The sequence below is a fragment of the Mustela erminea genome, chromosome 10 (genome assembly GCF_009829155.1).
Source record: "Mustela erminea isolate mMusErm1 chromosome 10, mMusErm1.Pri, whole genome shotgun sequence".
In the NCBI taxonomy this organism is placed as follows: Eukaryota; Metazoa; Chordata; class Mammalia; order Carnivora; family Mustelidae; genus Mustela; species Mustela erminea.
In genome coordinates, this window is record NC_045623.1 from 32,764,742 (window position 1) to 32,908,920 (window position 144,179).

Sequence of the window (144,179 nt, forward strand, 5' to 3'; positions counted from 1 at the left end):
AACCACAGTGCTGTCCAAATGCTAAGGTCTGGGCTCTCCCACTCTCAGCAGCAGCTGTTTCAGACTTGTTCCACTATCCTCGAGCCTTCTGCCTGCCTCCTTCAGGTCACTTAGTACAGAAAGGCTTGCTGCCAATTTTACATAGAAATTGGACAACATCTAACCAAAGAAATAATCTCATCTGCCTGACACCTCATGTAGAAATGTGTCAAATGGGAGTGTTATCTCTCCCTGTCCAAGTCTAATCTTAATCTTCTGTTCCATTCCTTCAAGGAACTCACTCCTTTCTTTATCTCTGTCTTAGAAAATTTTTAGAGTTTTATTGAAGGTCTTTACTGAAACTCTTTTATGGAAGCAACAAACTATTCATATTTAAAATGTACAGTTTGGTTAGCCTTGACATCTGACTGCACCTCTGAAGCATCATAACAATCAAGATAATGAATATATCCATCATCTCCAAATATATGTATCCCCCTATAAATCCCTTATCCATCTCTACTCTTGTCTCATTTTCCTCCTCCACAAAAGGCAACCACAGATCCACTTTCGGTCACTATAAAATTTGTTCACATTTTCTAGAGTTTTACATAAAGAGGATCGATCATACATTAGGTATACTTTTGGGGGGGCTGGCTTTATGCATTCACCCACTGATGGACTTTTGAGGCTATTACAAATAAAGCTGGTATGAACATTCTTGTACAAATCTTTTGTGGATGTATATTTCTTCTACCTTCGGTAGTAGCCAGGGGTGAAAGGGATGAATCATATTCACTAGATGGTATGTATGTTTCATTTCTTTTTTTCTTTTCTTCCTTTTTTTAAGATTTATTTACTTATTTGTGAAAGAGCACAAGTTGGGAAGGGGCTTTATTTCACAACCCATGAGTTCAGGACCTGAGCCGAAACCAAGAAGACTCTAAGTGGCACTTGGTGTCACTTAACTGACTGAACCACCCAGACACCCCATGTCTCATTTCTTAAAGATACTACCCAGCTTTTTTCCAAGATTGTTGTACCATTTTACATTTCCACAAGCAGTGTAGTAGGTTGTAGTTTCTATACAGTCTGGAAAACAGTTGGCACAATCAGTCTTGTTCATTTTAGCCTACTCACAGGTGTATAAGGATATCTCATTTGTGGTTTTGATTTACATTTCTCTAATGATTAATGAACATTTTTGCTGTGCTGATTTGGCACGAGTGTATCTTTTTTGGTAAAAAAAAAAAAAAACTGTTAACTCTTTTGTTATCATTTTTTTATCAGGTTGTTTATTTACTTACTGAGTTTTAAGAATTCTTTAGACACTATGAATAGAAGTCTTTTATCAATTATGCAACTCCCCAAAAATTTCTGCCCATCTGTGGGTTGTCTTCTGATTCTCTTAGCAGTCTTTTGAAGAGCAAAAATTCTTAATTTTGATGAAGTTCATTTTATCATTCTTTTCTTCTATGAATAGTGCTTTCGGGTATTCCAGAAATCTTTGCCTAATTGGAGGTCACAAAGATTGTTTTTCCTAGAAGTTTTTTGGTTTAGGTTTTATATGAGGTCTATGATTTGTTTTGAGTTAATTTTTATATAGGGATCAAAGTTCAATTTTTTGCATATTGGATATTAATTTTTTTTCTAGTATCATTTATTGAAAAGACTATTCTTTCTCCACTAAATTGCCTTTTCTCTTTTGCTGAAAGTTAATTGACCATGTATTTGTGGATCTATATCTGGATGCTCTATTCTTTCCATTGATCTATTTGTCTTCCATGCCAGTTATATTATAGGCCCCTTGCCACCCTATGAATTGGTTTTCTTTGGATCGGGTTCCCATCCATAGACCAGTCACCGCAGCCAAGCGTTAGAGGGAGCTGACTTGCAAAGTGTGAAGGAGAGTTGCAGAGAACTACCCATGTGGGCTGAGGGCAGGGCAGTTTCCTTTAACATGTGCTATGGTTATATGTAGGCACCAGATTCTATCCTGAAAATATCCCACTCTTTCTCTGCCTCAAGTTTTACACACCCTTCAATAAATTTTTTATACTGTAGACCTTCTTAAAATGCAAATCTGATCATATAATTTCCTTTCAAACTTTCATCAGTGGCTTCCTAATTGTCTTTAGGGTAAAGTCCAAGTTTCTTGACCTTTGAGACTCAACTTCTGTTTTCCCTTCCAGTTTCAATTCTCCACTCTCCACTTATATGCTATATTTTAGCCATTTGAATTACTTGCCATTCCCCAACATATCACACTCTTGCTCTTCTTGGGCTTTTTTTTTTTTACATGTTTCTTCTGCATAGAATATTTTCCCTCCAACTATTTTCCCCAAGCTAGCTTTGAAAATTCTCGTAGATATCGTGTTAGATATAACGGCAGTTCAGTTCAGCAAATATTTATTTATTTTTTAAAGACTGTATTTATTTATTTGAGAGACAGAGCATGAGCAGTGGGGAGAAGAGAAAAGGGAGTGGCAGAGGGAGAAGCAGACTCCCTGCCAAGCAGGGAGCTCGACATAGCACCCAATCCCAGGACCCCGAGATCACGACCCCAGCTGAAGACAAACACCCAACTGACTGAGCCACTCACGTGCCCCTCCGCAAATATTTATTAAGCAACTACCATGAGTTAAAAACATGTTCCCTGATAATGGGAAACCAAGTATAACACATCTGGCTGTTAGTCCTGTCCTCTGCCCAGTTCCCAATTTCCAATGAGGTGGGTTAAATTTCTTAAATTGGGATGGAGAGAGGCAAGGTGAAATGGAGGAAGTAGGATTCTGCATTCCCAATATTCTCCCAAGCCAGTCTTCCTGGATTAGGCAAGTGAAATGGGTGCCAGGTAACAGAGATTCCTGGAATCAGCGCTGTGATTCTGGAATTCCTAGCTAGTCATAGGACCTAGAATCATTCCTAGTATATTTAAGCTAGAGAAGTCAAGTACCAGCAGATTGGTCCAAACTCTAGCTGAGAGTAGGACAGATTTTAATCATACAGCCAGACCTCTGGAACTCCAGCCGCAAACCATGTAGTCTCACTCCAGTCATTTCATTAGTCTCACAATAATATGACCTTCTAATTAATGAAATTGAATTTTGGGGCCCTATTTTTCTGTCATGGTGGGGTTTACTGTAGGGAGAAGACAAGTGTAACAAAAGGAAAACAAAGATTGCTATGTGGGTGGGGTGAGGGGGATGGAGCAGAGCAGCAGTCCTCTCTGGGACTGGGATATTCAACTGAAACTTGAAGGGTGAGTAGGAGTTAGACCAGGTGAGAGAGTGGAAAGGTGTTCTGGGCAGCAGAGCCTTCTCTGATCCCCCAGACTAGTGTAGGCCTCCTCCTTGGTGTTTCAAGACTCTGCTGGCTGGTTAGTCCTGTCTCCTCTATTTATTGTACATATCACAATGGTACTTTTTCTTTGTTTATCTCCCTCCATTAGACTGGAAGCTCCTTGAGAGCCTGGACTGAGTATTCAGGATCAAGTAGCCTATCAGTTCCCTTTCTGTGAAGTAGGTACAAGGACTCTCTGGGCAGAGGAATTAAAAAGGTGATGCTCTGTGCGGAAGAAGTAAAACAGACAATGCAGGCCCAAAGGCGCAAGGGTGCTTCACAAGGGAAGGCACTTTTGTGGGAAGAAAAATGGCATCCCTTCCTGAGGAAAGATCAGCCCTGAGCTAAGGGCATGATTTGGTGAATGGAAAATGGGCTGGATTTTAACCTCTATTCACTGTACAGCTGAGTGTCTCTGTGAAGCACACGAACTCCAGAGCTGTACAGAATGAGCCTGGGGATTTTTCTCTACAGTCTCTGCAGTGACTAACTAGTAAAGGGATTGACATACTAAAGAAATATTTAAAAAATAGTCCATGGAAATGGAACCTTAGACTAAGGATCCCAGCGCTGTCTTAGTAACACATGTATTCTAGATAGTCAGCTATGACTATGGACGTACCTGGTGGAAAATGGTGATGCCATGTGAGAGGCAGTCATTTCCTGTGGAAGACTCGCTATAGCCACTGAAGATAGCTTGTCATATCAGGGAAATAATGGGATAGTTGGTCAGACCTGTTCTTGAGTACATAAGAATGCCTTAAGGAATTTTCCAGGGGTCATAAGACTCCTGCAGTAAACAGTGGTCACAAAACCCCTGAAGGTTATTTCTGGTTTACTTTAGTAGAAAAGAAAGCACTTATGTATGAACTATTCTCCAATATTCTATATTTTTCAGGAATAAAGCTCATTTATAACCATCTGATCAAATATGAGTTGAGAAGACAAAAGCTTGACATAGTTTTTGAACTTAGGCAATAAGTAATGATGTATTAGGGCAACTAAGTTAATGAAAGTCAACTTAATAAAACAGAATTGGAGGAGTTTCTAAAAATGCTCATTATTCTAAGCCATTGTTAAATGAAAGATCATGCCATTATTTTATGAACCCCTAAGGAAAAAAAAAGCCAATTACAAACAAGATTTGTAAAACATCTTGATATCAGAGATGTTACTATATTTAAGAGAAAGCATTATAGAACTGATGAAATTTCAATCACAAAATACCTCATATTTCTCTTTTTTGAAGTTTTTTTAAAGTAATCTCTACACTCAACGTGGGGCTTGAACTCACAACCCCAAGATCAAGAGTTGTGTGTTCCACTGACTGAGCCAGCCAAACACCCCTCCATCTCTTTTTTCTTTTGTTTTAATATATTGTCATATCTTTAAGGAAAATAAGAGTTATTTTCCTGGTGAGAACAGACTAAGAGTTTAAGTTCCCTTGACAGGTACATCTTCATGGCAGGTGCAGTTTGCTATCAAAGTTTCATGACACCATCTGTTAAGATCATTTTCATATCATTCCATGCTCATTGAGCAAGTAATTTGGCGTTCCTGGCACCCTTCTCTACAGGGGAGGGAATGTGTTGATCAATCCGTCTGAGTATTCTATTACGGTTGGCAGTCAAAACTTTTCCTGTAAATTAATATATTAACATGTGATTTATACAGTTGTCTCATATATTTCATGCTTTTGAGCTTGATCAATTCTGGCCTAATTGATTCTCAAAATGCAAAGCTAAGAGCCAAACCCTGGAAGAAAATGACTTATTGGCATTATCATTACCACATGAGGCACTAGTTGAACAATGAGCTGATAAAGAAAGCTTTGTCAACTTTAAAATGCAAACAGCACTTTGAGCATGTGAGTTTTGATCTATTTGACCACAAGACATTGGAGAGTCAAGAGTGTTCTACTTACCTTCGCATCTTCCAAGGGGCCCAGTACAATGTCTGAAATATTTTAGGCACCATGTGAATGTTAAAGAAGGGAATGACTCCATATTTTCAGTGTACCATTCAGGCCTAGTAGAAAAGCATTAAATTCATCAGCTACCGGGAGACCAAAGTCATTCTATGTTAAGGGGGTAATATGACAATGAGGAATGAATCTGACAGAGTTTGTAAGAAAAAATGTAATGTCCTGGAACAAAAAAAAAGAAATGGATAAGAAAAATAATGGTGACATTATTGTATCATATTTTTAGAACTCTATTTTTATTTCATACTAAATGTTTCCTAAATCTATTTTTTAAAGGTTATAACTATGTTCTTTTCCTTCTTCAATGTATTTAGAAAATATTTAGAAAATTTAAGTAGATGATAGAGAAAATTTTAAGTTTCATTTTGAAGATATTTAATTTTATTTACAATTAAACTAGAGATATCAAAGTCTAATTTCTAATTATTAGAATGTAGTAAAAGGAACATATTTGTACAGTTATAACTCCTAATTATTGATTACAGAGGAAATCAATACATATACTGGAAAATATTGGCTTATTATTTTATGTTCATTTTCTATAATAAAGCACATGGGATGGCTGAAATTGCAGATGCCCTTTTTCCTTGGATGGATCTCAACCAAATATCCCAGAACATCTGGAATCTTTCACTGTGGAAAAAAATAAACAATAAAGGCATTTCTCAAATTTAATGTGTGTGGAAATTTGATGAAGGTCTAGTGAGGCCTTTCTTCTAACCAAGAGAAGGCTGGATGGTTAGTTGCCAAGAATCCTTGAGCAGTGGCATTTACCTAGAGTCTGAGATTAATCTCTCAGCCTCATGTGTCCAGTGGTTCAGTTGCTCTTTCCCCTTCTTTCCTTTTCATTCACTCCTGAACCCACTGCTGTAGGCTGAGTCACTCCACTGACCTTGCTCTTACCAAGGTCACCAATGATCTTGTATACCCAGTGGACACCACTTATCTTTCATAACCTCTTTGCTACATTTACTCAGGATGTGCAGAGCCCCTGCTTTGTGTTCACCATTCCCATTTCCTTTTCCTCCAGGGCACACCGCCTAACTACATTTCCTAGGCTCCGCCTGCCTTTAAGTGGGACCATGTGACTAAATTGCTGACTAGTGGAAAGTGAGAAGTGATTGTGCCACTTCTGGGCTTGGCCACTTCAACTTACTGCACTCGTTTCTCCATGTGTACTCTCCGTTTCTTTGCAGAAGAGTCTTCTTATAGAAGACTCTAAGATCTTAGGAGACGGCATAGTCAAATGGTGGAAGGACCTTTGGTGCTTTGGGGCCTCCTCTTTCCTTCCCATTGACTGCAGTGGAGGGTGACCTGAGTAAGAATGAAACTTGAATGTGTGAAGCCATCGAGGTTATTTGTTATGGTAGTCAGCTGTTACCAATACTTCCTTGGCTTCTGTGGAGTTACTTTCATGCCTGAAGCTCCTTTTTTTACCTCTGTCCCTCCATTTCTTGTTTTTGTAGACTTCTCCATTTATTCCTTAAATATTTATTTAAATTTCCATAGCTATTTTCTTTCTCTACATGTGTTCTGTGAACAAACTTATATATTCTCATGGACTCTCATGGTCTATTTCTGATATGCTGTTGAGTTAAGTAAGGAATGTGTTCCTAAATATTAAATATAATTCTTACTAAATATTTATATATGTATTTAACCTATTTTGTATTGTGTTTTATAAGGTTTTGTTTTTACAAACTTTTTTTATTTTTTTAAGAGGGCTCCACATCGAGCAAAGAGCTCAAAGCAGGGCTTGAACTCAGGATCCCAAGATCAAGAGCCAGATACTTAATTGACTGAGCCACCTAGGCACCCCTTATGAGGTTTTGTGTTAACCATTATTTTGAAATCTTTATTATCTATTTCCTCATCTTCCCTATTCCGTGGTAAATTGAGAGTTGATGATAGTTTTTGCTAGTTCTTTTATTGGACTGTAAAATCTCATGCATTCAACTACGATTTATTAAATATGTACAACAAACTGTCTTATTCTTCTTTTTGCTGTGGTACCTAGTACAGCACTTTGCATAGAGTCAGCAGTCAGTGAATACTGGTTGGATTGAACAAAACTGTTTAATGCATACCTGCTATATATAAGGCTCTGTGCTGGAGTTAATGTGAGACAAAGATAAATATAAGACTTGATTTCTATTTGCTTCATCTTTTCCCGTGCCAAACATCCTCTTACTTCCCACCCCAACTGACAAACATAATATTTGCAATTCCACAAATGAGACTGCCTTATTTATAGTCTTGGTATTCAGAGGTGAGTCTAGAACTAGTCAGGCCCTAAGATAAATCCAAAACTTGACTTTATTACTAGGATAGTGGATAATGAGGTTTCATTTTTTCTTATTGCTTGGAATTTAAAAGTATTAGAATGAGAGTTATCTGCTTTATCCAAAATCAAACTGCATTTTCTTTTTGATTAAGTCATTTGAGACCACGGTTTACTTTGTATCTTTTACTGGGTAATTCCATTCACTGGAATAACTTTCTTCTCTTCTTTCTCCTCCTCCTCCTCCTTCTTCTTTTTTTGATTATTTAATTATTTGACAGAAAAAGAGAGAGAGACAGCAAGAAAGGGAACACAAGCAGGGGGAGTGGGAGAGGGAGAAGCAGGCTTCTGCTGGGCAGGGAGCCTGATGTAGGGCTGGAATCCAGGACCTTGGGATCATGACCTGAGCGGAAGGCAGATGTTTAACAACTGAGCCACCCAGGTACCCCTCTCTTTCTTTCTTTTAAAAGATTCTTAATCAGATGTATTTATCAGAGCATTATTTTATTACAGTGAGTAGATGTGTTTTGTGAATTTTCTGCCAGGGTCAAACTGTTTTCCACATCTTGATGCTCAACTGCCATTTTCTTTTAATGTTTTTAAATATTTTGGCATTTTACCACATAACTGGGCCTTGGATTTTTCCAATTGCCTACTTTGTTTTTCTTTTTGTATTACCTTTTTCAAGCTTTCTATCCTTATCAAGTTTTTTTATATCTATTTTGTTTACAGTTTCATTAACTATTACTACTTTTACTTTGTAATTACTACTATTACTGGTACTACTATATCTATAGTACCACATTTTAGTTGGTGGATTGGAGTACAAACAGCTTCTATTAGTAAGACAAGTTCTGGATCATGGTTGAGTTCTAAGTTGTTCTATTTGCTTATAATAGGATCTGTCTTCCCATCTTGGTCAGTCAGTAGTATACATTTACAACAGAGGCTGGGTTTTTTGTTCATGGGTTTTTTGTTTTTTGTTTGTTTTTTTTTTTGGTAGTTGCTTTTGTAGTGACCCAATGTTGGGAGAATTTTCATAGTACAAAGTATTTTTATCAATTGTAAGTCCAGTAGTAAATGGAGTAGTTCCAATTTTAATGATTCTGCAGGTGAGATGACCCAAAGGGATCCCCCCTCAATTTGCTTAAAAAATATACACATTTATATGTTATTATTTACCCATTTATGTAAATAAGGAAGGAAAATTCACATTTTAAAGAGTTTAAAGAGCTGTGCAATTTTGAGATAATTACCTGACCTCCCTTTGCCTTACTAAGTTGTAATGAAATTCATTGAGTTAGAACAGTATTTGGTACCTAGTAAGAGCTCAAGTGTTAGCTATTAAAAAAAAGTGTTGTCTATTATTATTAACTAATGCAGCAAGTATAAGTATCTGTTTTCGGGGATCTGTGTTTGCTGCTGTTGATAGTATAGTACAGGAAAGAGAATGTTCCTGATTCTTGTCAAATAAGCGCAATTGTACTGTGTTTCTCTGAGTATCAGTAACATCTTGAGGGTTTGGAGGAGCACAGTTTATGATAATTGCTAAACTAATGAAACTTTTTTTCCTTTTAAATTGAAAACAGAGATTCAGAAAAGCTGAAGAATTTATTAAGACAGTACTTTTAGATCCCTTGGGAACTTTTAGTTCACGTCAAACATATTAGCAACTTCTTGTTTGCTCAGTTCAAAAGCAAAGAGAACAGCCCAAGTCAGTGTTTCTCGAAGTATCGTGTGTGAAACTCTGCTCTCAGTCTCTTGGTGTGGATGCTTGTTAAAAAGGAAGCTTTCCAGAACTCTCTTGGAACCTACTGATTCATTGAAGGGTTAACCGGTATCTCAATTGCTTCCTATATAACCTTAATTTGGAGACTCCTGGCATACTGAGTAACTTGGGGAGAAAATACCCTCCCTGCACTTGAAATCTGGAAGAATCAAATAGAGCCAAATCCTGGGCACCTTTTAGGGTAGGCTGCTCTGCTAATTGAGGTGCCACATTTGATGCTTTGCCTGGCCATCAAGCATCTCCCAACAACTGGTTCCCTTAGGATCCAAACCTTTCTCTGCCATTATAGTTGTGACCGGAGATCTTGAGTTCCTTAGCTGTTTTCATCAACAGTAGGAAAAGAAAAGGAATTCTGGCACGCTAGTGATTATGGAAATCAAATATGGGCCTGTTCCACCTTAAAGGGCCTAGGCTTGCCTAAGTGCTTGGGTCTTGCAGAGTTTGGGCACCACCATATTTGGAGCGTGCCTACTTTGGGGCGGGAACCTCCTTGAGAGTGATTAGGTCAGCGCTGGGGGAGGTGACCTTGTTTGGTTTCTGGCACCCGAGAACAGTGGTGCACTGTTTCTGCTGCCCCCGTTTACCTAATTGGCCCAGGCGCTCCATCAGAGCAAAGCCGCCCAAGAGCTCCTCGCTGGCCGCCCCCGCGGCCCGCAGCTCGGTAGAGGCGGGAAAGCAGCGCGCCTGCGCCGTGGGAACCGGGGCCGGAGGCGAAAAGCGGGGAGCGGAGGGGGGCCGTTGGAGCCGAGTAGCGTACAGAGCGGCGTGTGACGCGGGGACGCCGCGCGCTCCCAACGTCGCCCCGGTTTGACGCACACGGCACCAAACTGTGAGTTTCAGGGGTTATTTGGTCGGATTCTCCGGGACTCGAGTGGGTTTCGGGCCTCTGGGCTGTGGCGGCGGCGGGATTGAGGGTGGCGGAAGAACTTGGGGGACCCGACCTTCGGCGCTCGGGCCCGGGCAGCTACGCCCTAGGCTGGGTCCCAACCATCCAAAAGGACGCGTTTTGCCGCACAGGCTAAGATGGCGGCGGCGGCCGAGGAGGCGGAGTTGGTGCTACACAAGGAGCCCGGGCCCCGGGTTCGGGGAGGCGGCGGCCGCGGCGGCCGCGGGGGGCGGCGGAGCCTGAGGTGAGCGGCGGCCGCCGCCGCGGGGCGGGACTCGGCGGAGAGGGGGTGGGGGTGGGGGACCTTTCCACGGCGGCGTCGGAGAATCCGGTAGCGGACACAAAGGGGCTGAGCTGGGCACTAGACTTGGGGGTTTTGTTTAGTCACATGAAGCCGAGCAGCCAGTGAGCAGTAGGGGGAAGGGGCCGAGATCAGGCGGCCTGGGGAGCCTGGCGGTCGCCATTGCAAAGCACTGAGTAACGGGGCGGTCCGAGAGCAGTCACCAACCCCTCTCCGGGGCTGCTCGGTTTTGGCCAGAAGCGCCAGTTCTGGCATTAACTGTACACACCCCTCCCCTAACGTGGGACCAGGACCGCATAGCAGTCCCCTCCCCCTGTTCTGCAAGATCTTATGCCGCTAGGTGCCTGGGAAGTAACAGCAAGAGGTAAATCGCCCAAAGTGTTTGGGTTGCCAGGGGCTTGGTGGGTGTCCAGCTAAAGCTTTTTGCTTCTCCAGGTCTGATTCCCTGGCCTTTGTGTCCCTGGGAGCTTAATCTCTGCCAGAGGAAAGCAGGTGTGCTCCACTTCTCCCGTGAACCTGAAGATGAGTTGTCCCAGACCCTTCTCAGTGATTGGAAACTTAGGTGGTGGAGCTAAAGGTTTCTTGTTACGAGACTTCCACAGACGACTCTCGTGTTGGGATCCATCCATGGTTTAGCAACATTAGTGGAAAACTTTCTTGAACTGTCTGAGTAATACTGACATAAATTTAGTTTTTATAAAACTTTGATGTCTAGACTTCAGATTTTGTGTGGTCATTAAGAAGTACTCAACAAGGGGGTAAACACAATGAGGGCCTAAATGATGGTCCTGTTTTGTATACAAGTCAATAATTACAACAGAAATACCAAAACACCGTCATCTCTTCTGGCCATTTCCGACTAATGCCAGTCTTGTTGCATTTGGATGATAGATTAGATTTGCCTTAATAGTATATTGCTTCTCTGCTGTAGTTTAGTACCATTTCTTTGGTCCAAGAAGAAGGACAGCATTTCAAAAAAATAGACAACTCAAGTTACTCAAAGGAAACCTGCTCTTTGCCTTCAGTGCCGTGTGTAAGTATCCAGGGAACTTGATGGCAGTAATCCTGCCTTGGTAGCTTTGGTGAGAAAAAATTAGTTTTTATGAAGAAGTTATAATTTGGTTTAGCCATTTTAATTGGTGAAACATGAAGGCTTGACCACTGTTGGTGCAGTGATAAGTATATTGCTGTTAAAATCATGGCAGTGTAAATTTTAGAATTCTAACATAACCTTATGCTGCACTTACGGCTGCATCATACTTTGTATATTGTGTTAACTGGGATTTTAAATACAAAACTTGGAGACAGCTAATGTTTTGTTTTGGCCGGGTCACATTAACAAAGTAAATAATGTGATGGGAGGGAGAAACACATTGAGATCCTTAACTTTAGATCTGTTCAAATTAAAATTTGAATTTTTTAATATAACTTAAAACTTTGATTTTCCTTGCTTCTTTCAGATATATATTTTCCCCTTTTTAGCTTTTCTTCTAATAAAGAACAATCTTATTGTATTAATGAATAGAAGATACATTAACATTGGCAGAATGTATTATTGAGTCATGCAGTGTTAGGGTGAAAGGAATCTCAGGGATTCCTAGTTACACCCATTGTTTTATGATATATTGAGGACCAGATATGATAATGTTAGTGCTTAATGGAAAATTATCTTTTCAGCTTCTGCCCCATTGCTCTTTTCATTGGTCACATTGCTGGGATGAGAAGGTGACTCTGTAACTAAGGGTTGAAAAATGAAACAAGGGAGTATGTTTGAAAGTATCTGTTATATACTATTATTTTAATGAGAACATCTGTGACAATAAGTTAAAAACTGTTATTTAACATGATATGGTGATGTAGTTTTTAAAGTGACTTCCAGTGAATAATTCCAGATACCAAATACAGACATTTCAAGTTAATTTTGGAGCAATATTGCTTTTGAATTTCGAGTTTTTCAAAAAGCAGTCTTGACCCCCAAAATTTAAAGAAACAAATAGCTTGATAAACTTCTTGGAAAGTTTGAAATAACTGCCATTACTACCAGTTATTACATAAGAAATGAGATGCCAAAAACGATGTAGTGCCTTCATTTTGTAATAGATTTTTTTTGGGTAAATGGACGTAGATTGGCTCTTGTTAAAAATGATTTGTTAAGATTACTATGACCACCGAATAGATCTGTAAGATCTATTAGGAAATTCAACAAGTAGCAAAATCATTTATGGTAGAATCTCACAGTTCTTTAATTTCTTTATCAAATATAACAAAAACTTGTTAAATTGTATTGAGGTTTTAAAGCTTTTATGGGTTATTTAAAGTGCGTTTAAATTACTGATTTTTGAAGAAAGTTGGTAAGCTATTGCTTTATTTTCAACACCGTGTGAGTGGATTTACTTGCATTTTAGTCTTACGATAATTAGGATTATTCTCAGATGATTTTTAATTACAGAGTGAGCCTGTTACCTGCAAATCTTAAACATTTTGCAGTTTAAGTTTGTTACTCAAGTTATAAGAGGGAGAGTTTGGGTGTGGTTGAATTGAGACTGTATTGGGTAGCAGAACAAGAAAAGAGAGTCAAGGACAGTTACTGGGAGTGGTGGGGATACCTGCAATTTAGAGAAATTGATAGAAAAGATTAGGTTTGTCGGAGATACACAGTTTGTGTTAGGGTTACTTACTTAAAGCTTACTTACTTCTCAGGGTATGATTCCAGAGGAAAATAGTGGATCTTATTCTTGTAGGAATACTTTTCTCATGATTGCTTTTCAGGCAATCTTAAGGCAGAGGTTTGCACTGAATTCAGAAATAGGTATGATGAATTAAGAATTCCTAATTTTTAGAACATTGTTTTTTAAAAAGTATTTTTAACTTTTTAATTGATAACCCTATATAGTAAAATATGAGAATAAAGGATGGCTACTGTGATATTTTGGATAGGTATTCAAATGAGTTCTAACTTTTTACATTAATCCCTATAGAGACTATTTTGTAGATGAAATTTGTAAATATTTACGAAGTTATGAGATGTAGCAATGACTAAAGCAGTTCTAGAAGTATTATCTTTTAATTCAGGTTTATTAGAGGGATATCATTGCTTTTAATATTAAAACCATTTACATCTTTGAATTTTCAGAAAATTGACAGTAATCAATCTGATTCTACCACTAGCTCACCCTGCTGGTTGGCTGAAGTATATCTGTCTTCTCTTAAAAATAAATACAAAGATCATTGGAGACCTAGAAGGTAGAACAGCAAATTCAATTCATAGTCTTTTCTTCAGGAAGATGGGGGTCTCCATGAAAAAGGTATTTTTCTCATCGTTAGGGTCTTAGTTGCTCTACTGTTAAGTTTTTTCTAAAATCTGCCAAATTTGAATTGTGGAGTTACTATCCTCTTTGAATTCACTAGGAACTCTTACGTGATTATGAGGAGTTACTATGTTTTTGTTTTTTTAAATTCAAGATAGGACATCCTTTGACAATTGAGAGATGTTAGCATGGAAAACAAAGTCCTGTGAGATAACTTTCCAGGAGGAGAAAAGCAGAGGATTTCAGGGAGAAGAAAAGAAGCATGCCAGGACAGAAGCAGCAGCGCACACTTCCAAATGGAGGAAAGTGAGGCTGGATTAAGATTAGTGTTTCTAAGATACTATCTTTATACTCTCCCTCTACTAATGTTTGCTTTACCTCTTCTGTTTGCAAGCTGTAGCCTTCCCATTTCATTTGGGATTCTTCGAACTGTGATCTTGTGAGTAACTTTATAAAAAGTATAGAGGAGTCCTTTGTTCCTTGCAATTTAATTCTATTAGTCTAGATTGTGGTACAGTTGAAGTTGGTTAGAGTGATAAATATGACTTTTAGGTAATAAGCCTTTTAGTATGTGTATCATTCATTGAAGTTGAATATATAGCCTTTAAAAGTTTTTAAAAGACTTTGTAAAAAGTCCAGAAATGTAAATATGTTAGGAACCAAATGGGTAATTTAAAATAAAATCCTAATAAAGTGTTAGAATTAAAATACAAAGCATAGATATCTGTATGATACCAGTTTTTTTATCTACCTTTTATAAGAGATTAATGTATTTATCCTTTTCTTTCATGGCATTTATCCTTTTACTGGAAAGCTTAATGCAGATCTTCATCAGTTTCTTGAGAAAGATGTTAAATGTAACTTTTATTTTCAAAACAGCATTTATTGGGGAGGGAATGATTGCCAGTTGTTGAATGGTATGTGAAGGTGGATAAAACCTTGCCAAAGTGGAAATTAATTTCCTGCTGCTTACTATTGATTTACTGAATAATACACACACACACACACATACACAAGCGTGTATATGTACACATACGCACACACACAGGAAATCATAGTTGCATTTATAATTGTATATGAATAAAGAGGCAGGATGAGATAAGGTTTAAAAGTGTAAGCCTTGAAGTAAATCTAGCTGTGTGGGGGTGCCTAGCTGGCTCAGTCGGTGGAGCATGTGAGTCTTGAGTCAGGTTGTGAGTTCAGGCCCCACTCCCTACATTGGGCATAGAGAGGACTTAAAAAAAAAAAATCTAGCTGTGTGAGCATTAAGCAAGAGGATTTAACAGTAATATCATCTTCATAGAAGCTTAAGGTTTACATTGCATAATTCTCGTAAAGTCCTTAGCTTTCTGGTACACAATGAATACACAAGTGTTAACCTTTTATAATAATAGTTATTCCTATTACCATTGTTTAATTTTTTTTATAGTAACTTCATATTTTCATCTGCATGTGATTTGGAATCGTATACTTTTGCTGCTTTTCATTTTTTAGACCCATGTCTATAAAGGTAAGGTTGTAAGGAAGTCAGAGGCAGGCACCAAAGTTTGCCCTCTCCAGTTCTAGCAGCAAAATCTATTAAACAGGTTCAGTATTTCAGGAACACATTTGCTTTTGTTACTGTCAGCTGATGAATAAAGGCACTTGAGGATGAGTACATTCTAGTAAAGTTATTTCCCAACGAATGTGTTGGTTTATCTTTGTTAAAACATCCTAAATTTCTTCACTCTCCTTTAAAATTTTGACCATGAGAATTGTGGTGATCATTAGTAGAGAGGAGAAAGTGAGTGGTTTTGTGTATTTGTACGTAATAACATAAAAACTCCAGATAGGAAAGAAGAGAAGCTTCAACAGCAGGTAGATTGAGGAGAGGAGAGGCATGTTAATCTTTTCAATGCTTAGTCTGAGTTAGGGCAGTTTCCTCAAACAGCATTTTGCTGTTTTCTTCTCTATACTTTGTTTTCTTTGTTTTGTATTTGTTTCTGCTGATAGAATCTTAAACTTATTTCTGTCTTTAATTTTTCTTCTACCATGTACTCCTCTCACTGCCACACAAATCTTAAGCTTTTTTAAAAAATTGTGAAAGGAAGCTAGTAAAATTAATTGTAAATTCACATGCAGAGGAGTGTGAGTCTGAAAAATTAGAATTTTCATATATGCTTAAAAATACTTTGAGCGAGGGCGCCTGGGTGGCTCAGTGGGTTAAGCCGCTGCCTTCGGCTCAGGTCATGATCTCAGGGTCCTGGGATCGAGTCCCGCATCGGGCTCTCTGCTCAGCAGGGAGCCTGCTTCCTCCTCTCTCTCTGCCTGCCTCTCTGCCTGCTTGTGATTTCTCTCTGTCAAATAAATAAATAAAAATCTTTAAAAAAAAAAAAATACTTTGAGCGGTTTGGAAAATGAAGGGGGGAAATGTCACCCATAATCTTTTACCATTATATAGTTATTAGTATTAAAGGAAAGGGATATGAGACTGACATTAATTAAACGTCTATGTATTCCTTGTAATGATGCTTGATACATACATATATTCCCATTTTATATGCAAGGAAACAAATTCAGACTCATGTCACATAGATAGTAAATAGTCCAGCAGCCAACTTTGAACATAGGCATAGCTTGCTTCTATAGATAAATTCTATTCTGCCTTTCTCTCCTTTCAATCTATACTTTAACAATACTTTTATTACAATTTGTAAGTTTTATTTCCTACTTATAAAACATTATAAAAGCATTTTTCTGCCTACCTTTATTTCAAGCGGTATCTTATTGCCCACATTGTTTATTCATACTACCATATAAAGGCTCTTTGTCTTGGCTACTGGATATTGGTACAGTGATATTGGTCAAAGTAGAAGCTGCCTTTTTCTTTACTGAGTGACCAAGAAGAAAAATAATGTAGGTTGATCAGAACTAATACTTTCTGATACTACAAAAGCTACAGGTTTAATAATACTATCTGATGAGACATTTAACTCAAAATTGGAGATACATAAAATGTAGATGAATTTTCAATTTATAGCCATCAGAGAACAACTTTTTAAATAATTTTATATTTTGAAATGCCATAAGCTTCCTTGTTATATTTTAAAAGTGATATTAAAATTTAACAGGCACTTAATTCTATTTAGTTACTATCCGTAATTCCTAATGTAATAATCACTATAGGGCACCTGGGTGGCTCAGTCATTAAACGTCTGTCTTTGGCTCATGTTGTGATCCCAGAGTCTTGGCTAGAGCCCCGCATCGGGCTTCTTGTTCAGCGGGGAGCCTGCTTCTCCCTCTCCCTTTCCCCCTCCCTGCTTGTGTTCCCTTTCTCATGTCCCTCTCTGTGTCAAATAAAAAAAAAATCTTTTAAAAAAACACTATAAAAGGAAAAAAATATTGAATTCTTATACTCTCATTGGGTGGATGGCATGTATTAAAAAAAATTGTGGGCCTTTTATAAATAGATTGTATAGGACAGCACCCCCAATAGAAATATGTTGAGCCACAAATGCGATTTAAAATCTTCTATAGCTTTGTTAAAAAATAAAAATCGGTAAAATTAATTTTATTAATGTGTTTATTTAACCCAGTATATTTAAAACATTTTTTTAATATATAAATACAATTGAGTTATTCTGCATTCTTTTTTTTTTCCCATGCCAAGTCTTCAAAATCAAAAGTGTGTGTTCCACACTTAAAGCACATCTCAATATAGATTAGCTAAACCTCAGGTACTTAGTAGTGACATGGCTTTCATATTGGACATTGCAGATATAGGTAGTAAGTTCTATACAAGGATGGGGAAACGATAGTAAGTTCTGTACAAATACAGAGAAAGGATAAAGTAGAAATTGAACTGAGCCTTAAAGAATAGCTAAGAAAAGAGTATGCTGGAGAGCAAATCTGTAGTGATGGGAATTAAAATAGGAGATGTAATTTGAAATCAGGTAATAGAGTGGCTTGATTCTAGGGAATTTGTTTTATATGGAGGATACATATGTGAAATATATGTTAGAGGGTGCTTAATCATGTCTTGTACACATGAGCATTTAATGAATATTGAATTAGTATTTAAGTGAATTAATACGAGGCAGAGCAAGAAAAATGCTGGAAGAATACTAACAAATCCTTATAGGTCTCCTAAGGGGAAACAGTTGTGCTTAGGGTATATTAGTGATCTGTGATTAGCAATATGATGGAGAATGATCAACACGGATGAGATTTGAGAAAAGGTTTTTTGATTTGACCATTATTGGTAAGTTATTTTTAAATGTTTTATTTATTTTTAAAGATGTATTAAGTTATTTGAGAGAGAGCAGGGGGGAGGAGCAGAGGGAGAGGTTGAGCATCTCAAGCAGACTCCCTGCTGAGTGCAGAGCCCAAAATGGGGCTCCATCTCACGACTCCAAGATCATGACTTGAGCTGAAATCAAGAGTCAGATGCTTAACCAACTAAGCCACCCAGGCACCCCTATATATTTTATTTAGATATAGTTTAAAAACAGTGAAGTGCACAAATCTTAAGAATACAGCTCAGTGAAATTTTACATATAAGTACACATAACTTCTACTCAGATCCATATACAGAACACTGAGAAAGGTGCCTTGTGCCCCCTCCTATTAAGATCTCCCCTCAGAAGTATCCACTATTTTAGTCTCTATCACCGTGAATAAGTTTGGCTTATTCAAACTTATTATTATTAAAACTTATTATTTAAGTTTGAACTTGTTTATGGCATATTTGTCCTCCTTTCCAAGGGTAGTGAGAATTGATAGCTTGAATCTCTTTCTTTTCTATCCTTGTTTGGCATTAAGTGAATTTGGAGGTAATGAGCTGATAAGTAATTGGTTCCATGGCTCTTCTGGTGTTTTGGTTTTTTTCCCCTAGTGTGGAGTATGCCAAAATCAGAGAGGTATTTCTTAGTTTTCATTAATATTGACCCTTTAGAAGTTTTATGATGAGAAAATTTGTTTAGAAAGCAGAGATTTGAATTGTTTCTTTAGAATGCAGAAATTTGAATTGCTTTTTCAGATAACATAGTTATCTGCCTTATTTTCATTACAGTGTCCTCTAGGCGTATAGCCAAGAAGTAGGTAGAGGAGGTCTTGATTTGCCTCCTTATATAGAGGCCTTTTGGAACCTCTTTAGTAGTAGCTTCTAAGCATTATGTGAGTTAGCTTTCAAGCATTGCACGTTTCTTAATCAGGTATTTCAGTATTTCTGATTGTGATTGTAGGGATAAGAATAAATTGGTGTACTTCTGTTTACTGCTCAGTTAGTATCCATTCTCAACCAGAAAGATTTTGACATTTATGTGTGAAGAACTAAAAGATTACCTTAAGGACAGCTGCACAAAAATTTGAATGGTTAAAATCATCGAGGTACACTTTATAAAATGAGAACTGAAATAGAATTACTGATCATGATTTTTACTTCTAGTGCTTGAATTTATTTTTTATTTTATTTATTTATTTATTTATTTATTATTTATTTTTTAATTTTTCAAGTGATTTAATGGTTTCCATAAATATTGAGCAGGGGAAGGATTGTTTACTAGTGTAACAATTGGTGCTTTTGGGAGAAGGATTTTTATTTCTGAAATATGTATTATAATAAAGTTGTAAAAAGTACATAATAATGAAAATATGTATCTTTACATTCTGGTATGCCTAGTTTGGAGGAATAGATATGTTTTATAAATTGTGCATAAGTGGACATGAAAATACTTCCTCATTAACGTTTGAATTATGAATGCTTTTGAATTTATGAATGAAAATATAAAGTTTTGTTTTTTTAAAATGTATAACATGACTTAATTATACTCTTGCTCTAAAAATTTTAATAGTTGTCTTGAAGAAATAAAACCTCATCTATCAACTTATATAGGTTTTATATTTGTGAAGTATAGAAGGCTAAACCAAATTGGTTAGATTAGACCTTGAAAACATATGGTTATTATCTACAAAATATTAAGACTTTATGTAGTACCTTTTGTGTAAGATTTAGAAAACCACAAACAAAACAATTAGAATGTTACTAATTAATAACCTTAAGAGTCAATTTCTATGGGAAGAAAAAACACAGTTAAGGGTGTGTTCTATGTTTTTGTGTTGTTTTGACAAAACTGGATGTTGTATTTGAATGTCTTTTTGGGAGATTGGATTTTTTTGTATGCAGAAAAACCTTATTTGTATGGTTGTATCTTCAACCTTTGCTTGTTTTCATTGGGTTAGTTATATATAGAATTTATATAGTATCTTGCTGGGGGTAAGATTGTTGTAATAATAGAGCAAAGGATATGGTTCCTCCTCTAAAGAGCTCATGAACTAAGACACAACTTGAGGAGTACTTAATAATGAAACATTTGAAATACTGAGTTGACACAAAATAAAATGAGTGGTATCAGATAAGATTGGATTAATTAAGCTTCTTCGCAAAAATGTTTTCATAATCTAGGTTTTGAAGAAGTGGTATAAATGAATAGATTCATGGAAAGGAAAGAGAGTATCAACTAGGGAGAAGAGCATGTTAAAAAGCACAGAAATGGGAATTGTGGAATGCAAGCATTTTCCTTACTCAAAGTAGAATCTATTTTAAATGAATGTAATGAAGAATAAGTTTGATAAGATTGTGGCTGGAGCTGGAGGAATCTAAAGAAATTTGGATTAGAAATTAGAAACAAGGGATTCAATTAAGTCCACTAAACAGAAATAAATGAAGAAAAAAAAAGATTATCAACCAGATATAACATGATTGAGAGAAAAGATTGAAGTGAAGAAGGCCAATTAGAGGTTATTATCTTGGTGGATGGAAGGAAGGATATTTTAAGAGTAAGGATGGGTAGTTTTAAAATCCGGTAGGTGAAATGTGTGGCTCTTAAATTTGCATACAAAGTTAAAATTAGAATGGAACAGTTCTATTATCTCCAGATACTGAAAATAAATTTACTCGGACTCAATTTACAAATAAATTATTAACACTAATTAGGATACATCTGCCTTGTTCTTTAAAAAAAAACAAACTGATGAGCTTTTAAGTTTGATTTGAAAACTAAGTAAAAAAGTTATACTATACTGGTATTTTCTGAATTGCTAGTACTTTGAACTAAAAAAATACTTGAGATGAAAAGTAAGAAGAGCTTGTAATTGTAATGTTGTATTTTGAGTTATAATAGTACGTTTTAGCCATGGTTTAAGAAACATTTTAATTGGTATGGGAGTTGGGGAAACATATAATAAAAATTAGTAGTCTGGACTTTCAGTGTTAAATTTGTTTTTAAAAATGCTTATTTTAAAATTTAGGGTAGTAGAGAATACACTGCTTTTATTGGGGGGAAATTCCCTATAGTTCCTTTGGAGCAATAGTATTTTTTGATATTTAAGATCTAAGTTGTTTGTCTTTACTAGAGTTTTTAAGAGTTCTTGAATGTGTATCATGTCTTAGAGTGAGTAAGATTATTTTTAAGAGAAGAATTTTTTTTTTTTAAAGAGTTATTTATTTGAGAGAGAGAGAGAGCAGTATGGGAAGGGGCAGAGGAGGAGTGTCTCAAGCAGACTCTCTGACGAGCTCCGAGCCTGATGGGGGCTCGTTCCCACAACCCTGAGATCACGACGTGATCCAAAACCAAGAGTTGGATGTTTAACAGACTGCACTAACCAGGTGCTCCTTAAAAGAGAAGAACTAGAAAAATATGAAAAATTTATACAAGTAGTACAGTTAAAAATTGTTTTCTGTGCTTTTTAGAGTTAGTAAATCGAACAGAATTTGGAAGTTGAGTCTAGGAATATAAGATAGTATAGTCTTACTTTAACAAGTTTACATTTTAACCATTCTCACAGCTAATACAGGGTTAATTTCTGTTAGTAAAGAGTTTTCTGGCAACTCGGCAAAATAGGGAGGTACATTTGACTCTGTTCAAGTTTACCTGTTGAGATAGCAGTTAAAGCAAAAGAGAATAGGCTGTTCCCTACTGTCACTGGAAATAGAGATTTCATCCATCACTCTGAAATTTGGCATTTTGGTATAAATAGTATGGGTGAGAAGTGTTGACAGCAGAACTGTCTACTCTCTGATTATCCTGATGAACTATTGGTATGGGAATAGGAAGCGTCCCTGAAAGTCCTTCCCTGAACCTCTTTTCCTCTTCCCTGTTTGCCTGTAAACTTCTTGGAAATAGATCCATCCCACCTTTTTGTGCTCCTTGGGTCTATACAAGCTGAAAAGCAATGAAAAATCACCATGTGCATGAGGAGAGACTGCAATTTGAGAGGGACTAGAAAACAAAATTGACTATTCCATACACATGGATCCCATTAAAAAGTTCATACAGGAAAGAAGTGGAGGAGACAGAGATAATTTCCAGTGGCTGTGATGGAACCAAAAATCTTGTGCTAGGTCATTGAGTGTCATAATGATGTCAGTGCCATTTAGAGTGCTACAGATGGCATCTTACGTAGGTGTCCTTTAGTGTGATATTCCTTGTCTAACTTCCTCCTGGTTCATCTTATTTTCCAAGACTTACTCACCAACTTCCTATCAAGTTTGGTTACCTGATACCCTTCCATCAGCTTTTTCTTCACATAACAGGAATTGGTCCTCCTTACTCCCTCCCTTTACATACTGGATTACACATTCTTGGTGTGTGGTTTTGAGTTTTATCTTAGACAAAGTAACAGAAACCTTAAAAATAAAGAAATGGCAAAAATATGAAAACTTACAAGTTCATCAATTCAAGTGAAGGAAAAAAAACCTAGGGTAAAACTTTTTAATAAGTTAGAACAACTAAACACTATCAGGCGTGAACTTTTGTGTGATAAACAGCAATGAAATGTAAAGTATAGTGTAAGTAGCCTTTCTTTAGAGCAATTAGTAAGAGTTATAATAACTCTTACAATAACTTAGCAAGTAGTAATTCTTAGTAAATCTTAGAATTTCATAGAAAAATAAAAAATTAAGGCTATGAAGATTTATTGAATAGTGGCATGTTTTATTGACTAGATGTATGACAAAATATTCCAAATGGATAAAAAACATTCTTTTCAAATTCCTGTGAATTTTTTAAAAAATTGTGTCTTGGGCTTCAAAGAGAATCCTAAGGTTTTAAATTAGAGAAATTGAATTGTATAGGCCAATGTTTTCTGACTAAAGTAATAAAACTAGATGATTGTTAACTGCTTGGATGATGAAAACTATGTCCGACTGGGATTTAAGCTTAAATTTAATGCTGATTAGAGGTTAATAACAATGAAAAAACAGATGAGATTAATATTCATTTAAACATGATGCATTAAAAACACTTTACTTTGCTATCATATCAAATCCCTGATAGAATTATAATAGCAGTTTTCTTAAAAAGGCATTGTGTGTCAAGGACAAAGAAAATGGGAAAGCTAGTTACAGAAGTAAAATTTTGGAAGCTTGAAAGCAGCAAGTGGTAACTAATTTTGTAGATCTGAGAAAACCGAATTTTCTGCCATTAGTTGGGGTCGGGGTGCCTAGAATTGGTACTGTAGACGCTGGGATTGAAATTTGGTGGCTTCAGAAATTGGTTGCTTCAGGTAATTTGAAAGAATTGCCCCAAGGCATATAATAACAAGTAAACAATACTTGTGGTACTAGGAAAGGGTTTCTTACCTTCATGTTTCTTCTCTGATATTCAAATGAGAATTTCTGTATTTGAGAACTCTACACAGCTTGGGTTAAGAGTATCATACTGGAATTATCATATTGGGATTTCTAGAATTACTTAGAAATCTACATGTTGAATCAGGAATCATCCCCAACCTCTTTTCCTCTATTAGTTCTGAAAATACTGGGTATCAGGCTCATAACCCTGGATGTGAGATTGGAAGATTAATCCTGTTACAGCAAACTAATGATCAGGGGAAAAGACCACCAGATAGTAACAGTTGTGGATCCATCCAGGGAAATGGCCCAGATTGATCATCTTGCGATGACACCTACCCATTAACACAATTTCCAGACAGCTTTTATATGTTTCATTTTAAGATGTGACATTATGGATCATTAAACATTTGAGGATAACCCCAGTATGAAAGACGAGGAGATAGAAACAGCAGTTCAAAAGAAAAGAAGTTACTGAAATATGTTTGGAAGTAAGGTAATTGTATATTTGAAACAAGAAAGGAAGCTTGCTATAAGGCAACCCTCAGAAGACAAAAGCTCTTAGACATTTAGAATATGAAATAATAGGATTGGAAATAAAGAATTTGAGATACTTAATAGAAGAGTTAGAAGTTTAGAATATTAAATTCTTGTAGAAGATTGGAAGATAAAATTGAGGAAATCTTCCAGAGAGCAGGACAAAAAGAGATGTAAAAAGGAAATTAGAGGATCATACTTGCCAATTCAACATATGAAAGGTAAGAATTAATTACAGGGTGGAAGAAAATGTGTGGAGGAAATTAATAATAATTGAACCAAAAACTTGGGTTTTCACATTGAAAGGTCTTAAAGAATGGTCAGCATAGTAATTGAAAAACAACGTATCAAAGTATATCATAATGAAATTTCAGACACCAGAAATAAAAGGAAGATCCCAATAGCTTTCCCATAGGGAGCATATAAAGGAGATTAGGAATCAGTAACAATGGAAAGGAATCGTTATGGAATAATGCCTTCAAAACTCTTGAAGGAAAGGTGTTTCCAAACTACTAATTCTGTACCTTGCCAAGCTGTCAAGTGTGGGAGTAGGCTAAAATTATGAAACATAAGAGGTCGTTGGAATATTTCCTCCAACTGCACTGTATCTCAGGAAGTTACTAGAGGACATGGACTTTATCAGATGATGAGTTACATAAAAAAGAGGAATTCTCCAGGAAATAGAATTTAGCATAGGAGAGAAGTAAAGAGAATACATACCTAAAATGATGGTGAAGGGAGATCCAGGGAGGGTAGGCTGTGTGGCAATTCTGAAAAATGATGAGTTCAGATTGGGACAAGAAGGAAAGAGGATCTAAATGGTAGGTCTTTAGAAAGACTTGTATGCGAGCACACATGAAATAGAGAGGATTTTTGTGATTTTATTCAAAAGGAACATTTATCTGTAGTTTTCCTGTGATGTCGGTTTCGATATGAAGGTAATAATGACTTAGTAAAATGAATTAGGAAATGTTCCTTCCTCTTCTGTTTTGGGGAAGGTTTGAGAAGGATTGGTGTCAATTCTCCAAACTTTGGTTTAAAGGTAGATTGCACCAGAGAATCCATCTAATCCTGTTTTATTTTTGGTAAGTTTTTTCATTACTTCATCTCTTTAATTTGGCATGGGTCTCTTTAGATTTTCTGCCTCTTCTTGATTCAGTTTCAGTAGTTTTTTCTAGAAATTTGTCTGTTTTTTCTGGGTTATTTAATTTGTTGCTATATAGTTGTTCCTAGTGTTCCCATATAATCCTTTTCATTTCTTATTATAACACCAGTAGTATTGATCCTTTTATCATTATTGATTCTAATAATTTGTCTTTTTTTTCTTGGCCAGCCTAGATGAAGATTTGTAAATTTCATTGACACTTTCAAGGAACCAACTTTTATTGATCTGTATTTTCTGTTCTTAGTTTCATTCATTTAAGCTGTAATCTTTATTATTTTCTTCATCTGCTTCTTTTGGGTTTAGTTTTCTCTTCTGTTTTTTTAAGGTCAAAGGTTAGGTTATTGATTTGAGATCTTTTTTAATGTAGGCATATATAGTTATAAATTTCCCTTTAAACACTGCTTTCTCTTCATTTAAATTTTGACATGTTGTGCTTTTGTTTGACCTTAACAGATTTTATAATTTTCCTGCGTGATTTCTTTGATCTGTTGGTTATTTAGGAGTTTGTTGCTTAATTTCCACATATTAGTTTCCCATATTTCTTCTGTAACTGCTTTCCAATTTGATTCCATTGTGTTTGGAGCACATAATTTGTATGATTTTATTCCCTTAAAATTTTTGAAATTTGTATTATAGCCTAATATATGGTCTGTATTGGAAAATATGTACACTTGAGAAGAAAGTGTTCTGTTGTGTGTTTTTTTTTTTAAGAGTTTATTTATTTATTTGACAGACAGAGATCACAAGTAGGCAGAGAGGCAGGCAGAGAGAGAGAGGGAAGCAGGCTCCCTGCGGAGCAGAGAGCCCGATGCGGGGCTCGATCCCAGGACCCTGAGATCATGACCCGAGCCGAAGGCAGCAGCCCAACCCACTGAGCCACCCAGGCGCCCCTGTTCTGTTGTTTTGAGTGGAGTATTCTGTAGATGTATGTCAAGTCTAGTTAGTATATAGTGATAGTCTTGTTTCCTTGTGGTTTTTTGTTTTGTTTTGTTTTTTAAAGATTTTATTTATTTATTTGACAGAGAGGGAGAAAGCACAAGTAAGCAGAGCAGCAGGCAGAGGGAGAGAGAGAAGGCTCTCTGCTAAGCAGGGGGCCTGATGTGGGGCTTGATCCCAGGACCTTTAAAGGCAGAAGCTTTAACCCACTGAGCCACTCAGGCGCCCCTATTGTTACTTGTTTTTATCTGTTGTCTATTTTTACTTTCAATTTTATATGTTTCAATTTCATGTGTTTTGAGTCTTTATTGTTAGGATATATATGTTTATAGTTGATACATAATTTTTGATGAATTGATTATTTTATAAAAGGTCCTTCTCTGTCTCCAGTAATACTTTTTTTCCTTAATATCTATTGTGTCTGATGAGAGTATAGCTACTCCAGCTTTCTTTTGGTTACAGATTTCTTGGTATATCTTCTTCTGTCCTTTTACTTTCAGCTTATTTGAATCTAAAGTGTCTTTGAACCTACAGTGTATCTCTTTTATTATTTTTTGTATGTGTGTGTATCTCTTTTAGATAACATCTAATTGGATTGTGTTTTTTTACCCATTCTGTCATTCACTGGTTTTGGATTGGAATGCCCAATTAATTTGAATTTAATGTAGTTACTGATAAGGGAGAATTTATGTCTGCTATTTTGTTGTTTTCTGTGTCTTAAGGTATTTTTCTTTTGTTATTTTATTCCTTTACCATTGCCTTCCTTTTTACTAAATAGATTGTTTTCTAGTACCATTTAAATCCCTTTTTTTCCACTGTTTATTTTTTTCATTGTGGTTGTCCTGGAAATTGTAGTTAATAACTTATTTCAGTCTAGTTCAGATTAATATAAATTTCAATAATATATAATAATTTTGCTCTTGTATAACTCCATTCCTTCTCTTTCCTTTATGCTATTTTGTCATGCAAATGATGTCTCTATATGTCTTTTAAGTTAGAAGAAAAAAGTTACAAAATTAAAAATTATACTGTCTTACATATTTACCTATTCAGTTACCTTCCCTGTGCTCTTTATTCTTCGGGTAGATTCAAGTTACTGTCTAGTGTCCTTTCATTTCACCCTTTAGTATTTCTTGTGTAGGAGGTCTTGTGGTAACCAGTTCTGTCAATTTTTGCTTATCTGTGAATGTCTTACTTTCATTTTAGTAAAGAATTCTTGGTTGACAGTATTATTTTTTCAGTTTGAATCTGTCTTCCTGTTGCCTTTTGGCTTCCATGGTTTCTGATGAGACATTAACTATTAATTTTATGGAGGATCTCTATATGTGACAAGTCACTTATCTGTTGGCTTCCTTCAGGATTCTTGATTCTCTGGTTTTTGAGTTTATATTAGTTCCTCAGGCTTTTTGGATATTAGAGTAATATTTGTCATTAAATTTAGGGAAATTTTCAGTGATCATTTATTCAGCTATTTTTCTGCCCTTTCCCCTCTATTTCTGAGACTCCTGTTATATGTATGTTGGCATGTTTAATGGTGTCCCTCAGGTATCTTAGACTCCTTTTTTTCTTTCCTTTATTTTTCTTTTTGTTTTCAGAGTAAATAATCTTGATCTTCAGATGCACTGAATCTTTCTTCTGCCTGCTCATATCTGCTACTAAAATCTTAAAGTGAATTTTAAATTTTATTTACATTTTTTTGCTTTCCAGCTCTAGTTCTGTTTCATTCTTTTACATGATTTCTTTCTGTTTCCTGTTTGTGAGACATCCGTCTCATTCTTTACTTTAGTTCTTTAGACAGATTTCCTTTAGTTCTTTGAACATGTTTAAAATAAGTGATTTGTGAATATTGGCTAGTAAGCCTAAAGTCTGTGTTTCCTCAAGACACTTTCTGTTGACTGCTTTTTGTTTGTTTTCCCATGTGTATAAGCCATTCTTTCTCATATTTATGTCTTACCTTTTTTTTGTTGAAAACTACATTTTAAATAATGTGGCACCTTTGATAATCAGATTCTCCCCTTCTCAGTGCTTGTTGTTGTTACTGTTTGTTATTTGTTTATTGAACTAATAAACAGATTTTTAAAAATGAATTCTGTCAAATCTGTTTTCTTTATCATGGGTGGCCACTGAAGTTTCTCTTCAGTTAGCTTAGTGGTCTAATAATTTGACAGAGGTGTCCTTAAATGCCTGAAATCTCCCAGTCTCAACATTCAGAACGGAATTTTATAACTTTGCCTTTCTCTTCACTTACTGCTTGTACAAAGCCTCTGGTTAGCCAGAGGTGAGTGCTTAGGACCTTCTCAGGCCTTTCCTGAGTCTATGAACATCCCTATGCTTACATGTGACCATCTAGATGCTCAGGAATGTATTGCAGCTTTTTTTAGTGCCTGGTTTTTCTTTTTAAGCTCTTTGGTTAGCCTGTTATTTGTCTCAGCTCTTATCTACTGCCTTGGTCAGCTGCAATATGAAACAATTGCCTCAGATAGTTTTTTGACAAACACCCTTGGGGAAAAGTTTTGCTTTGTTTTATTTTTGCATTGGGTGAGCTCTGAGGTCAAATTAAGATAACTTTAGGAGTGGGGTCTTCCAAGAAACCACCAAACATGTCAAATAATGACAGTCCTCTGGGAATGTAGTAGAGGTGATCTCATCATCTTCTGCGTTCCCCTTTCCCCCATATAGCTGCCAGGCTATTAGTTTTCAACAGGTTTGTGGACTGTTGAGTTTCAAAGCTACTATAGAGCTGCAGTGGCAGGATGGGAATAGGACAAAATAAAATGCTACAAAGTTTGCTGGTCTTAAAGATTTAACCATCTTCTTGAATCAGTTCTCCCCAGATTGCGGCAAGACTTTGGTTAATTTCTCATTTGGAAAATGTTGACTCTTTTTTTGCCATTGTTCTTGTTGATTTAATGGAGGTGATGATTTTCAAATGTCCTTTTTTTTTTTTTTTTTTTGCCAGTCTTACTCTTGAGTTTCAAGAGTTCTATTTTAGAGTCTTGTTATATAGTTTACAAACATTTTCTCCAACTCTGTCACTTGTTTTTTAATCCTCTTAACAGGATCTTTCACAGAGTAAATAAAAGATTTTTGCTTTGATGAAGTCCAGTTTATTTTTTTCTTTTATGGATGATACTTTTGGTGATATTTCTAAGAATTCCTTTTCTAGGTCTAGATACTGATGATTTCTATCTTCTACAGGATTAATAGTTTACATTTAACTTTTAAATCTATAATCCATTTTAAATTAATATTGGTATAGAGTGTGAGATTTAAGTTGGTATTCTTTTTTTTTTTCTCTCTGTATATTCAGTTGCTCCAGCACCAGTTGTAGAAAAGACTTTTTTCCCCCCATTAAACTGCTTTTACACTTTTGTGATAAAGTCAGCTAGCCATCCTCATGTAGGAGTTTGAGGAGATTATAGAAAATATAGATGAATTCTAGAGAGTTAATTCATTCTCTTATATAGGAGGCAGTTAGATCCAACATGAAAAACCAGTATAACCAAATTGTTTAGAAATCAGGTAGGGGGAGGAATGGTTAGAGAAGAGGTGGTGGGTAGTGCTAGTTTTCATACAAGCTTTGTTTGATTCTTAAAATATGCATTTGTGTAATTTTAATTAAAATAAAACCAATACTATAAGGTAATGCCAGTGCTTAGGGGAAATTTTAAAACCATAAATGTCTGTATTTTTAATTGTGAAATGTTTTTAATGTGGAAAAAATACTCAGAATAATGCATGGTAAGAAATATAAAACTTAAGAGTTCAAAAGTGTGTACCTGCTTAACTAACCCTAGAATTAAAACATTGGCAGTTCCTCCATTCTTTTCCCTTCCAGTCAGACCTCCGCCTCTGTCCTTGGGAGACAACCATCAAACCTTTTATGGTAGCTACATTTTTGTTTTATATTTTTGCTACTTTTTGAAATATACATTTTTTTCCTATATGAAATTTATATAAATGGATCTTGGCTTTTCCAGCATTGTTTGTGAGATTCATATCTGTTTTTGCGTGTAAGTATAGTTCATTCAATTTCATGGCTGTGCAGGTATACCTCATTTTATTGCACTTCGCTTTGTTGAGCTTTGCAAATGGTGTTTTTTGTTTTACAAATTTAATGTTTGTGGCTACCCTGTATCTAGCAAGTCTATTGGTGCCATTTTTCCAACAGCATTTGCTCCCTTCGTCTTTTTGTCACATTTTGGTAATTCTTGTGAACTTTCAAACTTTTTATTTCTGATGGTGATCTGTGATCAGTGATTGTTGATGCTACTATTGTAATTGTTTTGGTGTGCCACAAACCACAGCCATATGAGATGGCAAACTTAGTAAATGTTTTGTGTGTTCTGACTCCTCCATTGACTGGCTGTTTTCCTGTCTCTCTCCTTTAACTTGGGCCTCCCTATTCCCTGAGAGACAGTGTTGAAATTAAGCCAATTAATAACCCTATAATGGCTTCTAAGTTTTTAAGTGAAAGGAAGAGTTGTGCATCTCTCACATAAATCAGAAGCTAGAAATGATTAAGCTTGATAAGGAATGCATGTCAAAGGCTGAGATAAGGCCAGAGGGTAAGCCTCTTGCACCAGTTAGTCGAGGTATGAGTGCAAAGGAAAAGTTCTTGTAGGAAATTATAAGTGAATACACTAGTGAACACAAGAATGATGAGAAAGTGAAACAGCCTAATTGCTGATGTGGAGAACATATCAGTGGTCTGGATAGATCAAACCAGGCACAACATTCCCTTAAGCCATAGCTTAATCCAGAGCAATAGGCCCTAACTCTCTTTAGTTCTATGAAGGCTAAGAGAGGTGGGAAGGCTGCAGAAGAACTGTTTGAAGCTAGCAGTTTGGTTTACAAGGTTTAAGGAAAGAAACCTTTAGAACATAAGAGGGCAAGATGAAACAGCAAGTGATGATGTAGAATCTGCAGTCAGTTCTTCAGAAGATTTCTAGCTCAGATAATTAACAAAGATGGCTACACTAAATGACAGATTTTCAAAGTAAACAAAGCAGCCTTATATTGGAAGAAGATGCCATATAGGACTATCATAGTTAGAGAGGAAAAGCCAGTGCTTAGCTTCAAAGTTTCAAAGGGCTGGCTGACTCTTCTTGGGGGGCTAATGCAGCTGGTGACTTTAAGTTGAAGCCAGTGCTCATTTACTATTATAAAAATCTTAGGGCCCTTAAGAATTGTGCTAAATCTGCTCTGCCTGTGCTGTATAATAGAATAACAAAGCCTGGTTGATAGCGTATTTTTTTTATAACTGTTTCACTGACTATTTTAAGCCTACTCTTCAGACCTACTGCTTGGATAAAAAGATTCCCTTGTAAATATTACCTCTCACTGACAGTGCACTTCATTAAGAGCTCTGACAAAGGTGTACAGTGAGGTCAATGTTTTCATGCCTGCTAACCCAACATCAATTCTGCAGCCCATGGATCAGGAAGTAAATTCAACTTTCAAGCCTTGTTGTTTTAAAAGTACATTTTGTAAGACTGTAGCTGCCATAGATAGTGACTCCTGATAGATGTGGACCAAGTAAATTGAAAACCTGGATTCAGGGCACCTGGGTGACTCAGTTAAGTGGTTGCCTTCAGTCAGTAGATATGGATCCTGAGTACCCTGAATGCTAAGGTTAGCATATAAAGAATTCAAAGCACCTTTTCTAACTATATTACAAATATTAAAAGAAAATAAATTCAGGGATACCTGGGTGGCTCAGTCAGTTAAGTAACTGCCTTCAGCTCAGGTAATGATCCCAGAGTCCTGGGACTGAGTCCCACACCAGGCTCCCTGCTCAGCAGGGAGGCTGCTTCTCCCTCTCCCTCTGTTCTCCCCTCTTCTCATGCTCTCTTTCACACACTCTCTCAAATATATAAAATCTTGAAAAAAGAAAACCTGGATTCACCATTCTCGATACCATTAAAAACATTGTTAATTCATGAGAAGTGATCAAAATAAAGACATAAATAGGAATTTGGAAGAAGTTGAATTCAACCTTATGGATGACTTGGAAGGTTCAGGACTTCAGTGGAGGCAGTAATTGCAGATGTGGTGGAATCAACTGGAGAACTAGAAATGGAACTTGAAGATGTGACTGAATGGCTGCAATTGCATGATAAAGCTTGAACTGATGAAGAGTTGCTTCATAGGATGAGTGAAGAAGAAAATGCTTTCTTCAGATGGAATCTGTTCCTGGTGATGATACTGTGAAGACTGTTGAAATGATAACAAAGGAAATACATATTACATACACACTTAGTTGATAAAGCAGCATCAGGGTTTGAGAGGATTTGGCTCTAATTTTGAAAGAAGTTCTACTCTGGGTAAAATGTTACCAAACAGCATCACATGCTACAGCGAAATAGTTCATGAAAGGAAAGAGTCAGTAGTTGTGGCCAACTTCATTGTTTTCTTATTTTTAAGAAATTGCCACAACCACTCTAATCTTCAGGAATCACCACCCTAATTAGTCAGCCGCCATCAACATTGAGGCAAGACCCGCAAAAAGATTGACTCGATGATAATCTGGAAAATGGTTAGCATTTTTTAGCAATAAAATATTTTAAAATTAAGGTATATGCTTTTTAGAAGACATACTGCTATTGCACACTTAATGAACTATAGTATAGTGTAAACACACTTTTATATGTACTAGGAAACCAAAAAATTCACTTGACTTGCTTTTACAGTTTTGCTATAGTGTGGCAGTGTGGAACTGAACCCACGCTGTCTCTGAGGTGTGCCTGTATCGTAGGGGACATTATATGAATAGCCCACAATTTATTCATTCTGTTAATGATGGAAATTTGGATTGTTTCTACTGTTTGGGCTTTCATGAATAATCCTGCTGTGTATTTCTTGTACATGTCTCTAGTGCACATATGCACACATTTATATTTAGTAAATTTTTTGGAGTTAAATAGCCTAGTTTTAGAGTGTATTTATGTTTAATTTCAGAAGATATTAAAAACTTCCTTCCCAAAGTGTTCTGTAACAATTTATAATCTCATCAACACTTTTGCACTTCATCTTCACCAACACCTTCACCGATATTTTGTATTGTTAATCTTTAATTTTAGCAATTTTAGTGGATGTGTAGTGTTTTTATTTCCCATTTCCCTGATTCCAAATGTGATTGTACCTTTTTATATATTTATTGGCCAAATTTTATAAATATTTTGTGTATATTTGAAAAGAATGTGTTTTGCAGTACAAAACGGGTACGGTATTTATATGCGTGTCAAGTCAGTTTTGTTAAGCATGTTGTTTAAAACTTCTACATTCTCACCAATTTAATTGCAGCATGTTGGCTCAATTAGAGATGTGTTAAAATTTTCTACTGTTATTATGGATTTATCTTTCTTGTGTTACTGCCCATTTTTGCAAATTTAGAATTGTTTCTGAAATGTTTCTGATGAGTTGAACGTTTTATCATCATTATTTCTTGTTGTCTTTAGTAATTCTCTTTGCTTTGCAGTCTGCCTTAATTAATAACAATATAGCTACACGGGCCTTGTAGTTAGTGTTTGAGTGGTTCATTCCCACCCCCCCAACCTTTATTTTAAGTTTTTCTGTGCCTTTTTGTTTCAGAATTTTTCATGTATCCACCATATCAGTTTTTCTTTCAATCTGATCTAACACTTCATCTTTTACTTACAGTATAAAGTTTGTTTAGATTTCTTGTGATTATTGATGTATTGGGGCATAAATGTGCAATCTAATGTGCTTTCTATTCTGTTATGTTCTTTTTCTTAACTTTCTTGCTGTCTTTTTATTCTTTTCTCCCCCCATCTTTTTTTAAACTATTTTGTCTGTAGCCACAAACCTCACAAAGGTATTTTTATCTGAAAATAATCTTTTTTTAAATTCACCTTAATTTTGAAGGAAATTGTTACAGGATATAGAAGGTGTTGCTCTAGTATGTCCCATTTTTTTCTGATGATGTAAACCATTACTTGTGTTGTCATTGTCATTTCCTATATGTAGCCATTTTTCCCTGGCTGCTCTTAAGGTTTTCTCTTCAGTCTTTAACAGTCTGACTATGATATGTGTGTAGAAATGGTTCTTGATATCTATCCTACTTGGGTTTGTTGAGATTCTTGGATCTATAAATTAATGTTTTCTATCATCTGAGATGTTTTTGGTTATTTCTTCAACAAACATTATTTTGAACCTTTTTTATTCTCTTCTCTTGCATCTTGTACATCAGTGTTGAGTTGGGTTATATTAATGTTGGACTGCCTGATACTGTCCTCTTGGCCTCTGAGACTGGTAATTTTTTCTTCATTCATTTTATTCCGTTCTTTGGACAGTAATTTATTGCCATATTTCAAGCTCACTGATTATTTTTCTGCCTCTAATCACCCCCTTCTGTTAATATTTTAATTGTAGTTATTTTACCTTTCAACTTTTTCTTTATGGTTTCTATCAGTCTTTGAATTTATATTCTTTTTTTGTTTATTTTTTTTTTTTAAAGACCTTATTCATTTTTTCAGAGAGAGAGAGCACAAGCAGGGAGAGCAGCAGGCAGAACATGTAGAGGGAGTAGCTGGCTCCCCACTGAGCAGGGAACCCGATACAGGACTTGATCCCTGGACCCTGGGATCATAACCTGAGCTGAAGGCAGTTGCTTAACTGACTGAGCCACTCAAGCATCCCTGAATTTATTTTCTTTTAATATTTGTAATATAGTTAGAAAAGCTGCTTTGAATTCCTTATATGTTAACCTTAACATTCAGGATACTCAGGATAAGTATCTATTGACTCCCCCTTTTTTCCTGAGTATGGATCACAGTTTACTGTTTCTTTGTGTATGATATAATTTTGCTCAATAACTGGACATTATGAATATGTTTTAGTGACTCTGCTTTCTTTTAATGTTCCTCTGGGAATTGGGTGAAATTTATAGTCTGATTTTGACGCTTGCCCTGTGATTTTCTTGCTCCTAGAGATGCCACTAATTTCCATGTGTTCTCTTGGTCTTGAGTTCTGTTCTCTGGCACTTAAGCCTTATAAGGCTTCAGCTTCCTGTTGCCCAAATTATGCACACTTGAGAAATTCATGCTGTTGAAAAAGCATCAATAGTATGGCTCTATTTTTCAAGTGTAAATATACTGACCTCTGCTAACTCTTTCCCCTTGACCCCTTCAGTTGTTCTTTGTGCATACATAACATACATCAGTCATCCAGTCATTTGGGCAAAATTTATACTGAGAATTTTTGTTTGCTTCTCTGGTTCTTACTGCCATATTCTTTCACTTAAATTTCCATTTAAATTTTCGGCTGCCTTTCTAGGCTTAAGTTCTGAGCCCTATGGTAATATCTTTTTCCAGAGATGATTTTTGTTTGCACCATACAAACAAAGTAATGTCAACCATTACTTGTATTATATGGGATCTCCAGCAGTCTGGGATTACTTTAATTAAATTTTAGGGATTGAGTTTATTTTTTTACCTAAATATCTTTAGGTAGGGCTGCAGTACTTGCAAGGGCTTGTTTCTTTCTTGCTCACTAGAGTTTAGTCCTTTGGGGTCTCAGCTCAAATAGTGGGCAGCAGTTAGCATGGTTCCCACCTTTTCTGAACCTTGCATTCCCCTTTTGGTTCCCTTAACTCTGTAACGATGTTAGAAATAACCATCAGTTTCTCAGCTACCTCATCTGGATTGGCAAAACAAACTTTCAAGGCAAAAGTATCCTTGGGTGCTGGGTTGTTGTTGTTTTTTAAGATTTTATTTATTAGAGAGAGAGTGAGCATGGGGGTGGGTGGGTGGGAGAGGGGAGAAGCAGACTCCCTATTGAGCAGGGAGCCCAAAGGGAGTCTCATTCCCAGGACCCAAGGATTGTGACCTGAGCTGAAGGCAGCCACTTAACCAACTGAGCCACCCAGGCACGCCAGGGTGCTGAGTTTTTATCTATAGGTTTCCATCTTCCATCCTGGCCTGGTCATTCTTTACTGTTGTGTCAGCTTTTCGGTGCCTTTGTTGACTGTTTTTAATATTTTGTTCAGTTTCTCTAGTAGGTTTCAGTAGAAGGATTGATAAAATATTTGAATATTCTGCTATTAACTGCAATTATTTCAGACATGTTTGGATTGATAGGTGCGTATCATTGTGATAATGTTTATATCTCATGGCTTGGGTTTTTTCTTTGGTGGCTTCATTCCTAATTATGTTAGGAGGTGGCAGAGATAGCTACTGGCTGCTCTGACATGCATAATTCTCCTAGCTCTTACTTCCACTGAAGAGTATACCTTTCCTAGTACTTGCAGACACCTTGAGAAGGAGTTTTAATTTCCTACTCTGGCCTGCATTCTCATCCATGAAAAAATTACTGTGGCTACTTGAGGAACACTCATCAGCGTAGGTGTCAATTGTTCATTCCTCAGTTCAGGGCTGTGTGATTGGTACCATTTTAACAGTTGAGTAAAAGTGTTTTATTAATGGGCAGTCAGGGTGCTATTAACATAAATAGGAAAAGGAATGTTAGGTGAGATAACAGATTGCTCTATAATAGTTTTCATAGATTTTTGGAGTATCCTGAAAATTTTCATTATATGATTGAATCTGGTAAAGCTGTCTAAGAACAGAATTTCATAAAAAAATAGTAGTTGACTGGTAACATTACTTGTAAAAAACGATTTTGCTCAGTTTATATGTCTCTTGAGATTAACAAACTGACAAAATATTTGTAGAGTCACTGCTAATAAAATAGTAAAGTAGACATGTTTTTTTTCGCGCCTGGGTGGCTCAGTGGGTTGAGCCGCTGCCTTCGGCTCGGGTCATGATCTCAGGGTCCTGGGATCGAGTCCTGCGTCGGGCTCTCTGCTCAGCGGGGAGCCTGCTTCCTCCTCTCTCTCTCTCTCTCTCTGCCTGCCTCTCCGCCTACTTGTTGTCTCTCTCTGTCAAATAAATAAATAAAAAATAAAAAAAAAAATAAAAAAAAATAAAAATTAAGATCTAGACCAATTATTAATCTAAACTTAATCTTCTAGGGATAGAGATAATTTAATCTGCTATCTTTAGGATAAAGTATCAGTAAGCTATTACTGTGTAAGAAACTACTCTAAAACGTGGTGGTTTAAAACAATGTGTTTATTATTAAAACAAGTCTGTGAGTCAGCTGGGAAGTATTTCTGGTCTTGGCTGGGCTCATTTATGGGTCTGCAGTTAGCAGCAGGGTGGCTTTACTGCTCTTGGCTGGGTTCTCTAGGCTGGCCTGTGGTGGGACATTTGGGCTGTCTTGTTTCCTGCAGCAGATTAGATGGGGCTTTTACTTACGGTGGTAGCAGGATTCTAAGAGCAGAAGCCTGCAAGGTCTCTTGAGGTCTAACTCAGAATTGGCAAACTGACATGCGTGCATTCTATTGGTCTTCTTTAAAAGGAAGCCTAGAGTTAAAGGTTGGGGGGAACCATTCTGCCTCTTGATGGGCGAAACTGCAAAGCCTCATTGCCAAATGTATGGATAATGGAGTAGTATAGAATTGGGGCTATTTTTGCAGACAGATTTTTTGATTCATGCTGTAAAGCTCATTTCTGTGTTTTTGGTTGAGCACTATTATATTTCAGTAGGAATTGTGTCTGAGTAGGAAGACAGGTATAAATTAAATGCATCACTCTGTTTGGAGGTCCATATGACTCTAGTTATCTTGTTTTGTAGGATATATCTGATGATATTTTGGAAGCATTGCTCATGCATTGAATTACCAATTGCAAAGTAATTGTAGTACCAGTGATAGGTGTTGAAAGATGAGTGATTTTTGCATCTGTTCTCTTTGGGTTATAAATGATGGTATTCTTTTTGTGCTCGTTATTATTACTCTAACTTCTTTGAGATTTCATTGTTTCCCCAAGTTTATTAATATTTACATATTGTGATCTTAAATGGATTTGTTGAAGTGTATTTGACATATAATAAATCTTAAATTTTATGTGTATAATATGAATAGATTTGGTATCTATATACACCTATGAAACCATCACCACAATCAAGATAATAAACGTATCCTTTACCCTCAAAACTTTCCTTGTGCCCCTTTCTAGTTCTTTCATACTTACTGCTTTTCCCCTTATGCAGTATATAATCTTTTTGTCTACATTTTTTTTACTCATCATAGTTATTTTCAAGTTCATCCACATTGCATGTATCATTAGTTCACTCTTTTTCCATTATAAAGCTATAATGCAAGGGTTCACATGTTCATGGATGTTTTTTCCTTCAGCTTTTGGCTATTACAAATAAAGAACATTTGTATGTAAGTTTTTATGTGAACATATGCTTTCATTTCTTTGGGTGAATATGTAGGAGAGTGGAATGACTGATCATATATGCAGTAAGTGTTTACTTGACATTTTTTTTTAAATGTCAAAACTACTTTTTACAAAGTAGTTGTACCATTTATCTTCCTGTATGAGTGTATGAGAATTTCAGTTCCTTCACACATTTATCAGCATTTGGTTTGGTTGGTCTTGTTAATTTGAGCCATTGTTATAGTTGTGTAGTGATAATTCATTATGGCTTAAGTTTGTACTTTTCTAATGAAAAGCGTTAGTATATTTTCATATACTTAACACTCGTATATCTTTGATGAAAGATTTCACCAAAAGATTTGTGGCTTCAAATCTTCTGCCCATTTTTTGATTGGCTTGTTTTGTTTTAATTGAGGTTTTAAAAATGGATTTATTGAGAAATAATTGACATGTAGTGAAGTACAAAGTGGACAGTATAAGTTTTGAGGTATGTATAGTATACAGTTGGGAAGCTATCACCACACAAACAAGATACTGAATATATTTATCACTCCTGAAAGTTTCCTCATGCCTTTTTGTGATTCTTCCCTTCTGAGCCACATTCCCCTTTTGGGTCTGTCTTTCAAAAGCATTTAGTCTAGGGTTACTCTAGTCAGTGCTACCTGAATTAAGAGGTTTTTCCACTCTGTCTGAAGGAAGCAGGTCTTATTTTTGGCTTTGTGTGAGACTAGGGCAGTAATTCTTGTCATCCTTTTGAGTGGCTCTTTCCTTGGCCTCGGGCTTGTTTTAATAATATGGGTGTTCTCACTCTGTGCAGTTGTCTTCTCTAGTACTCTGCCCTGCAGTCCCTAGCTGTCTTAGCTTTGGACTTCCAGTTAAGTCTCCTCAACACAGAAACCACCAGATTCAAGCCTGGGTATCCTGTCTCGGGTGAGGGTGTGTAGTAAGTTGGGGTCATTGGAGGGTTTATTTACCTTATCTATTTCCCTTCTCTTGGGGTTCACCCTCTGTATTTGCCTATCTAATATCTGAAAACTATCATTTCATATATAGGTCTGGTTTTTTAGGGTTTTCAGATGGAGGGCAAACTCAGTCCCTGTTAATCCATGTTGGCCCTTATATGTATTTTTTTTTTCTTGGTACTTATTTTTTAAATGGTATTAAAAAAAAAAAGATTGTTTACCATCTTAACCATTTTAGTGTACAGTACAATAGTGTTAAGGATATTCACATGTTGTGCACCAGATCTCTAGAAATTCCTATTTTGCAAAATTGAAACTCTGTACCCATTAAACTCTAATTTTATCACCCCCTTACTTCCAACCCTTGGTTAGCAACCTTTTTACTTTTTTCTGTGATTTTGACTACTATAAATACTCAATATGAGTGGAATCATACCGTGTTTGCCCTTTTGGTTGGCTTATTTTACTTAGTGTCATGTTCTCGAGGTTTATCCTTAATGTGACTTGTGATTGGATTACTTTATTTTTAAAGGCTGCACGGTATTCCATTCCAGTGCTTCATGTATATACCACATTTTCCTTACCTATTCCTCTGTCTGTGAACTTTCGCTTGCTTCTCCCACTTGACTGTTGTGAATAATGCTAGTGAGCATGGGTATGTAAATCTGTCTTTGAGATCCTACTTAGAATTCTTTTGGATATATACCCAGAATTGGGATTTCTCAATCATAGGCCAATTCTATTTTTAATTTTTTTGAAGATGTATTTATTCTTTTGAGAGAGAGAGAGTATAAGCATGCAAGCAAACGGAAAGGAAGAGGGGAAGCAGACTCCCTGCTAAGCAGAGAGCCTCACCTGGGGCTTGATCTCACCACCCTGAGATTTGTGACTTAAGCTGAAACCAAGAGTTGGACACAACCAGACGAGCCACCCAGACACCCCTGTAAATGAGATTTCCTAATTTTGTTGTCCAGTTTGGTCATTATTAGTGTATAGAAATACAACTGATCTTCACATGCTGATATTCTGAAATTTTGCTGAAATTATTTATTAGAGTAAATTTTTAAGACTCTTTAATGTCTTCTCCCTAAAAGGTCATGTTGTCAGCAGATAATTTTACTTTTTCCTTTCCAGTTTTGAGATCATTTGCTTCTTTTTTCCTATCTGTTTGCCCTGACTAGTACTTCAGTACCATGTTGAATAGAAGTAGCAAGAGTAGGTAGGTACTCTTGATCTCAGGGTTGTGAGTTAGAGCCCCACATTGGGTGTAGAGATTATTTAAAAACAAAATCTTTTTTTTTAAAAAAAAGATTTTATTTATTTATTTATTTAACAGACAGATCACAAGCAGGCAGAGAGGCAGACAGGGGGTTGGCGGGGCGGGGGGCGGGGGGAGAAGTCTCCCTGCTGAGCAGAGAACCAGATGTGGGGCTCAATCCCACGGCCCTGAGATCATGACCTGAGCCGAAGGCAGAGGCTTAAACCAGCAACCCAGGCGCCCCATAAAAAAAAATATTTATAAAAAAAAAAGAATAGGCACCCTTCCTTCTTAATCTTAGAGGAAAATAAAATCTTTACATCTTTCACTATTGAGTGTGATGCTAGCTGTGAGCTTTTCACTTATGGCATTTATTATGTTGAGGGTAGTTTTCTTCTATTCCTAGTTTGTTGAGTGTTTCTGTCATGAAAAGGTATTGGGTTTTGACAGATGCTTTCTCTGCACCATTTAAGATGATCATGTGGTTTCTGTCCCTCATTCTGTTAATACGGTGTATTCCGTTGATTTTCATTTGTTGAACCATTCTTGCATTCCAGGAATAAATCCACCTTAGTCAATGTGTAGAATTCTTTTCATGTGTTAATTTTGGTTTTTAGTATTTTATTGAGGATTTTTGCTCAGTATTCATCCAGGGATATCAATCTGTTGTTTTCTCATTGTGTCCCACACTCACCTAAACAGTATTTTAATTACACTTTTTAGGTATGGGTTTAAAAAGTACTTCCTATCAAGCTTCATTATAAATTCCCCATTAAAATATATAGTATTTACAGTGACTTGGTTTGGCTCTCTGGGGAACAAATGCAATTACAAGGTGTTTTTTTTTCCTCAGACTTTGAAATATTACAGAGAAAAATAAAAAAGAACTAAAGTCAAAGGTTACTGTCTTTGTGTGGTGTTTAACATTTAAAGCATTTTAAAGTATAGGTAAGTGGCATTAAGTGCATTCACACTGTTGTGCAAACGTGTATATCCTTGTATTAGTCTACTAGAGTTACAATAACAAAATACACTGACTTGGTGGCTTGAGCAACAAATTTATTTTCTCACAGTTCTGGAGGCTACAAGTCCAAAATTAAGGTGTTAGGTTTATTTGAGGCTTCTCTCTTCTCAAGATGGCTATTTTCTTTCTGTGTCCTTACATGGCATTTCCTCTGTGCATGCATTTCCTTGGTGCATGTGTCTTTTTCTTCCTGTAAGGACGCCAATTCTATTGGATTAGGGCCCCATCCTTATGTCCTTATTTAACCTCAGTTAACCTTTTTGAAGGCCCTTTCTGCAAATGCAGTCACATTGGGAACTAGGGTTTCAACATATGAATAATCAGTTCATAACACCTTTTATGTAGTGCTTCTGGTTTATTTCCTAGAAAACCTACCATCATCAGTATAGTCGTTTCTTACTGTTGTTCTAACAAATTATCACAACCTAGGTTGCTTTAAACAACAAACTTACTGTCTGGCAATTCTAAAAGCCAGAAGTCTGAAATTGGTATCACTGGGCAGAAATCAAGGTGTCAGCGGTGTTACTCTTTCCAGAAATTCTAGGGGAGGCTCTATCCCTTGCCTCTCTCAATTTCTGGTGGCTACTCACATTCCTGACTATGAGTTCAATCTTCAAGGCCAATATTTTCAAATCTCTCTCTTCTCTGTCCTTGCAGTCTCTGTGTATAGTGAAATTTCCTCATCTCCCTCTTTATAAGAATACATGTGATTGAAGTTAGGGCCCACCCAGATGATCCAGGATAATCTCTCCATCTCAAAATTTTTAATTTAATCACATCTGTAAAGACTTTTCTTTTGAGGGGGAAGGGTCATATGAGGTAATATCCACAGATTCTGGGGATTCGAATGTGGATTCTCTTGCAGGGCCATTTTTTTTTTCATCCCATTACACTCAGCAATTCATAGTAGACTTTTAGTGTACTTACTGTGATTTATAGCTTAGCTTGTAATAGGTCACAGTATCCAGTTATGGGTAGGTAAAGATTGGGGGCAGTGGGTGGCCGAGAGAATATTCTCGCCTCTTCTAGATATTATGAGGAAAACTCCAGGTCTGTGGTTCTGAGTGTGTGGTCCTGGAAATAACATCACCTTAGGAATTTACTAGAAATGCAAATCACTGGGCTCTAATTTAGAATTACTGAATCAGGAACTTTGAGGGTGGAGGCTAGCAGTCTGTGTAACAGGCCCTCTGGGTGATGCTAATATATGCTAAAGTTTGAGAAACAGTTTGTTAGACTGTTGACATTATTAGTGTTAAGACCATATTCACCTCCTTTTCTAGCTCTTTTCTGCTTCAGTCTAATACTTCAACGAGTCTAGGATTTATAGTCCACAAAGTTTGTTTTCTGTAGGGATGCAAACATTTAGTACTGTAATCTTGGTATTGATGATGAGTGAAATTAATTAATTCACTCAATAAAAGTTTGCACTGGGCTGATTTTTTATCAGTTGTGTTTTTACTTAGATATAGTTATTTTATAAAGAAATATTATTGGATTCAGAAGTGTTGTGAATTTTTTTTCTAATCTTTAAGTGGGCCTACACTGTTGTACTTTTACTATGTGCCACCCAGTAAAATGATGAAATAAGATGAATGAATTCTTATCCTCCATGTGTCCATACTGTAGTTCAGAAAACATCTAAGTGAACAGCTGATACAGAGTTATCACCAGTTTCTGTATCAATTGAGAAACAACGTAACTGTGAAGAAATTGAAAAGGGATCTTTCAAGGTGACTAAACTAATTATTGCAAAACTAGTAAAAAAGGTTTTAGCAAAATTAAAGAGAGATAGAAAGTAGAATAGTTCACTATGCGAAGCAGTGAGAAAGCTGAGAAGGCAAGGGGGCTGTTCTGGAATTTGAAGGAGTTTAGTATTAGAAACCTGCAGTGAATGGGAAAGTAAAGATTGGAGATAATTGATAAGAATGAGATCGTTGGTGAGTACTGTTGAAGGACTTGAATCATAGATTTGATACCCTCAGGATAGCCATTGGAAAATTATACCTTACATGATTCTGGGAAGAATAAATTTGAGATGATAGTCTGGAAATAGAATAGTTATAGGAATCTAGGCGAGAATGGCAGTAGGTATGGTAGTGCCATTTTTTTGTGAATAAGAATGCAAAAGAACAAGTTAGTTTCAGGTTGGGGAAGATGTGTAGAGTACAGGATGAGACATACTGAGTTTTCAGAATTTGTGGAATATGATAAAATTAGGGGTAGATTTTTCAAGTCAGTTTTCAGTGGAATGTTGGGATAGCTGTTATACTAGATTGTGAATTAAATTGAAGAAGCAAGAGTATCAGTATGTACTATCCTCTAGAATAATGGTCCTTGGCATTTAGTATTTAATCACTGTTAGCTGTTATTGTATTTATTGTTAGTATATACTTTTATGCCATCTCATACTTTTTTGTTCTTCAGCTTTTTGGTGTACTTTTTAGTATATATGTAATAGTATTAGATAAGCATCTATATAGAAGTGTGTGTTTTATTAACAAATACTGATTTTTATTGCTTTACTATTAAAATTAATGAAAATAAGTTATTGTAAATTTTTTAAAAGAAAACTAGAAAGTTTGTCATTTGAATAGATTATTGTTCATAAAAAAAGTGGTATTGAGCAAGTTTCCTGAAAGTATAATATGATCATGTTTTAGTTTAACAACTTTTTTGGACACATTATGTCAAAATAACTTGTTTTGTGATTTTTAATTTCAAAGAGTAAGTGTATCATAGATGTACTTATTCATACCTGACACAAAAATTAAATGATGGTCTTTACATGTATTCTTTCAGGTTTGAGTTAATTTCGAATGAGATTGTTTTTGCAACGAGATGTTAATAAGACAAAATCTAGGTAAGTAGAAGACTACTTTGTTAAATGTTATATATCAAAGTAGGAATAATAGAAAAAGTTATGTTTTAAAACTCTGCCTTCAAGTTCAGATTTAATGAGTTTTTCAATAAAATTTTGAAATACAAAGAATTGACTTTAAGGTACTTGCTCGAGTTGATTTGGTGGGAGTAACAATAGAATCATCAAATTGTGCTCTTAGTTTTCCTTCCTTTATGTTGAATTTAACTTAAGTATGTGACTATTAAACATGTGAGAAAATTGAGTTGGTGTTTGGGTTAGCTATTCAGAAAACAGTTCAGTAAGAGATTTGCTGCATGCTTCAATGTTCTCAGTGGATTATAGTGCTTGAGTAGTTTTTGCTTTTGTGAATTTTACTTATTTTGATTAATGAAGTACTTCCATAAATTGATTAAATTTGCCAAATTGTGACTTCTTTATATTAATATAATGTTCAGAATATAAATGATTGTTTCAAAGAGTATCTGTGTTGGTCATTGAATTGGTCAAAGTCATTGAATGAATTTTCTAATTTAGCATTCTGATTTGCATTCTTTTTTTAAGGCTGTTGACTTTCAGGAAATTGAATTGTGATCATGTACTTTTTTAGTCTGATATGTGAAAGAATGTTTTTTGGTGTGTGTGTGTGTGTCTTTGTGTCTTTTAGGTTTTATTTATTTATTTGAGAGAGAGAGAGAATGAGACAGAGTGTGAGAGGGGAGAGGTCAGTGGGAGAAGCAAACTCCCCACCAAGCAGGGAGCCTGATGTAGGAACTGATCCTGGGATTCTAGGTTCATGACCTGAGCCGAAGGCAGTTACTTAACCAACTGAGCCACCCAGGTGCTCTGAAAGAATGCTTTTTAATAATAGAAACTGTTCAGATGTTAAAAAGACTTAACAGTCTTCTGGCAAATGAACATGGTTTCAGGATATAAACAGATTAAAAGGAATACTTAAATTGTAGTTAACTTGGTCTTTCTCTACTCTAACCAGATGTTTAAGCTGTTGGAAACTTGCTGATCTCAAAGTTAAAAAAAGGAAAATTAAAAATCTAGAATGAGAAGTGCTGTAGTTAAGTGATATGGAGTTAAACAGTGTGTTCTTAGTAAGTGGTTTAGGCATAATTTGAAGGAGAGTTTCTGTTTTATTGCTATTATATAATAGTAATTGTAGTGATTGTGCTGTATGTTGTGTTAACTGCTTCTCATGCCTTGTTAATCTTTATAGTACTTTTGTAAGGTAGGTACTCCTGTGTAGAAAATTTTTACTTTTTTGGTTTATAGTGAGCTAGTTCTTTTCTTTAGGAAGAGTGCATTATCTCCACAGCATCTATTATAAGGAACACTTGCCTATATATCTTCTTGTAGGGAAAAAGAAGCTAGACTTTTGTACTTAAGGTCTTATAGGGATTTTGTTTGTTAATTGAATATACAGTGTGTTAGAACCTTTATTCTGATTTCTTATGTCAGGTATCACTTAAGGGATGACACTGGTTTAACATATTCTGACCCTGTTCTACCACAATTATGCATTTTTTGCATAGAACTTAATGCAAATGTATAACTTACATTTTTATATAAATTAAGTTGTAATTTGTGTATGGTAAAATTTAAAGTATAGAGCTGAATGAGGTTTTTACATATGTAAAACATACATATATGTTCACACATGTAACTACCATAGAGATACGAAGACGTAGAACATTTTCATTGCTCAGAAAGTTCCTCATGCTCTTCCCTTTCCAGTCCAATAGCCTTCTCCTCCTGAGGTAAAATTTCTGAATTTTACCAGCATAGCTTAGTTTTGCCTGTTCTTGAATTTTATGTATAAGAATTATAAAATATGCATTAGTTAATATGTGGCTTTTTTCAATCAACATACATCTTGTTGTATGAATATCAGTAGTTCATTATTTTTTTATTACTGAGTAATATTCCATTGTATGACCATGCTACAAATTTTTTTTGTATTCTCTCTGTAATTTTGTTTATTGGATTCTTCAATTCTCTGACCTCACTTTCCAGCATTCTACACTATTTTCCTTCCTCTAGTTGTCCTCTACTGTTCCCGTATCACCTGCACAATAAAATGTAAGCTCCATGACTTGGTATACAATGGTCTCACTGCAGCTATTCCAGAATGCCTAGAATTATCTGAATAAACTAAGTCTGATGTTACTTATGTTTAGTTTTAGTCCTAATTATATGTTGTCACTCTTCCCCAGCCTCTCACCTCCCTCAGCCATCATTGTCCTTCCTCCTGCTCATCAGCTTATCTCCTGAAATATCTCCTGAAATCTTATCCTTTGGGCCAGACCTGGCCATACTGCAGTAGAGTGTTTTCTTTACTGGACTGTGAGCCCCTTGAAGGTAGACACCATCAATGTTGTACTTACCTTAGTAGTACAGTGCCAGAGTACTGTGTGTACTTAGTGAATTTTGTAAAACATGGAACAATGAGCATAATTCTCTCTCAGTCATCTAGGGATTCAGAATACTGGCTGGAATGGGATGAGGACATTGGCACAGTTGCTGTTGGGCTGTAGGAAGGAGCCAATGGGGACAATACAGAAGCAGCATTGTAGGTATTTTGGAAAGCCCTAAAATATCTCCAAAGTCTTCTTTCAATCCAGTGTTAAAAAATGGCGAGTAATGTTCTTAGTTGAGACCTTAAGGAAAACTGTGTTGATTTTGATTACTCTTTTCAAATGAAGGCATTAACCCATGTCATAGAAATTGGAGTGATTGCTTCTAACAGTATTCTTTTTGTGAGTTTGTGCTAGTTATTTCTTTAAAGATTTTAAAGGATGTATTAGATTAATACAAGTAGAAGGCTAGGAAGACTGGTCACATCTATAAAGAAAACTTCTCATTTTCCTAAAGGTAAAAAAGAAATTGGGAGTAGAGAAGGAAATTGAATCATAGTCTGGAATTGTGATAACATTTATTTTTATAGCTCAGGAAGTCTGCTGTTTGATATAATTTAAAAAATTTGTTTTATCATTGTAGGTCTGTAATATATAAATAATATGCTTACTTAAGAAACTTTTAAAATATTATAAAGTACTTTACACTAGTGTTTTTCTTGAAATTAGGCTTGTTGGGTTGGCCATTGTAGTCACCTAGGGGATTTTTATGCCTTCTAGCAAGTCCAGAGCAAGGAGAGGTTCTTCCCCACTGGGATCAATTTATTGCTTTTCCTCTCTACAGCTTCTGCCATAAAGGTTGAATACAGAGTTGGACATTGACCCCATCTCTTGCTGTTTCTTCAGATCCCTACAAGGATTTTCTTAGACTTAGATTCTTATCAAATGTTAGAACTTCAGTTATTTGTTTTATTTCATCATTGATGTGAAGTATGTTTAGTTTTCTTGTTGATAAAATTTGAGTATTCAGAGAAATATAACCTTCAGGTTGTTTGACTTACGTGTATTTGAAAGATTTTAGGCTAGTTTCTCTTCACAGATAGGTATACCTCAGTTTCAGACTCTTCGTCTTCATTCTGTGCTTCAATATTTGATATGGTCAGCCACTGCTTTTTCCATTTTAGAGAGTCCCTGAATCCAAGGATTCGAAGTTCTTTATATTTACTTACCTTATATTAGCTAATTTCCTTCATTTTCAAATTAAGTTCTCCGTGCTTCACGGTCTTTAATAGCAATGTAGTTATGTGCGGACCTTTGTTGCAATGTAAATAAGACTTAAAAAAAAATTTGTCCTTCATTCTAGATGAGATTGCACAGTGCACATTTGACCTTTTTCAAATATATTGCCAGGTAACATTTAGTATTTTTGAAATTTTATTTTATTAAAGGTTTTTTATTTATTCATCTGACAGAGATCACAACTAGGTAGAGAGGCAGGCAGAGAGAGAGGAAGGGAAGTAGGTTCCCTGCTGAGCAGAGAGCCCGACTCAGGGCTCGATCCCAGCACCCTGAGATAATAATGACCTGAGCCGAATGCAGAGGCTTTAACCTACTAAGCCACCCAGGCGCCCTGAAATTTTATTTTTTTTTAATGGAAGTCACATACACTTATTTAAGTATGAGCAAATAGTGTATAGATGTTGAGAATGAGTAAACTCTCTCACCCAGCACTATGTTCCCTGTAAATTATCAGAAATAGTTGATATGTATTCTGCATCTTTCTCTTTCCATTTGCCAGTATGTCTTGGACATTTTTCCATATATGGATTGCATTTAATATAATTGTTTCCTTGTTGATAGAGATACTTTGGTAAATCTAAAGGTTTTTTGCTTGTATATGCAGTGCTGCAATAAATACTCTTCACTGCATTATTGGAATTGTGTGAAAATGTAAGATAATTTGTAGCAGTGGGTTGCTGGGTCGGTATATATGTGCACTTTAATTTCTGATACTGCAAAATTGCAATGAGATTATATCACTTAATATTTCTGCTAGCAGGGGCGCCTGGGTGGCTCAGTCGTTGGGCGTCTGCCTTCGGCTCAGGTCATGATCCCAGGATCCTGGGATCGAGTCCCGCATCGGGCTCTCCGCTCGGCAGGAAGCCTGCGTCTCCCTCTTCCACTCTCCCTGCTTGTGTTCCTCTCTCACTGTGTCTGTCAAATAAATAAAATCTAAAAAAAAAAAAAAAAAATTTTGTTATCAGTGAGAATATCTTTCTCCACACCCCACCAAGTATTATTAACTCATGTTTTAATCCATGCCAGTCTAATTGAAAAGTGGTATTAATTGGTGCATTTTTTTAAGAAGGATTTTACATTTCCAAGTCTTTTGAGAAAGCAAAATTAATGCAGTGCAAATCAGAACATCCAATTAATAAGTATAACAACAAGCCAAAGTAGTTTTGTTAATGGATTAACCCATTTATTATGGGCCAGCAGTGTTTCAAATGGTGAAACTTCTAATGGTCTTTCAACTCCTTCAGTCTTCTCATGGTGCACTTCACTGTGACAGCAGGAGTGGTGTTGTAATGGTTGGTCCAGGCACCACTGGCTGCTCTTTTCATGTAGGAACCACAACACCAGATCCTGACGTCGTCTTTTCCTCTTGGTTTTGCCACAGAGGGAGCAGGTGTATTTGGCACACTGACCTGTTTCACTCCTCACCATTTTCCTGAGTGAGGGACCATAATGGGTCCCGTATTTACCTAAGATTCTGACCTTCTTAGTACATTTAACTATACTGTTGCAAACTTGAGAGAGCTCTCATTGTGTTTTACATTTACATTTCCCTAATGACTAATGATGCTCAACATCTTTTGAAGTGATTATGTGCATTTTTATCTTAGGTGAAATGTCTGTTCATGTCTTTTGCTCATTGTCTAGTTGGATTGTTTATTATTTTTTACTGTTGTTTTGAGAATTATGTATTCTAGCTACTCGTCCTTTGTTAGATAGGGTTTTTCTAAGTACTTTCTCCCATTCCAGTCTGTAATTTGTGTTTTTGTCCTTTTAACAGCATCTTTAAAGTTCTCAATTTTCATGAGGCTCAGTTTATCACATATTTTGGTTTTTTTGGAGGTAGCATTGTGATTTTAATTTCAGATTCTGTATATTCATTGTTAGTATATGGACATACAGTTGTTTTTTTCCAAGATAGAACCTAAAATATATTATTAATTTTAAAGTAAAAAATTGAGTGACTTTTTGATTTGCAGTATTGTGCAATTATCACCTCTAACTAGTTCCATTATATTTCATCATACCCAAGGAAACCCATTAAGCAGTCAGTCCTCATTCCTCCCCCCCAACCCCCCAGTCCCTGGAAATCACTAATCTGCTTTTTATCTCTATGACTTTACCTGTCCTGGATATTTCATATAAAGGGAATTATACAGCATGTAACACTTGTGTCTAGCTTCTTTCACTTAGCCATAATATTGGTTCTTTTTGGAGTGTTTTATTTGTTTTTAAATATTTTATTTATTTATTAGAGAGCATGTGAGCAAGCATGAGCAGGCTAAGGGGCAGAGGGAGAGGGAGAAGATTATTTCTTAATGAGTGGAGAGCCTGACATGGAGCTCGAAGCCAGGACCCTGAGGTCATGACCTCAGTGGAAGTTAGATGCTTACTTAACCAACTGAGCTACCCAGGAGCCTCAATAATAAATTTTTTTAATTTTAATTTTTTTTAAAGATTTTAATTTATTTATTTGACACACAGAGAGATTATAAGTAGTCAGAGAGGCAGGCAGAGAGAGAGGGAGAAGCAGGCTCCCTGCCGAGCAGAGAGCCCCATGCAGGGCTTGATCTCAGGACCCTGAGATCATGACCTGAGCCAAAGGCAGAGGCTTAACCCACTAAGCCACCCAGGTGCCCCTGATTTTAATTTTTTAAGTAAGCTCTACTCCAACATGGGGCTCGGACTCACAACCCTGAGATCAAGAGCCGCACACTCTGTTTACTGAGCCAGCCAGATGCAGCATAACCATTTTCGAGGTTCATCCGTGTTTCGAGGTATATCCATGTTTTAGCATTTTTTTCTATGGTTTTCAGTACGCAAGTCTTTCATTTCCTTGGTTAAGTTTATTCCTAAGCTTTTCATTCTTTTTGATGCTTTTGTAAATGAGATTGTTAATTTTTTTAGGTGCTTCGTTCTTTTCCTTATTTTAAAGATTGATTTACTTGTTTTAGAGAGAGTGCATGCATGAGTGGTGGGAGGAGAGGCAGAAGGAGAGAATCTTCAGATGGCTTGCTGAGCTGGGAGCCCTTCCCAGGGCTCCATCTCAGGACCCTTGAGATCATGACCTGAGCCAATACCAAGAGTCGGACACTTAACCGACTGAGCCACTCAAGCACCCTGGTACTTCTTTCTATGCCTGAATAATATTTTATTGTATGGCTATGCTATAGATTCTCTACCTTTTCATCTTTGGATGGACATTTAGGTTGCTTACACCTTTACTCTATTTTGAATAGTGCTGTTGTGTGCATCTTAATCATTTTGTAAGTGTGTAGTTCAGTAGTATTACATATATTCACACTGTTATGAAACAGATATCCAGAACTTTTTCATCTTGCAAATCTGAGACTCTGTACCCATTAAACAGCAAATTCCCTTTTAACCCCTTTCCCCAGCCGTTGGTGATCACATTCTACTTTCTGTTTTCATGAATTTGACTACTTTAAATAACTCATATAGGTGGAATCCTACAATGTTAGTCTTTTGGGGACTGACTTGTTCATTCTGTGTAATGTTCTTGAGGTTCATCCATTGGGTAGCATGTGACAGGATTTTTCCCACTGTTTCAGTGTGTCATATACCACATTTCCTTTATTGATTCATCCATCAGCAGATGTTGGATTGCTTCAGCTCTTGGCTATTGTGAATAGTGCTGTTATGAACATGGGTGTGCAAATATTCTTCAAGATTCTTTAAATTTTTTCAAATATATACCTCAGAGTGTTATTGCTGGATCATATGATAGTTCCATTTCTAAGTTTTCCAGGAATGTCCATACTGTTTTTTCACCACTTTACAGTCCCACCAAGAATGCACACATCTTAACCAACATCCTAATGGATGTGCAGTGATACCTCATGGTTTCAATTTGTATTTCTCTGATGATTAATGATGTTGGGCATTTTTTCATGTTTCTTGGCCATTTTTAGATCATATTTAGAGAACCATCTATTCAACTCAAATTTTAATTGGGTTATTTGGGGGTTTTTTTTTGTAAGAATTTTTTAATATTTTCTAGACATTAAATACTTATATCTACAGTTTGGTAATATTTTCTCCCATGCTGTAGATCACCTGCCTATTGACTCAGTTGATTGTGTGCTTTGATACAGAGAAGTTTTTAAGTTTGATGTACTTCCATTTGTCTACTTCTGTTTTGTTGTCTCTGCTTTCTGTATCCAAGAACTTATTGTCAAGTTGGATGATGTCACAAAACTTTTTCCTCTGTGTTTTCTCCTGGCAGTTTTATAGTTTTAGGTCTTATGTTTAGGTCTTTGATTCATTGTGAGTTAAGTTTTATTTATGGTATAAACTTCAACCTTTTGTATGTGTTTATCCAGTTTTCCCAGCACCATTTGTTGAAGAGTCTGTCCATTTTTCATTGAATGGTCTCGGCATCCTTGGCAGAGATCATTTGACTGTTTTGTGAATGTATTTCCAGGGTCTGTCTTCTGTTCCTTTGATCTGTTTGTCTCTGTGCCATTACCAGAGTGTTTGATTACTGTAGCATTGTAAATTTATTTTTAAATTAATAAATAAGAGACATGCAACTTTGTTGTTCTTTTTCAAAATTGCTTTCCCTTGAGATCTCTTGATTTTTTTTTTTTAAAGAGTTTATTTATTTATTTATTTGACAAGGAGAGAGACAGCGAGAGAGGGAACATAAGCAGGGGGAACCAGAATGGGAGAGGGAGAAGCAGGCTCCCCACTGAGCAGGGCAGCCTATGAGGGGCTCCACCCCAGGACCCCGGGATCATGACCTGAGCTGAAGGCAGATGCTTTTAAAGACTGAGCCGCCCAGGTGCCCCGGGAGCTCTTAATATTTGAATTTTAGGGTGAATTTACCTACGTCTGCAAAAAAAGGAAAAAAGCCAGTGGAAATTTGATAGTGATTATGTTGAATCTGTTTGATTGCTTTGGATAATATGGACATCTTAATATTAAGTCTCCCAATACTTGAACACTGAATATTTTTCCAGTTGTGTGTTTTTTTTTTTTAACATTTTTCAGCCTTTTTTTCTGTGGTTTTCAGTATGCAAATCTTTCATTTCCTTGGTTAAGTTTATTCCTAAGTTTTTTATTCTTTTTGATGCTTTTGTAAATGAGATTGTTAATTTTTTTAGGCTGCTTATTGTTAATGTATAGACACAACTGATTTTTGTGTGTTAATTTTATATCCTACATTGGTGAGTTTGTTTATTAGTTATAACAGGTTTTTTTGGTGTTTTTTTTGTTTTGTTTTGTTTTTTTGTTTTCTACACAAGGTCATGTTGTCTATGAAAAGAAATAATTTTTTTTTTCTAATTTGAATTTTTTTTTCCTTGCCTGACTGCTCTCACTAGGACTTCCTGTACTATATGTTTGATAGGAGTAGCAAGAGCAGATGGTCTTGTCTTATTCTTTGTGTTAGAGGAAAAGCTTCCAGTATTTCACCACTGAGTATGATTTTAGCTCTTGTGTTTTTTTGTAAGTGGACTTCATTATGTTGAGGTAGATTTCTTCTATTCTAGTTTATTGAGAGTTTTGTTTATCATGAAATGGCATCCATATTTTGTTAAATGTTTTTTCTGCATCAATTGAGATGATTTATGTTGTATTTGTTCATTCTGTTAATGTGTGGTATATTATACTGATTGGCTTTCATATGTGGTCATCCTTGCATTCCAGTGAAAAATCCCACTTACTCATGGTGTAATAATTTTTTCAGTGTGCTTTTGAAATCAGTTTGCTTTTAGGTTGTTCAGAACTTTTTGGTATCAATATTCGTCAAAGATACTGGTCTATAGTTTTTTTGTCTTTGTCTGACTTTGGTTAGACCAGGGTAATGCTGGCCCCTTGAATGAGCTTGGAAATGTTTCCTCCTCTTCAATTTTTTGGGGAGAGTTTCAAGAGAATCGGTGTTAATTCTTTAAATATTTGGTAGGACTCTCCAGTGAAGCAATTGGGTCTTGGACTTTCCTTTTTGGGAGAATGGGATTTGATTACTGCTTCAGTTTCCTTATTAGTTATAGGTCTGTTCATATTTTTTTATTGCTTCATGGTTCAGTCTTTGTAGGTTGCATGTTCCTAGAAATTTATCCATTTCTTGTTGGTTATCCAATTTTTTTGGTGTACAGTTGTTCATAGTATTTTTTTGTAATTCTCTTTACTTCCATGACATTGTTTATAACGTCCCCTTTTATTTCTGATTTAATTGAATCTTCTTTTTTCTTAATTCCTGACAGAGGGCTTATTGATTTTGTTGATCTTTTCATAAAGCCAACCTTTGTTTCATTGGTTTTTTTTCTATTATTTTTGTGTTCTCTATGCCATTTATCACTGCTCTAATCTTTACTATTTGCTTCTTCTAGCTTTGGGTTAATGTTTTCCTTTTCTAATTTCTAGAATTGTAAAATTAGGTTATTGATTTAAGATCTTTTTTAATCTAAGTATTTACAACTGTATAATTATCTGTTAGCATTGCTTTCATTGTGTCCCTCAAGTTTTGGTTTGTTGTGTTTTCATTTTCATTTGTATCAAGGTTATTTTCTTTCTTTCTTTCTTTCTTTTAAAGATTTTATTTATTTATTTGACAGAGAGAAATCACAAGTAGATGCAGAGGCAGGCAGAGAGAGAGAGAGGGAAGCAGGCTCCCTGCTGAGCAGAGAGCCCGATGCGGGACTCGATCCCAGGACCCTGAAATTATGACCTGAGCCGAAGGCAGCGGCTTAACCCACTGAGCCACGCAGGTGCCCCTCTTTCTTTTTTTTTTTAAAGATTTTTATTTATGTATTTGACAGAAATCACTAGTAGGCGGAGAGGAGGGTGGAAAGCAGGCTTCCTGCTGAGCAGAGAGCCAAATGCGGGTCTCCATCCCAGGAACCTGGGATCATGACCTGAGACAAGGCAGAGGCTTTAACCAACTGAGTCACTCAGGCACCCCATGTCTCAAGGTATTTTCTAATTTCCCTTTTTTTCTTTGTTTTGACCCTTTGGCTGTTTAAGAATGTTAAATTTTCACCGATTTGTGGATTTCTGGTTTTCTTGGTGCTGATTTCTAATTTCATTCCTTTGTGGTCAGAAAAGGTATTTGTATCATTTCAATCTTGAATTTTTATGACTTATTTTGTGGCCTAATGTGGTCTGTCCTAAAAAATGTTCCGTGCGTACTTTGAAAAGAAAGTATATTCTGCTGTTTTTGGGTAGATGATTCTGTATATGTTTGTTAGGTTCACTTGGTCAGTAGTGTTAATCAAGTTCTCTATTTCCTTATTCAAAATCTGTGGTTCTATCCCTTACTGGTTTTGGGGGTTTGTTAATTGATCTTTGTGTTATGCATCATTTTGACTTTCTTCTTATTTCCTTTTATGTATATTTTTTAGTTATTGTGTTTACCTTGGTAATTACAGTTAACATTTTAAGATTACAGTAGTAATCTAGTTTAAATTAATACCAGCGTTGTGTCCGTAGTGTAAAGACTTATCTATACAGCTCCATCCCTCTTCTGTTTTGGTGTTACTGTCCCAAGTTACTTTACACAGTAGTACTGGCTTTTAGGTTTGCCTATGTAATTGTCTTTACTGTTGTTCTTTACTTCTTTTTATAGCTTTGAGTTACCGTATAGTGTGTTCTGTAGCCTGAAGGATTCACTTTAACATTTCTTGAGGGGCAGGTCTTCTAATGGTTAACTCTCTTCAGCTTCTGTTTTGCTGAGACTATCTTAATTCCCCCCTTTTTTTGAAGGATAATTTTGGTGGGTATTGAATTTTGGGTTAAAAAGTTTTTTCTTTTAGCACCTCCTTATGTTGATGCTTTCTTTGTAGCCTCCCTGGTATTTGAGGAGAAATTAGCTTTTTGTCTTCTTAGGACTCAATGTATGTGACTAATTGCTTCTCTCCTTCTGCTTTTATTATTCATCCTTTGTGTTTGTATTTTGATCATTTTATGTTAATATGATTTAGTCTGGATCTATTTTGAGTTTTCCTACTTGGAGTTTGTTGAGTTTGTTGGCTATTTAGTTTCATGTCTTTTTTCAAATTTTGGATATTTATCATTATTTTTTAAAATATTCTTTCACCTCTTTCTCCTTTGTGTCTCATTATAAATAGGTTGGTAAACGTGATGGTGTCTACAGGTCTCTTAGGCTCTGTGCGTTTTTATCTCTTTATTCACATTCTCTATATTGAGTCATTATTCATGTCGTTTTGTATTTTTTTTTTAAGATTTTATTTTTTTATTTGACAGACAGAGATCACAAGTGGGCAGAGAGGCAGGCAGAGAGAGGAGGAAGCAGGCTCCCTGCTGAGCAGAGAGCTGGATGCAGGGCTCGATTCCAGGACCCAGGGATCATGATCTGAGCCGAAGGCAGAGGCTTTAACCCACTGAGCCACCCAGGCGCCCCTATTCATGTCGTTTTCAAGTGGCTTTCCTAACACAGTCATACTTGCCACAGGTAAATAGGAACATTTAATCTGTAGGTTGGAAATTACTTTAAATGTAAATGGTATAAATATATCCATCAAAAGAAAGAAAATGACAGAGTGGATAAAAGATGTACAGCCATACTTATATGTAGCTTACAAGAAATTTACTTCAAATTCAGTGACATAAATTGGCTGAAAAAGATATAAAAGACTATACCATGCAACCATTAACCTAAAAAAGAAGCAAGAATGGTTACATTAAATTATGATAAAGTAGACTTCAGAACAAAGAAAATTACCAGGGACCAAGAGGAGATTAAGTAATGATAAAAGCATCAGTCTACCTGGAAGACATAATGACTCTGAATGTGTATGTACCAAATAATAGAGCCATAATCTACACTAAACACACATATACACACACACACATACACACACACACCAAAAAAACTGATAAAGCTGAAAAAGGAAGAGATGAATCCACAATTGTAATTGAAGACTTCAATATTCTCCTCTAACAGCTGATACAACTATTAGGCATAAAATCATCAAGACTGTAAAAAATCTGAACACAGTAAAGCAACAGAATCTAAATGACCTATATAGAACATCCCACCTAGCAACATGGGATGCATATTATATTCAAATGCCCGTGAAATACTCATGAAGTTAGACAACATCTTCAACAGTAAAACAAACCTGACAAATTTAAAAGAATTGTCTTATATACAGTATATTCTCTGACCATAGTGGAATCAAATTAGAGATCAATAACAGAAATATCTCTCTTGACTGAAAATTAACACAATTCTAAATAATCCATTGCTTAAAAATTCTCAAAATTAAAAAAAAGAATGAAAAGGAAAATATTTTGAACGTGTCAAAATATGTGAAATACAGCTAAAACAGTGCTGAGAAATTTATAGTATTAAATGTTACATTTGGAAAGAGAAAATGTTCATGTGGTAGAAAATGAAAAGTAAAACAAACCCAAAGCAAGCAGAAAAAGAAAGTAATAAATTTAAGAGTAGAAATAAATGAAATTAAAAGAAAAATCACTGAAACAAAAAGCTACTATTTGAAAAGTCAATACAATTGATGAATTTCTAGCAGGACTGACAAAAAGAAAGTGGATAAAAATTAGCAACTTAATCATGTATGGGGTAACACTGTAGACCATTATAGACAGTAAAGGATAATAAGAGTTTACTGTAAACAACTTAAAGGTAAAATTTAACAATTTGGATGAAATGGCCTAGTATCTTAAAACACAACCAACCACAACTCACTTAATAACCCAGTAGCTGTTAAGAACATTGAATTTAGAATTGTGAAACTCCCCAAAAAAGAAATCTGTAGGCCAAGACAGTAAGTTTCATGAACACCTTTTCCAGTATTCAAGTTTCAGTGGAAAATTCCAAGCTGGAGAATTACTGTAAACAATTTTAAGAAGAATTAACAGCAATTCTATCTTATCCTTTCCAGAAAATGGAAGAGGGAACACTTTCCATTTCATTTTATGAAACTAATATTACACTGATATCAAAACTAGTAGAGACAGTACAAAAACAAGAAAACTACAGATTAATGTCTCTGATGAACCTAGATGAAAAAAATTCTCAACAAAATATTGGCAAATTGAGCAAAACAATGTATAAAAACAATTATCTACTAAAAATAGGTAGGATTTATCCCAGGTATGTGAATGGATTCAACATTTGAAAGTAAGTCCAATTTCATCCTTTTGCATGTTTATTGGGTTTCTCAACATCATTTGTTGAGAAGACTAGCTATGCCTTTTAAATGTTGTTGGCATCCTTGTCAAGAATCATTTGACCTTATATATGAGAGTATATTTCTGGGCTATCTATTATAGTCCATTCATCAGTATGTTTGTCTTTATGCCACTACCACACTGTTTTGATTACTGTAGCTTTGTGGTAATTTTTAAAATCAGAAAACATGAGACCTGTAACTTTGTTTTTCATTTTGAAGATTGTTTTGGCTATTTAGGGTCCCTTGAAATTCCATGTAAGTTTTAGAATGAAATTTCCTATGTCTGAAGAAATGCTACTGATATAGTCATAAGGTTTGCATTAAATCTACTTTGAATACTATTAATATTTTAATGTTACTAAGTCTCCCTAATTCATGAACACTGGATGTCCTTTTATTTATTTTTATCATCTTTAATTTCTTTATTAAGAAATTTTTTTTGAAATGTTTTCAGTACATAAGTCTTTAGCCTCTTAGGTTAAGTTTATTCCTAAATTTTTTTTAATTAATTAATTTTTAAATAAGCTCCCCACCCAGTGTGGAGCCCAAGGCAGGGCTCAGACTCATGACCCTGAGATTGAGACCCGAGTTAATCAAGAGTTGGACACTTAACTGTGCCACTAAGAAACCCCGATACTATATATTTTTTTATGCTTTTGGAAATGGTATTGTTTTCTTAATGTTTTTTCTTAATGTTTTTGCAGGATGGCCATTGTCTTTTTATGGAAACGTAGTTGACCTTTGCATGTTGATTTTTTTCCCCTCTATTGTTATTTTAAAATTTTTTTAGTTTTATTGAGATATAATTCACATATATCACTATATAAGTTTAAGGTGTGCAACATAATAGATTGTCACATCCAGTTGACCCTTGAATGATATGGGGGTTAGGGGTATTGATGCCCTGTAGTAGAAAATCCATGTATATAACTTTTGACTCTCCAGCAACTTAAATACTAATAGGCAACTGTTGATCAGAAGACTTAACCAAAAACATGAAGAGTTAACACATACTTTGTGTGTTAGATTCTGTTCTTAAAATAAGCTAGAGAAAAAATGTTATTAGGAAATTTGTAAGGAAGAGAAAATAAACTTATAGTACTGTACTCTGAAATACTGCTTAAAACTGGACCTACACAGTCCACACCTGTGTTGTTCAGGGGTTTAGCTGCATTGTGAAACGATTACTGCCATGAGTTAGCATCCATCATCACATAGATAAAATAGAAAAAGCAAAAAAAGAGAAAAAGAATTTTTTGTGTGTGATTAGAGCTCTTAGGAATTACATTCTTAACAACATTCCAGTATATCCTATGGCAGTGTTAAGCGTAATCATCATGTTGTACAGTACATCTCTGGTACTTACTTGTCTTGTAACTGGAGGTTGTATTTTTTGGTCACCTTTCTCCAATTTCCCCCTCCTACTATCACCCCACCTCTGGTAACCATAAATCTGATCTCTTTGTGAGCTTTTTTTTCCTTTTAGATTCCACAAATTGTTTAAGTCATACATTATTTGTCTTTCTCTGATTTATTTCACTTAGCATAATGCCTTTTTTTTTTTTTTAAGATTTTATTTTTTTATTTATTTGACAGAGACACAGCGAGAGAGGGAACAAAAGCAGGGGAGTAGGAGAGGGAAAGCAGGCTTCCCACCAAGCAGGAAGCCCAACGGGGCTCCATCCCACAACGCTGGGTTCCTGACCTGAGCCAAAGACAAACGCTTAGCTTAATGACTGCATAGCAGTCATTAATGACTTAGCATAATGCCTTTAAGGTCCATCTAGATTGTTTTAAGTGTCAAGGTTTCCTCATAAAAAAAAAAAATGATACAATGACAAATGTTGTAAAGATTTATATTACTCTTATATTCTAATTAGTAGAAATATTAAATAAGTTTTTCTCTTTTGTGCACACACAGATGGCTAGAGGGAGGCAGTTATTCCAGAAACAGGCAACGTGTCTGGATAAAACAAAGTTAATAAAAAAGAAAGTTTGCTTTGTTGATTCTCATAATTGATTACAGGCTTTATTATTCACTTATTGTTAGCCTGCTTTGTCTTTGTCTGTTTATTTAGGTATTCAGGCACCTTCTAGTTGCTGAAAACAGGGTATACACAACAAAAACATGGTTCCTGTTCTGTTAGAACTTGGGTTCATTGGGAGAAATATGTTAATCAAAAATGTTATAAATTAAATATTTTAAAGACATTAGAGCTCTGAAAGGAACACTTCTTTTCTTCAAAAGCCTTTGACAAAGGAACTTGACAGAGTGCTTGAGGAAGTGACAGAGTAAGTGACATTTAGAACCGTGATCTGAAGGAAGCTTAGGAGTTAACTGTTTATGTGATGGAAGGCTGGGGAGAGGAGAGCAGAGGATTCCAGATCAGAGGAACTGCATGTGCAGGGACCCTGTGATGAGAAGGGACACACTGGGGAATTTGAGAGAGGGCCAGAGTGGTTGAATCCCTGAAAACTGTGAGACCAAATGGAAAAGTAGACAGGACCCAGTAAAGCCTTTTCAGCTGTGATAAAGACTTGGGACTATGTCCTGTGAGAGAGGAAAATGTTGGGTTCCATAGAGAAGTAGTGAGTTTGAAAAGGTCACTCTGCCTCTAGATGTGAAGAACTGATTAGGAAGGAGCCAATAGATCCAGTTAGGAAGCAGATGCATTATTTTGTTTAAAGATTTTATTTATTTGACAGAGAGATAGCACAAGTAGGTAGAGTGGCAGGCAGAGGGAGAGGGAGAAGCAGGCTCTCTGCTGAACAAGGAGCCTGATGTGGCTGATGTGTGATCCCAGGATCCTGAGATCATGACCTGAGCCAAAGGCAGCTGCTTAACCGACTGGGCCACCCAAGCATGCCGGGAAGCATTAATATTTTTTAAATTCTTTATGCTTGTGACACTACACAAATACAATAGTCACACTAGGTACTGTTTTAGATGTCAGGGGTACATCAATGAACAAATCATTAGTCTTTGCCCTCATGCTTACTTTGTAGTGGGGGAGAAAAAAACAGGTAATCAAAAAACTGTATAATCTGCTGTTATTAGTAAGTACTTTGAAGAAAAAGAAAACCAGAGAGGGTTTTCTCCAGAGAGAGAAAACCAGAGAGAGAAGAAAAAGAAAACCAGGATGAAGAGTGACTAAGGGTGCTGTTTTATTTAGGATGATCTAAGAACTGAGATCTTTGGAACTAAAGGAACTGATCTATGTATATACTTGGGGGAAGAACTATGATGCCAGTTGCAAGTCCAGGTTGTTACGTTGTTACCTGTATCTCAGACCCATCGGCTGTGAATCAGGGGTTTCCATGACCCCCTCCATGGGTTGATTAATTTGCTACAGCAGCTCACAGAACTCAGGGAACCAGTTTACTTACTAGATTTCCAGTTTATTATAAAAGGATATAACTCAGGAACAGACAGACAGAACAGACAGAAGAGAGTCATAGGCCAAGATATGTGGGAAGAAGTGTGGAGCTTCCACTGTCTTTTCTATATTGTCTTTTCTAGACTCACCACTTTCTCAGCACATCCCTGTTTGCCAACCCAGAAACTCTCCAAGCCCCATCCTTTAGGGCTTATAAGGTGCCTTCATTATATTTGCAGGATTGATTAAATCACTAGCAGAAGTCAGTTGACCCAGCCTCTAACCCATCTCCCCTCCAGAGTTCCGGTGGGTAAGCCACATAGTTAGCATGGTACTCTCTGGCTAGCAGTCCCCAACCTTAGGTGATTTCCAAAAGCCATCTCACTAATGTAACAAAAGACATCTTTGTAACTCTCTACTCTTAGGAAATTCCTAAGGGTTTTATGAGCACTGTGCCAGAAACAGGGACAAAGACCTTATATGTCTCTTATAAATTACAATATCACAAGTATTCATCATTTAATAATTTTTATAAAAGATTTATTTATTTTAGAGGGAGAGAGTCTCAAGCAGACTCCATGCTGAGCTTGGAGCCCATGACACTGAGATCATCACCTGAGCTGAAACCAAGAGTTGGATGTTCAACTAACTATGACCACCCAGGTGCCCCTCATTTAATAATTTCTAAGAGCTATTTTGTCTTTTATTTATTTATTTATTTATTTATTTATTTATTTTTAAGGACTTTGAGAGAGAGAGGGAGAGAGCACAAGGGGGCGGTAGGCAGAGGGAGAGGCAGACTCTCCACCTGACAGGGAGCCAGGCACGGGTTTTGATCCTAAGACCTTGAGATCATGGCCTGAGCTAAAATAAAGGCAGATGTCCAACTGACTGAGCCACTCAGGCACCCCATATATTTTTTTAAAGAATTTATTCATGTATTTGACAGCGAAAGAGCATGTGTGTGCACAAGCAGAGGGAATGGCAGGCAGAGGGAGAGGGAGAAGCAGGCCTCCCCATTGAGCAGAGAGCCCAGTGGTGTGGGGCTCAATCCCAGGACCCTGGAATCATAACCTGAGCTGAAGGCAGATGCTTAACTGATTGAGCCACTCAGGTGCCCCTATTAAGTCTTTTTAAGTAAGAAAATACAGTCATCAAAATACAAATGATTAGTGTTATTGCTTCAAATTGTACCACCTCCCCCAACCATGAATTCACATCCACTGCCTCCAGGTAGGACCTGAAGTAGGTACCTCAGAGTAAACCTTATTTGGAGATAGGGATTTACAGATGTTATCAAGTTAAAGGTAGGTCATTAAGGAGGATGGGGCAAACCCACTTATAACTAACTGATGTCCTTATGAAAAAAAGGACATTTGGACACAGAGACATGCTCATGGAGGGAAAACAGTTTGAAGAGACATGGGAAGATGATCAGTAAGCCAAGGAGAGGCCTGGAACAGATCCTTTACAACTCTTTAAACTTAATGGGGGTAATAGTGTTATAAAACCTTCAGGTTAAGAGGTGCCTGGGTGGCTAGCTGGTTAAGCCTCTGAGTCTTGGTTTCAGCTCAGACCAGGTCTTGGGGTCATGGGATCGATCCCTAGGTCAGAGTCTATGCTCAGTGGAGAGTCTGCTTGGAATTCTCTCCCTCTGTCCCTCCCCCCTCAAATAAATAAAATTTTTAAAACACCCTTCAGGTCTCTTACTGTGTGTGTTTTACTAAGTTCTAAAGCAATTTAAGTCTTTTAAGAAAATCTGGAATTAAAAGATAAGCAACAAAAGGTAAACGCTCTAGCATTATATTCATAGTTGTTTCCTTTCTAAGAAAAATTTAAATTTGAAACTATAGGTTCTTTAGGGTGATACAAATGTTTTCCAAGAAGATTGACCTTTTTTGTTTTTTAAACTTTTGTACCAAATATTTTGCAAACTTATCTACTTAAAATTTATTATCAGATTGATTTTTTTTACTCCATTCTGATACTGTTTTTCAGTGTAATTTTTTCTGTTGCTTCAGAGCGGTATGTTAAGAAAAAAATTTGCCACCACTTGGTGGCACTACTTGGCTTAAAAATGAATCGAATTGTCTGCTGTTAACTGCTGTTCTACATAAATGATTAAATTCAGAAGGGATCAATTTGATATTAAGCAACTTAATATTATATTTGACTCTTATTTTGTAAACAAAATAATAATTGGTATTGTAAACTTGAGTTATATTAAATGCCATATGGAATATAAAAATAAAACTAAGGCTTAGTTTGGTAGGGAGGGAAGCATTCCAATTTTTGAGAGATATATCTTTTTAGTTAGGCGTCATTTATATTCTGCCTTAATCTTCTTTGTCTCTAAGTATAAGAAAAATATTTTTAATATTAGAAACAAACATCTTCAATTTTTATGTTAAAATTTTTCAAGATGTGTATTTTATATAAAGCTAAGAAATTAGATTTTTCTTTTTAGGTGATCAAACCAAATTAAACATAGGAAAATAGAATATATAAATGTGTTTAATTATGTTTTTCTGCAGCATACTGAAAACTCTGACGGTCCTTTTTAAGATATTTTATTTGTTTTATTTAAATAGAGAAAGGATCCAGAAATGTGGAAAGTTACTACGCCCCAGACATGACTTTTACTCCTAAATAGTTGATGCCTAATATCATAATAGCTAAAGCAGTTGTAATTAAGGTATTCTAGGTTACATATACAGCATATAAAAGATCGTGATCTGTGTCTTTTTAAGATTCAAATGTAATACATACCAGAAAGTGCACAATGTGTAAGTGTACAGCTCAGTGAATCACCACAAAGTAAACACCCCATGACTACCACAGATCAAGAAATAGAGTATTATCAGCAACCGAGAAACTCCCTGTTTCCTTTCCCAATCACTCTTTCTCATTTCCTTGGAGCAACCACTGGCCTGACTTCAAAGAGTATATATATTTTTTGTACTTTTGTACTTTTATATAAATAGAATTACATAGTAGTAGTATTTTGTCTCTGCTTATTTTGTTTAACATTATGTTTGGGAGGCTCATAGAGATTTACAGAACTAGTCATAGCTCATTTGTATTTTATCACTGTCTTTTTACATTTGGATTGAAGAATACTGTCATAACATTCGTGTACGTGTTGGGGTACATGTACAATATTTATGTTGATACCAGGAGTGGAATGGCTGGGTCGTTGGTGTATTTGGGTTCAAATTTAGAAGATAATGCAAGAATTGTTTCAGTATGGTTGTACCTATCCCATCAATAGAATATAAGGGTTCATGTTACTCTGTATTTTCACCAGCGCTTGGTATTAATAGCCTCTTTAATTGTAGCCCTTCTGGAAAAAGTATTTCCCTAATTCGAAATAAGATTGTACTTTTTCATAAATATTCTGGCTGTTCATAATATCCTCTTTTGCAAATAAGTCTCTTCCCCCCCACCTTTTATTAATTATTATTATTGAATTTTCTGTAGTCCTAATTTATAGGAATTATATACTGTATGGATATGAGCCCCTTTTTCCCTTTTGGTGCTTATGTCATTTTGTTTTCAGGAGTTTTTATATGTGCTAGATAAAAGACCTTTGTTGAGTTACATTTGTTAGAAAAACGGCTTGATTTTTACACTACTATTATTATTTTTTTTAAGTTTTTTAAAAAAGATTTTATTTATTTATTTGATAGAGAGTGAGAGAGAGAATGACAGGGGAGAAGTTCAGAGGGAGAAGCAGACTCCTCATGGAGCTGGGAGCCCGATGCCAGACTCCATCCTGGGATTCCGGGATCATGACCTGAGCTGAAGGCAGTTGCTTAACCGACTGAGCCACCGAGGTGTCCCAACTATTATTATTTTTGATGAAAGGAAGGTCATAATTTTAATGTAGTTCAGTTTATCATTATTTTCCTTTATAGTCAGTGCTTCTTGTGTCCTGTTTAAGAAGTCTTTCCCTGCTCCAAAGAGAGGAATATCTCTTATGTTGTCTTCTAGAACAATGGTTCTTAACTAGAGGCAATTCTCCCTTCACTCACCCGACGCTTTCCATCCCTGTGCAGAAAATTTGGTAATGTTCAGAGGCCTTTTTAGTTTTCACAGCTAGGTGAGTGGAGTACTCCTGTCTTCTAGTGAGTTGGCTAGGGATGCTTGCTAAACATCCTACAGTGCACAGAATGCTAAACATCCTATAATGCACAAAACAGTTACCTAGCCCAGAGTGTCACTAGTACTGAGGTTGTAAGACACTGTCCTAGAAACTCTATTATTCTGCTTTTTACTTTCTTCCTAGAATTGACTGTTGTATATTATTTTGTATATTGTGTATTTGTTTAGATTTACTTTCTACCTAGAACTGATTGTGTATACACTTGACCCTTGAACAACATGGGGTTTGGGGCACTGACCCATCCATAGTCAAAAATCAGTATGTAACTTTTGACTCCCAAAAAACTTAGCTACTAATAGCCTACTGTTGATTGGAAGCCTTACTGATAACCTGAACAGTCAATTAACACATATTTTGTATGTTATATGTATTGTATACTGTATTCTTACAATAAAGTAAGCTAGAGAAAAAATGTTAATAAGAAGATCATAAGGGGCACCTGGATGGCTCATTTATTAAGCATCTGCCTTCGGCTCAGGTTGTGATCCCAGGGTCCTGGGATCGAGCCCCACATTGGGCTCCGTGAGAGGCCTGCTTCTTCCTCTCCCACTCCCCTTGCTTGTTTTAGCTCTCTCACTGTGTCTCTCTCTGTCAAATAAATAAAATCTTTTAAAAAGTCATAAGAAAAATACATTTATAGTACTGTACTGTTTCACTGAAAAATCCGTGTGTAAGTGGATCTGAGTAGTTCAAACCCATGTTGTTCAAGGGTCAGCTGTGTTAATGTATAGTGTAGAGGTCATTTTTTCTTTTTCTTTTTTCTTTATTTCCTTAGGGATATGTATTGTATGAAGCACCATTTACTGAAAAGATTGTTTCCCCACTGCTCGACAGGATCGCCTTTGCATAAATCAAGTGACATACACGGGTCTGCTTTTGGGCTGGGTTTTTATTCCCCATTGGTTTACTTTATCTACCCTTACACCAAAACCATGCTGTTTTAATTTACATGGCATTATAGCAAGTCTTTATAGTCAATAAGGCAAATCTTTCTACCTTGTTCCTCTTGATTCTTTGCACTTCCATGTAAATTTTTATAGTCACATTGTCAGTTTTACAAAAATTAAATTTATTCATTAACTTGAGATGGAGTTGACATCTTTATGATATTGTCTTCCAATCCATGAATGTAATCCAATCTTTTATTTATTTAGATGAGGAATCTCAAATTCTGTGTTCTCAAGACCGATTTAAATTCTTAAAAAGACCTTTGTTTATTTGGTTATAACAATGTTTCTCATCCTTGGCATAGATGCCATTTTGGGTCAGATAATTTAATTGTTTATGGGAAAAGTTTCCCATTAAATGTTAACATAAATAACATAATTTTGTAAAGAATATACTTTCCAAAACAAAAAAAACCTCTTACTCTTAGTGGTAAGAGTAGCATTTTTGTACATTTTTGCAAATCTCTTTCAATATCTAGCTTAGTAGAAAACAGCTGCATTCTTACACCTGCTTCTACTTTAATCTGTTGGAATATCATGAGTCAAGTAGACTGTGAACAACACCATTGTAGTTTTGAGAGAATGGGAGTGAAAAAGCAAATCAGCAAATCTTTGTGTTGCTATGAAAATAGTTGTGATTTTAAAGATCCCCTAATAGGTCTCAGGGATCCACCAGAGGTCTGCAGATCGCACTTTTGGGAACTGCTGCCCCAGAGATTACAATATATATCTTTGACCTGTAAGAGTCTAATTAAGTTATTTTATATTTTCCAGACAATTAAAACACTTTAATTCCATCAGTTCTTTCCCCTTCACTCAATTTTTATTTTTGGCAATGCTTATATATTTTTAACTCTGTGTATTTTAAGCCCCATAAGACATCATCACTGTTTTATCTCATTTTAGATTTACCCACATAGTTACCTTTTTTATTTTTAATTTTTTTTTAAAGATTTTATGTATTTATTTGACAGACAGAGATCACAAGTAAGCAGAGACACAGGCAGAGAGGAAGAAGCAGGCCCCCTGCCGAGCAGAGAGCCCGATGCGGGGCTCGATCCCAGGACCCTGAGATCATGACCTGAGCCAAAATCAAGAGTTGAATGCTTCATTCACTGAGGCACCTAGGCACCCCATATAGTTACCATTCTTATATCACTTTTTACTCTTTGCTGCTTATCCAGTTCTCCATCTGTGATCACTTCCCCTTTTTTTGAAGAGTATATGCTGCAGAATTGTCCATATTTGAGGTCTCATCATGTTCTGTATTTCACCTTCATTTTTACTGGTTAAAATTCTGGGTAGGCCATGGTTTTCTTCTAAATATGATATTATCCCTTTATGTTCTGGCTTCTGTTCTTTCTTTCTTTTTTTTTTTTTTTTTCTTTTAAGGTTTTATTTATTTGAGAGAGAGTGAGACAGAGACGAATGTGGGCAGTGGGGAGAGAGAGAAGCAGAATCCCTCTTGAGCAGGGAGCCAGCACACTCCCTCCTGGAGCTCTATCCTGGACCCTGGGATCATGACCTTAACTGACAGCAGATGTTTAGCCAACTGAGCCACCCAGGTGCCCTAGCTTCTGTTATTTCTGTTGAGAGACTAGTTGTTAGTCTTGTCAATGCCTTCCAGCCAAAAAGACCAGTGAGAACACTTACAGCTTTTTTTTTTTTTTTTAATAATTTTTACAGTGAGGGATTCTTCATGTATTTATAGGGAACCTTTAGGTGTTTTCTTAAGATGGTATTAGAAAAAACCTATTAAGAATTTGGATTTTGGTTGAGTAATTTTAGAGAGAATCTAAGGCAGCAGAAGTTTGCTGCAAATTGGATGTTGGCAGAACATGGGAACATTTTAATACTGTCATCTTTTGTTTGAGGTGAAATTCATGAAGCATACAATTAAACATACATTTTAAATGTACAGGTCATTGTTACTTGGTATATTCATAATATTATGGAACCATCAGCTCTCTTGTTTCAAAACTGTTTTGACACACTAACAGCTATGTAATTATTTCCTATTTCCTCCTTCCACTATCACCTGATACACTTTACTTTCTGTCTCTTTGGATTTGCCTATTCTGGATGTTAATATGTGACCTTCATGTCTGACTTCTCTCACTTAGCATCATGTTTTCAAGGTTCATCCAAGTTGTAGCATGTACTTTGTTTCTTTTTTTGGCTATTATGAATAATGATGCTGTAAATATTCTTGTACCATTTTCTGTGTGTATATAAGCTTTCATTTGTCCTGTGTATACATGTAGGAGTTGAATAGCCAGGTCAGATGGTAATTTTCTGTTACACGTTTTTAGGAAACACCAAGCTGGTCTTCTGTAGTGGATGCAACATTTTACATTCTCACCAGCAATGGACTAGAATCTCGTTTCTCCATATTCTCATCAACACTTGTTATTTTCATATTTTACTTTTTTTTTTAAATTAAAACTATTCTAATGGGTGTGAAATGGTATTTTATTGTGGTTTTCATTTTCATTTTCTTTTTTTAATTTTTTAGAAAAGATTTTATTTGAGATACAGCACTCCCTTCTTGACTGCAAAGTTTCTGCTGAAAAGTCCACTTATGTGGTTTCCCTTGTATGTAACTATTTTCCTTTCTCTTGCTGTTTTTTAAATTCTCTTGGTCACTTTTTGTCATTTTAATTCCCTTAGTGTGAACCTGCTTGGGTTGATTTTATTGGAGGCCCTCTGTGCCTCCTGGATCTGGATTTCCTTTTCCTTCCCCAGATTTGGGGAAGTTTTTTTTCTTTCTTCAAATATATTTTCAGCCCTCTTTTATCTCTTTCTCCTTCTGGGATCCCTATAATGTGACCGTTATTACACTTGGTGTTACTGAGTTCCCTTAATCTATTATCATTTTTTTTTTAATTTTTAATTTATTATTATTTTTCTCTCCTTTTCAGCTTGATTACATTACATTACTCTGTCCTTCATATTGCTGATCCATTCTTCTGCTTCTTTTAGTCTACTACTTACTCCCTATACTCTGTTTTTAATTTCAGTTTTTGAGTTCTTCATCTCTGATTGGTTTTATGTTTTCTCTCTTTGTTGAGGGTCTCACTGAGGCCCTCCACCCATTTCTCAAGTCCAGTGAATATCTTTATGACAATTACTTCAAATTCTCACATATATTCACATATATATTCTCACATATATCACACATATTACTTATCTCCATTTCATTTAGCTCTCTTGTTGTGATTTTACCCTGTTCCTTCATTTGGAACATAGTCCTCTTTCTCCTCATTTTGGGTAACCTTCTGTCTGTTTCTCTGTATTAGGAAAATCATCTGTTTCTCCTGCTCTTAAATGTAGTGGCATTATGAAGAAGAGGCCCTATAGTACTCTGCAGCGCAATGTCCCCAGTTCACCAGAACCAGCCATTTCAGTGTCTTGTCCTACATGTTGTCTTGTCCAACTTGTGTTGGTTTCGTCTTACTGTTATGGATGAACTACATTTGCCATCAGTCCAGTCATCTGTAATGCTTCTTTGCTGTTTGCAATGGGCGGCATTTGGTCCCTGTGGTGTTAGTGGGCCAGTCTGGGCCTCCTTGGGCTTGAATTGTGTCTTACTAGTTGTTTGCCAGAGCCGTGCTAGCACTGATCTGCAGGATACTTTCTCTTTGTTGCCCCTGAGAAGTTTTGTTGGTGGGCAGGGCCGGCAGTCAGACCAGATGTGTGCCCCTGTCCCACTTCAGGGCCACAGTTGGACTGATGTGTGTGGTTATCTTTCCCTCTCCTTGGGGCATGAATCATTTTCGGAGTTGTGCTTGTCTCTGGCAGCCCTGCTTGCACACTGCTTTGGAAGGACTCCTCTGGACCTGCAGGAGAGCATGGTGACAGGGTACAGAGTACCAGCAAAGTCTCTGCCAGTCTTCTGCAAGAGGGGACTTGTAGCTGCCCAGGATGGAGGGACCAAGTCTGCAGAAGAGAGTTGGGGGTGGGAACCCTGTTAGAAAGCTAGATAGAGAGTGTTTGTGCTGCATTAGTTCCCACAGGTATCCCTGTATCTAGGCTGGAACGCACGGGAGGGAAGTGGCACTTGCTAGCTCTTTTGTTATTGGAAAAGTCTTCCAAAGATCCTGCACCCTCCAGCACATGCTCTGAGATTAGTAAACCAATCTCCCTCCTGTATATACCCCTGGCGTTTTTCAGACTGTTGATTCTATGTTGTAGCTCATCAGGCCTGTTTGTAGTGCTGTCTCTTGAAGGGCAGGGACTCCCGTTTCTTCTCACCTTGCCTGATGATTTTTAAAGTTACAGTGCCCTGGTTTTCAAAGCCAATTGTTAATGGGGATTCATCTTTGCCTGATATGGAGTCTGTCCATCTCCCTTCTTTGTGCCTGCCGCATCCCTCCCTCCTGGATAGTCCCATTGGTCAGTTTGGCTCCCTACCACGTCTCTACCCTTCCTACCCTCTTCTCTACATTTAACTGTGGACAGTATGCTCTGCTGGTCTTCATGTCATTTTCTGGGTTATTTATACTGATGTGGGTATTATCGGGTTGTATCCGTGGGATCAGGGGAGCTTAGGGTCCTCCTTTGTCATCTTCCACATTAGTTCTAAGCTGAGCCTTTGTCCATTTTTAAAATTGGGTTGTCTTTTTTTTTTTGTTTAATTGTTAATATATTCTGGATATTAAACTCTTATCAAATATATCTCAGTAATGCTCTTTGATGAAGAAACATTTTTATTTTGATGAGTCCAAATTGCCTATTTCTTCTTTTGTTCATCATGCTTTTGGTATCAAATCTAAGAATTTATTGCCAAATATAACATCATAAAGATTCATCCCTACGCCTTCTTCAAAGAGCTTTACTGTTTCAGCTACTATAAATATATAGTGGATACCCACGCGCGCGCACACACACACATACACACACAGTGTTGATCCATTTTGATTTCTTTTCTGTATGTGATATGAGGCAGGAGTCCATCTTCATTATTTTGTATGTGATTGTCCATTTGTTTTAGCACCATTTGTTGAAAAGACTGTTCTTTCCCCCGTTAAATGGTCTTGGCACCTTTGTTAAAAATCATTTTGCCACAGGTGTTTGGGTTTGTTTCTGGATTCTCAGATCTTTTCCAATGGTCTCTAGGTCTACTGTTACGCTAGTACAACACCTGATTACTATAGCTTTCTAATAAGTTTTTAAGTCAGAGTGAATATTCCTACTTCATTTCTTTTTAATATTGCTTTTGCTTTTCAGAGCCCTTTGTAGTTCCACATGAATTTGAGTATCAGCTTATCCATTTCCACAAACAAAGGGCCTTAGAATTTTCATTGGAATTACAGTAAATCTATAGATCACTTTGGGAAGTTTTATCATCTTTACAATATTTCATCTTCAAAACCATGATCATAGATGTCTTTCCATTTATTTATACCTTCTTTAATTTCTTTCATCACTGCTTTGTTGTTTTAGGTGTATAAACCTTTTTTTAGGTGTTTGGTATATAAGCCTTTTATCTCCTTGTTTACTTTTATTCTTTATTTTGGATGCTTTTGTAGATGGAATTGTTTTCTTAATTTTCTTTTGGATCACTCATTGCTGGTATAGAGAAACAACTGATTTTTGTGTTTTGATCTTACACCTGCAGTTTTGCTGAATTTGTATATTATCTCTATATAGAATTTGTGTGTGTGTGTGTGTAGTCTGTAGTATTTTCAAAATACATAAAATCATATCTTCTGCAAATAGAGATAATTCTGTTCCTTTACGATTCGGATCCTTTTTATTTCTTTTTCTTGTATGCTTGCTGTGGCTAGAACTTCCTGTGCAGTGTTGAATAGCAGTGATGAAAAGCAGGCAGTCTTGTTACTAATCTTAGAGTGAAAGCTTGGTTTTAACCATTGATAAGGATGTTAGCTCTGGGTTTTTCATGGATGCTTATTTAGGGAAATTCCTTTCTTTTTCCTAGTTTGCTCACTCAGTGTTTTTGTATGAAACAGTGTTGGATTTTATCAAGTATTCTTTCTGTGTCTCCGGAAACGATCGTGTATTTTTTTTTCCTTTGTTCTATGATGTATTACCTGGATTGCTTTTCCTGTTTTGAACCATCTTTGCATTCCTGGAATAAGTCCCACTTGGTTATAGTATGTAATCTTTTAATGTGCTGTTGGATTCAGTTTGGTAGTATTTGTTGAGATTTTTACATTTGTATTCATAAGGGCTGTAGTTTTCTTTCAGTATCTTTATCTGGCCATGGATTTAGGGTAATGCTGGCTTAATAAAATGCGTTAAGAAGTGTTTCCTCTTCTATTTTTGGAAGTTTGTGAAGGATTGATGTTAATTCTCTAAATGGTAGAATTTATTAGTGAAACAATCTGACCCTGTACTCTAACTTTAGGGGAGATTTTGGATTACTGTTTCAGTCTCTTTACCTTATAGATCTGTTCAGATTTTCTATTTATTCTTAAGTCAGATTTGTGTTTCTAGGAATTTGTCCTTTTCATGTAACTTATCTAATTGTTGGTGTCTTGTTGTTCGTGGTATTCTGTTATATCCTTTTAATTTCTCTAAAGTCTGTGGTAGTCCCTTTGTTTCCAATTTTAATTATTCGCATCTTCTTCTTTTTTTTCTTAATTTCTCTGTCAGTTTTGTTGACCTTTTAAAAGAACCAACTTTTGATTTGTTTTACTCTATTCTTATATTTTATCTGTCCCCTAATATTTTTTAATTCCTTCCTTCTGCTGGTTTGGGGTTTAGTTTATTCTTTTTCTTGTTCCTCAAGGTGTAAAATTAGGTTATTGTCTTGATATCTCTTTTTTTTAAAATTTTTTAAAGGTTTTATTTATTTATTTGACAGACAGATCACAAGTAGGCCGAGAGGCAGGCAGAGAGAGAGAAGGGAAGAAGCAGGCTCCCTGCTGAGCAGAGAGCTGGATGTGGGGGTCAATCTCAGGACCCTGAGATCATGACCTGAGCTGAAAGCAGAGGCTTTAACCCACTGAGCCACCCAGGCACTCCTCTTTTGTTTTCTTAGAGAGAGAGTGCACTAGCATGGGGTGAGGGACAGAGGGAGAGAGAGAATCTTAAACAGGCTCCATGCTGTGTGTGGAGCCCAGAACAGGTCTTGATCTCAAAACCCTGAGATCATAACCTGAGCTGAAATCAAGAGTCAGATGCTTAACCAACTGAGCCACCCAGGCACCCCTTGTTATCTTCCTTAATGTAGGCATTTATAGCTATAAATTTACTTCTAGAGTACTGCTTTTGCTACATTCCATGTCTTGGTATATTCTGTTTTGTTTTCATTCATCTTAGGTTTACCATCTTAATAAATTAATTTTAACTAATTAGTAGGAAGGTATACTGAAACTGGTATCCCAGCTTATAACTGATAAAGAAGATTGCAGTCAGCTCAGTGAAAGGCATATTCAGTACTTTGTGTTATGCAGTGACCTTCTCTGAAGTGATAATTCTGTGAGATATTTTATGTTCAACATGAGAACAATATGATTTAGCTAAAGGCATCAGATTAAGTGCTTGGACTTCAGGAGCTAGCTGCTTTTTTTCTCCCCTTGGGGAAATTATTATCTCTTTATATCTATTCCTTTTTCTGCTGCAACTTTTGAGATTTTCTTATTGTTTTGCGTTATCATCACTTTTACTGTGATGTTTCTAGGTATATTTTTCTTTTTTATATATTCATCTTAAGAGTTCCTGGTGCTTCCATAAACCATGGCTCCTTGTCTTTTGTCAAGTTTTAGAAAATTCTTGACCATTATCTTTTCAAGGATTGTGTCTGTCCTATTTTCTCTTTCCTTAACTTCTGGGATTCCCATTAAATATATGCTGGATCTTTTTATTGTATCATCCTTTGGCTCTGTTCCTTTCTTGGTTTTCTATCTTCTTGTGTTTCCTTCATTCTTACTTTATTCTGACCTTTTTCTAGCTCACTAACTCTTTTTGTTTGCTTTGTTTTAGTAGATACTCTTTTCCCCCAGTTTTATTGAGATGTAGTTGACTTGTTAATTAACTCTTTAATTGTACCTGATTTTTATTTTCATTGCATGGTGGCCAGAGAATATAGTCTACAAGATTTCTGTCTCTATTGGGAATTTCTCCGTGATTATTACAATATATAGTCAGCTTTTATAAATGTTCTACTTAGGTTTTGAAGTAAGAAAACGTATTTATGTTTAAAATAAGAATGTTGGTTTCTTGTTGTATAGTGCTATCTATATATTTGATCATAGTTTTTACACTTTTTTCCTTATTATTTCCTAATAGAATTTTGAAAAACTGGTGTCTTTAAGTTGGCATTTGGATTTTTTGTCATGAGTGAAAATAATTATCAGTGTTTATGTATCATGTAGGTGCTATAAATCTAATTTCTTCAGTCTTTGCACTGTAGATTTAATTCATTCAGCCAGTCTTCCGAGCTACATCAAAGTAACCCTTTGTCAGTAAAAATGTGGCTTTACTTTTTAAATTCAGGTATCATACTTTCTGTTGACAGCCTTTTCATTTCTGAATTTTAATTCTAAAACTGGGAAATGGATTGTGGGGGGTATGAAAAAAGAGAAAGTGGGTATGGTGGGATAGAAGGCAAAGGGGAAGGGACAAGGCACTGGACGTTTGCCTTGAGTTTTCCAGTGAATTAAGACTATATAGCCTTTCCATATTGTTTGCTTTGCTGCCGTGGCAAGGAAATATCTATTTCCCAAACCTGCTTTTACTTAGTACCCAGAGGTTTTTACATAGAGCATTATCAAAGCAATGCACAATACCAAGGTTCTGAATGGTGGCATTCTTCTAGACCTTTGAGAGATTCCATTAACAAATAGAAAGATCTATGTCCTTAGTTCTGTAGGAAGAATACACAGACAATAACCATAATAAATATTATACAGTATATTAGAAAGTGATATGCGTTTTGAGGTTAAAAAAAGGGGGGGGTTTAAGCCAGTGTAGGTTTATTTGAGATTGCCCACAGACAAGAGAAGGTAAGGGAGTTTGGGTTATAATTTTAATAAAACGGTCCAGGTAGGCATTATTCAAAAGAAAATGTTTGATCAAAGGCTTGAATTAAATGAGGGAATTTGCCATGAGTATCTGGGAGCAAGAGCATTCTAGCTGGAGAATAATCAATAATACTAAGACCTTAATATGGGAGAGAATGTGTTCAAGGACTAGTAAGAAAGCCACTGTGACTTGAACTGGGTAAGTGAGTTGAGGGGAGGAGTAAAGTGAGATCAAAATATTGCTAGATAAGTTCTTCGTAGGGCATTACAGGTTATTATAAAGATGTTGGGTTTTTTTCTCTAAGAGGATAAGATCAAGAGCTGTTGAAGGATTTTTGAGGAACATTACCTATCTTAGGTTTTAAAACGATTCCTGTGGTTGTGGTATTAAGAATAAACAGTACGTTTGTAAAGGTAAATGCACTAAGACCAATTTAAGAAGCTATTGAAATAGTACAGGGGAGAGATAATAGTGGATCTGGATGTAGCAGTAGTGAGAAGTGATTGGATTCTGGATATAATTTAAAGATGGTGGCAATAAGATTTCTTGATAGTTTTGGTATGAATTGTGAATAAATGAATGAAGAAGATTGCTCCAAGGTTATAACTAACAGATACAGGGAAGGTTGCAGATTCTTTGGGAACCTTTTTCAAGTGCTAGAAGGGTGATCTTGAAGGAGGAGTTAGATAAAACTGGAATATTGTGTTTGATCTGTTGACTTTTGGGGAGAAATTTTAAAGCCTCCCTCTGTGACTGTCAGTTTTGCTTAACACTTGTAGATGTTTATTATTTATGTATTATTATGTATTATGTATTATTATATAGCCATTTTGTTGTGTGCAGAGGAGCTCATGAATACTATATCTTCTTGGTGAATTGTATCTTATTATATATAATATTCATCTTTAGCAACTGTAGTGCTTTTTGTTTTAAGTTCTATTACATTGTTCTGATAGTAAATGGTTATTATTAACGTTTGCTTAATCTTTTTATCATCTATTATCCTCAGCATTTCCTTTTCCTTTATAAACAGCATATAGCATATATCAAAATAAAATAAGTATGAATGCTTTTTTCTTAATTTATAAACTTTTAATATTTATTGAGAAGACTGTGTTTGGACTTAATCTGCTTTTTCTTTTCTCTTTGATGTCTTCTGTTGTTACTTTTTATTTTAATTTAATCAATCAAATTTTCTTTACTTTTTAATTCTACAGATTTGAGATTTATATATCTTATTTCACTATCATATTTGGGCACCCTTAGCATTTTAATACATTTTTAAAAAGATTTTCTTTGAATCAGTGTCCACTAGTCTAACCTTCCATGGTGAAATCTTTTGGGCTTCTTAGTTTCTGTATTATTATATACAATATAACTCTCTTTTCATAGTAATCCTTTTGAACAATTATTAATAGTTACTACATTTAGTTGCCTTTTTAAGTGGTTTAATTGCTTACTAATGTTTATTGGCTTTTTTAAAAGATTTTATTTATTTGACAGAGAGAGAAAGCACAAGCAGGGGGAGAAGCAGGCTCTTTATAGAGCTGGGAACTTGTGGGGTTTGATCCCAGGACCCTGGGGTCATGACCTGAGCCCAAGGCAGATGCTTAACTAACTGAGCCACCCAGGCACCCCTGTTTATTGATTCTTGTGTCTTTCTTTTTATGTATTCTTGTTTCTGTGCTGGATAATTACTCTATGAGTGGATGATAAACTTTTGGAATCCTTGCTTGTCCAAAATGTCTATATTCTGTTGTTATGCTTGAGTGGTACTTTAGCTAGTTATTGAATTCTGGGTTGAAAAGTATTTTCACATCTTTCACCATGATGCTGGCAAAAAATTTTAAGACTGTGGGAAAAACAGGCATTCTTACACATTGGAGGTAGATTGACATATTGATAGAAATTTGGGGAATGATTTGGAAATGTATAATAAACAAAAATACACATGGGACTTTGAAAAATCTATATCACTGAAATAAAAACACTACTATAAGGCTATCTATGAAGGGTTATTTATGGTAGCATGTGTATTATATAATCCCACTTCTATAAAGAAAATCAGAAAACAAACATGTCATATGTTTGTATGAATAAGAAAAAGGAATAGAAGGATACACTAGACTATTACCACATTGGTAACTGAAGTAGGAGAGAGTGGAAAACATAGATGAGATAATTTATTCAGACAGATTTTATTTATTTATTTACTTACTTATGTTTAAATGTTGGTTATTTATTTATAAGACTGTACTCCTTTGACAGAGAGATACACAGTGGGAGAGGGAAAAACAGGCTTCCCAGAGCAGGGAGCCCAATGTGAGATTCAATACCTAAAATCTGATGACACTGCTAATGAAGAATTATGTGTTATTGTTTTTTAGGTAGTCTAGTTTCTGTTTTTATCTTGTTTTCTGGAAGTGAGTAGAATTCTACCTTTTATTCTTAAAGTTCTGAAATTTTCCCAGGACTTGTCAAGAAGTGTATTTTTTTTCCTTCATCCACTGAGCACTGTTTGGGCCCTGTTAATCTAAAGACTTCTGTATTTTTTGAGCTCTGAAATATTTTCTATTGTGTCCTCTTCTTTAGTCCCCTGGGCTTTGTTTTATTTTGCTTTTTCCTATAATTCCTACTTGGTATAATCTGGGAATCTGAATTTCATGGGTTTTTTTTACTCCCTTTTTTAAGAAGTTTTTAAAGAATACCCCATTTCATCAGCCATATTCACTCTGCTTTTCAGCCACCCACTGAGAGTTCTTTTGTTGTTATTGTTGTTGCTGTGTAGTCATTTTTTATTTCAAAGTTCTTTGGCACCCTCTTGCTCAGAGCATATTATACTTCTTAAAACACAATAGTTTATAGAATTTGAGGATCTTAAGTATATTTACTTTTTGTTCTTCTAGTGATTAACCTTGTAATTCTGATGAACTCTTAAGTTTATACATTATTTCATACACTTAACATAATAATTTTAGCCATTTTCAAGACACACCTCTCCCTCACATTCAGCCTTTTGGAAAAACTTGTGAGATGGTAGGTGAGTGGTGAACTTAGAGACCCTGTGCTATTACACTTGAATATTATGTGCTCTGTATAAAACTCTATACTCAAAATAATTTTAACCCCAAACTCTGATGTTATTGTACCCTTGACATAATACTTAACTCTTGACAGTGAAAAATCTGTTGGTTTTCTGATTCGTATTTTTTGGTATAAAATCTGTTTTTAATTTTTTTAGATTGTATTTATTTATTTGACAGAGAGAGAGGTCACAAGTAGCAGAGTGGCAGACAGAAAGAGAGGGAGAAGCAGACTCCCCACTGAGCAGAGAGCCCAATGTGGGGCTCAATCTCAGGACCCTGAGTTCGTGACCAGAGCTGAAGACAGAAGGTTAACCCACTGAGCAACCCAGGTGCCCCTGTTTTTGTTTGTTTTATTTGGGATCGCCCTCTCCATCCTTTCCAGCAGTCCTCATCTGTGACTCTTCTAGTTTATGGTTTTAACCACCTTGGTATGTCTCTCTGTTCTAGTTCATCTGCTTTCATTTTGTTGACATTTTATGAGAGACAAAAATTAAAGTCATGTCCTAATGGACCCTAAGGAATCAAACTCTTAAATCTTGAGTGGCCACTTCATGTCCTTTTTCCTTGGAGCACTGGTCAAGCACTGTAATTCCCCTCTTTATTGCTTATTGAATTACTGAAGCCCTGCTTTATCCCCACAAGAGTGTTATTCTTACAGCCCCAGCAAGTCCTAAGATGTGTTTCTTCTGATGGTTTAGCTTCTGCCCATTTATCTTAGCAGTGGTTTTAAGGTACCAGGTATCTCTTCCCAGAATAAATTTCTGCTTGTAAGGGCCTCCTTCATCAGTAGGAGTAATGTACAAATTTACTGTCATCATTCCATAAATGAAACAAGTTTATGGTAGGGTTATAGGGAATTAACCTCCCTATATTAGTGAGTAATTACTAAATATCAGGCCTGTTGCTGCATGTTTTATATTGTCTTATTTAATCCTCACAGTCCTCTTAGTAGGTTTCATATGTACTTTATTGATGAAACAACTGAACTTTAAGAAACATGGAAGTAACTTTGCCGCAAGGTGGAAGTTGTGGAGCCATTTTTCAAACTCCGGCATGTCTGACACCAAAGAGTGATTCTCCTGGCTCAGTACACTATAAAATTTAGTTAACACTCTCATTTTTCTGAGGCTTTTCTTATCCATGGTATTTTGTAGAACCTTCTATTTCCTCTGAACCAGAAAAAGTATAATCCATATTACTCTCTGGGGACATAATTTATTGCCTTTTACTGATAAGTAGTTTTTTATACTATGTGTATTATACTATACACTATACATAAGTGTCCTATATATAGTCTTCCTTAATTAGATAGATAGCAATACAGTAAGAAAAAAAATTGACAGCAATAACATTTGATTAATCTTAATAATTAAAATTTTCCCTGAAATAATCTCAATTTTTTTTTTTTTTTTTTTTTTTTTTGACAGAGAGCAATCACAAGTAGGCAGGCGGCGGGGGGTGGGAAGCGGGCTCCCTGCTGAGCAGAGAGCCTGATGTGGGGCTCAATCCCAGGACCCTGAGACCATGATCTGAGCCAAAGACAGAGGCTTAACCCATTGAGCCACCCAGGCACCCCTAATCTCAATTATGCTTTAGTCACCTTTTATAAAACAATAATATACTATTCATAACATTTTGGCATTATGAATATTGAATAAATTGGAAATCATGGGTTCTGTAAGATTCTTCTGGTTCAACAACTGCTACTTTTGACCTGCCATCTTTCTCTCTTCATAGGAGTAAAGTAAAAGGAAATTCTTTTTTTTTTTTTTTTTAAAGATTTTATTTATTTATTTGACAGAGAGAGATCACAAGTAGGCAGAGAGGCAGGCAGAGAGAGAGAGAGGAGGAAGCAGACTCCCTGCTGAGCAGAGAGCCCGATGCGGGACCCGATCCCAGGACCCTGAGATCATGACCTGAGCCGAAGGCAGCGGCTTAACCCACCCACTGAGCCACCCAGGTGCCCCAAAGGAAATTCTTTTAAAATCACACTTGTTTGAATAGAGCCATTTACGTTTGATTATTAGTAATAAGTAATTGCATTTTCTATATATTAGATAATATTTTCTTTAACATTTTGGAGAAATTTTGTTATTATTTATATTCACAATAAATAAATGTCTTTGGTTTTATACATGAAACTCCAGAATTGAACATGTAGTAAGGAAAACTTGTTAAATCAGAAAAATGTCATGGCCAGTTTGTGATTTGCCATCACCAAAATATGTTCTTTTTGTTTTTTTAAGACATTGGTGCAAGAGAGGTACATTTTTCTGCATATTTTGTTTTAAGGAAAGCAGATTTCTTGTATTTGAATTTTTACCATCCTAAGTGAAGATTATTGTAGAATATTGATTACTTTGGAATATTTTTCTTAGAAGATAATTGTATTTGGGGGGCTGATTTTAGAGAAAGAAGAAAAGGTAAGTTGAGTAAATGGTATCAGTAAGAGTTCAGATTTAATGAAAATACTTTATAGAAAGTAAAACTTCTGGTAGTGTTTCATTTTTCTAGTTCTTAGAGTGTCAGACTTTCCCATCTATATATAAGTTTGAATTTACCTACTGGAGTTTAAATGTACATAATACAGGTAAAAGGCTAAATAGTCATTACAGATTATTACAGAATTGCAGAAGTTTTCTTTTTACAATCTTAGTCCCTTTCAATAAAATTAAATTATAATTCAGTTACAGAATTTATTCTCTCGACCTCATAATGTTCAAGTTTACTTCTCTGACCATAAATAGCTTTGTACTTTATAAATATGACTAATATGTGATTACTATATGAATCAATGGAACTTTAGTAATAAGAGTTTAACTGTAAAATCTACAAAAGTTTTTCAAAAATGTACAAACAGTTGAATATGTGAGGTTTTGAATTTGAAAGAGCAAAATTATTGAGTATTAGGAGACATCTGTTATGTTTCAGGCAGTCTTTTGATGCCAGATTATCTCTTCTACTTTTGTGGGCAATTTCTTCAAAGCCCAATTGTTTGAGTTTGCAGTAAGTCACTAACTTTGATGTGCATATTCTAATGGACCATTGTCCTGTGAAATCATACAAGGTTGGGGCAGAAGTTTCATCTGCAACACTTTGAACATTATTATTTTTAAGTTCTTGAGCAAATTCCTAGTCTTTCCTGAAAACCATTGGCAAACAGACATCTAACATTGATGCTGATTTTGTTCTTAAGAACTTCTTTTGTCATATTTCCTTATCTCTTGCCAATTATTGTCAGATGTGTAGGCACAGTAATTTCTCAATGATGAAATCTCTTTGTCCTTCACAATTATTTCAGCTTTCAAGCAGTTCATTCCATATGCATATATAATATTTATATCACCACTTTAGGTGTTACTATTATCTCTATTTTCACTTTAATTATGTTTGGTCTTCCAAGGACTTTTAACACTTACACTTCTTTTGCATTTATTGGACACAATGGGTTTATGTTTATAAAATATCTCAAAACTCTAAGCAAAAAGAGCAAACTGATCAAATGACACTAGAAGACCCAAGGTAAAATAAGAATCGTAGTTAATAATCTGTTGGTGGAGGGTAGCATTGACACTACCTTTGGAGTGACACATTTATGATTTATGTTAATTATATAATTCTTTTCAAATATTTGCTGTGTTTGAAAAATATATAAAGAGGTTATCGCTCATTTTATTTTTTAAAAAATTGCATGAATTGTTATTGTTGAAGTAGTGCATATGTACATTATTTACCCTAACAAAGCTCTGATTATCACTTAACATTTTTCTCCAAGTTTTTTTATTTATTTGAGAGAGAGAGAGGGAGAGAGCATAAGCAGGAGTGAGGGGGAGCACAGAGGGAGAAGCAGACCCCCTGCTGAGTTGGGGAGCCTACATGAGGCTTGATTCCAGGACCCTGAGATCGTGACCTGAACTGAAGTTGGGTGCTTAACTGACTGAGCCATCCAGGTGTCCCAGTGATCAGTTATCTTGTTCTGACTGTATGAAAGCATAAACAATGCAATAAGCTCTCATTCCATGCTGAATATGATATAGCATTCTCCTTTGGTTGCAACTGTAATTTATTGCCTTACCTCTTAAAAATACAAAGCTCTTCATTTAGTGACTATCCATTTGTTTTTTTGAATACTCTTACTTCACATTATTGTATAATTTTGTCAGGTTGCTAAAGTTAGGCCTTTGCAGTTCCCCACCACCTTTTGTCCTTCTTGTAGTTACCTGCTTCTTGAGGTGTCAGATTATGTTAAGTATTTAGTATACTTAGCAGTAAGGATAACTTTGTGTTAATTAGGTGTTTATGATTTAGTACCTTACTATTTTTAACATTTTCCTACTAAATAATGAAGATAATTCATGGCATTAGGAATGAAACTACTCAACAAGTTCATTGTAATTTGATGGTAGGTGGTAAAATTACATAAAGATCATTGGTTTGTAATGGTAGTATTGCATGCTGCCTGGGAAGAAAGCATTATGTGTACCCAATGTATTCTTGCTTTATTTTTCCTGTTCATTATTTATGTATTTTCTATTTATTTGAGCTCATTGACTTTTTTTTTTTATATTACCAATAGGAAAAACCCCTTTATGTAGTTTTCATGATTGCAGATAGTTCTGTGGCCTCGATCTGTTAGTCGTTTAGCACCATATCATTGTTCAAGAATCAGCTTATCAACATATTATAATTTAACTAAGGGATTATTTCAAGTAATTATGAATTTAGAGGATCTTTTTAAAGTCCTATAGTATAATTTTCACTTCATTTTTAGCTCATTATTTCAAGTAATGTTATGTGTTAATAATGTAATAACCAAAAATTTAACATATATAGTACATATCAGAGAGGATGTTAGAAATCATCTTATCCAATCGCCAGTGCCATATTACCTTCTACAGTGTTCCTGGCAGTAATCTAAACTGCTGAGCCATTCACTTCACTATTGTGTAAGACAACCCTTTGTAATAGGTTAACTGTTTCCTGTTTTTAGTTTATTTAATCTTGAGATGAAATCCATCTTTGTGATTCAGACACATCGATCATATCTTTTATATGCCACACCTTTGAACATTTGAAGATTGTTAATTGTATTGGCTAATTGCTAGGCTAAGCATACCAAGTTTTCTCTTTATTTCATCATGTGGCATGCTGGATACTCTTATGAATTTCTGTATTTTTTTAGTATTTTCTCTCAATGATATCCGGAGTAGGATACTGCCTAGATGATATGGTTAAATAGTATACTCTGTCTTCACTTGAATTATATACTAGGTGAGGCTTGCATTTATATATTTGTACACTGTGTACATATATATAGACTTAAATATCACAGTAATTATACATATAGTATTTCAGTTAATTAAGATTTGTTTTGCAATTAGAATGACAGTTGTGAATGTTTTTCTCTTCTTGACCCAATCTTATATATGACTAACTGAAGTTGTCATGTGTTCTCAAGGATAATTTAAATGAACATGGGGTTTGTGAAAATCTGACAGATCTTAACTGTAACTCAGCTAGTAGGCAACATTATAATTTATTTATAGGTTTGTAATATAGCTATTAATGAGCTAATGTGGAATGAGGGCAAATTGTATTATATTTTTGTGTGAAATTATACTACATGACAAAGGTTGATATTATGTAATAAGTGCCCACAAAATATTAACCTACTAGCAATAAATACAATTAATAATGTACATAAAAGAATGAAATTAAGTTAATTTTCTATAAAAAATTATTCATGAACAGAAAGTGGACAGCATAGATTTGATGACAGGAAGGTTGTATCTAATCTGAATTACTGAGTGACCTAGGAAGCTTGCTCAGAGGGATTACAGAATAATTATGTTAATATGCAATTATCACCTCATTTCTTCTATAGTAACCTCAAGATGTAGTGTAGTGAGGGTGTTATAGCAAGTGCTGATAGTTTGCAAAAATACTGATGTTTGAAATTTCTAAGACAATAAGTCTAGCTTGAGGCATAAAAGTGATGATCTGTCATCTTGAAGACAGATCTGACCTTTGTACTCTTTTTTTTTTTTTTAATGCTCATAGTATATAACTACAGGCAGTTATAGCTGTAGAACTCATTATGATTTTCAAGAAACTGAAATATGTTTTATGTAGATTTAAAGTTCCATTTACAGCTTTTTATAAAGTGTGTGAATTTTTTAAGGAATATTTTAAAATTCATTTAAAAGAAAAATTCTATGATTACATGGAGGAGGATAAAGTAAAAGTATCTAAGCATTTTATTAAAATAACCTAATTGATATAGCAGAGTCACTGAAATTTAAGGAGTCGAAGCAATATAACATTGGTTTGATTATTTTAATTTATTAGTTTCCCTTTTTTGAACTTAATAATGTCTACCCTCACATATGTCCCCCACTTAGTTCTGTTAACATAAACTGGTGTTGATGGCTCTGTTACATATGTTTAACTACATAAAGATTGTTGGAAAAAGTATTTGTAAGTCTGAAATTAACTTGTAGGTTAAATGCTTTCTTGCTTATGTGCTACATAACCATCCATGAATGTAGGGAAATAATTTTTGATGTCAAAGTTCTAGATCCATTATTCACTGCAAAGTATTTTGATGGTTCAGTGTTCTGCATTATATCTCAATGCAACAGCTATAAGTTTTGAATACGCTTAAGAAAAAACGTGTTTTTAACATTTTTTAGTTAAGATATATTCTGAAAATTAAACTAGGAAAAAATTTTTATTGTTGCTAAGATACTAGCTAGGAGCCATTTCTTATAGCATACTTTTTAACTGATGGGATACATTTTTAATATTAATGTGCTAATAAATATTCTGAAAAGAATATTTTTGAGTAGAGGTAATCATTAATTTGGGGACAGATAAGGTACATTTCTTTAGGTGTGAAGGAGAACTTTGTTAAAGACTTCATTTTATATTTTAACAATATTTAATTTGATCTTTTGTTTTTCCATCTGCTAGATGTATTTTATAGACAGAAGATGTCATATACATATATTCTTACTATGTTTCTGAGCAAACCAGTTTGGTATCTTTAGAATGTGAACTTTTGGATGGCTCCTATAAAGCCATTCTGGTAATGAGAATGCAGTCTCCAAGCAGACATGATATTCTCATAGTTTGTCACCCTGCTGTTCAGGGGGTACCAATGAAGTTGCTTTAAATGGGAAGCGTCTGTTCCATCTCTGAACCTCTAACACCAGAACAGATGGGTGGAACATGGAACATAGAAGGTTTTACCTCTGAGGTGGTAACAGTGAAGCCACTCATTAACACTGAATTTACCACTTCGTTAGCAGCATTGCTTCCTGTTGAGAAATACTAATATAGGCTTTCAAATTGACTGAGCATATATTTGTCTACCTCTGTGATGATAATAAATAGGAATACAAAGTAAGTGTCTTGCCGGCTAGTTTTTAAAAAATTCTGTTGTCCACTTCAGATTTGTGAGATCATTCCTATTTGAACATTTTACTTTTTCTATGTAATTTCATGAGAAATGTCAGGAATGGGTAATAGTTATAGCATTAAGGTTTGCTTTTCTTTTCATTGACATTTGCACACTCTTCCCTAACACATGTTTATGTGCTGCCCATTTTTAACTTCTGTGTATGTGATGTAGAGACTCCTGCTGGGTGCTGCATTAGCACCATTTTGGGGTGATATCATTGAATATGATCTTATTGGACGTCTATTTTTATTACTATGGAAGTTTGCCAATCTCAAAACAGAATTCTGAGGCCTAGGAGGGGCAGAAAAATTGTTGGTGTAAATAATAATGCCAAAGACAGATATTTGTTGTATTTGTTTGTAATAGTTGTTGTATTGAAGAACACATCTTGTGGAAAGAGTAAGCTCATACTTAGAAGAGCTTATTCTAAATTGTGAAATAAGAAAGTAATTATAAATAATTCTTTTATTCTTTAACTAGACTTAATGTTTTACAGAGCATGTATTTAGTACCATGAAAGATACTAGAAATAATGAACTGTATTGAAAATATTTTAATTTCTAAATATCAATTAAGTTCCTCCTGTCTTAAAATAGTGTTATTTATTATACAAATTAAAAATGCTGTGAGGGGAAAAATGGGAGTCTATTCTTTATCAGAGAGCAGGAACCTCGTCTGTCTTGTTTACTGTTGGTATTCCCAATAATAAAGCAGTGCCTGGCATGTGGTAAGGGCTCAGTAAATACTTGGAGAATGAATAAACTGTACTTGCCACCTGTACAAAAGGAAAAGATGTACAGAGTTTTAGCCAGCACTTCAGATAGTTCATACCTAGGGTTGCCAAACAGCAGGTTCTTTAAATTGTACTTGAGGATTATTGAACATTTTGAAGGCTTTGCTGTCATTGCTGGGTCAAGAAGTCAGAACTATGATGGAATTTGCGTTATTTGAATGGGGTGTCTACATTCATTCATTGGAAGAAAACTGTTTTTCCTCTTGCATACTTTGGCTTTGATTTTGCAGTTGTCTTTTTTATTCATTCAACATGGTAGTACTTTATTTACCAAATACTGCCTAAGCACCTGTGCCGAGCACTGCGCTACATTTTAGAGATATGAGAGTGACTGTGTACAGTACCTGCCCTTGAAGAGCTTACATTCTTCCAAGGAGACAGGCAATTCCAGTATAATTTGGCCAATTCTAATGTTGCTGTTCCCTAGACATTTTGTAGATATGCAATATAGGGTTGTTGTTGCTTAGCATAAGAAAAAAATTAACCTTTGAGATACTTTTAAAGTCTTTCACATTTTTTTAAGTGTTTCTTCATTCTTAGAAAATTATTAGGATCTTGTTATAAGCAGTAGAGTTACACTAATAAAAATATGTGCTTTGAACTCTCCATACATTCTAATAGAATTTTTTCTTTCATGCAAATCTAAATTTTTTTTCTTCCATTTTCTAGACTAAATGTGTTAAATGGGCTTGCCAACAATATGGATGATGTGAAGATAAACACCGATATTACTGGTGCTAAAGAAGAACTCCTAGATAACAACAGTTTTATCTCAGACAAAGAAAGTGGAGTTCATAAACCAAAAGATTGTCAAACATCATTTCAGATAAATAATACGCTCACTCTGCCTGAAGAACTGTCAAAGGACAAATCTGAAAAAGCCTTAAGTGGAGGCCAGTCTACTCTGTTTATACATGCTGGTGCTCCTACTGTTTCTAGTGAAAATTTTATCTTGCCTAAAGGAGCTGCTGTTAATGGACCAGTTTTACACTCCTCCTTAGCTAAGACTTCCAATATGAATAAAGGCAGCATTTCATTAACCACTGGACAACCTGTGGATCAGCCAACAACAGAATCTTGTTCAACTTTGAAGGTGGCACCTGATCTTCAACTATCTACACCACAGAAAGCAAATCAACACCAAGTTTTATTTTTGTTATCAGATGTAGCACATGCTAAAAATCCAACCCATTCCATTAAAAAACTACCTACCTCTGCTTCCGTTGGTTGTGACATTCAGAATTCAGTAGGGAGTAGTATAAAGTCAGAGAGCACTTTAATAAGTCAAGTAGAGGTGGGTGAGGATAGTGATGATTTATTGGTAAAAGATGATTGTGTTGATACATTGACAGGAATTTCCTCAGGTACAGATGAATTTAGGTCAGAAAATGACACAAACTGGGATCCCCAAAAAGAGTTCATTCAGTTTCTTATGACTAATGAAGACACAGTGGATAAAGCTCCAGTTCACTCTAAAGTAGGTCTAGAGAAAAAGAGAAAGCGAAAAATGGATGTAAGCAAGATTACTCGTTACACTGAGGATTGCTTTAGTGATTCTAATTGTATACCCAATAAGTCAAAAATGCTAGAGGTAGACTTTCTGGAACAGAATGAAGAACTACAAGCAATAGACTCACAGAAATATGCATTATCAAAAGTGAAGCCTGAATCAACTGATGAAGACTTGGAATCTGTGGATGCTTTTCAGCATCTAATTTATAACCCAGATAAGTGTGGAGAAGACAGTTCACCTGTTCATAGTAGCACTTTTCTTTCAAATACCTTAAAAAAGAAATGTGAAGAAAGTGATTCCGAGTCACCTGCTACTTTCAGCACTGAAGAGCCATCGTTCTACCCCTGTACAAAGTGCAATGTGAATTTTAGGGAGAAAAAGCACCTCCACAGGCATATGATGTATCATTTAGATGGGAATAGCCACTTTCGCCATCTTAATGTCCCAAGGCCATATGCTTGTAGAGAATGTGGACGGACATTTCGAGATCGTAACTCACTTCTAAAGCATATGATTATTCACCAAGAAAGAAGACAGAAGTTGATGGAGGAAATTCGTGAATTGAAAGAACTTCAGGATGAAGGAAGAAGTGCACGATTACAGTGCCCACAGTGTGTGTTTGGTACCAATTGCCCTAAGACATTTGTGCAGCATGCTAAAACCCATGAAAAAGATAAAAGGTACTACTGTTGTGAAGAGTGTAACTTCATGGCAGTGACAGAAAATGAATTAGAATGCCATCGAGGCATTGCCCATGGAGCAGTGGTAAAATGCCCTATCGTCAGTTCTGATGTAGCCCAGAGAAAAACGCAAAAAAAGACTTTCATGAAAGATTCTATTATAGGATCATCCAAAAAATCAGCCACCTACATATGTAAGATGTGTCCTTTTACTACTTCAGCCAGAAGTATTTTAAAAAAACACATGGAGTACTTGCATTCATCATCATGCATTGATTCATTTGGTAGTCCTCTTGGACTTGATAAAAGAAAAAGTGACATTCTCGAAGAACCTATCGATATTGATAGCACTAAACCATTAATTAAACAGCAGTCAACCACATTTCCAAAGAACTCTGCTTTAAAACAAGATGTAAAGCGAACATTTGGATCATCCTCACAATCAAGTAATTTTTCCAAATTCCATAAGAGACCACACAGAATACAAAAAGCTCGGAAAAGCATTGCCCAGTCAGGTGTAAACGTGTGCAATCAAAACAATTCTCACAAGACTGTTATGATTAAAAGCAGCACTGACCAAAAACCGAAGTATTTCCATCAAGCAGCAAAAGAAAAATCTAATGCCAAGGCAAACAGCAACTATTTATATAGACACAAATATGAAAACTACAGGATGATCAAAAAATCAGGTGAATCATATCCTCTACATTTCAAAAAAGAAGAGCCCAGTTCATTAAATTCTTTACATCTGTTCTCATCATCAGGTAATTCTCACAACAATAGTTTCATTTCAGACCCTCAAAATTCTGACACCAAAAGGCCGGAAAGCTTCAAAGAACATAGGCGTGTAGCTGTAAAGAGAGTAGTTAAGGAGTCTAAGAAGGAAAGTTCTGTTGGAGGAGAAGACTTGGATAGCTATCCAGATTTCTTACATAAAATGACTGTTGTTGTTCTGCAAAAACTTAATTCCGCTGAAAAGAAAGATAGCTATGAAACAGAAGATGAAAGTTCCTGGGATAATGTTGAGCTAGGTGACTACACTACACAGGCTATAGAAGATGAAACCTATAATGATATTAATCAAGAACATGTAAACTTATTCCCGCTGTTTAAAAGCAAGGTGGAAGGTCAAGAGCCTGGAGAAAATGCTACCCTTAGTTATGATCAAAATGATGGCTTTTATTTTGAATATTATGAAGATGCTGGAACTAATAACTTTTTGCATGACATACATGATCCGCAGCATTTAGAAAATGCGGAAACTTCATTGTCAAAGCATAGTTCTGTTTTTCACTGGACTGATTTGTCTCTTGAGAAGAAATCATGTCCTTACTGCCCAGCAACATTTGAAACAGGTGTTGGATTGTCAAATCATGTCCGAGGACATCTTCACAGAGCTGGACTAAGCTATGAAGCCCGACATGTTGTATCACCAGAACAAATAGCCACAAGTGACAAAATGCAACATTTCAAAAGAACTGGCACAGGGACACCTGTTAAGCGAGTTAGAAAAGGTAAGTTTCCATGCGGATAATATGGGTTAATATGTGTGTATTCAAGTTCAAAGGATTCGAAGGTTTTGCTCAAATCTGGTCTTTTTAGAATCATCTAATTTTGTATTTCAGAATTAATTGGCTTTACGATGATCACTTTATAAAAGATTCTGATGTTACTCTTAAAAAATTTTTTTTAGCTATAGAGAAGTCTGAAACCACTTCTGAACACACTTGTCAGCTCTGTGGTGGTTGGTTTGATACTAAAATTGGATTATCGAATCATGTTAGAGGCCATCTGAAAAGACTTGGAAAGACCAAATGGGATGCTCACAAATCTCCAATCTGTGTTTTGAATGAGATGATGCAGAATGAAGAAAAATACGAAAAGATCTTGAAAGCATTGAACAGTCGTCGTATTATTCCCAGACCATTTGTAGCTCAAAAATTTGCATCAAGTGATGACTTTCTATCTCAAAATGTTATACCTCTTGAAGCATACCGTAATGGCCTAAAGACTGAAGCTTTATCAGTGTCTGCATCAGAAGAAGAAGGGCTGAGTTTCTTAAATGAATACGATGAAACAAAACCAGAACTGCCCAGTGGAAAAAAGAATCAGTCTCTTACACTGATAGAACTGCTTAAAAATAAAAGGATGGGAGAAGAAAGGAATTCTGCTATTTCTCCTCAAAAAATTCATAATCAAACTGCAAGGAAGAGATTTGTTCAGAAGTGTGTTCTTCCATTAAGTGAAGACAGTCCATTGATGTATCAGCCACAAAGGATGGATTTGACTATGCACTCAGGTAAGAGGATGCCTATGACTGTCGTATAGAATTTAAACACAATTTATTATGCTTACTTGTATGGAATATTTGTAGAAAATACTTTCTTAGAATCCTTTTACTTAAGCTGCTTTTTTTGCAGAGCAGAGATTGGTTATACTGTCATTTCTATATAAGTCATCAGTTGATGCTCATCAGCACTGAATTCTCTGTGCCTCATTTCTTGGTCAGAATGTAAGGTGAGAACAAAAACAAACAAATAAAAAGCTGATCTGTAAAAATAAAATTTGCTATGGCTGGGGGATGGTCCTATGGATGGGAGGTCGACGTTGTTCAAAAAGCGTAGCGTTACTGAAATGGCGTACCTGTCCTATATATGCCAGTGCTCCAAGGTGATAATGCGTTGTAAAAGCTGTTGGTTTTCCTTCTGCTCAAACAAATAAACAATCAATCAAAAAATAGACTCTTTAAACTGAATGGATTGGTGTCTGTTGTGTGTTCTGATTAACCCGAAGAAACGTCTCCCTCTCCAATTCCTCATTATATTGTGGGATAGTTTGGTTTTGGAGAACTGTTGTGAGTAGAAAGCATTTGTTTGGGGTTTTAGATTTTACAGTGGTGGTCTAAAGGAATAGAACAGATGGTTTAGGTTAGTGCTTGTGCACCATTAGTTTTTCCTTTTCAAAAGAATAATTTGTGTGTGCCAGCAAGTGATGTAGCAGGTAAAATAGAAAATTGTATGTGTTCTTGCTAAGTCTGGCTTATACTTTTAGACTAGAAAAATTTTAAGTGTCTTTGTAGGTTTCTTTTGGAGGTTAAAAATGTTGAAAATGAACTTAGATGGTCTTATAACTTAGCCCTGAGTTGAATGTGTCTAAGGTAAAAGTAACTGGTCAATGGATTAATAATGAATATAATTATGGTAATGTTGATTTGCTTGCTCTGGCAGACATTGGGATAGCCCAGATATTTGTATGCAGTTTTGATTTAAGGAAAGATTACCTTGTGTTATAATTGGTCTGCAAAACTATCTTGTATGGGTTTGTGGTTAATAGGGTTCTTTCTTTTGTATGAAGTGAGTCTTTCAAAGTCAAATCTTCAACCTTTATGAGAAGGAGAAAATGTAAGGAAGGTGTGTTAGCTGTGTTGACTAAGGTGTGGTACACTTAAGAGATGGAAAGTGTATTTGTGGCTGATTATCATAGTTACTGTTGAAGAAACCAACTGAAAGGTGTTGGGGGAGTGAGGATTGTCTTTGAAGTTAGGAGTTTCTTATTGTTTCAACATGTTTTCTTTCCTGTGATGACTAAGATGTTAGCTTGTTGATCATTTATTTAGCACAAAGATTTTAGCAAAAAACTTCAAATCATTAACTTTCATTATTGATTGCGCATTCAGAGTAATGAACATAAAATGCCCTGAATAAAATGTTGTGTCTAACAGCTGCTCAATGGTGTGTTTTACCACCTTTTCTCCCAGCCTTCATCAGAAAGCCTAATTTAGTATTGAGCCTTTTACGGCTTTGTGGGTAAAACACTTTAATTACCACTTTGTCAACTAGACTTTTTAATTCTTTTTATTGGTAATGTTGTAAGCTTTGAAACTTCTCAACTGAACTGTGCTCTTCAAATCACAGGATTGTATTTTAGGTTTAGGAAATGATCTGCGTAACACAGAAATCTGCAAGAAAGTGATAATAGGTGTTAAATCCAGAGGAGCTCAGAGGTTCATGGCACTCCTCTTCCACATTTCCAAAGAGCATGGGTTGGCTCTAAATACTAACAACAAACTAATCATAGTTAACTTAATTCCCCCTCCTTATTTTAAGTTAAGCTAATTCAATGAACGTTTTTAAAACCATCCTTACTGTGGTACTTTTCTTCACGCTTTTAGCTAAGAAAATTTCACTTTTTGAAGTGAGAACTGGATTATAGTTTTCTTTTGAATGATAGGTATGCCTGTGAAGCTTAGAACATGTGTGCATTGCAATACGACGTTTACAAGTGCTGTTAGCCTGTCCAACCACTTACGCGCTTATGCACGAAAGAAGAGTGCTGGACTTTTGACTGGTACAGGTATGTTTGAACAGATAACACAGCAAGTCTGCTTGGTACAGTACACTTTTTTTCTCACCAGACTGGTGCTAGTTCAGATGATATTTATAGCTTTCTTTGGTAAGCACAGTTGAGACTGAATATACATTAAATTTCAGCAACTTGTAAACTGTTAGATATAGTTTTAAGGAAGTTATCCTTTTTCATTAGGCTCTTATCGACTTGATTTAGGGGAAAAGAAAACCAACAGAGGTGTGAAACTTTTGAGTCTACAGAACTCCCATTGATTTTTAAATTATACAATTTTTGATTTTTAAAATTTATTTTTGTTAGTGGATTCCAGTAAGACACCTCTCTTTGGTAAAATAGATTGTAGTTCTAGCTTGAGAAAATGCTTTATTAGGAAAGGAAATTATTGTGAAATTTCAAATATGTAGGTTAATTAGAAAACTAAGCAAAACTTAAGGAATTTTCATTAGTTTATAGATCAGGTCTTTAAAGAGACAAGCCTTAATAATGGCCCATGTTGACAACTGAATAGATTTTTCTTTTAGTGCTCCTAAACGATGTTTAGGATTAATAAATACAGCCAAGCACATAAATGTTAACATGCACATTTCTGTGTTATTTTTGGTTGGTTAGCCCAACCTTGCAGATAACCTCTTCATATTGCTAGCCTGTGAAGAATTTCATTAACTTACTCACATGTAATACTGCTTCTTACCCTACAAAATGCCTTGCTCTTTTCATTTGTAGCCTTTCAAGCTACCCTGCTTTAGCAAATCCCATTTCGCTCACGTCTTAAAATATACCCTCTTTCCTAAATATATCCACATAAATCCTTTTGACTAAAATTCTCCTTCCAATCTCTTTATTTCTCTTGCTCTTTGAGATCACTGCCTTCTGCTTTCTTCTAGTTGTTGTATTCCCAACTTTTTCGTTCTTCCTCATGTCTTTCTATGGCTTATATCCAATATGTTCTTGCTACCAAAGAAACACTTGTATTCATACTAATGTCTTTCTTTCTTCTGCTTCTTTGCTTTATCCTTTGACTTGATATACAAATGACCAGGGATAACCATTGACTGTATTAAAAAGGATAGAGTGAGTTTTACTTTACTGGATTATAACCTCTTACTATGAAATTTTAGTTTTTGTGAGATTACACCTACCTTCATCAGCCTTGGAAGGTGATTGCTGACATTAGAAGCAGGGAGGCAGTAAAAATAAAAGACTGTGGAAACAGAAATTCATCATTGTTATCATAATCACTAACTTTTATCGAACATTTACTATGTGTCAGGCACTGTGCTGTGCAATTTTCATTTGTAATATATAGCTTCACAACCACCGTATGAGATGTGGGTACAATAATTTTACAGGACACTGGGGCTTAGAGAACTTAAGCAAGTTACCCAAACTTATGTAGTTATTAATAGCAAAGTTGAAAAATCAAGGCTTTCTTACCCTAGACCTCTGTTTGTAATCATTATTGTCTGCCACGTATAGAACATAAGTGATTGGAAATCCTAAAATGAAGTTCACTTTAAGGTGGGGAGCATTCTGCTGAAGACTGAATAAATAAGAGTCTTAGAAAGAACAGGGACCCAAGAAACAGGCCTGGAGTAGATTTTAGAGGACTTGAGAGAAATGTTTCAGTCTGACTATTCAGACAGATGATTGCAAATACTCAATGAGGTACATCTCTCCAGTACAGATTTTGTATGCCATTAAAAAATGGCTTTACCTCATCTGAAAATCTTTCAAAATGTAGGATTAATTATTTATAAATAACTGAGCATAACCCTCCACTGACCAAGGGTGCATTCTCAAAAATACTTTATTATCTAAAAAATGTCATTATTAAAGGAAAAAAGTAATATAGGATGAATGGGGATATATTTCTTTGCGCATCAAGAAAAAAAGAGGATATTACTTTTTTAAAAAGATTTTATTTATTTATTTGACAAACAGAGATCACAAATAGGCAGAGAGGCAGTCAGAGAGAGAGGGAGAAGCAGGCTTCTCGCTGAGCAGAGACACCCCCCCCCACCCCCCCACCCCCGATGCGGGACTTAACTCCAGGACCCTGAGATCATGACCTGAGCCAAAGGTAGAGGCTTTAACCCACTGAGCCACTCAGGCACCCCGAGGATACTAGTTTTTAAAGAACTTTAATATTAAACAAAATGTCAGAAGTATTAGAAAATATAAATTGTGCATTTGGCAGTCCTAAGGCAAAGAGAAAGGAAATGAAAACCTGAAGAAAGTCTAAGATGGTATTTTTCACAGCGCACACCTACTTTTAAGAAAAACTTCAAAATGCATGCGCCCCCCCCCCTTTTTTTAAGAAATTCTGATACTTTCCTCTTGATTTTTGAAAGCTTCTTGACCAGTAGAGCTACATGGAATATGTGTTTGCTACTTACTTATGCCTACTAAGAAGTTTTTTTTATCAGCTTTAGTGACATTTTTCATTTTCCAAGTGGGAAAATGTTCCCAGTTCCCAAGTTGGAACATTGTATTTTATATTTATAAATTCCACGTGCCTATTTTCTTTCCCCGTATCAGTTTCATGGTTTAAGTCAGTGGTCCCAACCTTTAGTTTCTGGAGAGTTCCACTGGATTGTTATAAGGGATTCATCAATTCATATAACTAGCAAGCATTATTTTTCAAGAATATATTGATGATGTTTTAATGAAAGAAATACAAAATTGTGTTTAAAAAACCTTACCTTAATCCAAGTAGATTATAAAGCTGAAACAATGTAAGAAAATATGTAGGACTAAAGCCTCCATAAGAATGTCTGGTACTTAATTCAAGTAGTTTTCATTCATGTGGATGTGGCCTCCTCTTGAAGTAAAAGCTTAGGTATCCCTAGAGTAAATGCTAGCAGTCTGCAGTCTTCGGTCTGGTCTGCATGGTTATCTAGGATAGAACAAATCCATAAGCCGCCTCTTCTATGGGAACTAGCAGTCTGTTGAGGGAGGTAAATATTCTACCTAGCCTGGATAGACCAAAAAGGATGCTCCTCTGCTTCCCCAAATAGCTATTTACTTGAGGACTCACATAATTCTGATGTGATAGTTCTCAATCTTTTTTGGGTCATTGACCTCTTTGAGAATTATGAAAGCTGTGGGCCCCATCCCAGAAACATGTACTTATTCAGCCACAGATAAAAAGTTTTCTGTACACAAGTTTTGTATCTCTTGAAGGTTATCATCTGTAGACCCTTCTTCCTCTGGTGGAGAGCTGAGAAAGAGGAGATGACAAAAGAAAAATGAAGTAGAAAGGACACAGAACTAGGTATCAGGAACCCTAAGAAATCTTTTTTTTTTTTTTTTTTTAATATGAGTTAGAAAATACTTAAAATGCCAGAACTGTGTAACATCACAATTAATTTATATGGTCACAAATATAAATTAAAATATAATATGCTTCATAATTTTAGTAAAAGGACATGATGAGTAATAAAGTAAGAAAGCTTAGAATTGAAGACATGGAAGGGTAGCCATACTTGGGACAGAGTTAAACTGTCAAAAAAGAATAGACTTCATTTTGCCCAGAACTGATCCAATTTATAATCCATAGAGCAGGTTCAAATAATTTATATAATAATCCGTGCAATTGTGGATAATCATTTATGAAGCATTTTTTTAAACTTTTTTTAAAATGGATTTTCTTGTCTAAAGAGAACAGTGCCAAAGGGTTTACTTTATTGTAAATTCAAGGCATACTTCTAAATAGGAATTTATTACAGTTAAGATAGACTACACTCTTAGTAAAATTCTTTTTCAGGTTTTGTTCTCTTTAGATTAACTGCTCATGTAAATTTTTTCTGGTTAATTTTTTCTACAATGTAATAAGAACATTACATTATTTTCATTAAGAATCAGAAATTTTATGTAGCTTATATTAAATGCTTTTAGACTTTTAATTTTACTATTGACTTTTTTGTTTAATATTTAAATTAAATGATATCCTTTTTATACTGGCAGTATTAAAAGCATTACTAAGTTATTAATAGAGTGACTGTACACACTGGGTTAGCTGGGTTGTTCCAACCAAGTAATTGAAAAGTACCTCTTTTCATAAGTGTCTGGGATTGGACAATAAATTATATGATCACCTTGTTATTAAAGTTTCTAAAATATTTAAAATTATTTAAGGCAGAGTATATTCTATCAATGCCATTAAAAAGAACCAAAAAAGAAAAATATTTTGAGATCAAAGTAAGAGTGAATTCTAACAGGTAAAGAGAAGGAAATAATTGAAGTCTGAGTAGGTTGTTGTGAAAGGAAATGTATCAGTAAGGTAAATGCATGTTTGCACTATGCTTTCCTGTGGTACAGAGCCATGTTATCTCTTGGAAAGAAGAAAGAGTAACAGTGGTGTTCAGCACTTTTATTGGAGCTCCATTTTTACATCTGTACATACAAACCCATATTAATACACATACTCATTTGTTCATTCATTATTCACCCGAATTGAATGTGATGTATTTCTATTTTATTCTTTTTCATTAAAAATAATGCTAGTCATGACCCAGTAAATTGATTTACTACCTACTAAGAAGTTACTATCCACAGGTTGAAAACACTCCCCTTAAGTAACTTTTTCTCTTAGGGACTAGTACTGACCAGAATCAACAATAGTAACATTTAAGGAATCACAATACTACTTCTATGGCAACAAGTAATTTTTCTTTAATCTTTGTATTCAAATGTTTATCTGTAGATCATATTTTTAAAATAAAATGCTGGCCTCCAATATTTAAAGTAAATTGGAGATTTCTAGTTACTTAAAATTAATGCAAGAAAAACTTTTTTTTTTCTTTTTAAGAAGGGGTGGGGCAGAGGGAAAGGGAAAGAGAGAAGGCCAAGTAGGTTGCACATGTCCAAGGCAGAGCCCAACACAGGGATTGATCCCACAACCCTGAGATGATGACCAGAGCCAAAACCAAGAGTTGAATACTTAACTGACTCAGCCACCCAGGTGCCCCTGAAAACATTTTTATATGCAAATATATTTGGGGGAAGGGCTTCATTTCATTACCTTCAGAATACTTCCATGACATTTTAGAAGTAATGCAGGATTATTGCTATTCTACACCAATAGACTCACCACCATCATAATTAATAAACAACTTCCAATGAGAAAAAGAGAACTTAAAAATTGATACTAGAAAGTCTTTCAGTCAATACCACCAGTGCAATATATCTACATTCTTTTTTTAGTAAAGTCAGTGTTTTATTTTTCATACCATCCACTTTTAAGTGGATTAGTAGATTATGTGTTACTTAATAGGGTCTTTTGACTGTTTTCAGCTTTAATATAATTGGCCATAGAGGCCTACAACAAGTGCTAATGAATGTGTAACACAGTGCCAGGTGCTGAGTGCGTGGATAAGCCACCAGAAAGTAATTCTTCTATTGTGGAAAGTGCTATAGGAACACTTTTCTCCTGTGGTAGAAAGGAAAAAATAGTATTATGAAAGCTCAAGATGGCATTAAATTATTTGACTTTTTGTGAGTATCTCTGCAATTTTTTAAAAAATTATTATATTGCATCTTGAGGAAATTGAATGTTTTTGTAGTGATTCATTCCACCAGAAAGAGTAGTAGAAACAGAACATTTTTTTATCTTATGATGATCAAACTTTAAAGGAGCAAACTAGCTTTTAGTTAAAGCAGATACCTTTGTAATTACTCTAGACTAGGCTATATGGAGGATACAGGAGAAGTATGAAAACATGTCCCTGTTATCAGGGAACTTAGGAGAGCATATGGGCAACACATATAAAACTATCAAAATTAGAGCTATGCAAGATAATACACAAGTGAATGGAAGTAAAGTATATGTGCTGTAGGAGATAAAGGTGTTTATTTTACTTTAGGCTTTTTGAGGGGAGCTGGGACTTAAGTTGTGTTCTTTTTTCCTGCTGCTCTCACAATTTGTCTCATTTTTAAATAGAGCCTCAAAAAGAAGGAAAAAGGAAAAGTAAAAGTAGTTCATGTTGCTGTGTTTCTTGTCATTATGTTTAAAGTGAGAGATTAAAACTGGTAGTCAGAAAATTTTCATTCTTTATTTTTTTATTTTTATTTTTTTTAAAGATTTTATTTATTTATTTGACAGAGAGAGATCACAAGTAGGCAGAGAGGCAGGCAGAGAGAGAGAGAGAGGAGGAAGCAGGCTCCCTGCTGAGCAGAGAGCCCGATGCGGGACTCGATCCCAGGACCCTGAGATCATGACCTGAGCCGAAGGCAGCGGCTTAACCCACTGAGCCACCCAGGCGCCCAAATTTTCATTCTTTAAACAAAATTTTTCATTACTATATCGTATACCAGGACAATGCTAGCTCTGAGGCTGTAAAGACCCTATACTTGAGCTGCATAAACATACTTATGATCCTGGGGGATAAGTACAACTGCACTAACATGGACAACTTGATAAGGTTTCAACTAGACCCTAGACTTGATGGATGAGTAGTTTTAGGAGGAAGAGATAAAATAGAACATTCTAGGTAGAGCAAAGGACATGGCTTAGGCCCAAAGGGATGAAATTTTGAGTTCAGGAGGTGCTGGAAGATTGAATTACAGGTATTTGGGAACATAGTAATGAAAGAAAGGTGGGGTTGACGCTTTGAATCCTTGCTAAAAATTTTAGGAAGTCATGGAAGGATTTTTTAAAATAGGGGAATAATGTGGTCAAACTTGTATTTTAAAGTTATCCCTGATAAAGTGGACAATAGGTTTCTATATTTTCTTGGCTCTAACTTACCTCTGGAGTACTGTTCCTCAGTAAAAGTGCATGTCTCTATATATTTGCACAATAACATACCATCATTAAACATTAGCACATTGAATTGTTCAAGTAGAATAAATTTTCCAGGTATTCAAAGACTAGTGTCACACTTAATTTTATCCTAACCATTTTGATGATGTTTCTAAAATGTTCTTATTTCTGCCTTGTGAAACTGTAGACTGACTATAATTTAATCATTTGGTAAATAAGAGTCACCCTTATGTTTTATAATACCAGCAAGAAATGCACTGTTTGCCCACAATACTAAAAATTGATTGTCTGATTTATTCACTAATTCAACAAGCAATTTTTTCAGTTCCTGCTTGGTTTATGCATTGCGCTAGTAAGTACTGCAGAGATAAATTGGATCTTATAGTAGAAGCACATTATACATAACTGTAATACAGGACAAATTTTAAGGGCCATTGGAGAGGTACACCTCTCCTCATGATACACTGTGGAAGTTCAGAGGAGGAGGGAAGGTACTTTTAGCTGGACCAGGACCGGGCAAGGCTTTTGGAAGTAACATTTGATTTGGACCCTGAGGATATCTAATTGAAATGGAAATAGGCATCAGGTTAGGGAAGAAGCTTACCTATAGGAGGGCGCAACTTGGGACAGTGGGAAGTTTATTGAAAATATGAGGAAGTAGGAGGTAAAGATGGACGGATAAAGGATATGGAATGCTAATCTCTGGTGATGGAATTAACTTTTGTAGTAAGGAAAAAGTGAAGTTTTGTGGGGGCTTGGGGGATTTTTTGTTTGTTTTTGTTTTTAAGAATTTGAGAAAAGTTAAAGGATTTGCTGGGGAGGTGGAGAAATTGTAGGTGAGGTCATTTTAGGAGTCCTGAAGCAGGACAATGACTATGAATGTAAAGGAAAGGTAATATTATGGAAGTAGGTAAGAATTCGGCAGATTAGTTAGAGGTGGAAGAATAAGAGGACAGAGATAGAGATGACTCAGATTTTAAATCATGTTGCCGGGAAGATGGTTATACCAGTCAGTATAGTTAATGAATCATGGTGTTTCTAAGCAAAGGGTAGACTTCATTGCTTATCCAGCAATAGGTTATCATCTAGCTATTCACTGTAACAGAGCCAATAACCACACTTATTCAGTCAGTAAATTTGTATTTCGGAGAGTGGAACCCTGAAGAGTTTTGTACCATTGTAGCCCAAAATATTTACATTTTATGATGCCTGCTTTTGATGTCATTAGTATAAAATTTGAGAACTCTATTTGGTTAATAATCTTTTTTTACTAACCACTTGTTTTTCATAAAAATCTTAACTAGTCCCCTACCATTTTTGTTCATTCTGTTACAATTTCTGAGTTTTGCTTTTTATATCTTGTTTGATTTTTTTTAACAATTGTATTAACCTAGATTTTTATATATTTGGATTTTTTAACATGTCTAATACCTTTATGTCCTTTGTTATAATGTTTTGTGTTTGCTGTGATTTCTATTCTAACATGAATTTTTTAATGCTGTTTATAATCTGGATTAAGATATAATTATACCTTACAAGTAACAAGGCATGTTCTGGCCATTAAATGACTTTATGGAAATAATAAAACAATACACGGACTTTCTTTTGGAGGTAAGGGCAAGAGGATGACTTGATGGAGGCTATTGTTCCCTCATGTATCTAAGAAGTGGAAAAATAGTATTCACTCTTTCTTTGTTGTGTCTGGAATTTGAGGAATAAGTTTAATTCTTGCTGTGCATTGTTTAGAATAAATATTTAGTTGTGGCCTTAGCTGGAAGTTAACTCAAAGCAGAAGGGACCTGGTCAGTACCATGTTTGATTATAGTTTGGGTTTTGGCTGGAATGTGTAAACTTCAAAATTATTAAAAAAAAAAAATCAAATCTATTGGGATTTGTGCATTCGTGACCTTTAGATATACCGTTATAATTATTGTGCGCCCTATATAACTTGGACATGTTTATAGTAAAGATAATTTATGGCAATATTAAAGTAATGTGGTTTCATTACCTAATTTTATAATCAGAAACATGTATTTAATTACTCCTACTAAATATAAAATGATTTATTTTGAAAATACTGAGGCTTTTAGGGGTCAAGGGAGTGTGATTATATACAAATAATTCTAAACAAAAGTTTTATAACAGATTAGTTATATATTTTAATGTTTATTCCAATTTTAGATGTGTCTTAGTTTTGGAAGAGTGGTTGATATTGGTAAGTGCATATTTTGCTTTAGTAAAACAGCATGCAAGTCCAACCCACCTAAGGAATTTTAAATGTTTTTTTCCTAACCTCTTACCACAGAGAAATAATAAATTTGCTATCCTTATTAACTCTTAACTGACCAGTAAACAACTTGTAGCCAGGATATTGTTAGCTTTTAGCTTTTGACAAGCTGGAAAAACTAGTCCGCTTGCAGTTTCTTTGTTTATAAAAATCTGTGTTGAAGTATACTTACCTTTAGCTTTTTCCTTCACCTAAGGGACGGTTGCTCAGAATATTCTTCTACAAACATCCCCCCTACTTTGAAATAGCAGAGACTTCTACAAATTGAATGTACTTTTTTCTCCCAAGTAGACCTAAGCTTAAATAAAGGCTACCTTCATTTGCATGAACTTATTCTCTGAACCAAGGATAGAAGGCTATTCCTACGCTTAATATAATCCTTAATATGTAGGGCAAACTCAAGCTACCTGCCTCTTCTAGATTAATACTTTAAGCAATAAACCTCATACTTAAAGCAAAGGAAATCTGCTTTTCACATATTTTGCATTCTGTCCTCTTCTAGGTAGAATGTTAAATCATCTAGGACCTAATTAACTTTGCCATGATTGCTCTGTGATTCTGTGTTAGTTATAGTTTTAGTTACTGAGAATGGAAACTCTAAAAATTGATGAAAGTAACATACAGGATCCTGGAAAAAATATCCAATTTTGGAGTGAAACTATCAAGAGAAAATGATGGTGGAAATGTACTTCTGAGGTTGCTAATTGTATATCTATCTATATGCTTAATTTTGATTGGAAGGGGAACATTGCTTTTCATGACAATAAACCCCTTAAACTGCGTTATATGTATCTTGGGAATAATGACTGGTTTGATTATGGCAGTATACCTAGAAACAAAAAATTGGTATAGGGAGTAGGAAAGTCCTTTCCATTTTAATGGGCTATAGAGAGTGGGATTTAATGATTTTTCTCTTAATAGCTATTTTTTTTAATGAGCCAAGAGATTAAGAGGTGGAGCTGAGGGGCTGCCTTTCTCATTTAGAGTGGTAGGTACTCAGATCTGGCTACGTAATATGCAGGATCCAATGCAAAATGAAGATGTAACGTCTCGTGTTAAAAAACTATTAAGAATTTGAAGACCGCGTACGACAACAGTGTTTACCAAGTATGGGATCCTATGTGACTGCACAAGTCATATACCCATGAAGTCTTATAGGCACTTTTTGCAAAGAGAAGAGCGTACACTGAAGAAATAAGAATTTGGCTTCCTCCCTCCCCCATCCCTATTTTATACAAGGTAACATGTTTCTTCTCCCATCCCCCCAAAAGCGATGTTCCTTTTTCGTTGGGGCTGAGGGAAAGAAAATGCTCTTTGCACAGTTCTTTATATGATTGGGACTTACGAACTTTGAAGGATTAATGATAGCAACTAGAACTGAATTTATTTATCATCTCAAATTTGTGTGCACCTTGGGACATATGCATTCTTCTCCTAACTTTTGCATTGCCGTTACTTACCCCACTACCAGTATGTTAATGGTGGTGGTGGAATGATGTCTTACATGCTTCCATCTTTTTATTCCTACCGTCTTCTTGAATGAGTTCTTAGCTGTTGTTGCTGCCTACCATCTTACACAGGCCAACTAGATGAAGACGACCTTTCCTATCCTCTAGTAGAGCTATACCATACCTCTTATTTTGGATGTATATAACCTGGCCATTGTATTAATTTTCACTTTACTCCAGAGATGCCAAAAACCAGTTAGGAACAAAACAAATGAGATGGAACTTTCCATTGTAAGGGAGGATGACTGCAAATAAAAATATTTTGGAGGTAAATGTCAACTTAGTTATGATGTGCTTCTTTACCACACTGAAGCTTCAGATGTTCCTAAGAAAAAAAGTCTTGTATTTGGAGGTCATTTGTGTAGTGAACTAAAAAGAAAATGAAATTCAAACAGATGTATGTAATGGGAAGAAAGGTGGAAAGGTCAAAAGGACTTATTGTTGGAGCCCAAAGTAAATTCTTTTTCTTCTAGGTATAAAACTAAATAAGGCTCAGAAAACAAACTGGAATTTGTATCTCTTGTGTTACTCATTGATTTGCTTTTAACTGATTTGGTTTAGTGCCTTAGACACATTTGTTGTTGTTGCTGTTGTTGCTTTTGCTGTTGTTGTATTTTGTAGCATAGTAGTATGGTGTTCTTTTTGAGCGTTCATAAGTCTACTGTATTTCTCTTTCATTCCTATTTGATCAAACAGCTGTTTTACTGAAAGGAAAGGTATACTCTAAAACTTTGTATATAGCCTTACAGGATAATTTATTCTCCTTACAAGTAAAATACTCTCAGTAGGAAATCAGATCCTTTATAAATCAGATAACTGCAAAGATGTTTTCAACAGTCTTCTAGTTAAAATTGATCACTTTTCTGCCCCCTCCCCCATAGGTGCCATAGGACGGTTTGAATGATTTTGTTCCTTTCTAAAATGCAGTTAAACTCAAGGAGAAGAAAATCAAGATTCTAAAACCAGTCTAGTATTTTGTGTAAATTTTAAGTATAAAAACATTGGTAGATTTAAAATATTTTGGAAGAGATAAAAAAGTGTGCATGTTTTTACTTTTTGACACTAACAAATAAAATCCTGTTACAAAGAATGACTTTATATAAAGTTATGTATTTGGCAGATTATTAATATAAACAACTTTGTTAAACCTTTGGCTATTTATCACAAATATTGATAAGCCCCGTTATACTAAAACTGAATGGGTTAGTGTTCTGTTTTTAATGTTCTAGTGACTCCTGGTGCAGGCCAGAATAAAACTGCTTTTCCCTTTAGATACAATAAAAATTGTTGAATGAGAACATTTGTATAATATGTTTGTGCATCATCTTTTTCATTTAGTGGAGCATTTTGTGTAAATCATCTTTTTCGTGTAGAAAATACCATATGGATGTCCCTTTGTGTGCATATTAACATATTAAATACTCATTTTTTTGCAGATTTTTCTAAAATGTTTGGGCAGTAATGCAGGGGTGAAGTTTGGATGTTGGTATTAGAAAAAACTATTCTTATAAAATGTATTCATGTTTTACCATCTAAAATAAATAAGTGATGTTTCAGGGGATAAGAAATTTTAAAATGATCATGGAGATATCAAGACACCAAGGTGTTTAGGTGTAAACTACCAGAGGTCCCAAGTTTTTCATATCCTTACTTTATGGACAAACTTCCAAGGATGCCCAATGCATGTGGTTCTCTAAACTTACTTGGAATCCTGGGTAATGGAGATTCTCAATCATATACTGGCAGAGTTCTCCTACTTTCCAAAGTCATACTTTCAAATATTAAATTACTATGAAAGCCTATGACATTGTCATTTAAAATTTAGATCTGATCATTCATAAAAGCTCAGTTTCTAGAGTCCATACAACATCAAAAGTCAGAAAATTTCTTTTTCCTGTATTAAAGTCAAAAACATTTCTATATCTCAAATGTCCATTTCCATTTTTAAAAAATTATAGCATCTAAATATAACTGACAAAACATTCTATTGCCTACTTGCCCATCACCCTCTGCCCTTTTCCCTCAATTTGCTTTACACATTTAACATTAGCATTCTGTGAACAGATTTTTAAAGGATTGTTATAATGCATTCTGTTTGTATCCTACAGTAATTTATTTATATTTTAAAAGGAATTTGAATACACTGTGGCAATTTTGACAACCAGCAAGCTCATCAAAGTAAGATTCTCCCTATAATCTCATGATAAACCAAATGCTTATTCTGTTCCACATAACAAAGACAGGGATTGTGTGTGGTTTACCTTTTAGATAGGGAAAGAATAGCTGACGTCTAGTAGCACTTAACCCTTTGAGTTCCCTAAACTCTTTACTTCTAGTGTTATCAATTGCTCTATGCTTTAAAATCCACTTAAATTCAGATTGCTTACCAGTGCAACTAGGAAACTGAAGGTACTAATTACAAAGTACTTGATACCTCACTCTTCCTACTGGTTGTAAAGAACTTAGTTTCCACATCCGTAGACTGATCAATGAAGAATTTCTATGTGACTGTTAGCAACATACTCATTTAAACAAATGACCCACAGGTGTTTTGCAGGAATGCTACCTATATTGCATAGTGGCAGAACAAATTTCCATTCATATGCTGTCTAAATGTCAAAGGTTAAAAATTTGGGTTTTCCTTTGTTTTTTACACCAGAAATATTTGTTGAGTTTCTATGTGCCAGGGTCTTGATTGAAATAATTAATAATTTGTAAGATTTTTCTATTCCAGATTTTGGTTGTTTAGCTTTGAATTAGCCATTCTTAACTTGATTTCCTGCAGTTCTTTACTTACTAGATTCTTCTTCTGAGCATAAGCAAGGGAATACTCTGGGCCCAAACAGGATTTTACTTTTAAAGAGGCAGGTGACAAGAAGCAGAAACCAGCGGCTTGAATGAGATTTATCTAGGCTTCTCATGGTTTTTAATTTTCTATATGACATTTCTGTTAGCATTGCCACTAGACTACTGTAAGGAACTGTGTTTACTGGTTTTGTAATAGTAGCATCTATTCTTTTGGAATCTGGACTTGGAACAACTCATTTCACAGAATCCTTGAATAGCCAGTTCCTGTTCTCTCTTTCCTAGAATTTCCAGGGGATTTCATGTGACAGGTTAACAGAAGAAAAACCATTTGTGTAACTCTTCTGTTATATTTGTTTCCCTCCCCCTTGGATCCCTAGAGATAAACTCTTACCTTCTCTTCCTGCTAATTGACCAGCAGCACCCTGGAATATTGTCATCCCTTTGTCCAAAGGAATGGTGTAGTTATATTCAAAGACCAATAAAATGTTATGTCCTATCATTCCTACTTAGTAAAAAAAATACCTTTTTTCCCTCTATTAAATTACATTTTTTAGAATACGTGATTGAAGGAGAAGTCAAGTAATAGAAAAATTTCAAGAACAGCACAAAATTTTGATCCACTTTTAATATAAAAATCTTTTTTCCCCCTTTAATCACATTTTAAAAGTAAGTTGTAGGAGAAAATGTAAAATTATTTTAAAAATGTAAAGAATAATTAGCATTACGTTTCCAGTCCATTTGTAAATTTATGTGAGATAATCTGGATTTACATTTATTTTTTAATAAAATAAAACATTACTGTACATGCAATACAGGTTGAGTTTTAAAAAAATGAGAGTTGAGCTTTTTTTGCCCTTCCAAATGTTGGGCCAGCATATAATTTTTAAGAGCTATTTGATATATATTTGCTATAAAATTGATTTCTCATTGGCTTTTTATTATGTTGATGATTCTTTACTAAGTTTTCAAAACATGTGAGACCTACTTAATGGAATAGTAATCAGATGGAAACTTAATTTAATGATCTTAAATAAAAGGTTGAAATTTTCCTGGAAATAAGGAAGAGTAATTAGATATGAAAATAACATACTTACGACCATAAGAGGAAAGATTATCATTGTGATAATTGGCCAATTTAGTAATTTCGAGTTTAGTTACATTCTCTCAGTTCTAGTTCGGTATATGATAAAGCATTATTTGAAAAGTAGTGCAGGAAGAATGCATACAGATAGTATTACTGTTGTTAAAGACCCAGCTGCAAGTTTAGTGCATGCTTCAGGGAATACAGATGAATATAGACTTTTTCTAACTTGGTTTAGATGGTCTGACCTCTCTAGAAGTATGTATTTCTATTTTAGAATATATATGAAATGCTAAGTCTTTCTCTTCCCTTTTTTAGCCTTAGATTGTAAACAAAAGAAATCAAGGTCAAGATCTGGAAGCAAGAAGAAGATGCTGTCATTACCTCATGGTGCTGACGAGGTTTACATTCTCCGATGCAGGTATGTGCTTATGTTGCTGTATCTGCTCAGTTTCTTCAGATTTTGCTTTGAGACATAGTAGGGATTTTTAATTTGTGGCAGAAGGTGCATTCTCAGCTATCAAGTTATAAATGAAGTTTTGAAGACGGGCTTAAAATCTTACTTAGCTCATAATACACTGTATTTCACAACGGATGAATAAATTTTTTATATTATATCAGAACTTTGATGATACTCTGATTTATGAAAGGAGCTTTTTTTGTTGTGATGTTTTTATTTATTTGCTTTGCTTTCGTATTTATGTACTTTAATTTGGTTTGATTTTTTTTTTTTTTAATTTGTCTTGCGTTTCTACTTCTTGGGAATTCATTTCTCTCCACTCATACTTCTAAGTATAGCTATACAAACTTATTCCCATAAATATAGCTATACAAACTTATTCCCACCTTTTTCTTTACTCATCCTCATGCAGTTTAAAGAATTCTGAGTTGGGGAAGGGTCATTTGAAAAGAATGGTACATTTTGGTATTATAGTTGTTTTAAATGTATTGAGTTGTATAGGTATTAAGACGTTTTAATTAATTTCAATTTAATAATAATAGTTCTACCTCTACAAATATTACTACAGGTAATATAGCTGTTAAGCATATGAATTGGCAGTTTTGTATTGTATTAAATAATTTTGACTTTATATGTATTTAAGAACTTTTGTTAAGTAGTACAGTTTGTGATAATATCTCCAAGATATAGTGAAGCCTACTTCTTATGTATATGGATTTTATGTGAATTGGTTTTAAATAAAGGGAATTGGTCATGTTAAGAGAACTGTTATCAACTTCTTCTATAGGTTTTGTGGCCTAGTCTTTCGTGGACCATTGTCTGTTCAGGAAGACTGGATTAAGCACTTACAACGACACATTGTAAACGCTAATCTTCCACGGACTGGAGCTGGCATGGTGGAAGTCACGTCACTACTTAAAAAGCCTGCCTCCATTACAGAAACTTCATTTTCTCTACTAATGGCAGAAGCAGCTTCATAGAACAAGGAAACCTTTTAAATAGCAAATTTAAATTGGATGTAAATTTGAAATTCTTTGTCTTTTTTTTTTAAAGCCACGTTAAATTATCCATTTATAAATACTAAAGCAGGAAAATGGGGAAAAGTGAATTACAGTGACATCAGAGCAAACTGAGTACTTCAAACAGTAAGTAGTCTATATATTTTATATAGGATGGAGGATGTGTTTTTAAGATTTACTAAGTTTTGTCAGTTAACTGTGTTCACTCAATGAAAGATCAGTACATGTAAGCAGTCATTAGTAAACTGTTACACATGGATAACTTAAAGACAGACTTAATTGGAAAATTACATTTTCTTCAGTGTTACCGGAATCAAGGTTCTGTTTATTCCCCACAAGACTTGCATTGAAAAATAAGATATTATATTTTGTTTGTATGTATTTAGTGTTTTGTATAATACCAGGAACCGCTAAACTAAATTTACTCAACTTAGGGCATTAAATATCATGTACTTCATAGTTTGAGACTGTTCACTCAAATAGGGCAGAGTACTATTCTATCTAGATGTGTAAGTGTTTTTTTAAAATCACATGGAACGGTTTTTTTTATACTAAAAAGTGGAGGGAGATTTGTTTAAACAAGTATTTCTAAAAGAAATATGTACATAGTCCTGGAAATTATTTGTGGTAAGGAAATATTCTTTACTCCAGTTGCATTTCTCAGACAATAAAGTGGTGCATCCATGCTACCTCCTACTTTGTCAACAAAGATGCTATTTACCCTTTACATTTTTGTATCATAATAGATTTAAAAATCTAATGTTCTTTATTGCAAGACATCCTTTTGTTAACAGATTTGTTTCTTTTTAATGTTTTACCTAAACTTTGACATGCTTACAGGACAGGTTTGCCTCTTACTTTATTTAACATTGTAGAAATGTAATTAATAAACAATGCTCACTACACAACTTAGAATAGGCTTTCTCATTTATATTCCAAATTTGATCAGTTAGCAAAACTTAATACACCAATTGAAATATTTCTACATATGATGAGAATGTTTACAATTTAAATTTTAGAACTTGTTTTGGATGTGATTATATGTACGAAAATCGTGTAACACTATGCTCATGCTAAGAATCGACATAACGGAATTACTGAAATAAATGTGCTGTGAGGAATGGAAAATATGGTGCAGATGTCTTGGTCATGATAAATTGTGATTCTTTTAAACTCTTTCCAAAAACAAAATATTTCTTTTAATCTGCAGTCAGATTCCTTTACAAATAACAGTTTTTGTATGCAAGCACCATTTCATTTTATTTCATGTAGTATGGCTAATACTATAGTTGAAATAAGGATATGCATTGATAATTTTCTTCATATGTAAATAAAGTTAAAAACAGTTAAAATAAGGAGTATTTTGGTAGAGTATATACATACCTCACTGCCAGTGAAATTGCTTTCCTATGGTATATCTCCTTACCAGAAAAATCTCTAAATAAAAAAGACTTAAAGAAAATTATAATGTCTATATTGTGAAGCATTTCTTACTTTTATCACTGGTGGAAATAGTCCACTTGACGTTGTGTTTTATTTTATTTAAATTGTTTATACTTAGCAGGTTACTTTATTTGTATACCTTATATAGGAAATTAGGAAGTTGGATTAGATGGATCACTCTTATTAACCAAGGGTCTCCGGATCTCTGGGGTACTAGATAAGGGGAAAGTACTTCTAAGTTACTTTTATATTTTGAAATGCCTAATGCAAACTGTATTTCTCTATAAATATGAAACTAATTAAAATTTCAGATTTCTTTACTTCAAACTAAAATTATACAAAGTCTGTATATACTAGTTGTCTCCTACAGAGCATGTTTCATTCATAGTTATAAATGAATATATTTTTTAAATTGGACGAATTATTTACATAGCAGGTAGAGTTCAGAAATTTTTTAAAAATTACAGTTTGGGGAGGGAAAGACTAGCAGTCACTATAACCCCTTTCAGCTCTAATCTTTATAATTCTGTGATTTTTATTAAGCAGACGATCAAGATGTAAGAATACAGGTAGAATATGTAGTTTGATCACAGATTTTATAAGCAAATCTATATTAAATTTTTTATGTTAAGCTATTTAAAACAAGAATTTCTTTTTCTGTATGTGAGAAGAAGTAAATGGAATAATTCAGATTAAAAACAGTAAACTTAGAGGGATTCCTAGAAAGTAAAGTAAAAAACACTTTTCATGGTAAAGATATTTGGGTTTCAAAATTTTAATTCTTTTGGAAGCCAAGTTTATCTTTTAGTTGACAACTAGAGAATTAAGACTTACTTTCTTTTGGTTTGCACTAGAAAAGAAATTATATTGTCTCAAGTTACATGGTGTCAGAATATGGCATGATTCAGTATTGACTGTTGCCTAATTTTCTTTTAATTCTTTTTTTTATCATTATCTAAAATATTTGAGCTTTTACAGTATTAGAGTTTTTTCTTTTTTTAAAAAAATCTGATTTGAAGTATCGATTTATTTAACAGCATTAAAACAAAAAGGTTAACTTCTCTAAAAGTAATATTTTCTACTATGCTTCTTTAGAATATATTAGAATGTTGGTGTAGCGAATATCTCTATTTTGGAGTTCACATTTAATTATGGGTTAAGGAAATGATAGTTTTTCAGTAGTAATTTAATAGATTTTTCTTGTGGACATGCATATGAAATCAAGAACTGTATAGTTAAAACCTATAGTCTTAAAGATAGCTTTGATTTTTTTTCCTAAGAAAGTTTAATATATGCTCATTTGGGATATATTATGAAAACAAATAAGTGAAAAATGGCAACATTACCTTGGTATAATCACTCAAAGACATTTACTTGTAATAGCTTGTTATATTTCTTTCTCTTGTCCTATCGTTTCAGTGTACCTGTGATTGTATGTAATATAATGTATTCTGCTTTCCCAGTTTTAAATTTGAGTGGTGCAATGTATAGACTAACCTTTGAATACTAGATCTGGGGCTTTTTCCAATACCAACAGCAAATTTTCTCATTTTCCAGGTGCCATCTGGGTATCCAGGAATTGGAGTCAATTCTAACATTAACTACCTAGAGTTAGCAGCAGACTCGTTAGGTTAAAGAGCTCAGTCCCCACACTTCAGAGGCCAGTTACAAGTATTGAGTCACTTGTACTTCTGACCAACTGGCTATAAATCGAGGGTTCCCATAACACCCTCTTCAAACTCAATAATTTCTTTTTTTTTTTTTTTTAATTTTTTATTTTTTATAAACATATATTTTTATCCCCAGGGGTACAGGTCTGTGAATCGCCAGGTTTACACATTTCCAAACTCAATAATTTCTTAAGAGAGCCTACAGAACTCAGGGAAAACATTTGACTTCCACAGTTCATTATAAAGGACATAACTCAAAAGGCACCTGGGTGGCTTAGTCAGTCGAGTGTCCAAGTCTTGATTTTGGCTCAGGTCATAATCTCAGGGTCCTGTAATCGAGCCCCATACCAGGCTCTGTGCTAAGCGCAGAGTCTGCTTTTCCCTCTCTCCTTTTGCTCCCACTCCCTTTCTCAAATGGATAAATAAATAAAATAATTAAAATAAATAAAGGACATAACTCAGGAACAGACAAATGGAAAGAGATGCAAGGTATACAGGGAAGAAGGTGGCATGGAGCTTCCTTGCCCTCTCAGAGTGCACTACCCTCCCAGCATCTTGATGTGTTTACCAGCCTGGAAGCTCTTTGAACCCCCGTTGCTTAGACGTTATTATGGAAGTTTTATTACATAGGCATGATTGATTAAATCACTGGACATTGGTGGTTAACTCAATCTCAAGCTTTTTTCCGCCTCCCTGTGGGGCCAAAGTAGGGATGGTGGGGAGGGGTGCTAGAAGTTGCAGTCCTCTAATCATGCGTTAGTTTTTCTGATGATCAGCTCCCATCCTGAACCTATTTAAGGGCCCTCAGCCACCAGTTGTCTCATTATTCTTAAGTTCAGCTGTTAATCATTTTAAAATAAGCTGTTCTGTATTTCCCGATTACTTTTCATATATTTACTTAATTTTATCTCTAGTTTTCTAAAGTTTTGCTATATGAGTGGGAATTTATTTTTTTACTGTTGTCAAGTTTGGGATCTCTGCTGGGCATTGGAAATTTCCTAGCCGTTGTCTCACAGCTATTTCTTCTGCCTCATTCTCTTTCTTTTGGAACTAAATGTATGTTAAATTCTTCTCACTGTGTCCTCTGGGTGGTTTTTTTTTTTTTTTTTACCATTTCTTCTCAGTTTTCTGTCTGTTGATGCTACATTTCAGTTAATTTCTTTTGACCCAACTTCTGGTTTACTCATTTTCTGAGTTACTAACCCCATTTACTGAAGTCTTAATTTTGGTTGTGTATTTTTCAGATCTAAAATTTCTGTTGGTTCTTTTTCAGATATGCATTTTATTGTTTCTCGTAGTCTGTTTGACTGTTATTTCCTTAAATATGGTCTACATAGTTATTTATATATTCTCCTTCTCAAAATTCCAAATAATTGTGGGTCTGGGCTTATTGATAGTTGCTTTTCCTACTTCTTGTTCATGGTATCTTGTTTTATTTGCCTAGATGTTTAATAGTACGTTATTTTTCGACATTATATTTGAAAACTATTGTAGAACTATTTTGAAGCCTAGGATAGTATCTTTTCCCATGGGATTTTCATTTACTTCTGCCAAATGAGTAAGAGTTCTACCAGTTTAGAACATGTTAAACCCAAATTCCAGATTTGTATTTTCCTAGTCTACTAGATGACGCAAAGTCAGGCTCTGTAAGAGCTAGATCATGGAAAAGTTCATATACCTCTGGTTCACCTTTTACGCTGTAAATATAGTTAGTTCTGTTAGCTCCATGCAGCCACCAAAATTTCAACTTAGTTTCATAGCTATTTCTACCAGATACTATATGCCCTCTGGGCAAAAATAAAAGGCTTTATTAGGTGGTCCCACAAGGTTTCTTGTCTTCCCTTAGAGTGTGACTGGTTAATTTTTTACTCTTGTGTTATATTTTTATTGCTTATGTGATGTTTTTGTTTTTATTAATCCGATCTTTTTAGTTGGCCTCAGTGAGAGAAGTTATTGAAATTAGGTAGTCTACTATTATCCAAATCAGAAGTCCTTATATAAATTTCTGGCAGAGGGGATTTTTGTGTGTGTTTTTCAGTTCTGTTTTCCTATAAGAGTTCTAGGGACACCTGGGTGACTCATTGGGTTAAAGTGTCCAACTCTCAGTTTCAGCTCAGGTCATGATTTTAGGGTGGTGGGATGAAGCCCTGCCTTGGGCTCTGTACTCTGTACTCAGCATGGGGTCTGATTGTCCCTCTCCCTTTGCTTCTCCCCATGCTCATGAGCACTCTTCCTCTCTCCCTCTCTCTCAAGTAAATAACAAAATTTTTTAAAAAAAATAATTCTGATAGTGTACATCCAGTCAGTATTCACTTAATGATTAAGTGAATAAGATGTCCATCAACAGATGACTGGATAAAGAAGATGTGGTACAATGGAATACTATGCAGCCATCAAAAAATTTTTGGCTTTTTAAAAAAGTTTTTATTTAAGTTCTAGTTAGTTAACATACAGTGTTATGTTAGCTACAGCTGTACAATATAGTGATTCAGTACTTTCATACAACATTCAGTATTCTTTACAAGTGCTCTCCTTAATCCCTATCACCAATGTAATCCATCCACCCACTCCCCTCTCATCTTGTAACCATCAGTTCTCTATAGTTACAAGTCTATTTCTTGGTTTACTTATATCTCTGGGTTTTTTTCCCCTTTGTTTGTTTTGTTTTTTAAATTCCACATATGAGTGGAATCATATAGTATTAACTGTTTTGCTCTTCCAGATCTGTATTTTTAAAATAGTTTGTTGAAAAAAGAATTAGTTTGTCAAATTCCATTTGAACTCTGAGATTTTGCTTAGAACTGTACTGAATTTATGAAGTAATTTGTGGAGAATAGGAAAATATGGGTCTTTTTAAGGAATTTGGTTATTTTTAGGATTATGGCCTATTTTTTTCATTTATCTTCATATCTTACATGAAAGTCTTACAGTTTTCTTCATGAAGAATTGCACATTTAAAATTTGTTTCCATATATTTTAGCTTTTGCTGCTATTGTGAGTGGATTCTTCTCAGAATTTTTAGTTGAATGTTGCTGATGTAAAGGGAAAGTACTGATTCTCTGTGTAGCAGTCATTTATATACTCTCACGTTGCTGAACTCATAATTTTATTCTAATATTTTTTCACTTTTGACATTTCTGTAGACAATCATATCATCTGCAAATTGTGATATTTTCTCTTCCTTCCCAATATTTATCCTTAGTCTTTTTCTTGTGTTCTTACATTATCAAGGATCTCCAGTATGATATTGAATATTAGTAGTGATAGATTACATTACGGTCTTGCTTCTGATTGTAATGGAGATACTTTTGTTGCATCATTAAATATAATTCACTGGAAGTTACTTGTAGACACAGTTTATTGAGTTAAAAAGGGTTTATTTCTGGGGCCCCTGGGTGGCTCAGTGGGTTAAGCTGCTGCCTTCGGCTCATGATCTCAGGGTTCTGGGATCGAGTCCCACGTTGGGCTCTCTGCTCAGCGGGGAGACTGCTTCCCTTCCTCTCTCTCTGCCTGCCTCTCTGCCTACTGGTACTCTCTGTCTGTCAAATAAATAAATAAAATCTTTAAAAATAAAAATAAAAAAATAAGGGTTTATTTCTTATTGGATAAGAATTTTTTACTTTCTTTTAAATAAAAAATGGACTCTCCGTGTTAATACATGTGTCTTCAGCTTCTAGTGAGATTTACATATGATTTTTCTTTTTTAATCTGTTGGTGTTAGCAAAAAAAAAAAATAACAGACTTTTCCACATTGAACCATCCTTAAATGTGTCCTTAGTCTGTGCTTTGCTTCATACTGTGAACTTAATTTGCTTCTATTTCATTAAAGTATTTTTTGATGTCTGTTATTGATATTGGATTTTACTTTTTTCTTCTGCTGTATTTGTCTGGATTTGGTACCCAAGTTATGCTGACCTCATAAAATGAGTTGGGAAGTTTAAATGTATGTGCCTATGCTCTGAAAGAATTCTCTTAACATAGGCAGTTTTGCTTTCTTAAAGATTTGAGAGTACTCATCCATAAACTCATGAGCCTAATACCTTTGAAAGATAAATCTTTTGATTACTTTTACTATTTCTTTTATAATCATTGGTTAATTTTTTCCCCTCTCTGAAGCAAGTTTAGTTATATTTTTTCCTAGAAGAGTACCTGTTTTTTCTAGATTTTCTAAAATTTTGGAATAACTTATACATAGTATTCTTCTACAAGTTGTTTAATCTCCACATCTGTCAATTGTTTGCTCACATTACTAGTGTTTACTTCAAGCTTGGCTTTTTTTCCTTAATTAAACTCCCTGAAGTTTTTATCTGTTTTTGTTAGTCTTTTCAAGAACTTATACTTGGTATTTTTTTCATCACCTCTATTTTTCTACCTTCCACAACTTAACTCTTATTTTCGTTCAACCTTTTGGTTTCTAAAAACCGTATATAAGGCTGTATGTTTTCAGAAGCATATCAAAATTGATCATATCTCATGGATTTAAATATATAGAACTATCATCGTTATTTATTACCTTATGTTTCCATTTCAGTTTCTTTTTTAGCCAGTTTTTACCTTTGGGGAATTTGTTGAAATTTTCTGTGTAGCCTAAGATATATAGTTACTTCTTGGTGATATCTCATGTAAGAAAACAGTGCATAGTCTCTGAGTTTTGGGGTACAGAATTATATATATGTAGATATATTTGTGATACAAATCATATATTAAAAACATGCCAAGTACATAAGTGTTATGTGTGTGTGTATATATAGGTACACAGGATGTGTGTGTGTATGTATATGTGTATATATATGTACATTCAGGATTTAAACAATGCCATTTAAATTATATCATACTCCTGTGTCATGTACTTCACCTGCCAAGTTCTGTGAAAGTTATGTTAGGATCCCAGTATGATTGCTACTATGTCTCTTTCTCTTCATCCTCAGGTTTGGCTTTTTCTCTATTTCTAGTCACTGTTCTTGAATATATGAAGGTTCATGATGACTATTGAATCTACTTCAATGCAATAGAAACACCCCCAAGAAGCCCCATTTTTAATTTTTATTATTTACCTGATATGCTTTTTTGCACCTCTTTTCTAATGTTTTATTTTAGGTTTTCCTTTTTTCAACGACATACAGTCCAGTTTGAGATGAATAGGTTAATATAACCACTCATATTTTTGTGCTTATGTATATGTTTATGCTTATTCTGTCCATATTATCTTATACTTTCTATGTATTGTATTTTCTTAATGTTTCTTTTCCTATCTTTTATTGAATTTGAGTATTCTTTGTTAAATACATATATATAATATGTAAGTATATTTTATATATTTATATATTTATATATATATTTGTAGTGAGGTCTTATAGGACAAAAAAAAAATACCTCTTTCATTTAATACAGTTTCTAGATTCTCTTGGAATATATATACTTTTTCAAATTAAGGCTTTACTGTGGTCTCTTTTTTGTGTCATTTTCCCCACCCCACCCATCTCCACCACCAAATTCTTATGTTGAAATCCTAACCACCAAAGGTGATGGTGTGAATAGATGGGGCCTTTGGGGCTGATAAGGTCATGAGAGTAGAGCCCTCATAAATAAAATAAGTGCTTTTAAAAAAAGATTTCTAGCCCTTTCCACCACATGAGACATCTGTGACTTTGAAGAGGGCTCACTAGAGTCTGACCATGCTAGCATCCTGATCTTGGACTTCTAGCCTCCAGACCTATGAGCAATAAATGTTTCTTTTTTGTTTATAAGCTACCCAGTTTGTGGTTTTTTTTTTTTAATAGCAATGAGAATGGATTAACACTTTAACTTAAACTAAGTCTTTGTGGGGCACCTGGGTGACTCAGTGGGTTAAGCGTCTGCCTTCGGCTCAGGTCATGATACCGGTGTTCTGGGATTGTGCCCCACATCGGGCTCTCTGCTTGGGGGGGAGCCTGCTTCCCCCCGCCCCTCTCTGCCTGCCTCTGCCTACTTGTGATCTCTGTCTGCCAAATAAATAAATAAATCTTTAAAAAATTTAAAATAAATAAAAATAAAAATAAACTAAGTCTTTGGAATACCTGGGTGGCACAGTGGGTTAAAGCCCACCTGCCTTCGGCTCAGGTCATGATCCCAGGGTCCTGGGGTCGAGCCCCAAATCGGGCTCTCTTCTCAGCGGGGAGCCTGCTTCCCTTCCTCTCTCTCTGCCTGCCTTTCTGCCTACTTGTGGTCTGTCTGTGAAATAAATAAATGAAATCTTTAAACAAAACAAAACAAAAAAAAACACAGTCTTTAATCCATTTGAAATTTGCTTTTGCTTATGGTGTAATGTAGGTGTCTGTTTCTCTCTCCTTCCATAATGGAAAGATAGCTGTACAACACCAATTTTTTATAGTGTTCTTAGTCCAACAGAATTGAACTACTACTTTTGTCACATATTAAATCTCAGGTAACCTGGGATCTGCACCTGGAATCTCTGTTCTGTTCAGCTGTTTTTTGTGTGTGTTGTTTTGTTTTTGTCTCTTTTCTAAGTCTATATACTAAACAAATATTTGTTTGATTACAGGAGGTTTTTTAGGCTATATTCTGATAACTGGCAGAGCAAAATTCCCTGTCCCTCTTTAGAATATACTTACCTTCTTTACTGTTCTCTCAGAGTGAGATATTTAGAGTGATATTAGTGCGTTGCTATTGTGCTTCAAAAGTTTTAATTCCCTATTTTCATAACAGTGAGATGTCTGGCCTTATTCATTTGTTTAATTTTACGTGGCTAACCAGTGTTTCCATTTCTCTTATTCCATCTTGTGGTCTCTTCTTAGCTTGTTTTTTACTTTTGCTCGGAAAGGTGAATAATAAGTTCACTGACTAAAGGCTCTTCAGAGGCAGTCCTCTTCTCTCAGAATGGGTAGATGCTGATTGTCTCAGAGTGTGTAGATGTGCTATTTCATTGCCAAGCTGAGTTTTTTCCTTTAAGTAACTTGCTTTTTCTACCTGGATATTTATAAGATTGTCTTTTTATCCTTAGAATTCTAGAACTTTGCCAAGCATGCCTAAATGTGTGCTTTTCTCACCAGTGCAACCTGCAACTTAGCAGAATCTAAGCTTTCTGTAACTCAGGTAAAATTTTCTGCTATTATCTTTTGAATAGTTTTATCTTTCCCATTTGCTTTTGTTTTTCTCCTTCCAGAATTTCTATTATTTTTATTGTTTTATTATTCTGCATTTTATATTTCCTTATTTTTCAAATCTGTACCCTCATGATTTTCATTTATGTATGTTTGCCTTGTACTTTGAAATATTTTTTGCACTTATAGTGAATGAGCTCCTCTTAAATTCATTTAAATTTTGTTACAAAATAAAATAAAATTTTGTTTCAAAAATACGTTACTAAGCTTTCAGAAACGTGTGTGTGCATGCGCATGTATGTGTGTGTGCACTGCACTTGAATCTCCTTATGTGCTGTGATTTATTTTCATTTATGTTTTCATGTTCTCTAGTATTTCTGTTTTACTGAGTATATGTTTTGATTATTTTGCTGATTTCCTCTCTGGTTGCTGGGCTGCCTTAAGTAGGTTGTTTTTCTTTTTCAGCTCAGTGGGTTCAGATCTGTTTGTTGGGTATGGGGATATCCTTTATATTAACAGACTTCCAAGTAATGAAATTTGAAGTGGCAATCTCTTGCTGAGGTACCTGAAGGATATTCCCGATGTCTCTCTGCACTCTATAATCTCTCCATCTCCGGAGCAGGGAGGATTCAGTCTACCCATTCAGTTCCTTTTGGGCTTGAAAAGGATATAATATGCTTACATAGGGGCCAGGTAGCTCTGATTACCAAGCTCTTTCTAGGACCCACCATCTTCTAGTCCTAACCCTTGAGCTTCAACACATGGAGAAGAAAGTTCTGTATCAGTTCCCTTTTCTCTCAGGACTGCAAGAGAGCCCCATGTCTCACATTTACACCAGTTTACCTCTAAGTCTCAACAGTCATCTGGCTTAGAAAAAAACTTAAAGTTTAATAGTGCTGAAAGTAGAGAAAAAGGAAATTGTTAAAATCACACCTATCCCATAATTTCCTCACCCTTAAAACTTTTAACAGCTATTAATTTTTAATTAGCATCTACTATAATGAATATCTGTGTCTTTTCCTCCACCATCACAAGAACCTTAGCATGATTTACCTTCTTCCTATTCAGCAATGTGTATTTTTCAACCCTCTCAAGTTTGGCTTCCATATTTATTAAATTGTTTTATTTATTTAGAGAGATGGTATAAGTGGTGGGGGAGGGGATATAAGGAAAGGGAGAGAGAATTCCAAGCAGACTTCATGCTGAGCACAGAGCCCACGACCTTGAGATCATGACTTTAGCTGAAACCAAGAGTCAGTTGATCAAGTGACTGAGCCACTAAGGTGCCCCAAATCTCTGTCCTTTAGTACACATCTTTTTACAGTCTATGTGAAGAATACATAAAGCCCTGTGTATTGAAGTACAGTGGGTGGGTTTGGATTTCCTTTTTGAGGCAGATTCCATTTGTCATCTGTTTTTTGCAGGATTACTCATAGTTTCTGATTAATCAAAATACACTTTCTTTTTTCCCAGCACTGTTAAAGACTTTCACATTTTTTCTTTGTGTCAGTTTTTAGGGACCTTGACCCAAACTTCAGAAACTAATCCATAAATTATTGTGAATGTATAACTTTCCCAGTTCACTCAGATCACTTCTCCAGTGATTTTGTAGTCACTGGTAAACTTCAGTGTGTTGCACATTCTATACGACATATAATTTACATAAAAGCCCTTTTTTTACTAATAGGAGAAAAGTTCATATAATTGGAGTAGTATATTATTTTCTTAAACCATTATGAAATCATGTTACAGCACATGGTATTTATGTTCAAAACAATGTTCTTTTTATCTGCCTCAACTCTTTTTTTTTCTACGTATAAGTCAGTCCTTTCAGAATATCAGAAGAGTGCTTCCTACTCACTGCAGTCACTAGATACATATTTTATAAAGATGCATAGAACAAAATAAGAAATGAAAGTATTTTATTTTTTTAGAAGTTAGTCTAAAGTACAGATTTCTTTTTTAAGATTTTATTTTTTTTAAGTAATCTCTATACCCAGCATATAACATGAACCCAAAAGCCCCCCCGAGATCGAGTTGCATGCTCTACCAACTAAACCAGCCAGTCGCCTCAGCAGATGATTAAAATGAGTAAATTATTTACCCTGTGATTTAAATATTATATTTTGCTTTTCAGTTTTTTGTTTTCAGGTGACATTTATTGTTGCCCATTTTTCTCTCTTCAAAGTAACCAAGCTACTGATTTGAAACTTGTATTTTGATGCCATTTCAGAACCAAAACATTTACCAAGGGTGAAAAATGTGTGAATGTGGTTTACCAAGACTCCTGCTATCATTTTACATAGTATAGTTAAGCCCTTTGAGTTCCAAATATTATAGATAAAGCTTAAGAGACCTCACCCAGAAGGCCAATACAATAAGGACTTAAGGCCATTCACTGAGAAGATGGAGAGACTTATATTCTCTTATATATAACTTTAAAGGTCTATTTTCACTGTTAGATATCTGCTACTGCTCTGTTTCCTATTTTGACATAGGAGGCAAATGTCCCTAAGTCTGAAGCTAACTGTGTTTGAATTGATGATTGGGAACTCTAGTAGCGTAGGTAGTCTAATGTGTGGTTTGGGACCCACACAGTTTAAAAGGAAGTTAATTCCTCACATAATTACTGCTATAATCACAGGGTTCTAAATGGTAATACAGGCACAACAGTAAATTTTACTTTATTTTCATGACCCATTTTCTGGATGATCCTCTGAATTGCCTAAAAACACATGCATTAAAATGTAGTGTGTACAGTTAATGTTAAATGAATTCAGTTAGGGCTAACTTTAAGATCTACCAGTATCCTTAATAAATTCCATATTTTATTTAACTTTTCAAAGGAAAGAAAGGTCTGATCCTATTTGTTCTTCATTGCCTTTTCTGGACTCCTCCCTCTGTCCTCCCTAAAACTCTCAGTTTTGAAGCTTGTCCTACCAGATGGCTCACTCCTCAGGCCCATTGTAGCCATCCAGTGGTTCCCCCGGACACCACAGCCTCAAAGATTTTTAGCGCCTGGTCTGTCTCTGCAACACTATCTATGTTCTAAATCTTGAAGATTTCAGTGTCTGTGAGAACGTAACATTAGAGAAAGCTGCCAAAGAAGGTGAGGGAGTTAGTTACATAATTATCTTGGGGAGAAGTATAATGGGCTGAAGGAACAAGTGCAGATTCTGCAAGCGGAGCATGTCTGGTGTGCTGAAGGAATAGCAAGACCTTCATAGTGGCTGGAGCAAAAAGCCAGGGACAAGGGAGGAGGTAAAGTCAGAGAAATAACAGAGCTGGGTTATATAGGGCCTCTATGCCGTTGTAAGGCATACACGATGATAAGATTTTTCTAGCAAATTTATCCTTCACTCTATTTCAGTTCTCTGATAATGATGTCCTGAACCTTATGTGTATTTATAATTACAGCACCATCTTTTTTCTCGGTTCTAGTATTCCTATTCTGAATTACCATTTCTCGCATTCCAATTTTACTTTCTGTTAGACCCTGATTTCAGTATTTCTTGAACCCCACCAGGGCCTACAGTCCAGTGACCTTAATATCATTTTTTATTGACTTAGCCTCTTCAAGCCTCCTTACTCTCCCTTGCTCCCTTATGGAAATTATATCCATTAGTCCTTCATCAAGACCACGCTGTTGTAATCACTTATCCCTTGTGCCTCTGTCACTTTGTGTACTCTGTTGAGAAAATCTCAACCCCAGCTAACCCAGCTCTCCACACTTAGCTTTTCTCCCATATTAAAAAAATTGTTTTTAGTAAAGACTTTTGGCCTCCTCTATCCTCTCCAGCTACCATCCATTGCTATTTTTCCTTCTTAAAGCAAAACTTCTGTCAAAGCTTTGTATATAATGATCATGATAACAGATAACAGTAAATAACATTTTATTAAGCACTTGCGACGTGCCAGGCATTGTTCCACATACTTTATATATAATAATCTTATTTTATTCTCATAACAATTAAATGAAGTAAAAAAATACCAATTTTTACAATGAGAAAAAGACATGAAGAACTTATTTTCCTAGCTACTCATTGGCAAATAGTGAAGCTGGAATTAAAATCCAGGCAGTCTGTCATCAGAGCCTATACTAGCCCAAAGCGACGTGTTCTAAATCTCATTTCTCAGACACATTAGCAGCACACTCCAGGTTCCAAGAGTGAGTATACCCTACCCCAATCGTTATTCCTCAGGAGCAGTAGTGTAACAGGTTCTGCTTGCAAAGCCATGGTGTTGTACGGTGGAACTTTTCATGTAACCTGAAGGTTAAAAGTGATTTCTTCTGGGGCACCCAGGTGCCTGTTAGTTAAGCATCTGCCTACAACTCAGGTCATGATCTCAGGATCCTTGGGATTGAACTTCCCCATCCAGCTCTCTGCTCAGTGGGGAGTCTGCTTCTTTCCCTTTGCCACTCCGCCTACTTGTGCTTTCTCACTCTCTCTGTCAAACAAATAAAAATCTTTAATTAAAAATGATTTCTTCGGGGCGCCTAGGTGGCTCAGTGGTTTAAAGCCTCTGCTTTCAGCTCAGGTCATGATCTCAGGGTCCTGGGATAGAGCCCCACATAGGGCTCTCCGCTCAGCGGGGAGCCTGCTTCCTCCTCTCTCTCTCTCTCTCTGCCTGCCTCTCTGCCTACTTGTGATCTTTGTCTGTCAAATAAATAAAATCTTTAAAAAAAAAAATGATTTCTTCTAAGCGAAGGCCTCTTTTTCTCCCATGTAACCTTTTGACTTTAGTCTTTTTGGTTTCCTTGTGCTTTGCATTTCCCTCTTCTCCTGTCAGTTCATTGGTAAGGGGTTCGAGGCTGCCTCTCTGTTTGGTAGAAGCTCATTTCATAGTGTGCCAAATAGGGGCCAGATTAGGTTCCAGGGTAAAGAAGTTTTATAGGAAAGACTTTTCTGATCCTGATCTCTAGTTAAGAAAATAAAAATCCCTGAGCTGAATCAGATTAATAATAAACAGGTTTTTTTGTCTGAATTGCCCTCTGCAGTTGCTGCTTTGGAATCTGTGGTGTCAATAGATGGCATTTAAAAAAAAAAAAAATCAGAGACTTTGCACTATTTATCAAAGAGTAGGGAAAAAAACTAATAACATGATTTTAAACGCATCAATTGGAGAGTTATCTTTAAACCCTAATCTAATATTCCTAGAAAACTGAATTAATCCATTATTAATTTGTCACTTCTTTATTTTTATCATCTTTAGGAAGAGAGAAATTCAGTTAAACATTTAATATATTTTTAAAGTAACTACTGATATAGAAAATTTCAGGTAGTAAATCCTCAAAATCAGTTTTTAAGTTTTAAGAACAAGAAAACATCAGCTAACTGCCTAACATCATTCTAGCTGACTAACCTTATTCTCATTGGCAGGGGCATGTGCCCTTTCCTAAACAACTGCTGGCAAAGAGAAGGGATTTCTATGATTGGCTTTTTTGTTTTCTGGTTGAAAGAGATTGTAGAGTCAACCACCATCCTGAAGAAGAGTGGGTGGTTTTTTTTGGTTCCTTTTTGGAAGTTAATCTTTATATATTTTAAATCTCTCACTGTAAAGAGCAATCAAGCTTTTCCTAGCTATGTTGTTGTCTCTCACACCCACCCTGTCTACCCCATTGAAGTGTATATAATAGTATATAATTCTGCCTTCCCGTAGCCACATGTTTTAATTATATTCAGCTTGCAAAAATGTTAAAATTTTACTCACAGTGAATGGTCTAATCTGCTAATATGAAACCACTAAAAGAGAATATAAAAGAGTTGACCTATAAATAACCATGGCACAATGAAGTTCTAAACATTACCCAAGTGATTACTTTTCATTGTGGAGGTTTTATTTCTCAGAAAACATAAAGCTGAGGGGCGCCTGGGTGGCTCAGTGGATTAAGCCGCTGCCTTCGGCTCAGGTCATGATCTCAGTGTCCTGGGATCGAGCCCCGCATCGGGCTCTTTGCTCAGCGGGAGCCTGCTTCTCTCTCTCTCTCTGCCTGACTCTCCGCCTACTTGTGATTTCTCTCTGTCAAATAAATAAATAAAATCTTTTAAAAAAAAAAAAAAAAAAAAAAGAAAACATAAAGCTGAATAATTTTGCCAAACCAGCCTAAACTTGATGAACAGATTCCATTGGCCCTTTAAGACTGATATTTGAGCCAGTTATCTCTTCAGTTCTAAAAAATATATTTAATTTGATAGAGATTTAGCTTAAGAGTTTGAAATCCTATATGCTTTTGGATGAGTTGATCCCTTTTATTAGACATCTATCTGCCTTAGGACTTGGATCTAATTACTTCTCGTGAATAAACTATTTTCATATAGATGGTTTAAAGAAAAGCAATATTATCAAGGATTGTGAAGATGAGGAATATAAGTTTAACAATTTAAAAACCCAGGGTTTTTGCTGTGATGTATCCAGTTGTACCTGTGTTGGATGTTGCCACTTCCTGCTGCTGGAAAAGGCCTTTTATGTGTGTTCAGTGTAAACACTAATCCTTACAGCAAGTCCTTCAGGTTAATGCCAATAATGTGCCATGAGGACTAAATCATATTTATAGTATGCCATACTCCAGAGGGATTATGTATTGAGCAAGAGCTATAGAGAACATGAGAGGTTTGACAAGGCTGAGCCATCAGAGTCTTTCTGCAAGTAGAAATCAGAGAGTAGAACTAGCACTAGAGAGTATTAGGACTCAGATTTCAGTTTAGAGCAGTTTCAGACTCAACCCAGTGGGTATGCAAAGAGCCAAACCTCAGGGAAAGAGAACGAAAGTCTTTGTTTATTTATGTGGATTTAGGGAGGGTTCGAGGAAAAAAACAAAACGGTGTTAAAATTCATACAGGAGGGAAGAGGACTTCTGATTCAGTAGTACCTCTGTTTGCTCTGTCCTTGCCACCAATTTTCACATTACTGCTTTCTCTGGTACTGTCAGAAATACCCAAATGACAAATACAACTTTAGTTGACTTTAATTGAATAAATACAACTTTTTTCCCCTGATCATAAGAAAGAAGAAAATTTCACAGATAGGAGACCTTTTTCAATGGTTTTTAAAAAAAAAAGAAAGTGGATAGTATTTCTCACTATGGTCAGTTGATGATGGTAAAAATGATGAGGAGGATGAGGTGGACAAGGACGGGGATGATGTTGATAAAAGCATTTTGAAGTTTAGTGGCTATTGGGGGAGGAAGTTGGAAGTAGTGGAAAGAATACTAAAGCAAGTATTGTAACTTGATTTTTAGGTCTGGGTTGTTCCTTACTTTAGTCAAACATAAGACTGAATTCATATTGACTTTAGTTTCTCTATTGGTAGGAAGTGGCCAATATGATCTCTTGTCCTTCTGCCTCTAAAATTCTGTAATTACAACAGCAGGTGTCTGTACTAACGCTAATAAAATAGACTGAATAGGATCAAGAATATGAAAAAACATATTGAATAAGTATCCTTTTATAATTAAATTTATGCTTAATTAGAATAAGTTTATATAACAAAACTTTTTTTTCCAGAACCTCTGTACTTCAGAAAGAGTTGCACAGTTCATTTTGGCAAAGAAAAGGCAGAACTGATAAGCCTGTCATATTGCCACATGGAGGCTAACTGTTAGACATAAAGCCAAACAAAATCACAAGGAGAGCCATAAATAAAAGAGAGTCTTAATGTGATTTAAATACCGTGACTGAGTTGCATTCAGTGTCAGCCTGGTCACCAAGTCCAATGCGACATCATCCTCTATAGAGATGTATTCTAGCAAAAGACTTCTGCATCCGCCATCTGGCCCCTGACTCAGGGAGCACATCTCACTGAATGACATAACCCAGTGGGATGCACCAAATTTGCTTAAACATGAGCACATACTCTTCTCATAACAAAGGCTGACTATGACCCTAATTTTATATTCTATAAATTGTGTTGTGGATATTATTATGACAGCCTTCTGGGGGGGCCTGTAAACATTTACTGGTCTTGTTTTCACTGTCACAGTCACAATTTCAAGAAATATTATAAATTTCAGCTTCAGTTGAGAAGCAAATTGGATGTGCTTTAAATTTAAAAATTCATTCTTTATGTGATTAAAATACAGAAGTAAAAGAGAACTAAACTGTTTGTGACTAGACAGTCTGACTTTCCAAACAGAAGAGTGTGGGCAGAGTTCCAAAAATTAGTTTCTGTTCTCTATCACAACCTTCAGATGAGCTTTACTCAAGAGAAATGTCTCTGGAGTGCTGATGTTTTAGTTTATACCTTAACTGTGATTTCAGGCATGTTCCAGAGTAAAGGCAATCATATCCAGTATTTCCTGTCTCTAAGACAGGCTCTACTGGGCTTCTTTTACTCTGTATTACTTTAGAAGTATCTTACACTTCTGAAGGAACAGTATGATTTGTCTAAATGAAAAGTATTTTTTCCTTTTAGTACATCTTTGGTACATGTAGAGTCTGATGTGAGCCTGAACCCATGACCCTGAGATCATGACCTGAGCTGAAACCAAGAGTCGGTAGTTTAACTGCACCACCCAGGTACCCTTCACTCTACTTTCTAATTAACACTTTATATGAAAATTAGCATTTATGAATATTTCTTCCATCAGTTTAAACTTTTAAAAAAGTTTTTTGGGGTTTTTTTTGTTTCTTTTTTTAAAAATTCCAGTTAATTGGGGCACCTGGTTGGTTCAGTTGATTAAGCATCTGCCTTTGGCTCAGGTCATGATAACATTTTCTCAAGTTTCAAGAATAGACCTGAATAATTATGGAGACAGATGATAGTGGAGTCACTATCATGAAGGGTAGTGAAGTGAATGAAGATTGCAAGAGAGCATCATAATGTTGAGATTGTCAGATGTCCAGTCAGGTAGACCTGCTAACATGTAAAACTGCTGAGATTAGTATAGGGAGAAGAAATCTTAATTTATAAACTCATTTAAAAATAAAAGCAATAGGCTGGATAATAGCAGTTTTAATATTTTTTAAGAATCAAGCCTGTTCAGCCAGTCTAATACCAGATCCTAAACTTCTGTCTTGAATGTAAGCTCTACCTGATTATTAAAGGCCATTATATGGAAGATGTGGACCAGCTATTCTTTCTCCCCTGAGTTCAAACAGTAAGAAATGGGCATACTCTTTAGTGTGAAGGATTTGGGCAAAGAATGAGAAAGAATATTGCGAATTGAAGTGCATTCCTGAGAGAATTTTATTCTATGGAAGTCTTTTAAAAAGTCATTACTATCAATCAAGATACTTTAGTCTGTCTGTGACATACATAGGTAGCCCTGCAATAAGAGATGTGAATAATTACACAAGAATTAGAATGTCTTTGAGTTGGGGAGTAATTAGCCCAAACACCTAATAACACGAGAGAGAGGGGCACCTCTGTGGCTCAGTGGGTTAAAGCCTCTACCTTCTGCTCAGGTCATGGTCCCAGGGTCCTGGGATCAAGCCCCACATCGCATCAGGCTCCCTGCTGAGCAGGGAGTCTGCTTCCCCCCTCTCTGTTTGCCTCTCTGCCTTCTTGTGATCTCTGTCCATCAAATAAATAAAATCTTAAAAAAATAATAATAATAACATGAGAGAGAAACGTGGAAATACATACCCACAAAAATGGGGTGGGGTGTGCCTGGGTGGCTCAGTTGGTTAAGCAATTGCCTTCAGCCCAGGTCATGATCCCAGGGTTCTGGGATCAAGTCCCACATCTGGGATCTCTGCTCAGCAGGGAGCCTGCTTCTCCCTCTCCCTCTGCCTGTTGTTCCCCCAGCTTGTGCGTGCACGCCGTGCGCTCTCTCTGTCAAAATCTTTTTTTAAAGTTTTTTTTCTTTATTAAAAAAAAGACATGTACAGATCAACATATTGACAGCACTGAGCTAATTAAACTCTTTGGAAATGTTCTAACTGCTTTTGGAAAGCAAAGAAGTCTTCATTTTTAGCGTTGTCAGTTGACATAGTTTTGAATTGAGTCCGATTCTCATTGGCATCTATGATTTATGTATACAGTTATACATAAAAGGGAACAGCCGTTTCCTGGATAAAATTTTCAAACAAACATTTGGCATCAATGGAATATTTTTATCACACTGTCAGTGTTTTTCATCAAATGGCGTTTGACTTCCAGAAGATTCAGGCTGTTCTTAGAGGCTCTGAGAACTCTAGGGTATTAGATGAATGCCAGGTACATTACAATGAGGGCTTGGACCTGGGAACTGGAATTCTGAGAACTAGGATGCCTGACCAAGATTGAACTGTCTGTTTTTGCTAGTATAGACCCAGGAAGATATCGATAGCATTTTAGATTGAAAATTTTCAACCTCATTCAAACAGCCTGTTAAAAGCCATATTCTCTTGTATCTGTAAAATTAATAGAGTTTGTGTAAGAATATGTTCAAGATTTAGTTCTGTGCAGTAGTGTGCTGGTAAGTGTTCTACTATCTGGTTTTCCAGGCAAGGAGTGTGCGGTTTTGGGGGTGAAGGAGTGGAAGTGGGGTTGGTAAGCAGGTGTCTGATTTTTGACATTTGCCAATTCCTGTGATGTAAATAACCCCCACCATGCAGTTGCAAGCTACCAAAATGATATCACTGAAGCAAAGTTGGGAAGAGGTACACAGTTGCCTCTTGCACATGAGTGGTCCTATGTCAGGTATACAGTAAAACACCAAAGTTCAGAAACCTCACTTTGTGTCATTCAGTGACAGCCACCATTGTCATTATGAAGTAGAACTTCTTACTCCCACCTTGTGGCAAATGAAATATAAAAGGCATGCCTAACAAACACCTGGCTTCTCCAACTGAAAGCTGTGATTTTTAAATCCTACTGAAGACTATATTATGTAACAGAAGATTCCCCCATGGTACTGGTCTTTGTAGTAATATCACCCAGTCCTGTGTATGTTCTCACTGCCATAAACAGCAAACGAAATGCTTATAGGTCAACAGAACTGGTTCTTAGAAGCAGTAAGCACAACCTTCAGAATAGAAAAAATCATTTGGAGGCATGTTTATAGTATTTTTGGTGGATTTTATTATTTTTGGTGTTAAAAAGACTGTTAATGCACTGAGAAACAGTGTTTACCTTTCATTTAAAACCTGGCTAGAAACACATTTCATTGCAGTTCAAGAATTTCTCAATTTGCTTATTTTTGGAAACAGTAGAGCCATTATATTAACATAACAGTTTATGGCCACTACCTCCTTACTTCATTCTTAGACCTTCACATATCTTTATAACCGCAGCATAAATTTTATCTCGTATCTTAAGTCTCTCTGTGAAAGACTTTTTGTAAAACAGAATGGCATTAACTTCCCCAGTGCCAGAATTCCCAAATGCCTCGGGTTCCTGACCATAAAACAAATCTTGGGTAGGAATTGGAAAATCTAGTTGCTTTAACATTTACTTAAGAATTCCTGCTTTTTGTATTTAAAAGATAAAACCATTTAGCAAAAGTCCTCCTGAACCTTCAGAGAGAAAGCAAATGGATTCTTAGAACACAGTCATTCCAATCATGGCATGGTTAATATTCATTCTGAACTGATAGTATTCAGGATAACACTTATGTTGCTATTTACAGTGAACTTTCACATGGATATCCTCCCCATTACACAATCCTGAATAACACTGGTAACATGAAATGTCAACTGTCCAGTCTCAGCGCCCCTGCCAATAATTAATATGTATTTATTCAATAAGTAGGTGATAGGTGCTTTCTGTGGTGAGCCATTGTGGAATCTGTCAAAATGAATTACGACCAGTCCATTAGTATTTGACTTAAGCTGGGCAGGGTGTAGAAATGCTCACACATATTTATATTACATGAAATTTTTATTTTCTCTTATCACTGGAAGAGAATTTAAACTCAAATAGGTCATCACCATGGCCCTAATAAAATTTTTGTTGTTAGATTGGTTGTTTTCTTTTTTTGGCTAATTGTTTAATGTAAATAATAATCATAGTTGATGAATACCTCAGTAAGTCAATGAGTTTTATATACCACACATCTAAGGTCATTCTCCAGATTTACTTTTTCACTGAATTCTTGCCCGACAGTAACAATTAATTACTTAATTACTGTGAGTTAGCAGAGCTATTCTGCATTGCTGTTGGCTAATGAATCCAGTTCATTGGCTGGTTCTGAAAGGGCTGACATAACATGTCACTGATAGAGTAGAAGAGGATGGGAAGAAGGATGAAGAGGAAAGCAAACTCTAGTCAATATATGAAGTCACACTAACACATCACAATTTGTGCCCAAGGAAGAGATGAAATAACATACAGAAGTCCTCCTGATCATTTGCCTTAACATTACATTTTTATTCTCCTCTGATATTAAGAAAAAAAATTAGTAGTAGCATGACATTTCTGAAACTATTATTTATAAGTTGTATTTTGGGAGAAATTGAAATAAGTTTCATGGGATAAAGAAAAGATGAGGGAAATCTTGATAAATTAAATATTAAGTTGGGGTGGACCAGGGTGAAAGCATCAGAAGGTAAGTAGAAATACAGAAGTAAATTGGGTGTTTCTACCAAGTGCTGATCCATTTATCTAATTCTTATTCACAGTATAATTAGGTGGAACCATGTGAAATAGCTGATACTCAGCCATTTTTGACCTACAGAAATGGTCATGGGTGTGGTTCAACTTTATAATTAACTATGAACTATTGGAAACAAGGTAAATTTGTAAAATACATAAAAAAGCACATTGAACTATCCATGGCTTCTAATAGTAGGGAACTAGAAAAACAATCCAGAAAAAAAGTTTTTAAATGCTGTAGTCAACTCTTTAGCCTCAAATATATGGACTTTTAATCCAAAATATTCTCCATTTACTTGGGGAAGGTTTGAGAAAACTACATGTTTGCAAGGATTGCAAGATAGTTAAGCAGACATTTTTTATTAGCTCCAAAGGAATGTAACACCAAACAGTGTTTTTCATTTTTAAGAATCTGGAGGACGGTAACTTTAGAAAAGATCAACAACTGTCACATGCTGGTGAGTATTAGCCAGTCTTTCTGCAGTGACCATGCAAAACTTCCTCAGCTTTGGAGTCTCCCACCCACAATGTAACTTTGACCTGTGTTGCTGTTCACAGGTCCTCCACCATCCTATAGCAGGAGAGTGAATGGGGGTCTTCAAGCAAGCATTCGGGCCTGGTTGTGCCAGCTTTGCCCTGGTCCACCCCTGGCCAGAAGTAGGATGTGGACTCTGAAGAGAACCACCAGCGTGTTATTCTTGCCACTTCTCATCCATTATTTCTGGGTCATTTGAGACCAGCTTTCTGTGTTTTTTAACAGATCTTAATATGTATGTATATATATTAATATATACATTTGTATATGTTTATAAAATACTGGATGTATATGTATATATAATGGAATATCATCTAACCTTAAAAAGGAGATCCTGCCATCTGCAACAACATAGATGAACCTGGAGGACGTTATGCCAAGTGAAATAAGCCAGACACAGAAAGAAAACTACTGCATAACCTTATTATATGTGGATCCTAAAAAAGGTTGGATACATAGAAGTAGAAAGTAGAATGGTCTTTACCAAGAGGGGAAAATGGGGAGATGTTGGTCAAAGGATATGAAATTGCAGTCCCATAGGATCAGTAAGTCTGGAAAGCTAATGTACAAGGTGATAACTATAGCTCTTAATACTGTAGTGAATACTGGAAATTTGCTCAGAATGTAGATTTCAGGTGCTCTGACCACAAAAAAAGTAACTATATGTAGACATGGGTATGTTAATTCACTTGACTCTAATAATCATGTCACTATGTGTATGTATGTCAAAACACCAAGTTGTACACCTTAAATATATACAATTTTTACTGAATAAATGATAAAACCATAACATTGTTTTTAGCCTTGAAACTGCAGTTTGAGCAGGGCTCAGTAGGGGAATACTCAGTCCTCTCCTAGTTACTGTTAACTAGGGCTGCTCAATGGCAAATGTGCCAAAAACTCACTAATTCATACGACTGGTGGTTACTACTAGCTGTCAGCTTGGACTTTAGCTGGGCTTTTTCTTGAACATAATCATGTAGCCCTTCTGTATGTTCTGGGCATTCTCCCAGAATGGTGACTGTCCTCACTATCACTCATTCCAAGAATAAGTGTCTCAAGAAAAAGCTGGGTGGAAATAGTATCACCTTTTCTAACTGCAGTTTAGCTGCAGCCTGAAAATAACAGCCCACATTCTAGGTACCTTGGGGAGCAGACTGGACTCTGTTAACAACGAATTGTCATAATTTGAACTGTCTAGTGGCTTTATCTATATTACCTGACTCAAAACTCAGTTTTGATGGTGTTTGTTGAAATATTTACAGGGAGGGTGCCTGGGATGTCTCAGTTGGTTAAGCGACTGCCTGAGCCGTGATCCCAGAGTATAAGGATCGAGTCCGGCTTCGGGCTCCCTGCTCCATGGGGAGTCTGCTTCTCCCTCTGATCCTCTCTCCTCTCGTGCTTTCTCACTGTCTCTCTTTCAAATAAATAAATAAATAAAATCTTTAAAAAATATATTTACAGGAGGACATTTTAGTTACTGCTGCAAGGAGGAATAACAGTTGGGGCAAACACTACCTTGATGAAAAAGCTTGGGAGAAAAGACTGGGGAATGAAGTGTCGTTAAGGGCTTATTAGAAAAACTCTCTACATGGAAATCTAGAAGGCCACACACATGTATAGCATTATGTGCATATTCAAGAAGGCCCTATCATCTCTGGCTGACCTTGAGGCTCTGCACAATCAGAAAGAAAGCTAACACAGTTGTAAGCCTGATGGTGTGCTGTAGGTATGCCTCAACACACATTCAAAATCCCTTGGCAAAAGCCAATATTCTGTGGGTTCCAGGCCTTTATTATTATGCAATTATTAGTTGACCACTACGCCAACCAAGCAGAAACTGCAGTGGCTTCGCATAGGAAGGGATGTAGTTGTACAGGACTAGTTCAGAAATGTCACTAAACCACAGACCCTAAGGAGAGAGAATGAAACTAAATTCCAGACTTGCCACATTATAATAACCAATATATCCAGTTTTCTAAAAACAATGAGGCATGCTATGAAACAAAGTATGACTCCTCAAAAATATTTTTTAATCCAATAGAAAGTGTCCAGAAAAAGCCCAGGTATTGGACTTTGTAGGAAAAAATCTCAAATAAACTACTTTAAATATGTTCAAAGGAGGGGCACCTGGGTGACTCAGTTAAGCATCTGCCTTTAGCTCGGGTCGTGATCTTGGGGTCCTGAGATCCAGTCCTGCTTTTGGTTCCCTGCTCAGTGGGGAGTCTGTTTATGCCTCAGCTACCCACCTCAATTGGGTACTCACTCTCTGTCAAGTAAATAAAATCTTAAAAATTGAGAAACTAGAAAAAGCAAACTAAACTCAAAACAGGCATAAGGATTTTGTTTTGTTTTCCTTTTGGTTTCAGGTTAGAGATCCCCAAATCCTATGAGCTTCTCTTAGATGATGTGTCTTTATTCTGTCCTCACTAATGGTCCTGAACCTTGATTACTAAATGGGGGGAAAAGAACTGCCCCCTCCTCCTACCCAAGTATTGGAGGTCTTTAACAGAGACAATTGAAAGTGTAAATGTAAACAATGTGAGAAATCCAATTTTTTTTTTAAAGATTTTATTTATTTGACAGACAGAGATCACAAGTAGGCAGAGAGAGAGAGAAGCAGGATCCCCGCTGAGCAGAGAGCCCAATGTGGGCGCCCCGACAAATCCAATTTTTAAGTTGTAGAATAGAAATGTCAATATTAGATATTTTCGGGCTCCTTTGTACTTTGTACTTACTATATATCCCTGATAAAATAAGATGATGTCAAAATATTACAAGCCAGGGTCCCTGGGTTGCTTAGTTGGTTAAGTGACTGCCCTCGGCTTGGGTCGTGATCCGGGAGTCTTGGGATCGAGTCCCACATCAGGCTCCCTGCTCCGCAGGGAGTCTGCTTCTCCCTCTGACCCTCCTCCATCTCATGCTCTCTCTCTCTCTCGCAAATAAATAAATAAAATATTTAAAAAATAGAAAAAATTAAAAAGCCATATAAAAGGGGCGCCTGGGTGGCTCAGTGGGTTAAAGCCTCTGCCTTCAGCTCAGGTCATGATCCCAGTGTCCTGGGATCGAGCCCTGCATTGGGCTCTCTGCTCAGTGAGGAGCCTGCTTTCCCCTCTCTCTCTGCCTGCCTCTCTGCCTACTTGTGATCTCTCTCTCTACTTGTGATCTCTCTCTGTCAAATAAATAAACAAAATCTTTTTTAAAAAAGGCTTAAGGAAATAATGAAGATAATAGATTAAATACAATAGAGAAAATAAACATAACTAAAAGATCCTTGATAAAAGTCAGCAAACTTGACAAAAGTCTACACAGATCAAGAAAAAAGCCTCAAATTACTAAAATCAGAAATGAAAGAGAGGACATTACTACTGACCTTACAGAAATAAAAAAGAAATATAGGGGAGATACTATGGGCAATTATATGCCAACCAATTAGATAACTAAATGAAATAGATAAGCCTAGAAACACAAAACAGATTCAAAAGAAATAGAATACTTGAATAGAACTATCTAAGAAAAGAGATGGAGTTAGTAATTTAAAAAAAAAGCCCAGGACTAGATAGCTTCACTGGTGAATCCTTCCAAATATTTAAAGAACAACTAGCATCAATCCTCAAAACTCTTTCCAAAAAATAAAATAGGAGAGAATGTGTCTTAACTCATTATATGAACCCAGTGAACCCCTGAAACCAGGATCAAAGACATAATAGGAAAGGAAAATTATAGACCAAATCTCTTATGAATAGAGATGCAAAAATCAACAAAATACTTGCAAAACTAATCCAGCAGCACAAAAGTATTCTATTCCATGACCAATTGGAATTTATCCCAGGAATGGAAAGTTGTTTCAAAATTTGAAGATCTGTGTAGGATAAAGTGCGAGAACCCATCATCATTTCAATAGATGCAGAAAAGAGCATTTGGCAAAATACAACATCCTTCTATATAATATAAATACATACAAATGGTGACAATCAGAATATATAGTGGGGGGAGGGGTAAAAGTTTTTATATGAAAGTGAAGTGGTAAGCTTAAAATAGACTTGTAAATATATTTTATGTAAATCCCAGGGTAACTCTGAAGAAGATACCTATACAAGTTACACACACAAAAAAAGTATCAATTCAAAAAAAAAAAAAAAACCCCACAGCAAGAGAGAAAAGGCTAAAAAAGAACGACAAGACCGAACAGTTCACAAAATGGCAATATTTTGTATCTGTATCAATAATTATGGATTAAATTTAGAACCAAAAGACAGAGTGACTGAATGGATATTTAAAAAAAAACTAGATCCAACTATATGTTGTTTACAAGAAACTCACTTTAGGACACACATAATCTTAAAGAGAAGAGATTAAAAAAGAACGCTTAACTAGAGTAAAAAAAGACTCGAGTAAAATCAGAATTGAAAGGAGGAGACATCACAGTGGATGTCTCAGAAGTAAAAATAGACGTATAAACAATTATATGTCAATAAGTTTGATATCCTAGAAACAATAGATAAATTCATAGAAATATTCAACCAACCTATTTTTTGAGAAAAAAATAGCCTGAATGACCAATAACAAATACGGAGATTGAACCAATAATCAAAAACCTACTATAGAAGAAAACCCCAGGAGCAGAGAGATGGCTTTACAGGTGAATTCTAACAAACATTCAAAGAATTAATACCAATTCTTCTTAAACTCTTCCAAAAAATAGAAGAGAGAACACTTTTAAGCTTGTTTTATGAAGCCAGCATCACAGTGGTATCAAAGCCAGACAAAAGCACCACAAGAGGAGAAAATTACAGGTCAATATCTCTAATGAATACAGATGCAAAAATAACAAAATCTAGCAAACTGAATTCAATAGCACATCAGAAGTCTCACCATGATTAAGGGGGATTTATCCCTAGCATATAAGGATGGTTCAACTTAACAAATCAATAAATGTGATAGAACACATAAACAGAATGAAAGATATAACCCAAATCATCTCAGTAGATGCAGGAAAAGCAAGAACAAGTTGAAGGTATCATATCCACTGATTTCATAATATATTGCTAAGCTATAGTTACCAGAACAGATTGGTATAGGCATAAAAACAAACATAGAGGCCACTGGAAGAGAATGGAGATCCCAGAAATAAGTCCACACATTTATGGTCAACTAATCTTCAACAAGAGTGCCAAGTATGAAGGGGAAAGAAAGGTCTCTTCAGTAAGTGGTATTGAAAAAAACAATATCCACATGCAGAAGAATGGAACTGGACATCTCACACCATATTCAAAAATGAACTCAGTGGATTAAAGTCTTAAATGGAAGGCCTGAAACTATAAAACTGTTGAAAGATAACATAGGTAAAATGCTTCTTGCCGTTGGTCTTGGCTACAAAACACCAAAAACGTTGGCAACGAAAGCAAAAATAGGTAAGTGGGATTGCATCTAAAATGCTACAGAGCCAAGGAAACAACATACTGAAAAAGTATCCTGTAGAATGGGAGAAAGTATATGCAAACCATGTATGTGATAAGGGTTTAATAAGGGTTCAGTGAGGAGCTCCTATAATTTCATGGGAAATAAAAACAAAAATATTTTCTTAATGGGCAAAAGACCTGAATAGACATGTCTCAAAAGAAGACATGCGAACATATAAATAGCCCAAAGGTACATGAAAAGATGCTCAATATCCCTAATTGGCAGGAAGCGCAAATCAAAACTACACTGAGATTAGAATGGCTGTTAACAAAAAGAAGAGATACCAAATGTTGGTGAACATGTGGAGAAAAGGGAATCTTTGTATTCTGTTGGTGGAAATTGTAAATTGGGATAGCCATATGGAAAATAGTATGGCGGTTCCTTTAAAAATTATAAATAGAGCTACCATATGATTCAGCAACTCATCCCTTGGCTATTTATGTCCAAAGGAAATGAAATCAGTATCACAAAGGCATCTGGGATTCCATGTTCATTGCAGCATTACTCACAATAGCTATGATATGGAAACTGTCTCTCACACATCTCTCTCTCTCTCTCTCTCTCTCTCTCTCACACACATACACACACACTAGAGTATTATTCAGCCTCAAAATAAAGAGGAAGTCCTGCCTTTTGCTACAACAAAGATGAACCTGGAGGACATTGTGTCAAGAGAAATAAGCCCGACACAGAAAGACAAATACAGCATGATCTCACTCTCACATGTGAAATCTAAAACTGTTGAACTCATAGAAACAAAGAATAGAACATGGTTGCCAGAAGGTAGAATAGTGGAGAAGAGGGGGAAATGGGATGTTGCTTACAAAGTATGAGTTATGTAAGATGAATAAGTTCTAAAGTTCTAATGTACAGCATAGTGACTAAAGCCAACATGTATATTGTATACTTGAAATTTGTTAATATAGTAAATCTTAGATTTACCACACACACACACACAAATGGCAACTAGATGGGGTGATGAATATGCTAATTATTTTGATTGTGATAATCATTTAACAGCATGTAGCTATATCAAAGCATCAAGTTATACACTTAGACTATATCCAATTTTTATGTAATGATTATACCTCAGTAAAGCTAAAAAGAAAAAATACATCCTTTATGATAAAAAGAAATTTCAACAAACAGAATATAAAAAAATTCCTCAATCTGATAAAAGACGTCTATGAAAAATCCACAGCTAGCATCATACAGAATATATGCAGAAAAGACTGAAAGTTTTGTTCTTAAGATCAGAAGCAAGACAAGGATGTTTACTTGCTCTCAGAACTTTTATTCAACATTATACTGGAGGTTTTAGCCAGAGTAATTAGTGAAGAAAAAGATACTCATATTGGGGGGAAAAAGAAGTAAAATGATCTTTGCCAGTGTCATGATGTTACACATTTGGAAAACCTTACACCCTTGATATGTATGCCAAGACCATTCAATGGAGGAATAATCGTCTTTTTAACAAATGGTGGTAGGACAATTAGGTATCTTCATGCAAAAGAATGAATTTGGGCCACTGCCTCACACCATATGCAAAAATTAACTCAAAATGGATCAACAACCTAAATGTTATCAGAGCTAAAACAAAAAATCTTGGAGAAAACACATCTATAAATCTCCATGACATTGGATTAGTCAACAGTTTCTTAGACATAACAAAATGTAAGGAACAAAGGAACAAAAAATTGAACTTCAATGAATTAAAAGCTTTTGCATCAAAGGACATTACCAAGTAAGCAAAAAGACAACCTACAGAGTGGGAGAAAATGTTTGCAAATCTTGGTCTCATAAGGATCCGATATCCAAAATATATAAAGATCCCTTACACTTAAGTAATAACCCAATTTAGAAACAGGCAAAGAATTTGAGTAGACAATTCTCCAAAGATTTTTAAATGGCGAGTAAGCACATAAAAAGATGCTCAATATCAGTCACCAAAGAAATGCAGACCAAAACCACAGTGAGATCCCACTTTACACCCACTAAGATGGCTGTAATAAAAGATGACAAAATGTGTTGGTAAGGATGTGGAGAAAGTGGAACCTTTATGTCACTGGTGGGATTTTAAAATTGTATGGCCACTTTGGAAAACAGTTTGGCATTTCCCCAAAAATGAAGAATTGAAAACATGTTCACACAAAAGTTTGCGCGTTAATTTTCACAGTAGCACTATTCATAATAGCCAAAAAGGAGAAGCAGCCCAAGTATCTACCAACTGATGAATGGATAAACAAAATGTAGTATATCTGTACAGCAAAATAATACCCATAAGAACAAAGGAAATACTAACACATGTAAAAGGTGGATGTATCTTGAAAATATTATGCTAATGAAAGAAGCCAAAAGTAAAAGGCGAAATACTGTATGATTGCATGTATGAAATCTAGGCAAAGCGAAAGTACATAGGTGGCTGCCAGGGAATTGAGGGGAAGGGATGTGCAGAAGGAAGAAGGGGAAATGGGAATGACTGCTAACCGATGTGGAGGTTCTTTTAGTGTGATAGAAATTTCTGGAATTACTGTGAATATACTAAAATGCACTAAATTGCAAACTTGAAAGTGGTGAGTTTTATGAATATGAACTATATTTCAATAAATAAATTACAAAATAAGGGATGGAAAGGGAGTCACTAAATCCAGCCTACATTCAAGGAGACAGGAATAAGATTCCACCTTCTGATGGGAGGAATGTCAAAGAATTTGTTGAGCAAAGTTTTCCAAATCACACATACTATATTCATTCATCTGAATGGCTAATATTGAAGACTGGCAATAAATGTTGGCCAAGAGCAACCAAAACTCTCATACATTGTTGATGAGAATATGAAATGATACAACCACTTTGGAAAACATTTTGGCAGCTTTTTATAAAATTAAATATATGCTTACCATGATCCATGACATACTTAACATGACGATCACATCCCTGGATATTTATTCGAGAGAAATAAAAACATATCCACACAAAGTCTTCTACATAAGTATGCATAGCAGATTTATGCATTATAAACCAAAGCTGGAAGTAACAGTATTGAATAAACTGGGGTTTATCCAAACAATGGAATACTACTCAGCAATAAAAAAGAATGAACTACTGATACAGGCATAAACACAAGTAAACTTCAAGAACAAGCTGAGTGAAAGAAGCCTGACACAAAAAAGAAAATAAGGTATTGTTCCAATTTACATGAAACTAGAGAAAAGACAAACCTAACGTATTGTTACAGAAGGCAGGTTAGAGGATGCTTGGGGTGGAGATGGGACACTTTGACGGCAAAGGGACATTCTTTTTGGGTGATGCTGTTGCTCTCTCAAACAAGGGAAGTGGGACACTTTGACTTCAAAGGGACATTATTTTTGGGTGATGAAATTTCTGTATCTTGATTGTGGTAGTGGTTACACGAATTAGTCAAAATATGTAGAAATGAATAAATTACATTCTATATAAATTAACTCTTTAAAAAGTTAGGCAAAAAGTTCGTCCAGAATCTAACCCTCTCTTAACTGTTTCTATCCTGATCAAAATCCCTATCATTTCTCACCTGGTTTATCACAACAGGCTTCTAACTTTACTCTTGCCCTCTTTCAGCCTATTCTCAACATAGCATTCAGGTGATGCTATTAAAACACAAGTCATGGGACACCATTTGTCTGTTTAAAATCCTGCAGTGGCTTTCAGTCTTACTTTAAGCAAATGTCAGGGGAAACTAATTTACAGTAACCCTTTATGTGATCTGCCTCTATGGTCCATCCCCAACATCTGTCTGCCTCCTTTTCCACTCTAGCATTCTGGCCACTTTGTTGCTTTTTGAACCCCCCAGGCACTTCCTACCTCAGACCTGTACATTACTGTTCCTTTTGCTTTGGGTGCTTTCCCCCAGCATTCCTACATGGCTCTCTTTCTCACTTCCTTCAAGTCTTTACTCAAATGTCACCTTTTCTATAAGGCTTTCTTGACCACCTTATTTAAAATTCCAAGCCCTTCCCTCCGGGTTTAAGAACATTTTGGCAATTTAGTGATTTGTGGAGATACTTTACAAAATAAAAAGTAAATAATGTGAAAATAATTGTTTTTTTTTTCTTCATGAAGGAAATGTTCATTAGGTCTGCTCAGCATCTGTTTGGGGCTCAAGAAGTCATGCTAACTCAATTTGTTGAACTGTAAATGCAGTGATGCCTCTAACACACTCTTATGAACCTCAAAAAGTTTTACCACCTTGAAAAGCTCCGGGGTAAGAACAGGTATTTAATAGTGAAGTGGTAATCTTGTTGAAAGTTGCCACAGCTATGAACAGCATGGCCTAATTGTGAGAGACCAAGGACTCCTGTGCCCCATAAGCTGGGCTGTTACTTCTAAAAAGAAAGGGCATAAATTGACCAGGGACTGCTTTTTTAAACAAAGATGTTTCCAATATATGTGTAGCTGAAAAGAACTGTTTGTGAGAGTCCCTCTACTTCCTGTCCCTCTGCCCCTCATCCCCCAAAGTTTTGGCCATCAGCCCATTTTTTTGTTTGTTTTTAATGTATTTTTAAAATTTTTTATTATAAAGATTTTTTAAATTTTTAAATAATCTCTACACCCAACATGGGGCTTGAACCCACAACCCCGAGATCAAGAGTCTCACACACCACTGACGGAGGCAGCCAGGTGCCCATTAGCTCATGCTTTTGAAAAACAAAACAAAACCTTCAGGGACTGAGTGGGTCTCAGAAAAACCTGTATATTGGAAATGTTAAAGAAATCCTTTGTCTTTTATTGTGACAAATAGAGAAGATGCGAAGGCCAGACTTCCCATGGAGACAGAATAAGCTTAGGCTTAAGGCCGGCTGAGAAAAAAGTTTATGCTGTTAAGGGCATGTTTAATATGAATGATTTCTGAAGTGTTTGTCATTTCTCAGTTTTCTCCCCCTGAATTGTATTAAATACGGACTGGTATTCTCAAGGATAGAATTTATTCTCAGAAGACAGTATCTCCTTCTTAGGAGAAAGAAGGGCCCAGCATTGCTCTGGCAAGAGTACTTGATTTGGAGTGGGGTATTGAGTGGAGGTGGTGGAGCCTTCACATAAAGTGACCTGGAAAGGAGAGAGGGGGCACAAGGAGAAGAAGGGAGGGCAAGGAGTCTTGGGCCAGGGGGAAAAATGACTTGCTCAGAGTTGTGTGTATGTGCCAGGGTTTAAAATATATATGTATGTATATTAAATTCAAAGTGTTGTCTCTCCTTACCAACTTGATTTTACTTGTTACTATGGGACCTTTCACCAGTGCTGGGCCTGGAGGTGAGAAATGATAGGAACTAAAAGAGGCTGGATCACTCCACCTCGGAAAAAACATAGAGCCCCCAAATAGGCCCTAGAGGTAAGGCAAGCGGGGAGAGAGCCACAGCCCAGAGCTTTAAGAGTCTGAGGGGAGGGGCGCCTGGTGGCTCAGTGGGTTAAAGCCTCTGCCTTCGGCTCAGGTCATGATCCCAGGGTCCCGGGGTCGAGCCCCCACATCGGGCTCTCTGCTCAGTGGAGAACCTTCTTCCCCTACCTCTCTGCCTACCTGTGATCTCTCTGTCTCTCTGTCAAATAAATAAAATCTTTTCTGAGGTGTAAGTGTCCTTTGCTGCTTTCTCAAAAAAAGGGGGGAAAAAAAACTTTCCTTAACAATACACATTCTCCTCAAGGCATTTGGAATCAGATTGGGCTGCATCACTGTGGCCTTAAGGTAACATACGGTGGCAAAACTGAGATTAGAAGTCAGTCTTCCTATCTTCTTATTAGCTACCAAAGAATTACCCACCTTGGATAATGTAAAGATGTTGGTCTGGCCCCTGGTTCCT

The 144,179-nt window shown here is 35.6% G+C and overlaps 1 protein-coding gene across 13 annotated transcripts; it reads left to right on the plus strand.

The window, feature by feature from the left end:
* The first annotated feature begins 9,918 nt into the window (after positions 1-9,918).
* ZNF644 (zinc finger protein 644) lies at positions 9,919-111,080 on the plus strand. 13 transcript variants are annotated; one of them, XM_032360621.1, is made up of 9 exons: positions 9,919-10,505; positions 10,998-11,595; positions 14,025-14,176; positions 44,413-44,473; positions 87,804-90,841; positions 91,021-91,626; positions 93,558-93,680; positions 108,458-108,560; positions 109,387-111,080. In XM_032360621.1, the coding sequence occupies exons 4-9, from the start codon at positions 44,430-44,432 to the stop codon at positions 109,577-109,579; spliced, it is 4,107 nt and encodes a 1,368-aa protein (XP_032216512.1). In that variant the 5' UTR covers positions 9,919-10,505; positions 10,998-11,595; positions 14,025-14,176; positions 44,413-44,429; the 3' UTR covers positions 109,580-111,080. The 13 variants fall into 13 exon arrangements, with proteins under 13 accessions (XP_032216512.1, XP_032216511.1, XP_032216515.1 ...); XM_032360620.1 differs by lacking the exon at positions 14,025-14,176; XM_032360622.1 differs by lacking the exons at positions 9,919-10,505; positions 10,998-11,595 and adding an exon at positions 13,731-13,867.
* Positions 111,081-144,179: the final 33,099 nt, after the last annotated feature.

Bases quoted from the DNA above. Each gene is read 5' to 3' on its own strand.
- ZNF644 (XM_032360621.1), top strand. From the start codon at position 44,430: ATGAGATTGTTTTTGCAACGAGATGTTAATAAGACAAAATCTAG. The intron at 91,627-93,557 runs GTAAGAGGATGC...TTTGAATGATAG, and splicing joins GGATTTGACTATGCACTCAG to GTATGCCTGTGAAGCTTAGA. The intron at 93,681-108,457 runs GTATGTTTGAAC...TCCCTTTTTTAG, and splicing joins TGGACTTTTGACTGGTACAG to CCTTAGATTGTAAACAAAAG.